A 144179-nucleotide genomic window follows, 5' to 3' on the forward strand; every position below is an offset into this window, starting at 1 on the left:
TGCACCATTAAGAGTATTTTGTGATTGTACGCAGGTTTGATTTACCGTAGCAGCATCACAATGTTTTTTACGTGTTGACTGAATGGAGGAAACGTTCCCCTCCACAATGTGATAGAAATGTTGGACTTACACGTTATACATTGGTGTTGTTAAAAGAAAACCGTATCATGAAAATACTAGTACTTTACCTCAGAGACTATCATAAAACAGTTGTTTATTCATTTTGGGAGTGAACAGAGTTATCAGAAAGCGCCTTTTAATGTACATAGAATAAAAAGTTTTAAAATGTGTCATTCATTGAAGGTGCACCTAACAATGGTGTGCCTTGTAGTGTGGAAAATATTTACATACACACACCTACAGCAATATTTTTTTGCGAACATTTTGAGCGATTCTTCAATCCAAAACTAGAACATTTCCATTTTGGTAATTACCAGACAACATTGAGTGGTGAGGACAAATTATTTCTGATTATATTTCATTTTAAATGTATTTATTTATTGAGTTAGTCAAATATGTTTAACTACTTTGAAGTAAACTGACTAAGACTCATCCTCCCCTCAATGTGGCATGTTGTTATAAGTGTCTCTTAGGTTCCTTATTTGTGAAAAGGGTTACAAAGTGAAGATATTTTAAATGTAACGCTGAAAAAAATTATGTCATTATTCTTTTTTAAATGTAGTTTTTGATTTTCCTTTCATGTGTACATTCATGACAGGCAGCATTTTGTATATTTGTTATGCACTTTGTAGACTTCGTTTTTTTAACTATCTGAATATATCAGTTTTTAAGATTTTTTCAGAATAGATATAATTCTTCTTTTAATTGTGTTTGATTTGATACTATATTTTGTCTACCCACCTGTTTGTAATTATGTCAAAGGATGAGGCGCAAAAAGTGTCTGGATTTTGGATTTTTGAGGTACAGTAAAGTCTCGTTATATCGATATCGGATATATCGATAGTCCCGGTTATATCGATACTATTTCTATGCACGCACGGAGAAAATTACATGCAAACAGGGTCGGATATATCGATAGTCCCGGTTATATCGATATTTTTTTGGACTCCCTTGAATATCGATATAACGAGACTTTACTGTATTTTGTTGTGACACCATTTCTAAATGTAAAAATATTTATTACATCACAGAAATTAACTGATATTGGGTTTTAATGGGACATCCCTTGGGTAACCATGTTGGGTTGGTTTCCTTCTACTCAATATTTTGGGGTGTTTTTAATTTTTTATTATTTGGTGTCAACGGCCACTCAAAACGTGTCCTAAATAGAATCTCAAAGCCATCTCCTTTTATAGAGCCTCGACTGTTGTTGGCGGCATCATCAGGCATGAAAGGGGTGGAGATGGCTCCAGAGTCCAGCAGTTAAAGAGACCTGAGAGGCCATCGAGTCACTTGTCGCTGGAACGAGCCACCTCATCACGTCTTGACAGCTTCCCGCCATGGCCCCAAAGAAGAAAGACGAGCCCGCACCTGTGGCTGCCCCCAAACCACCACCAGAACCTGAACGTCCTAAGACCCCCGGGTTCAACCCTTCATCTATTACGGTAAAACAAAAAACTAAACTAAACTAAACTAAACACACACACACACACGCAAACGGACGCACGCACACACACACGCACACACACACACACACACGCACACACACGCACACGCACACACACACACACACACAACACCCACACACAAACACACACACACACTTCCTCAATATCTGTCATTGAAGAGACTAATCTCTAGAATGTCTTTCAATTGTAGCTTTTGTATGCAATCAACTGAACTTGAAGCACAATGAGACAACTAATCACATTAAAAAGCATTTGCACAAAGTATGAAGTTTTTTTTTAAATCAAGAATGTACCTACGACAAATGCTACCTTGCTTAATTTACGTAAATGCACAGCTGTAGATTTTCCTGCAGTAGTCGATTGTCATTGTGGTGCACAATGCAACGTTTGCATTGCTTCCTACGAGCCACCAAGCCCCTTTCATAAGTCTCACATACACTTTACAGTCACGGTTTAATGTAAATTTACGTTTTGTAGCGTCACATATGTTGTTAGCTTCTTTTGAATCTTTCTTCTGGGCTGAGGTTCTGTGCATCTATTTTGGAAAACGACTTTATAACGCTTGAGAAAGTCCGGAAGAAAGAAGCAGGCTTCTCATTGGCCGCCGTGCCGTGTATGCAAATTTCAACTGCAGGTTGCCTATGTCTGTGTGCTCGGCGACGGTACACGTGTATTGTTTGCGAGTGAAAGCGAGGGCGTCAGTGGAGAGTTTGTTGAACGCACGTCAGGACAAACCATCTATGATTTGGCGGAATTTAACACAAGTAGGTATTTTTGAGCTTGAATATTTCGTTGTGTAATATGTTTTGAATGTTGAAAGTGATTCCATTTTTCAATAAATGTTGATTTCTTTAACTTTGCCCCTTCAATGAAAACTTATTTAAAACAGACGCAATCTTGATAAATCACAGTGCATGTTATTTTAATCTATTTCCATTTCCTCCTCCAAGTATCTGCGAAATAGTATGTAAACGCCATATTCCTTGAGACAAATTTATTAACTGATCAGGGATATTTTTCACATTTGAAAGACAGTTAATAAATTGGGTTGTAGTGTTCTTACTGTGCTATGAGGTTTGTACACACTACATTTAAAGGACAATCGGCACCATTTTTTTTTTTTGTTTCCCACTGACATCAGAAAAACGTTTTATAGCATCTAAAATACCCAAATCAGGCAGGCTGATATTTTTAGTTAAACACCAATAAATATGAGAATGTGAACATGCTGACAGATGAAGTCCCGTAATGCCATAACACTCTTCTAGAACATCACAGAGATGTGTCTCATTGAAAAGTTGCAATTTCTGCAAGGCGATGGACCAATTAGAATAAAATCCTTACAAAATGGGTTTGGATGCAGAGTAATGGGAATGGATGTAGCGCAATGGTGTAAAATAGCAATACAAATAAAGAAATCAACAGAGTGCTATAAATGGTAGTAGGTAGATTACAGTTTATTGTGGTATCCACGATTCAAGATTAAAAACGCACATCACTCAGAAACATCCTCCTCAGCGATGCCGTCACTATCGGGATGAAATGGCAATGCAATACCACACTGTTACTTGAGATTGAAAAATACAGTATCCGTTTTCACTTTTCAAAGCATCACATCATTTCATATCATGCATTATTGAATTTTAAGGAAAGTTCTCAAAGCAAAGTGTTGCTGTGTGGGGTTCAAAGCATTTTAGTAGAAGTAAACATATCCAAAATACATGCCTTAACTGATCCTGTCACTGTAAAGTGACCTTGAGAGTTTTGAAATGCACTTATAAATGAAATATATAGTTCGGAATGTCTTAGAAGTAAAAAGAGTATCAGATAGAATGATGAGTCTGAAGCTAGAAATTGAAGGTGTGATGTTTAATGTTGTTTGTGGGTATGCCCCACAAGTAGGATGTGAGCCGGCGGAGAAGGAGAAATTTTGGTTGGACTTTGATGAAGTCATACAAAACATCCTGAGAAGTAAGAGGGTTGTAATTGGTGGAGAGTTCAATGGACATGTTGGCGTAGGAAACAAAGATGATGAGGAGGTGATGGGCAGGTTTGGACTCCAGATGAGGAACGCTGAAGGACAAAATGGTGGAAGTTGAAAAAGGAAGAGTGTTGCATGATATTTAGGAAGGAGGTAAGACAAGCACTGGGTGGGCAAGAGGTCCTTCCAGATGACTGGCAAACTACAGCGAACATAATCAGAGACACAGGTCGGAAAGTACTTGGTGTATCGAGTGGAAGAAAGGTAGATAAGGAGACTTGCTGGTGGAATGGGGAGGTGCAGGAGTGTAAACAGAGAAAGAGGTTAGCAAAGAAGAAGTGGGACAGTGAGAGGACGGACGAGAGTAGACAGCAGTACAAGGAGATGCAGCGTACGGTTAAAGTAAAGGTGGCAAAGGCCAAACAAGAGGCCTATGATGACTTGTATGCTAGGCTGGACAGCAAGGAAGGTGAGACTGATCTTTACAGGCTGGCGAGACAGAGAGACAAAGATGGTAAGGACCTGCAGCAGGTTCGGGTGATTAAGGATAGAGATGGCAATGTATTAACAGGTGCCAGTCGTGTGATGGCAAGATGGAAAGAGTACTTTGAAGAATTGATGAATGAGGAAAATGAGAAGGAACAAAGAGTAGAAGACGTGACTGTTGTGGAACAAGACGTAGCAAGCATTAGCAAGGATGAAGTGAGGAGGGCGCAGAAGAGGATGAAGGGGGCAAAGGCACTCGGGCCTGATGATTTACCAATCGAGGTATGGAAGTGTCTTGGAGAGGTGGCGGTGGTGTTCCTGACTGGGTTATTCAACAAGATCTTAGATGGTGAACAGATGCCTGAAGAATGGAGACGAAGTGTACTCGTGCCCATTTTTACAATGAAACTCTGGGAATCAGTAGTTGAAGCTAGACTAAGAGCAGAAGTGAACATTTGTAAGCAGCAGTATGGCTTCATGCCAAAAAAAGAGTACAACAGATGCAGTGTTTGCTTTAAGAATGCTGATAGAGAAGTACAGAGAAGGTCAGAAGGAATTGCATTGTGTCTTTGGAGATCTGGAGAAAGCGTATGACAGGGTGCCCAGAGAAGAGCTGTGGCATTGCATGAGGAAGTCTGGAGTGACAGAAAAGTATGTCAGAGCGGTGCAAGACATGTATCATGACTGTAAGACAGTTGTGAGGTGCGCTGTCGGTATGACTGAGGAATTCAAGGTGGAGGTGGCACTCCACCAGGGGTCAGCTCTGAGCCCCTTCTTGTTTGCTATGGTGATGGACAGGCTGACAGACGATATTAGACAAGAATCTCCTTGGACCATGATGTTTGCAGATGACATTGTGATCTGTAGCGAGAACAGGGAACAGGTGGCGGAGAAACTAGAGATGTGGAGATATGCCCTGGAAAGGAGAGGAATGAAGATCAGTCGCAGCAAGACGGAATATCTGTGTGTGAATGAGAGGGATCCAAGTGCAAGCTACAGGGGGAAGAGATAAAGAAGGTGGAGGATTTTAAGTACTTGGGGTCAACTGTCCAGAGCAATGGAGAGTGTGGAAAAGAGGTGAAGAAGCGTGTCCAGGCAGGCTGGAGCGTCTGGAGAAAAATGCCAGGTATGTTGTGTGATAGAAGGGTTTCAGCTAGGATGAAAGGAAAAGTGTATAAAACAGTGTTGAGGCCAGCCATGATGTTTGGACTGGAGACGGTGCCGCTGAAGAAAAGACAGGAAGCAGAGCTGGAGGTAGCAGAGCTGAAGATGTTGAGGTTTTCTTTGGGAGTGACCAGGTTGGATAGGATCAGGAATGAGTACATTAGAGGGACAACTCATATTAGAGGCTTTGGAGGGAAAGTCAGAGAGGCCAGACTGAGATGGTTTGGACATGTCCAGAGGAGAGAGAGTAACTATATTGGGAGAAGGACGCTGAGCCTTGAACTGCCAGCCACGAGACCGAGAGGAAGACCGAAGAGGAGGTTTATGGATGTGGTCAAAGAGGACATGAAGGTAGCTGGTGTGAGAGGAGAGGATGCACAAAACCGGGATAGATGGAGGACATTGACTTGACATTTGATTTGTGTGTGTGTGATTCCCCTGAGGGGAAAAGCCGAAAGGAAAAGAAGAAGAAGTATGTATGTAACGCCTTTCTCTCTTCTAATGTTATGTTGGACGGTGGAGGTCTGGCACTTCTAAGAAGGGCCGATATTTTAATGCGCAGATCATCTGCCTCTGCATAGGAAAGTTTGTTATTTTTAATAGCTGTGATGTAGTCTATTGTTAGATTCTGAGAAATTTAAACCTTTCGTCAGTACCGCCTTTTCTGTCTCTGAAAGATCTCTGTCAGACAAATTTTTGATCCAATTCTCCCTTGAAATCTGTTCATACCTATTTTTTCCCGTGTTTACAAGTAGCTGTGATTGTTTCTGTAAAAGTAATTTTTGAAATTTACCCTTCTGTCTCTCTTTGGTTTTGTTGTGGTGCCTCATGTATTTGATAAATTCGCACACTTCCTGCTATATTTTGTGGGTAAATTCAGTTTGTAATCGTTGATAATGAGTTTCTATTTCTGACTATTTTTTTATCTCTGTTAAGTCTCCTAATTCGCAAATTTAGTATTTTCCTAGTATAATTTTGTTGCATTTTGTCGGCTAAGTATCTGGGTTCCAGGGGTGCTTGCTTCAAGCATTTAGGAATTAACCGGCTCTGTCTACAGCTAAGATTGAAAGGTGGTTCTTTAAGTCAGCTAATTTAATAGTGGCCTTTTCTAAGTTACGTACCAGCGGAAGGATGTCTCTCCCAAGGTTGGCAGCAATACGTCTGTGTAAGCTCTCAGTCGTACAGGCGTGGTCCATCGATGAAAAGGTTTCTTCAGCCGTCATCTGTACTTCTTTCAAGGTGTCTGACGTTTCGCTTCTTATCCAAGAAACTTCTTCAGCAAACTAAAGTCTTACTGGTAGTTTAGGCCCTATATTTCAGAAACTCCTGCAATGTAAGGTACTGCTATTCCTCTCCTTTTTGTGTCTTCAGAATTTTTGGTTTCATTCCCTATTCTTTCTTTCTGACATTTGTTAAATGACCACTGGGGATACCCACAGTTTTTGAGTGCTCTCCTGATATGTTTTGACTCCTTTTCTCTATCTTCAAAGCTTGTTGGTATGAGTTTAGCCCTATGCTGGAGGGTTCTGATAACTCCTAGTTTGTGTTGTAAAGGGTGGTTAGAATCGAAAAGTAAGTCTTGGTCAGTGTGCGTAGCCTTCCTAAAGACTTCTGTTTTTAGCGCTTTGTCCTCTTTTATAATTACTTTAGGATCCAAAAAGGCTAGTTGGTTCTCTTTAATGTCTTCACAAGTAAATTTAATGTTGATGTCTACCGAGTTAAGGTGATCCGTGAACGATTGAATTTCTTGTTTTTTAATTATGACAAAAGTAGTGGATAAGGAAGGAAGGCGAAACGTCCGAAACCTTCAGTTTTGTACAGATGACGGCTGAAGAAACCTTTTCATCGATTGTGTGAGATTGACATTTAATAAACAAGGTTGGAGTTGGCAGGGACGAAATGCGTTGTCATGTGTATGAAATCAAGCAGTAAAAATAACAACTAGAAGAAGTATTTTGAGATTGGGACATCTTGTTGCAACATCACCATTGCCCAACCTTTCTTGATATTTAGCTGCTACTTATTTAGTTGCCAAACGCTTGTAAAATTCGGGTAGGAATGATGACGATAAGTGACAACCATGGAGAAACAATACATACGAAAGCATCTATTTACAGTACTTGCAATGCTTGACAGGAGCGAGACAACACCAAGCAATTTTGGAAAGAGCGATAGAGACACCTTGTGATGGCGACGAGGCGGTGCAAGCTTCGTGGAGTGGTGACATGTGACACTGGCACAGGATTGAGGCACGAGGCGTTTGACAACAGCAGACCTTATTTGCAGTATGAATGTACCCGCACCACGTTTTGCGTTAAAGAGATGCTTTTGATGCAAGAAATAAAGACAGAATCGCACCTTACTGGAGGTATAGTGTCCACCCTTCATATTTCCATTTTTGTACATTTAATATGCTGCTCTGCGATTGGCTGGCAAGCGGTTCAGGGTGTCCCTCACCTACTGCCCGAAGACATCTGGGATAGGGTCCAGCACCCCCGTGACCATAGTGAGAATAAAGGGGTCTGGAAAATGATAAAATGAATGCATGAATGCATGAATGCACGAATGAATGAATGAATGAATGAATGAATGAATGAATGAATCTGCCGAAGACATGTTTCAGGTAAATTTATCGCAGTTTATCTCTTGTCTGAGATAAACTTTATCTTGGGTTGTTAGTGCAGTACAAATTGGCATTTTTTCATGTTTTACAAAATTACAGTATTTATCATCCATCCATCCATTTTCCATTCCGCTTATTCCTCATTAGGGTCACGGAGGAGGGGGTGTGTGCTGGAGACAATCCCAGCAGTCTTCGGGCATGAGGCCGGGGACACCCTGAATTGGTTGCCAGCCAATCACAGGGCACACAAAGACAAACAACGGTCACTCTCACACTCACACCTGGGGACAATTTGGAGTGTTCAGTCTGCCTGCCATGCGTGTTTTTGGAAATTGGGAGGAAACCGGAGGACCCGGAAAAGCCATACGCGGGCCCGGGGAGAATATGCAAGCTCCACACAGGGAAGCCGGAGCGGGACGCGAACCGCTGACCTCTGCACTGTGAAGCCGGCATGCTAACCACTCGACTACCTGTACTACCGCCCAGTATTTATCATGATTTACATTATTTCTATTTTCATGATGTTTGGTGTAGCTCTTCCTAAATGCCTTTGAGCAGGAGGTTGACTACACTCAAAACTGGGTGCCAGCCAATCGCAGGACACACAGAGTCAAACAACCATTTCCACGTTGGCTGGCGGCGAAGTTGCAAGCACTACACAGGCACTGCTCAAAGAACAGTCTTGCAAAAATACTTGTTTTAAATTTTGTGGATGCCTTGCAATGTTTTGCTTTGCCATAAATATGGTAGTAGCACACCTGAGTTTGTGGTCCTCATGAGAACTCCTGACCTTGCGGTGTTCACAGACTGCATGACCTAAAATTAAATAGACAGTCGCTGCCAAGGTCAGGGTCAATGCAGAACAATGATAATGGGGCTGCAACTCGATATGATAGAAGCACCCTTGTTGTCTCTTTTCTTTCAACCTTTTTAATCTGATACATGTGGCCTTTTTTGTTGTCTCTCCAGCTGGAATTCACCGCTGAGCAAATCGAAGGTATGCTTTTAAGGGCTTTATCTTGCATGCTATTTGTAGGAGGGCCAGGCTGTGCATTGACTAATCTCATGACTAATGTGTGGAAAAACATTGAGACAACAGCTGACCATCACTGAAATGTATTATTATTATTATCACTGTTGGAATTCAACATGGCAATGAAGTGAATAGAGGAAGGCCTTCAGGCTCAGTTGTGCAGATTCTCGGTTATCCAGTTACGAATTTGAAAGGTGGTGGTGGTGGTGATGGACCCCCAAAAAGCAGGCAGGAGGGAGGAGCTGGGCGTATTTTACAATTGAAATAAAGCCAGCAGGAACGAAATCTCAAACAACAAAGCCATCAGAACTAAAAGGTCCAAAGTAGCAAACAACACCATGAGTAAAATATGACAAGACAAAATAACCCTAACAGGATGAAACAAACAATGAGGGTTTAGAAGTGGCATGGTTACTTTCGAGCGCCTCATTGTCACCAGTGAGTGCACACACATCTTACACTGAAAAAAAGCTATGGGGACTTTTTTCCTGACTTAACAGCCAGTGTCTGTAATGTAGTTGCACACCGGTGTGGCTTTTCCAGACCTTGTGATGGTGAGGAATATTTGACACAATTAAACATTGCTAGTGTTTTTTGCCCTAACAGATTTCAAAGATGCATTCCAGCTGTTTGATAGAACTCCTAACAGTGAAATGAAGATTACCTATGGCCAGTGTGGTGATCTCATTCGAGCCTTAGGGCAGAATCCCACCAATGCCGAGATCATGTACGTGCTTGGCAAGCCCAAAGCTGAAGGTTTGTAAGGTCTTTGTCAAGATGTGCTATTCATTCTCTTATTTTATTTTTTTAGAGGGGGTTGCATGCCTCATGCACCAGTGAGTACCGGTGGTTTTACCTCAATGGACGCATGCTATTGATAAGATATCCGAAATTCTCTCAATGGGTTTAAATCATTTATCGTTAAACTATTTTATAAAGACAAGAATGAAAAGGACTTGACATTTTAAACTGAATTTACCTTCTGACATTTTCATTTAAAACTCACATATTGCTTTTATTGGCATATGTGGAGCTGAATTAGGACCCAGGAGAAAAGAGAAAAGTATCTATGAAAATACAAAGTAACTACAGACAAAACAGCTGGATGCAAAAGACACGGAAGTGCTGACACGCTGGTAGAATCCAAACATGTCACTGAGTAATATAAGTTTCAATACTGTGAGACATCAAGCCAATAGGACTAAAGACACAAAGAATAAAAGAGCCTCAGCAATTGCATAGTAAATGAAAGATGAAGAACAACTATCACAATTTGCAAGGCGGTGGTGGTGGACCCCAAAAAACACTTTCTACTTCTTTCTGTCCTTTCCTCTTCCTTTTATCTCTTTGCTGCTGTGAAATGCAAATTTCACCACTGCGAGACGAATAAAGGTAAATCCAGTCCAATCCAATCCAAAAGCAGACAGGAGGGAGTAGCAAGGTGTATTTGACAAATTGTATAAAATATAGTCAGCAGGAACAAAATCTCAAGCAACAAAGTCATAAGAATAGAAAGATCCAAAGTAGCAAACAAAACCATGAGTAAAACATGACAAGGCAAAACAAACCTGACAGGGTGAAACAAACAATTACCCGACCATGAATGGTCGTGCCCGGAGTCCTTTTAACTGCCACTGAGTCAAACGACCAACACCTGTGCAGCTGCAGGCGGGGACCTACAGGGCCAACCGTTGGTCACATACTGAAACACTGAAACATGGATATGAAAAAAAAATAATTTAGTATACTGCATGATCAAATGATTTTACAAAATAAATTCTAGTTTTAAATGATTTTTAAAAATTGTTTTTGTTTTGTGATTTTCAGAGTGGGTGAGTGTACTTGTGCGTTGGAGTATGAGTAAAATGTCTTCATTTCGCAGACATGCAGTCCAAGATGCTGGACTTTGAACAGTTCCTGCCAATCCACCAACATATCTGCAAGGCGAAAGACAGGGGTACCTTTGAGGACTTTGTGGAGGGACTGCGGGTTTTCGACAAAGAGGGCAACGGCACCGTCATGGGCGCTGAGTTGAGACACGTTCTAGCCACACTAGGTAAACATCACCATTTAGTGTACAGTCATTTCCATTCCATCGCGGGTGACAGGTATTCAGTCTAACTGTGTAGTAGGGTCTTTTAGATTAGTTTATCACACTATTTTGTTCTGTCGCCCACTTATTTTGGGTGTAATTCCATTGTTGGCTACTAGGTGGTGGCTCACATAAAATGGGCAATGAAAATTTTGAAAGAAGTTTTGCTGAAGATGATTAAATGTGTAATACTTTGAAATCCTCTTTTAGTGTTTTACGCCAACAGAAACTGCTGAAAAAGAGATTTGGTTCATTTAAAATGAAAAGAGGAATTGGTACATTTTCCAATACTTATGTCCTATCCAGTGCTTTTGCTCCCACCCAATATATCTTTTGTTTAAAATGTGTGTGTTTGATTTTAAAAATGTAGAATTTTGAATGTTCTAAATGTATGTTTAGTGAGTATTTATGTACTTGCTAAATTGCAACAAAATTCAATTAATTTCAATGCTTTGCGATAGCCAATCCAGCTAGTGTCCAATTTGCTGATGTCACAAAGATAAACGTTGAGATTTGTGGTCTTTTAGGTGAGAAGATGCGTGAGGATGAGGTGGAGCAGCTGATGCAGAACCAAGAGGATGCCAACGGATGCATCAATTACGAAGCTTTTGTCAAGTATCTAATGGCTTCTTGAAAGAAAAATGATTTCAAAGTCCACTGTGGTGCTACCTTATTTGGTGTTATGTTGACAGTTGGCATTTGTTGATTTTCCTCCTTCAGTTCACTGGGACAACAATAAAATCTGGAGTGTCGCCATCAGTCTGTCTAGTACAATTGGTGTTTATTGGATTGCAAATAATGTAAGGGGAGATACAGAAGAAAGACAGAATATTTCAAACATATCCATATCCAATCAGTTTGAGTGAGTATTTCTTTCCAAAATGAGGCTCCGACCTACAATGTGATATATGCCGGAATGACATGCCGGCTCAGACGTCGCCCGGCCAAACAAGGTCAGTGTCAGGTGCTGGGGAACCAGAGCACCTGGGTGAAAAATGGGCTACAGGAACAAAGCGGAGATGGACGAGATGCAATAACATGGCTCTGTTGGAATGCTACTACTCAAGCAACCCTAGTCAGAGGGGTTACATGCGGAGAATGGGGGCTGAATGGTTACTTCGAAACCCACAGTCACGGTTGACCACGAAACAACTAGTAGCTCAGTGTTCCAATATCCACAAACGGTAATTGCTATCACAACTTGAGATTGATGAGGTACAACACAAATTTCGAGGTGAAGGGCCCCAGGCTGCCATATCAGAGGAAGAGGTTCAACCAGAGATTGGGAGGCGAGCCCCAATGAATGATGAGATTGGGAAGTCAGCCCCAATGAATTAAATGCTGAGCGAAGCAGCAACTGACCTGAGAGATAAGATCATGGCAAGATTGAAAACTGGGCAACTAAGAAACCGATTACAACGGCTATGTGAAGTACCACCTGAAAGTCTCAAGGAAACTGTGAAAGCAGCACTGAGACCCTCCAAGGTTGGAAACTGAAAGATACTGGAAAGGCATGTGGGAGAAGGAGGTCGCACATAACAGCAGTGCACAATGGCTGGTGACTCTGAAAGAGGAGCACAGCAACCTCCCTGAACAGAACCCAGTTACCATCACAGCGGCAGACATACAAGAAAGAGTCTCAGGAATGAAAAACTGGATGGCACCAGGCCCGGATATGGTCCACACCTACTGGCTAAAGAAACTCACAGTCTTGAGCTCCACGATGCTGCCGTCTTAATAAGACCAGACGCGTGGATGTGTCTTTTTATTTCTTTTATTTCTGCAACACAGTATGGCAGTAGGGATGGGTGAAGTCGCATGGGTTTCGTCTGGTGCTTAACTGCGCAACAGAAAAGCAAATGTGCTTCAAAGTTCCACTCGACAAAACGTGAATTAAATAATGACACAAAAAGTAATCTGGACTCAAAAGGAATCAGGGAACTAATTAGATAACACTAGACAGTACAAAAGGGGAGACAAAATAAGATATTGTCATTAAAATGCGCGTTAATCCAGACCATCAGAGAAATGCGACTCACCATAAATCTCATCCAGATTGTTCTGGAAACTATGGGCTGGACTTGGTGCCACACTGTGCGCCGTTGCGTCACTTCCTGTCATAATTTAATAATCTTCATGCACAACTCCGTTATATATATATATATATGCTGTGAAATACGTCTGTGTAAGCTCTCAGTCGTACAGGAGTGGTCCATCGATGAGAAGGTTTCTTCAGCCGTCATCTGTACAAAGGTGAAGGTTTCGGACGTTTCGCCTCCTATCCAAGAGGCTTCGTCAGCGAACTAAAGTCTGACTGGTCGTATCGGCCCCATTTATATATCCCTAATGTCCAGACATGGTGGCGCCGGACACAGCTATGATAGGTCCCTACTCTCAGGTTGGGGGGGGCGGGGGACCCCTCCCTGTGGCCCCACTGATTGTTCCTACATTCCTGACTAACGACTGGCCTATTACCCCCACTGCCCCCGGTATCACCTCATCAGCATAACGACCCTCGTCAGCATTGCGAAAGTTGCCTAACCTGTTTTGCCTAAGCAGGCTATTGTATGAACGATCCAAATTGAACCTCACCCCACCAGTCCGGTTTAATGAAGGATTTAGTTGTTTTATAAGAATCGCTTCTTTTACGCCCCTTTCAAACCATCTATGTTCTTTCGCTAAGATTTTAACCTCATTGTCGTCAAATGAGTGGTTGCTAGCTTTTAGGTGCAAATGTACTGCCGATTGAGGCCCACTAGTATTATCCCTGCGATGTTGATAAAGTCTTTTTTTGAGAATTTGTTGAGTCTCCCCAATGTACTGCTCTTTACAATTTTCATTCTTACAATGTATGGAATAAACTACATTACTTTGTTTTTCATTTGGTAGCCTATCTTTTGGATGCACTAATTTTTGCCTTAACGTGTTTATTGGTTTGAAATAAGTAGGAATTTTATGTTGCCAAAGGACTCTTTGTAATTTTTCAGAAACTCCTGCAATGTACGGTACTGCTACTCCTCTCCTTTTTGAATCTTGAGAATTATTGATTTCGTTCGCTATTCTTTCTTTCTGACTTACATGGAAGAGATGGAGAAACAGGCCCTCACATCCTTCCCAGGGACAAAACCTAGACACTGGTTTAGATATGTGGACGATACTTTTGTCATAATTAAGAAACAAGAAATTCAATCCTTCACAGATCACCTCAACTCTGTAGACTTCAACATTAAATTTACTCGTGAGGACATTCAAGAGAACCAACTAGCCTTCTTGGATTGTAAAGTAATTATAAAAGAGGACAGAGCGCTAAAAACAGAAGAAAGAAAGAATAGCGAACGAAATCAATAATTCTCAAGATTCAAAAAGGAGAGGAGTAGCAGTACCGTACATTGCAGGAGTTTCTGAAAAATTACAAAGAGTCCTTTGGCAACATAAAATTCCTACTTATTTCAAACCAATAAACACGTTAAGGCAAAAATTAGTGCATCCAAAAGATAGGCTACCAAATGAAAAACAAAGTAATGTAGTTTATTCCATACATTGTAAGAATGAAAATTGTAAAGAGCAGTACATTGGGGAGACTCAACAAATTCTCAAAAAAAGACTTTATCAACATCGCAGGGATAATACTAGTGGGCCTCAATCGGGAGTACATTTGCACCTAAAAGCTAGCAACCACTCATTTGACGACAATGAGGTTAAAATCTTAGCGAAAGAACATAGATGGTTTGAAAGGGGCGTAAAAGAAGCGATTCTTATAAAACAACTAAATCCTTCATTAAACCGGACTGGTGGGGTGAGGTTCAATTTGGATCGTTCATACAATAGCCTGCTTAGGCAAAACAGGTTAGGCAACTTTCGCAATGCTGACGAGGGTCGTTATGCTGATGAGGTGATACCGGGGGCAGTGGGGGTAATAGGCCAGTCGTTAGTCAGGAATGTAGGAACAATCAGTGGGGCCACAGGGAGGGGTCCCCCGCCCCCCCCAACCTGAGAGTAGGGACCTATCATAGCTGTGTCCGGCGCCACCATGTCTGGACATTAGGGATATATAAATGGGGCCGATACGACCAGTCAGACTTTAGTTCGCTGACGAAGCCTCTTGGATAGGAGGCGAAACGTCCGAAACCTTCACCTTTGTACAGATGACGGCTGAAGAAACCTTCTCATCGATGCTGTGAAATGTAAATTTCTCCACTGCGAGACTAATAAAGGCAAATCCAATATATATATATATATATATATATATATATATATATATATATATATATATATATATATATATATATATATATATATATATATATATATATATATATATATATATATATATGTATGTGTGTGTCTGTGTGTGGTCTAGTAGCACTTAGCACATAGACATGTTTTACTCAGGTAATAATGTACATTTATTGAATCAGAATCAGAATCAGAATCATCTTTATTGCCAAGTATGTAGAACACACAAGGAATTTGTTTCCGGTAGGCGCTGCACTAGTATCGTTGTCAAAAAAACTGCTAAGTGGCACTATACAGTTCCATTTTGGCTACTGTTGAAAGAGTTCAAAGAGTTCATGGCTTGGGGGAAGAAGCTGTTTAAATGTCTGCTGGATTTGGTGCGCATGGATCGGTAGCGCCTGCCTGAGGGGAGTAGCTGGAAAAGGTGGTGGTTCCGCGCCCTAGTTTGGATTCTTGCAGTGTGCAAGTCCTCGAGAGTGGGTAGGGCGGTGCCAATGATTTTTCTGCCGTCCTAACTGTCCGTTGAAGTCGGATTTTGTCCATTTTTGTGGCGGCCCCGAACCAAACGGTGATGGAAGAACACCCGATGGATTCGATGAAAGCCGTGTAGAAATGTTGCAGCACCTCCTGTGGCAGGCCATGCTTCTTTAGCAGCCTCAGGAAGTACATTCTCTGTTGGGCCTTTTTCAGGATAGAGTTGGTGTTGACCTCTCACTTCATGTCCTGGGAGACTGTGATTCCCAGGAACTTGAAGGTCTCAACGATTGACAGCAGTTGGATAGTGTGAGGGGTAGCTGTGGTGATGGATGTTTCCTGAAGTCCACCATCATCTCAACTGTCTTGAGCGTGTTCAGCTCCAGGTTGTGACGGCTGCACCAGAGCTCCAGCTGCTCCACTTGTTGATTGAGGAAGAAGTTTCAGAAGTTTTAGAGTTGGAGTAACTTTTCATTTTCACCACTTGATGGTACTGTAGTTCATAAGACACTCACTAAAATGTCAACTACATGTGCAGTAGTACAGCATTTCATCAATGAAGTCCATCCATCCATTTTCCAGACCACTTCATCCTCATTTTCCACCAATTGCAGGGCAGAGACAAACAACCAGGCACACTCACACTGAAGGAGAATTTAGATCGTTCAATCTGCCTCGCCATACATGTTTTTGGAATGTGGGAGGAAACCAGAGGACCTGGAGAAAGCCCACACGGAACAGGCAAGCGCCACACCCGGACCGGGTCTTGAAGTGACAATCTCTGCACTGTGAAGCCTTCGAGCTAACCCCTCATCAAAGAAGTAATGAAATAGATTCAATAATCATTTTCCAGAAGGTAAATGCATGGTAACAGTGGACTGGTAATGAAAGACAGCACAATCACGTGGATGTTAATAGGCACACACAATCTCCAGCTATTTCCATTGGTGCCCCTTGAATTAGTAACACTTTTTAAGGACACAAATACCACAATGAAGTGTACTGTTCTCTCGTCACAGCAACTGGACACTGCCATGGTGTCACATACCTCCTATGGTTGTAAAAGCATGGGAAGCAGGATTTGTCAAAACAAACCATTATTGTGCATTACGGTTTAGCTAATTGTTTGGTAATGGGGGTCGGAGTGGAGATTGCATTGGGTCCTGTGATTGTTTGTTACCGGCGCCGACTTTCTGCTCCACTTCACCGGGAAATGTTGGAACTATGTAAAGCAATCATCCAATCGAAGTCCAAAAGAGTCTACATTTGAACCTTAAAGGACAACCGACACCTTCCGACAAGTTGCGTCCATAATTTGTAAAATCACTTCATATGACTTCTACTGACTGTATTTTATAAAGATTCTACCACGTATAGCTATATTTTCATTTTTAAAAGTCACGCTGAATATTCATGAAGTCTAGTTTTCGAGTGATGTCGATGAGTGACGTCACATTCGGTACGCACCTGACCGAGAAAGCAACACACATTTTGGGTACTTTTTTTCATTTGAAAACACCATGTTGATTGCGAAATTAGAAGGAAAACGTCCTAAATAATGTCATGGTGAATCATTGTGTGGCAGCCAATTGCGGTAACATGCATAAAGAAGGTGTAAGTTTTCAAAAAATCCCAGCGGACAAAGCAGATATTTCCAACGGACCAGAGCAGTCGAGCACCAGCGCAGGCGAACGAGGAAGCTAACCAGAGTTAGCGATTTGACGCTTGGATAGCAGAAGTTTGATGCATGTTTACTCATTTAGTCACACTGCATGCTAACTGTGAGCTCACCTGGTCAAAGAGCGCAATCGCCATATTAGTGGAGCAAACCGATCAGACAAACATACATTTTCCACCGTGTCATTTGTTACTCTGTAGCGCTGTCGAGCTCTCTCTCGTCTCAACATCTCTGATGTTAGTGTGCTGCTCAAAGTGTGCCGCTGTCTCTTTTGTGTGTCTGCGTAAAACCCACCCCTCTATCTTCTACCACGGATTTTAACCAATCACACGGGCTTTAACCGAAGGTCGGCTCATATTAGCGGCTCCATACGCTGGATGAAACGCTGCATGTGCGCCATCTTGTGCATTTTCTGGGGTGCTACATCGGAGTCCAGATCTTCACTGGTTTCATCGCTGCAGACAGCCCAAATTGATACGGAACGACTTACCGTATTTTCACGACCAAAGGGCGCACCGTGTGAAAAGGCGCAGTCTCATTTATGTGTGCCATTTCTGTATTTAACACACACATTGGGCGCACCGGATGAAAGGACACAATATTTATATACCGGTACATATACTCTACTGCCATACGTACGTCCGCCTCACAACAACACACAGGCATACAAGTATGCGTATTTAAAAAAAAACAGATCGGGAGCAAAACTGAGTTTGGTAGTGCTTCATTTATTAATTACAAAGGAATAACATCTTGTAATCATCACTCAATATGCGTCGGCATGGTAAAAAGGAGCACATTACCGGTACCGACTTTTCCGAAAGCTCGAACCACCGTGCTAGCAGACACGTTAGCCCAAGCATCCACAATCCATTGGAAAACTGTGGCGTAACATCCAGTCCTTTTCGTTTGCCTTAAGAATGACGCCTGCTGGAAATGTCTCTTTAGGCAAAGTCTTTCTTTAAAAAAAATCACAATCGCCGGGAATTTCTCTCCGTTAGCATGGCAGCCTTTTCGACAGCTTTTCAGAATAATTCGCCGGCCGTTGCTGTGCGACAGTAGTCCCGGTCCGCATGGAAAAATCGCAGTTTCATAAAACACCAGCACCAAGACGGACCTCCTTGGAGATATTCAATTTTCATTTCCTCCGCTAGCGTTACTGCTCTGAGTGGGATGGTGACAGTCGAAACGCTCCTTCCGCTCGCCGATCCATTGCTCGAATCTTTCCTCCAACTCCGGCCACCTTGCCTTATGTCCGCGTATTATGTCACAGCCGCTCCATTCCCATGTTCCTCGGCGTAACTGATAGCCTTCAGTTTAAACTGAGCTTCATAAACATATCTCTGTCCCATTTTCAGGGTTGTTAAAACAGCAATGTTCTGCATAAAGCACATATGTTAGGGTTAAACCCAAAACATTTTCACCAACTGTGAAAGAAAAACACAAAGATGCGAGATGGACTTGCAAGGAGAGTGTTCAGAGACTGTTTAGTAACATTCATCCGACCCACTCTGAAAACAATCTGGTCCCCTTGCTTTTATTGAAAGTTTGGGAGTGCCTGGTTACAAAGGTCTCAACCGTCTAAAGGGAGGGGGAGCACACCGGTTGAGACTGGCGCAAAACACAGGCATATTTTCAGAAAAGACTGTTCAAGGAGACATTCTGTTATTGTGTCTGCACATTGAGAGTCAGCATGGCTATGAGTCAAAACAAAAAGCTATGTGCGTGTGTAAGTAACTTGGATAATACAAAGCAAACTAATTTACGAATATAATGTGAATACATGATATACAGTTTTACTCCAACAACATACCTGTTCGTTTATACACAAACCACGCCCACACATCCCCCCACATGTTCTCTCTAAGCTAAGAAATGTGAAGTTATGCATTGGTGATGACCCAATACCAATGGTGTCTGAGGAACCGGTCAAAAGCCTGGGCAGGTGGTACAATGCAAGCCTCAGAGACAAAGATCAAGTGCAGCAACTAAAGCAGGACATCACCAATAGTCTGGAAAACATCAACAAGACTCCACTGCCAGGAAAGCTCAAGCTCTGGTGTCTGCAGTTTGGACTTCTCCCTTGGGTAATGTGGCCACTCACAGTCTATGAGGTCCCACTCTCAACCTCTGTCGAACTCCAGGAACTCTCAAACACATCCTGACCGGTTGTAAGACCAGCCTCACACAAGGCCGCTACACCTGGAGGCACAACCAGGTCCTGAAGAGTTTGTCAGTTGTCCTTGAGAGCAAGAGGAATACCATCAACTCCTTGCCAATGAGAGCCTCCACGTCCAGCACAGCACCATTGACTTTCATCCAAGAGGGACAGAAAAAGCCCAACCATCCTCCTGCCAAACCAGAAGTTGGACAGCTATCCAGGGCCCGCGATTGGGAGATGCAGGTTGACATTGGCCAGCAATTGGTTTTCCCAGCGGAAATTGCAGCCACCACCCTCAGACCAGACTCCCCTTCACTCAAGGCTGTCTACATCGCAGAACTCACAGTCCCGTGGGAAAACTCTGTTGAAGAGGCCTATGAGCGCAAGAAGCTGCGCTACACAGAACTCGCAGTGGATGCGCAACAGCGAGGATGGAAAGCCAAGGTATATCCAATTGAAGTTGGATGCAGAGGGTTTGTGGCTTCCTCCACCATCAGGCTGCTAAAAGACCTGGGTATCCATGGACAGTCTCTGCGGCACACAGTTAGGTCACTCTCTGAAGCGGCAGAAAGAAGCAGCCAGTGGATCTGGATGAAGAGGAAGGACCCTTGTTGGGCTCATAGAACAGCAACCTAAGACAAAACACCCCTCCCCCCACCAGCTTCTCAACATCTAATTGGGCATGGGACACAAGCGCGGGCGTGATCAACCTGTCGCTGGCCACCATCGATGAGGGTGTCTAGTGATTAAAAGGCCGAAACACCCAATGATTCTTTGGCACACTATCAAATTCACAACCTCCCATCCCGAGGCACAGCTCCCACACCACTCTCAACATCAAGGCTAATCTCATGTAAGGACCACCCATTGGCACAAACGGTCAGAATAACATCACGTCCAGTGTTTCATGATTCTTCTCCCACGTCCTCCTCATGGTGGTCTCTAATACGTCCGCACTACAGGGCGCACCCCACATTTTGAAAATAATCTGAGACGTTTATATGCGCCTTATGGTCGTGAAAATACGGTATTTAATTGATCGCAAAAATTTATGCTTTCCTCTTCAGAACTATTTTAATCATATTCATAACTGGATGAGTAACAAGAAAGCATATTTTCAGAATCTGAACTCTCTGAAGCCATTGTTTTGATTCTGGAGCAAGGCAGTTTGTGGGTGGATCAATCCTAATGTGACGTCACAAACAAGGGGGCGGGACTTTCTGAATCTCCCCAGTTTCGAGGTCATTAGTGGCAGTTTTGGGCAACTTTAAGTCATATTTATTGTTGTTTTACATTTGACTAAAATATCAGCCTGTGTGTTTTGACTATTTTAGAAGCTATAAAACGTTTTTCTGATGTCATTAGGAAACAAAAAAATGGTGTCGGTTGTCCTTTAAGACGAAAAGATTATATGCTAATAACTTCCACGGACCTGTAATTTTCAATTGATCGTTACACTGTATGTTGAAGCGACACAAAACAAATATTGTACTAATGTAATAATTATGAATATAATGTATACTATATGAACGGCGGCCAGGTAGCCAAGTGGTTAGCACGCCAGCATCACAGTGCAGAGGTAGCGAGTTCAAGTCCCACACCAGCCTCTCTGTGTGGGGATTGCATGTTCTTCCCGGGCCCGCATGTGTTTTCTCCGGGTCCTCCGGTTTCCTCCCACATTCCAAAAACATGCTTGGAAGAACACTCAGAATTGTCCCGAGGTATTAGTGTGAGAGCGAATGATTGTTTGTCTGGCAACCAATTCTGAGTGTCCTTCGCCTATTACCCAAGGACGGCTGGGATAGGTTGCAGAACCCCCGCGACCTATTGCGGAGACATCGGTCTGGAAAATGGATGGATACTGTATGAACAAAAAGCAAGTTGACAAAAAGCAGCTTTCTGAATATTTTACATCTTACCACGTAGCTGGGTAGCATGATGTGCAGTATTAGAGTTGTTTCTTTAGAGAAGTGAGACAACAATTGCAGAGTTCTAATACGGCTCAATGTCGATTTCACACCTTGACACATACCCGGGTATGCTTCTAGCCAAAGGCACTGGTAGGTAGAAGAAAGACCATAGCACAATTGTATCACAGGTTCTTTTTAATTGACTGGACAGTATTTGATAAGAAACATCCAACTGACTATCACTTTACCAACACAAGGATGACTGTCTCTATATCCAACAATATATTTATTTCTTTATTGACTTTACAGAATGTTTGCTTTTCGGAAAATGACACGTTACAGTTCTTGGGTACATTGGCGAGTTTTGAACAAATGTCACTGTTTTATATATATACAGTAAAGTCTCGTTATATCGATATTCAAGGGAGTCCGAAAAAATATCGATATAACCGGGACTATCGATATATCCGACCCTGTTTGCATGTAATTTTCTCCGTGCGTGCATAGAAATAGTATCGATATAACCGGGACTATCGATATATCCGATATCGATATAACGAGACTTTACTGTATATATGATACTAGCTAATCAGTGTGGAGAGCTGAACGATCAACTATATATATATACATATATATATATATATATATATATATATGACGAGTGTCACAACAGTGACTGTCTTCATCTCCACGATGCTGCCGTTTTAATGAAGACAAGACGCGTCGATGTGTCTTTTTATCTTTTATTTCTGTAACACAGTATGGCAGAAGGGATGGGTGAAGTCGCATGGGTTTCGTCTTGTGATTAACCTGGATCTCCTCGAGATTGTTCTCAAATGCAAAACATTGTAGATAACAAAACAGAATTAACAACGTGTGATCGTATAGTGGTTATTTACAGAAAAAGAGAATACAAAACAAGTTCACTATTATTTACAAGATGTCCCTGAACGCATCATAGGCGGAGACTCGGCAGAACACGCGGTGCGCTTGTAATGGCTGGCGCACAGTTCAACCCGCCACAGACACTCACGGGCAAATGAAACACGACACAAGAAACTAAATATTGTTCAATAAAAACGAAATGAAACAATTATTACCTGCAACACAGTTTTGATTGTTCTGGAAACTATGGGCGGGACATAGTGCCACACTGTGCGCCGTTGCGTCACTTCCTTCATAATTTAATAATCTAAGTGCACAACTCCGTTACATATATATATATATACAGTAAAGGCTCGTTATATCGATATCGGATATATCGATAGTCCCGGTTATATCGACATTTTTTCGGACTCCCTTGAATATCGATATAACGAGACTTTACTGTATATATATATATATATATATGAGCAAAGCACAGAAAGGCATTAGAGATACTAGAGGTGCCAAACATCAGCTGCTGGTTGACAGAACAGTCGCTCAAGACTGCAGGTCCCGACATACCAACCTGTGCACAGCCTGGATTGATTACAAGAAAGCATATGACTCTATGCCACACACATGGATCAATGAATGCTTGGAGTTGTATAAGGTCAACAGGACCCTGAGAGCCTTCGTTGCAAACTCGATGAGGATGTGGAAAACCACACTTGAAGCCAATGGCAAGCCACTAACGCAAGTGTCCATCAAATGTGGCATATACCAAGGTGATGCACTCTCCCCACTGCTGTTCTGCATAGGACTGAACCCCCTCAGCCAGATAATCGCCAAGACAGGCTATGGATACCGCCTCAGAAATGGAGCTACGATCAGTCACCTCCTCTACATGGATGACATCAAGCTGTATGCTAAGAGCGAAAGGGACATAGACTCCCTGATCCACACAACCAGGATCTACAGCAGTGATATCGGAATGTCATTCGGGCTGGAGAAATGTAGTCGGATGGTGACTAAGAGGGGCAAGGTAGTCCACACTGAAGGGGTCTCACTCACTGAAGGAACAATAGCAGACATTGAAAACAGCTACAAGTACCTCGGTATACCACAGGCCAATGGCAACCTCGAATTAGCAACAAGGAAAGCAGCTACGACCAAATACCTCCAGCGGGTGAGGCAAGTCCTCAGAAGCCAGCTCAATGGCAAGAACAAGACCCGGGCAATAAACAGCTATGCCCTGCCAGTGATCAGATACCCTGCAGGAATAATAAGGTGGCCAAAGGAAGAGATTCAGACCACGGATGTTAAGACCCGAAAACTCCTCACCATGCACGGAGGGTTCCATCCCAAGTCCAGCACCCTGAGACTGTACACAAGCCGTAAGGAAGGAGGCCGGGGACTAGTGAGTGTGAGAGCCACTGTCCAGGATGAAACATCCAAGCTCCATGAATACATCAAAGAGAAGGCTCCAACGGATGATGTACTCAGAGAATGTCTCAGTCAATGGGGAACAGAGGATGAGGTGCTGGAAGAGGGACAATCATGGGAGGAAAAGCCCCTACACGGGATGTACCACCGAACCATAGCAGAAGTGGCTGATCTCAAGAAGTCCTATCAGTGGCTAGAGAGGGCTGGCCTAAAGGACAGCACAGAGGCACTCATCCTGGCTGCCCAAGAGCAGGCCCTGAACACCAGAGCCATAGAGGCAGGGATATACCACACCAGACAAGACCCAAGGTGTAGGTTGTGCAAAGAGGCACCTGAGACAATCCAACACGTAACTGCAGGGTGTAAGATGCTGGCAGGGAAAGCCTACATGGAGCGCCATAACCAGGTCCCTGGCATAGTCTACCGAAACATCTGTGTGGAGTATGGACTGGAAACCGCAAGGTCAAAATGGGAAACACCTCCCAAGGTGGTGGAGAATGACCGAGCAAAAATCCTGTGGGACTTCCAGCTACAGACTGACAAGATGGTAATGGCCAACCAACCAGATATCGTGGTCATAGATAAAGGGGAAAGGAAAGCCGTTGTCGTGGATGTAGCGGTCCCGAGTGATGGGAACATCAGAAAGTAGGAACATGAGAAAATGGAGAAATACCAAGGGCTCAGAGAGGAGCTGGAGAGAGCCTGGAAGGTAAAGGTGACAGTCGTGCCTGTGGTGGTCGGAGCGCTCGGGGCAGTGACCCCCAAACTCGACGAGTGGTTGCAACAGATCCCGGGAACAACATCGGATATCTCGGTCCAGAAAAGCGCAGTGCTGGGAACAGCACGGATACTGCGCAGAACCCTCAAGCTTCCTGGCCTCTGGTAGAGGACCCGAGCTGAAATGGGGACAGACACCACCCATGGTGGGTGAGACGAGGATTTTTTTTTATATATATATATATATATATACACACGATACTAGCTAATCGCTAATCAGCGTGGAGAGCTGAACGATCAACTTTTTATATATATATATATATATATATATATATATATATATATATATATATATATATAAAATTAAATAAAATTCCTCGTCTCACCCCCCATGGGTGGTGCCATGTTTTTCAGGTTTGCTGAGATATTTTGAGATTATTTGGCCTTGCCTATGCTATGACTCTGTCTCCAAGTGATTAATTTCATTGATGTTCTTAACATTTTTTTCCCTAATATACGAGGAATTATATATATATATATATATATATATATATATATATATATATATATATATATATATATATATATATATATATATATATATATATATATATATATATATATATATATAAAATTCCTCGTCTCACCCCCCATGGGTGGTGTCTGTCTGCTCGGGTCCTCGGGCCAGGAAGCTTGAGGTTCTGTGCAGTATCCATGCTGTTCCCCGCTTTTCTGGACCGAGATATCCGATGTTGTTCATCTGTTGCAACCACAGATATACCACTGATATACAGACGGACGGACGTACAGATAGATAGATAGATAGATAGATAGATAGATAGATAGATAGATAGATAGATAGATAGATAGATAGATAGATAGATAGATAGATAGATAGATAGATAGATAGATAGATAGATATAAGATCACTCAAAATTCCCCAAAACGGCTGGCAATGCGGGGAACTCTTTGAAAATGGCTGGCAGTGAATGGGTTAATGACCACAACTACCGCTTCACGTTGGCCAAGATGCCATTACAACCCTGGTCAGCGATTCTAGCTCTTTATATCATGACCTTTGGACATCACTTTGCTATGACAGCCAATGACCACATAAGTGGGCCTATGAGTGGCTGCTGTTCCCCACCTTACGCTTTAACCAGTGTGTGCATGAGTGTGAGTGTTCACACTGCGGTGGTCTGCTTAATGCTGTGGAAGCTGACCCGCGTTGGGGATGTTGGGATGGACATGGCCCGCGCCACTCGCACGCGCAGGGCGTGATTGTCCTGCCAGCGGTGCCATCGTTTCCTTACTGCAGAGCGAACCTGTGGCGATAAGACAAAAAAAAGAAACAGATGTATTTTGATTTAACAGAGTAAACTCAAAGCCAAAGGTTGGATGACACCAGCCCATTTTATTTGAACTCAGACTTATAACCTTCCTGTTGCATAAAATTATTCATTTTCGGTTTAACAGAATTAGATTTTCTTTAATAAGACAACAGAAGTCAAAAAATAAAAATACTTTTTTTTTAAGTATACAGTAGTTGTATTTGTTTATTTAACAATATGCGAGGACTGATTTTTTTCAGACAATTGATTGCCTGGTAAAAATTAGTAAACAAACTAAATATTGCAGAGTTCAAAAATTTTTATCAATGATTTTTTTATAATTTACCCGGTTAATTTACAGTCAAAGCAAATGTGAACAAATTCCGCAATGATAACTTAAAACGTAAAGCTGTATGAAATGAAGATAAATTTGAATCAATTTTAAAAATGTAAAAGTTTAATAAATAGATTAATTTTTATTAAAACCATTGCCAGACATGACGAAATGTCATGATTCTGCCTTGATTCTGTTCCACCTACAGCTGGACTGAAACCGCCAACAGGCGCACTTGTGCCATCGTCCCTAATCATGCCTCGCCATGTTTTTCAGGTCTGTCGAGATAGTTTGAGATTATTTGGCCTTGCCTATGACTCTGACTCTAAGTGATTAATTTCATTGGTGTTCTTAACATTTTTTCCCTAATCGCCTTGCCCAGTTCATTGTAATTTTGTTCTTGAAATTTTTCTTATTCCTTGCCTTTTCCAAGCTTTTTTTTGGTTTGTTCTTCCCGTTTACTGGTTCTTTGTTACCAGCGTCCTTGGTTGTACTTTGTTGGTCTTGCATTTCTGTAAATAAACTTGTTTGTTCTAAGCTCTTGTCTCCAACTACGCTTGTGAAGTATATATGTATATTTTACATATTTTAATGTGCACTTGGGCTCAATTTATATATATATATATATATATATACACGATACTAGCTAATCGCTAATCAGCGTGGAGAGCTGAACGATCAACTTTATATATATGTATATATATATATATATATATATAAAATTCCTCGTCTCACCCCCCATGGGTGGTGCCATGTTTTTCAGGTCTGCTGAGATATTTTGAGATTATTTGGCCTTGCCTATGCTATGACTCTGTCTCCAAGTGATTAATTTCATTGATGTTCTTAACATTTTTTTCCCTAATATACGAGGAATTGTATATATATATATATATATATATATAAAATTCCTCGTCTCACCCCCCATGGGTGGTGTCTGTCTGCTCGGGTCCTCGGGCCAGGAAGCTTGAGGTTCTGCGCAGTATCCATGCTGTTCCCCGCTTTTCTGGACCGAGATATCCGATGTTGTTCATCTGTTGCAACCACAGATATACCACTGATATACAGATGGACGGACGTACAGATAGATAGATAGATAGATAGATAGATAGATAGATAGATAGATAGATAGATAGATAGATAGATAGATAGATAGATAGATAGATAGATAGATAGATAGATAGATAGATAGATAGATAGATAGATAGATAGATATAAGATCACTCAAAATTCCCCAAAACGGCTGGCAATGCGGGGAACTCTTTGAAAATGGCTGGCAGTGAATGGGTTAATGACCACAACTACCGCTTCACGTTGGCCAAGATGCCATTACAACCCTGGTCAGCGATTCTAGCTCTTTATATCATGACCTTTGGACATCACTTTGCTATGACAGCCAATGACCACATAAGTGGGCCTATGAGTGGCTGCTGTTCCCCACCTTACGCTTTAACCAGTGTGTGCATGAGTGTGAGTGTTCACACTGCGGTGGTCTGCTTAATGCTGTGGAAGCTGACGCGCGTTGGGGATGTCGGGATGGACATGGCCCGCGCCACTCGCACGCGCAGGGCGTGATTGTCCTGCCAGCGGTGCCATCGTTTCCTTACTGCAGAGCGAACCTGTGGCGATAAGACAAAAAAAAGAAACAGATGTATTTTGATTTAACAGAGTAAACTCAAAGCCAAAGGTTGGATGACACCAGCCCATTTTATTTGAACTCAGACTTATAACCTTCCTGTTGCATAAAATTATTCATTTTCGGTTTAACAGAATTAGATTTTCTTTAATAAGACAACAGAAGTCAAAAAATAAAAATACTTTTTTTTAAGTATACAGTAGTTGTATTTGTTTATTTAACAATATGCGAGGACTGATTTTTTTCAGACAATTGATTGCCTGGTAAAAATTAGTAAACAAACTAAATATTGCAGAGTTCAAAAATTTTTATCAATGATTTTTTTATAATTTACCCGGTTAATTTACAGTCAAAGCAAATGTGAACAAATTCCGCAATGATAACTTAAAACGTAGAGCTGTATGAAATGAAGATAAATTTGAATCAATTTTAAAAATGTAAAAGTTTAATAAATAGATTAATTTTTTCATGATTCTGCCTTGATTCTGTTCCACCTACAGCTGGACTGAAACCGCCAACAGGCGCACTTGTGCCATCGTCCCTAATCATGCCTCGCCATGTTTTTCAGGTCTGTCGAGATATTTTGAGATTATTTGCCCTTGCCTATGACTCTGACTCTAAGTGATTAATTTCATTGATGTTCTTAACATTTTTTCCCTAATCGCCTTGCCCAGTTCATTGTAATTTTGTTCTTGAAGTTTTTCTTATTCCTTGCCTTTTCCAAGCTTTTTTTGGTTTGTTCTTCCCGTTTACTGGTTCTTTGTTACCAGCGTCCTTGGTTGTACTTTGTTGGTCTTGCATTTCTGTAAATAAACTTGTTTGTTCTAAGCTCTTGTCTCCAACTATGCTTGTGAAGTATATATGTATATTTTACATATTTTAATGTGCACTTGGGCTCAATTCATTTTTGTCATGAGAAAAACTCCAGATGTAATTAGAGGCACATTATTAGCATTTTTGCTTGCTTAGCCCAGTCAGCCAATGTTGAAGGTGTATCAAAATAGGCACACAGGAGTTAATCGTTCAGCTCTCCACGCTGATTAGCGAGCAGTCACAGAGTATTTGATTAAATGGCAGCAAGCTTATAAAGGCAAACAGGACAGCGCAAGAGGCGAGAGACAGATGTGACTCAATTAGTGTTTGATCGCATGAAACAACCTCATGAAAATGCATCAAGCGGCATTAACACGAATTATGTTTTTCTTTACGAAAGCCACACCGTACGTGATTGCGTCTAACCTGCTTTGGATAAATAAAAAAATATGGGAGGGATTTGAGACTGTTGGTAAATATTTGATTTCAGCTGGATCTTCTTTTGACAAAGGAATTAATGAATGAATGAATACGCTCTACTCACCTCACCATTAAGGAAGCAGTAGAACACAGACACAAAGAAGCCCTGGAGAAGAGCACACATCAGCGCCATACGGTGTAATCATGTCGCAATTATATCACATGGACGATATAATGACACATCATTGCTCTCGGTAGAATGAAAGACATTCGCATGCAGGAAATGGCGTGAACCTCATCGTGACACTTGAGTGTTCAGGAGGCTTACAGTATATCTTTCAAGAACTCCACCATTTCTTCATATGTGTGGGTCTTCCATTTTTGCTGCTCCATGTCTGGGTGTGCTTTTGAAGTATCTGTGCAGTAATGGATAACATTTTTGTATCTAAATTTTACCCTATTCCAGCTTTGCCGTGTATACGATTTAGAGGGTGTTTACATTACAAGCCACCGGTGGTGTAGATGACCACTCCTCTGAGTTGTGTGCGGGCAGTGTGAGATCAGTTTCCACCCAGTGACAGGTGTCGATGTGTCAGTGAATGGTCGTTAGTCTCTATATGTGCTCCGCGACTAAATAGCGACCATTTCGGTGTAGTCTGCCTTCCTCCTGAAGTCAGTTGTGATGGGCTCCAGCAACTCCACCAACAGGAAAAGCAGTGTTGGATGTATGGATGTTTATATCACACTGTGTTCAGTTCCCAACTGTGTTTACTGTTAGATACATATGTAATCTTTAATATTTTGTGTCAGTGTGTGTGTGTGCGTGCGTGTGCGTGTGTGTGTGTGTGTGTATGTTTATTTTGCACATGTGTATAGAGTTTTTGGTGTGTTTCTGGTGTTTTATGAAAAGAATGTGGCTGGTGGTGAGGAAGTTGAAGAAAGCAAGAGTAGAGCAAAGGACAAGATGGTGGAAGCTGAAAAAAGGAAGAGTGCTGCATAACATTTTGGAAGGAGTTGAGACAAGCACTGGGTGGGCAGGAAGTCCTTCCAGATGACTGGCAAACAACAGTGAACACAATAAGAGAGACAGGTTGGAAATTATTTGTGTATCAACTGGTAGAATACACAAAAAGAGCTGCAGCAGTGTATATTAAGAGAGAGGTTAGCTAAGAAGAAGTGGAACACTAAGAGGGCCGAAGAGAGTAGACAGAGTACAGGGTTATGCAGCGAACAGTGAAAGTAAAGGTGGTGAAGGCCAAACAAGAAGATAGTACAGGTTGGTGAGACAGAGATAGACAGAGATGGTCAGAACGAGCAGCATGTTTGGGTCACTCAGGACAGAGATGAAAAAAAATTAACAGGTACTAGTAGTTTGATGGGATGAGGGAAAGAGTACTTGGATGGAATGAGAACAAACAAAGGGTAGATGTGACTGGTGTGGATCAGGACGGAGCAAAGATGAGAAAGGGTGGAGTGAGGAGAGAGCTGAAAATGATGAAGGGTGGAAAGTCAATCGGGCCTGATCATTTACCAATGACGGTGTGGAAGTTTCTAGGAGAGGTGGCAGTGGTGTTTCTGACTGGGTTGTTCAAGATGGTGAGAAGATGCCTGACAAATGGAGGTGAAGTATACTGGTGCCCATTTTTTAAGAACAAATGAGATGTGCAACGTTGTAGTAACTCCAAAGGAATAAAGTTGATGAGCCATAGAATGAAATGATGGGAAAGAATAGTTGAAGCAAGACTAAGAGCAGAAGTAAGCATCCGGTTTCATGCCAATAAAAGAGTATGGCAGATGCAATGTTTGCTTTAAGGATAGGGAAGTACAGAGACAGTCTTCGTAGATCTTGTGAAAGCATATGACCGGGTGCCCAGAGAATAACTGTGGTATTGCATGAGGAAGTCTACACACTTAACAATCACAAAACAGATACAATTATAAATAAGAACAAGAGATAAAACTACACAGAGAATGTGATTTTAAATAGGTGGCTTTTGAGATAGGATTTGAAGGTGAGAAGAGAATCATTATTACGAATGTTGGGAGGAAGAGAGTTCCAGAGTTTGAAAGCCCTGCCCCCCATCGTGCTGAGACAAGCAGGGGTCACACCGAGGTGTAGGGAGGATGAGAATCTGAGGGAATGAGAAGAAACAGAAATTTGAAGGTCAGACAAGTATGAGGGGCAAGGTTATGGATGGCTTGAAATGTATAAATAAGTTGTTGAAGTTAATTCTAAGTATGACCGGGAGCCAGTGGAGCTGTTGGAGGACGGGGTTGATGTGGTGAAAGAAGGAGGTTCTGGTGATGATCCGGACTGCAAAATTCTGGACTAGTTCTAGTTTGTGCAGAAATATGTGAGGGACACCAAGGAGACGTGAATTGCAATAATCTATATGGGAGATGACAAGACTGTGGACAAGGATAGCATGGAGTGAGTGGTGAAAGACGGAAGGAGACGATTTATATTGCGTAGGTGAAAGTAGGCAGATCGAGTTATGTTATTTATATGAGAGTGAAAAAATAGTGAGCTATTGAGGATGACACAGGTTCTTGACCTGAAGGGAGTGGGACACGGTTAAACTGTCAATAGCGAAGGAGAAACTGTTGGCTTTGTGTAAGGTGGATTTGGTCCAGACAGGGAGAATTTCAGTTTTTTTTTGCTGTTAAGTTTGAGGAAATTATGGGTAAACCATGATTTAATTTCTGAGAGGCAGAGTGAAAGGGAAGAAGGTGGAAGAGAGGCGTTGGGTTTGCTGCAGAGGTAGAGCTGGGTGTTATCGGCAAAGCAATGAAAGTGCATTCCAAATTTACATAATATATTGCCTAGGGGAAGAAGGTAGGTAATAAAAAGGAAGTTTCCCAGGAGAGAGTCAGAGACACAGAGGAGGATTGCAAGGTGAAGGAGTTGATTTGGATGAACTGAGAGCGGCCAGATATAAGAATGGAACCAGCAAAGGGGTGTGTTGGTGATACCTATGGACGAAAGTCTATTAAGTAGGACGGGGTATGAAATGGTTTCAAAAACTGTGGTGAGTTCAAGGAGGATGAGGATGGAGAGTAAACCAGTGTCTGCTGCCATAAGAAGGTCGATGACTGTACGATGACATGTTTAATGTTGTGAGGTTGGCTGTCAGTGTGACAGACGACTTCAAGGTGGAGGTGGGACTCCACTAGGGATCTGACCCAATGTCCAAGTTGAGCCATGCGCTGTCGCGTGAACGTGCAAGAGGGATCGCACTCACGCCCACGACGATCCGTGCCGCATCATCGTCCACCCCAGTCCCGTTCCCATCAGGCCGCCGCCCGTCGTATGCTGGAGAGGCAGCGGTTGCCGTCTCCACCATTGTTCCCTGGCGAGTGGACCTTTTGGGAGACTGTTGGGACTTCTGGAAGCAGCCCCTTGAAGGGGGGGGGGGGGGGTACTGTCATGATCTGGTTGGTGACCAACGGGGGGCGCTGTCGGCTCCGCCTGCACCTGCACAGGTGCTGGTCGTCCCGATCAGATAGGCGACCAACGGGTAGCGACGTTAGCCCTGCCTGCAGCCTCGCAGGTGCTGGTCGTTTTAATCACTGACACACTGACACAAAGTTTAGATCGAGGGATGACTTTCAATAGATCGCAGCGATCGAGCTGCTCTGCTACTTACGACACCCTGACCCAGAATCAGGTCGTTTACAGGTCATTTAGCACCGAGTCTTTGATTCGCATGCGGTGTAGGTAACTGGAGAGGGTGCCCCCATCATCCGGGCGCACCCCGGCCCAGTGTCGAGTGGCGTTCCGCGCGACGGGGGGGCCTCCCGCCGCTAACCTTGGCCAGCCGTAAGGCCCCGGCGCCACGGTATCGGCGCGTCTAGGCGGGATTCTGACTTAGAGGCATTCAGTCATAATCCACTCAGTGATGCTGGGTGAACCATTTCGGGGTTGGGAGCCCCTGGCTGATAACCAACCTGCACCACGGGTACTGTATTACCGTCCCAGGGGGGCCACGCTGTCTCGTATTTATTTCTCTCTCCCCCCCCCCCCCTTTCCGGGGGGCTACCTTCATATCTGTTGGTGCTTGTCGGGGTCTTCCTACCCCCTCGTGGGCCTCGCCCTAGTTACTCCCGCCGTTTACCCGCGCTTTGTTGAATTTCTTCACTTTGACACCCGGCACGACCATCAGGTGTCAGTTCATTGTTTGCTGCATGTTTGTTGCATGCATTGTGTATGCTGTGCATGTGTTTGTTTAACCTTGGCGGACTTTTACACGTGGTTTTCTTTTGACACCTTTTTCTGTTCAGATGATTTTGATGTTTAAGAGATGTGAGACAATGTCTTTATGTCAATGGATGCTACAGCTTCGTGTTTGCTTTCAACATTTAGCTTGTAGTAGACGTACACATTCCACCATGAGGTCCCTGATCCACTGCTGACATGGATGCTTTGATCCTCTCCTCTTTCAACTAGAACTGCTTCATGTCATCACAAAGAGGGTACAGCAAGTCCTGAAGAATGAATGACTGTGTCTTTGTGTTGTCATATTTGTTATTTTTTTTATTTTAGTTTTTTTCCCGAGATGGCGGCGCGTGAACGCGCAGCGGCTCCCCTCTCCTGGCAAATTGGCGTTTTCATGTTTATTATGTTTGTTAAAGTAATTATAAGTGCCTTGCATGCTGGGTCCGAGAGGACAGTAATTTCATCTGTGCTGTATGTCATACATATTAGCATATTTGACAATAAAGCTGACTTTGACTTTGACTTTACATTTTGTTCCTGCTGACCTTTATTTTAATACAATTTGTCAAACAACCTCCTGCTCCCTCCTGCCTGCTTTTAGGGATCCGCACCCGCCATCACCACCATGCAAAACGTGACACCCGGCATCTTCGCAGGAGCTCCCGATGGGCCGCCACCACCCTTGAAACCTGCCGCACCCCCGATGGCCAACACCATCCAACTCGCCTGACGACTCCTTGCTGCATCGCTGATGTCCACGATCGGACATCATCTATGTCCACGATTGGACATCATCGGACATCGGGAAAACGCTTCATGGCCAACTCGGCCGCCGACGTCAGCGTTCTTCCTGTCCTGCAGAGCGCCATGGCAGCGCGATCAACGTCACCGTCGCCGATGACCAATCTGTAGGTGCCCGGCAGCATGACCAACACCACGCCCCCTCATCAATTCCCCGACTCAACTGACCCCAGCCGAACGACTCCGCGAGCACTCGTCGCCGAGCTCCCGTGCAACGACTTCAGCAACCACAGAAACTTCCTCGGCCACCTCCCCTCCGACGCCCGCCATGCCCGGTGATCGACCGTTATCGTGTTTGTTTTTTTCAATTGCTCTTCATTTTTCCGTCATTGCCTTCACCGACTTCAGATCCAGGAGGGAAGTCCTGTGGCGGCACAGGTGCGCACCGCGGCTTTGATGGGAATCTCAGCCTAACACTTTTCCCACGCTTGGACAGTATAAAAGAGCAGCCGTCACGGGACAGCGGCAGAGAATATCTCAGACGCAGACGCACACGCAACTCTCAGAAACCTGCTCGGCCTCGGACGGAGTATCACAGCACGACTTGCTCGACTCCACGCCACGATCAAGCTCTGTGAGACATCTGCGCGTCACTTCCCTTTGACAACCATGATTTAACAAATAAAGAGATTTGACAAACTCTTTATGTACAGGCAGGCTGGAGTGGCTGTAGAAAAGTTTCAGGTGTGATAGAAGAGTTTCAGCTAAGATGAAAGGAAAGGTGTATAAAACTGTGGTGAAACCAGCCATGATGTTTGGACTGGGGACAGTGCCATTGAAGAAAAGACAAGAAGCAGAGATGAAGATGTTGAGGTTTTCTTTGTGATTGACCAAGTTGGATAGGATCAGGAATGAGGATATTACAGTGACAACTCATATTATAGGTCTTGTAGAGGAAGTCGGAGGGGCCAGACTGAAGAGAGAGAATATATTTGGGAAAGGATGCTGAGTCTTGAACTGCCAGGGAGTAGACCATAAACCAGGGAGAGGTTTATGGATGTTGTGAAAGAGAACATGAGGATTGCTGGTGTGAGAAGAAGATAGCTGGTGTGAGAGGAGTGGATGCACAAAGCAGAGTTAGGTGTAGGACATTGTTTCGCTGTGGCGATCCCGAAGGGAAAAGCCGAAAGGAAAATAAGAAGAGGTGTGTTTATGTCACTAGACAACCAAGATACTGAAATACTGAAAACAAGACCAAGAAAGTCACTTCGAAAACACAACATAAATAGCAATTACAATGACTTGTTTTTGTGCTCAGGTTGATTTGCGTGATCAATAAAAAAATATAGGTGTCTTATTGTGTTAATTATGGTTAATTAAATCCAGATCTTTGGATGTGCTATTTTTTTTTATCGGCTCTGCCTTTATTGTTTCTGTCGGTGGTGTTTTCTAATGGCCTTTTTCGATGTGTGGGCGTCCTGTGTTTGGGTTGTTGAGGGTGGGTGGGGAAACAACTGTCAGCAAAAGCCTGAAGACGACATTAATTGGCTGCCATTTAGTTGGGCTTGTTTAGTCAAAACTGATAGTCTCCCATTGGAGTTGGGTGGGCTTAGCAAACCGTGATGAGTACGTGACAGATCTAAAATTTACATTCCAAAAACGACTTCACGACACAATTGATAAAGGTAGAGTGTTGTGGATAATTTGTAAGGAGTTTGCTTCCAAAGCAAATGCTAATGCTAATGGTATCATTCTTTAGAGATTTACAAAAACAAACATTCATTTATTCATTGTCCGAACGGCTTAATCCTCACCAGTTGCCAGCCAATCGCTGGGTACTTAAAAACAAGCAAAACAGTAATATTCCGTTTCTGGGTCAAAACAAAAGGTTGCAGGGAGGATTTTGACTAGTCTCAAATATGTACAGCAGAAAGTAAATGGCATATCTTGCATTTGTCCAAGTCTACTGAAAAAAAAATACCTTATAATGCTACATTTTCGTGATCTCCGTCAATAGAGTAATAAAAAAGATTAATTAGATCAATTAAATATAGACCCCAATTAATTGATCAGACCAATTTCAATTTCAATCACCTGACAGCACTAATAAAAAACAGACCAAACAGACCAAATGTTTAAATAATTATATTCCTCAAATAAGTGCATTATTTGAAGATAGTGGGGGAGAAATAGCTACAGGAGAGCAATCACGCGCACCCATCCGACTTATTTGTGACAACAGTGTGGGGAAGTCTACCTTCTTCTCATCATCCTCCCCAAACGAAAAGGAAAAAAAAATCAACAAGAAATAGATAGAGAAGGCAGTCGGCATGAGTGCCCCGTCGCTAGCATCATCAATGCCATCCGCTTACCTGGAACGACTGCAGGAAGGAGTTGAAATAGACAAAGACGATTTGCGAGATGTCGTCTCCACCCGGGTTGACAAAGAAGAGCATATAGGTGATGCCCAGCAGAGGAAGCAAAACCAGCGTGGCCTTTACCGCCTTTCTGCAAGGGGAGCAGCAAGGGCAAGAAGAAATATTACATTTATATATAAAACACAACAATTATTTGCGTCACTACTCTGCAAAGTTTGTGATTCCTGAGGACGGTCTGGTTAAATTAAGGATTACTTGATACCTATTTTCGATTTTTGCATTTACTTCCCACTCTACAGCATTTTTGGTGTGTGCAAGAAATTGTATATGTGAATACCCTCCATTTGTGTCAAAACCTTTTCAGGGGACTGTTTATACTTCTTCTTCCCCCAAGCCATTAACTCTTTGAACTCTTTCAACAGTAGCCAAAATGGAACTGTATAGTGCCACTTAGCAGTTTTTTTTTGACAACGATACTAGTGCAGCGTGTTCTACCGGAAACAAATTCCTTGTGTGTTCTACATACTTGGCAATAAAGATGATTCTGATTCTGATACTGAATCTGTCCAACTCTGGGCCTGGAGGGCTCCTGTCCTGCTTGTTTTCCAGCTCTCCCGGCTGCAACGCACCCGATTCAAGTGATCAGCTCATCAACCAGCAAGCAGCATTAGAACGATCCTGATTATTTGAAACAGGCGTGGAAGAGCTGTGAGAGAGCTCGAAAACAGATAGGACAGGGGCCCTTGAGGAAAAAGGTTGGAGACACCTGTGCTCTGCGGGAAACATTTCAAGGGAGGGTTGCCTTTTTATAATTGCTGCCATCTTTATTTGAAATACAATGCTTTTAGTTTGAAAATAGATCCTGGAATATTTGTGTGACACAATTTGCTTAATTTATACTTTTTCCTCGTGACCTTAGACTGTTGTGTCCGAAAGAACGAGATCCCGGATGCAAGCGGCCGAAATGAGCTTTCTCCGTAGGGTGTCCGGGCTCTCCCTTAGAGATAAGGTGAGAAGCTCGGTCATCCGGGAGGGGCTCAAAGTCGAGCCGCTTCTCCTCCACATCGAGAGGAGCCAGATGAGGTGGCTCGGGCATCTGATTAGGATGCCCCCAGGACGCCTCCCTCGTGAGGTGTTCCGAGCATGCCCCACTGGCAGGGGATCCCGGGGACGACCCAGAACACGCTGGAGAGACTATGTCTCCCAGCTGGCATGGGAACGCCTCTAGAGCTAGAAGAAGTGGCTGGGGAGAGGGAAGTCTGGGCTTCCCTACTGAAGCTGCTGCTCCTGCGACCTGACCCCGGATAAACGGCAGAAGATGGATGGATGGATGGATGGATATACTTTTTCCTGATCTTATATCATTGTTTTGCCAAAGCCGAGTGAATACACAAAGTTAGTACATTGAGATCTTGGCTTACGAATTTAATTGGTTCCCAAACAGAGTGTGTAAGGTGAAAGGTGTGTATCCCATTTTTTTTTCCCATATGAAACCATTAAAATGAGAATAATCCGTTCCCAGGTCTCCAATACATATAATTTTCAACTAAATAAGCCTTAAAACCACACACAACATACCTTATTCTATGTATAATAAATATGCTATTGTATTGTAATGAAAGAAATACATTGCACTGTATAATAAAGTCACTTTATTTACATTTGTGATGGTCGTTGATGGCTCTTAATTGACACCTGTTGCTTTCTGACTCGTAAGGTCCTACGAAACTGAGGCATCACATTATCATTCATCATGTTGATGATTCTCATAGCCTTTTCTGGATGGAACTGTTCAATAAAAGCCTGCACATCAACTCCTGAATGGCCTGCTTCTGCTTGTCCTCTTGAAGGCAAATCAAATCCGGGTTAAGGACCTCATTATGGTCAGCAACAAGCAGCTCGATGTCATCTGCATCCACTTCGAGTCCCGTAGGTGCTGTCAGAGATTTTATTACAACAAAAGTCACAAGTCCGATGATTCCACGGACCCGAAATAAAATGCGACAAAAGAAGGCGGGCGGGGGCGATCCGTCCAGCCTATCAAGCTAGGCAAAATAAAATGACACACTTGCGATCCCGGAAAGCAACAAACTTACGCGATCGCGGCTAACAATCACCTCGGACGAAGCAAACTCTTGTGCTGGCAAGTCCAAGACACTGGCGAGGCGCGAGGCGTCGTAATCATGTCACTGGTGAGGTGAGAGCGACTCGTTGAAATGTCCCAGTATCGGTGATTCGGGGATCAACACGCACACCTCGTTCATGTTTCTCAATGATCTCCTTCTTCTCCTTGACTGTAATTTTCTTTTGTGTCTTCTTCAGCTGGCGGAGGTCAGGAGAGGCGGCAGCAACATCTCTGAACAGAACCCAGTTACCATCACAGCGGCAGACATACAATAACGAGTCTCAAGTATGAAAAAATGGACGGTACCAGGCCACAGCTAAAGAGACTCACAGCAGTCCACGAGCGCCTAGCAGCACAAATGAACCAGTTGCTAATGGATGGGACTCGGGATGGCTAACCGAAGGGCGAACAATCCTGATCATGAAGGATTCCTCAAAGGGTGCAGTTCGTTCCGACTATCGGCCAATAACCTGTCTCTCCACAACATGGAAGCTCATGTCTGGCATTATTGCGGCTAAGATAAGTGGACACATGGATCAATACATGAGCAAAGCACAGAAAGGCATTGGTAGAGATACTAGAGGTGCCAAACATCAGCTGCAGGTTGACAGAACAGTCGCAAAAGACTGCAGGTCCCGACATACCAACATGTGCACAGCCTGGATTGATTACAAGAAAGCATATGACTTGATGCCACACACATGGATCACTGAATGCTTGGAGTTGTATAAGGTCAACAGGACCCTGAGAGCCTTTGTTGCAAACTCGATGAGGATGTGGAAAACCACACTTGAAGCCAATGGCAAGCCACTAACACAAGTGACCATCAAATGTGGCATATACCAAGGTGATGCACTCTCCTCACTGCTGTTCTGCATTGGACTGAACCCCTTCAGCCAAAGAATCGGCAAGACAGGCTATGGATACTGCCTCAGAAATGGAGCTACAATCAGTCACCTCCTCTACACGGATGACATAAAGCTGTATGCTAAGAGCGAAAGGGACATAGACTCCCTGAGCCACACAACCAGGATGTACAGCAGTGACATCGGGATGTCATTCGGACTGGAGAAATGTAGTCGAATGGTGACTATGAGGGGCAAGGTAGTCCACACTGAACGGGTCTCACTCCCTGACGGAACAATAGCAGACATTGAAAACAGCTACAATTACCTCGGTATACGACAGGCCAATGGCAACCTCAAACTAATAACAAGGAAAGCGGCTACGACAAAATACCTTCAGCGGGTGAGGCAAGTCCTAAGAAGCCAGCTCAATGGCAAGAACAAAACTCGGGCAATAAACAGCTATGCTCTGCCAGTGATCAGATACCCTGCAGGAATAATAAGGTGGCCAAAGGAAGAGATTCAGACCACGGATGTTAAGACCCGAAAACTCCTCACCATGCATGGAGGGTTCCATCCCAAGTCCAGCACCCTGAGACGACATTTTAATTGGTTCCCAGACAGAGTGTGTAAAGCGAAAAGTGTGTATCCCAAAAATTAATTTCCCATAGGAAACCATTAAAATGAGAATAATCCGTTCTCAGGTGCCCATAAAGCATAATTTTCCACTTTCTAATTTTCTAAGCCTTAAAACTACACAAAATATACCTTATTTTATGTATAATAAATGTGCTATAGTATTATGATTAAAGAAATAAAATGTACTATACAATAAAGTCATTTTAGTTACCTTTGTGATGGTTGTTAATGGCTTGATGGAATGGAGTGTCCGGTTTCCTCAGCAGTAAACACTTGATGAGGAACATAGGATTCTTTCACCATATTGAGGAATGATCCCTTGTAGGTGCTTTCTCTGTGATAATTGTATCTAGTTCTTCATCAATTGTGATCTGTTTCGCTGGTTTGATAGCTTTTTGCATCAAGTGTACAGATGACTTATGCGGGTTATTTGTGGAGCCTGAACAAAAGTGTGAGTGTCAGAATAGTGAGAAAATTGATAGAAAACAGTCAAAATATCCCAGATATTTTAACTGTTTTCTATCCATTTTCTCACTATTCTCAAACTCTAATCGATAGAAAACAGTTAAAATACCCCATATATTTTAACTGTTTTCTATCCATTTTCTCACTATTCTTACACTCTCACACTTTTGTTTTTTTGTTTCAAGCTCTGTCATCTCCCTTTCGTGCGTGTGTTTTCTCACTCTCTCTGTATGCCTCTTTAATGCTTAACCCCCCGCGACTGCTGGGTTCTTGACCAATCACGTGGCTTTATTCGAAGACGCCATTTTGTTTTTGGAGAACGGCCTCACTCTCTCTCTGTCTGTAACCCCATCCCCCACTGCTGCGTTCTTGACCAATCATGTGGCTTTAACCAAAGACTGGGGGCGGGGAATAGAGGACAAACACGGTGGCCACCATTTTCTTGTTAGGAGACCGGGCTCGTTCTCGAACGACACATCACTCATTGTGGCAGCTCCGTGTGTATCCCGAAAAATAGTTCGTCTGCCAAGGTAAAATTTTCATAAATGTAACGTTCGTCAGCCGAAAAGTTCGTAAGCCAAGAGGTTCGTGTATATATATATATAGTATATACATATATATCCACACACACGCTCGGACTTAGGTGAACGGCGAAGGAAAAAAGTGGTGGCGGCGTGGGCCCGACACAGCATTCTCGTTGTGCTGATCCCGCGCGCCCGAGCGCAGACGGCCGACCCGCTTTGGCTTTCGCCCTGGCCGGCGTCAGGGGACCCTCGACCTGAGCGTCGACTCCCCCCCGCCGGTGCCATTGTGACAGGTAGCGCAACACCAAAATTGTTTGTACGCGTTTGTGAATAAACTGTTATTTTGTATGCTCATTTTGTGAAATACTGTAATATTCTCTGTTAAGATAAATAAGGCATGCTGAATGTTGAGCAGATCTCACAACGCAGCCACAACGCTACATATGGTCCTTTGATAGCGATTAAAAAAATAGTTATACAATGCTGAGAGAAGCGGTTACGCTCTGTGCTCCGTCAAATAAACATCGTACTTGTTCAATCTAAACAAGATGGACCATCTTGAGTCTTTATTCTACTAAATGCATCGCAAACACTGTTGTGATGATCTGCAGCGTTGAGAGAGAGAAAGAGAGAGAGAGACAGACAGAGAAAGAGAGAGAGAGAGAGAGAGAGAGAGAGAGAGAGAGAGAGAGAGAGAGAGAGACAGACAGACAGAGACAGACAGAGACAGAGAGACAGAGAGACAGAGAACGAGAGAGAGAGAGAGAGAGAGAGAGAGAGAGAGAGAGAGAGAGAGAGGGAGGGAGAGAGAGGGAGGGAGAGATAGAGAGAAAGAAAGGCACAACAAGAGAACGAGAGAATGAGAGAACGAGAGAGAGAGACCCTATTTTGTTTTGTTTTAATTGAATCTCATCGACTGTGTGAGAGTATGCGCTTGAAAATGGAAGCAGCCATTGGAAGCAACACTGAATGTGCGCCGCTGCTATCCAAGATTTTGGTACTTTATAAAAGAAATCTAAGAAAAGTTCTACTCACCTGTACTGGATGGTTTCTGAAGTCGTCGACGCCCTCAGTTTGGTCATTAGGATTCGTACAATATTGAAGAGGAAAACAAAGTTTATCTGAAAAAAAAGAAAGATAGCAAATCAAAGTGGGAAACGATGAGTTGGAGGAGTTGCTGCAACGATATCATTCCCTTGTGTTTGTTTGTGTGTGCATGTGTGTGTGTGTGTGTGTGTTTGTGTGTGTTTGTGTGTGCGTGTGAGTCTATACATACGTCAGCAAAAAGACAACAAAAAAAGCCTACATCACACTTATATTAATCCTCGTGAAATAACCAAAAAATGTATCGTATGAAATCCTGCACTGTACATTTGTATACTGACAGTGATACTGACCAGTAGCACAAGAATGACAGGCCCCTGGTAAATGTAGTCAATGTATTTGCCGGGGTCCTTCCCGAACCAGCATCTGTTGAGGGAAAGCACGCAGTGAACGGCACGGAAATACACACCATTGACTGAACTTGGGGTTATCATTTTTTGGAAGAAATGTTAATTTATTGTCACAATATCAATAGAAAAGACCAAAGTAGAATTTTTCTTTTTTTCTTCTTCATTTTCTGTTAAATGTATTAACTAATTCGCTGCCATTCCCAAATTTATTCGGGAATTGAAAAGTGCGACATGGAGCGCCATTCCCAAATTTGTTTGGGTTTTGTTGTTTTCTTGCGGTGGTGCCAATAAAGCGCTGGTCAGCAATGTTTTTCCCTTCGGCGAGGGGGCAACATTTGCCTTTTGTCCATGTTCGCGCTTTGTTACAGGTTAAGCTGTTGATTAAAGCGCTGTCCAGAATCAATCAATATGTATTGTATTGTATTTTATTTTGTACATCTGCCCCCATTTCAAACTCAGCTAACTCATATAACTTGGGAATTGACACTGTTTTCTGATGAAAGAAGAGATTCTAAGGTTTCTTACACTGAGTTAAATGTCTATGTAGTGCTAAAACTCAATATTCTGTAGATCCTGCAATTTGAGTGAAAATGACAAAAGCCCTGGCACTGGAGTGGACACATTTTTGCACATTGTCTGGCAGTGAATGAGTTAAAAGCTAAATTAATTATGCTCACTCATTAAACCACCTACTTTTCATTTTCATAATACAGCTTCCCAAAGCACCAGGCTATGATGATGGGACACGGAATACCTGAAAAGGAACGAGGATTTCAAGTGACTGAATTCAAGATCATAAATAGCCATATCATGAATAAGTACAGTGGGACCTCGGTTTACGATCACCTTGTCATACGGTTTACGAACATTAAATTTATGAATATTAAACCTTGGCATACGCACTACTTTTCAGTATATACACGGAGTGCCGCCCCACCACGGCTGACGGAGTAATTTTTGGCGGAAGAACACCAAACCACACGGCCAAACAGCGTCACAGCCGGGCTATCTTTCCACACCCTCTTTCTCTGAGTGCAAACGTTGTTCGTCTTCACGGATTTATCACGGATAGGTTTGCTGTTATGGGAGCGAAAAAGACCCCACCATAGGCTTGTGTTCAGCCGAAGAAGACAAAACAAAATTACAGTCGTGGAGAAGAAGGAGCTCATTGAGAAACACGAACGAGGTGTGCGTTTGTCTGACTTAATGGCCCAAGAGCAATATGCTAAGTCCACCATTGCTACCATCCTTCGCAACAAAGAAGCTATTAAAGGTGCTTGTGTTGCTAAAGGTGTTTCCGTGCTGTCAAAGCAACGGTCTCGGGCAATAGAAGCGGTTGAAAAACGTCTGTTAATTTAGATTAACGAAAAGCAGCTAGCCGGCGACAGCGTGAATAAAGCAATTATATCTGAGAAAGCACGTCAAATTCACTCTGATATCGGCATGCGGCAACCTGGAAGTTCGCCGTTTATTGATTATTTTAAAGCTAGCAACGGATAGTTCTTTAAGCACCATACAGGGATTCACTGCGTTACTCATTATGGTGAGACAGCCAGTTCAGACTGTAAATCTGCCGAAGCCTACAAGGGATCATTCCTCGAAATGGTGAAAGAAGACTACGCTCCTCAGCAAGTATTTAATGCAGACGAGACCGGACTTTTTTGGAAAAATATGCCTAACCGGACTTTCATAACACAGGAAGAGAAGTCTGAACCCCGTTCCATCAAGCCATCAACGACCATCACAAAGGTAAATAAAACGACTTTATTATACAGTGCGGTAGTAGTAGTAGTGCAAAGTATTTCTTTCATTACAATACAACAGCACATTTATTATACATAGAATAAGGTATATTGTTTGTAGTTTTAAGGCTTATTTATTTATTTTATGGAGACCTGGGAACCGATTATTCTCATTTTAATGGTTTCCTATGGGAAATTCATTTTTGGGATACACGCTTTTTGCCGTACACACTGTCTGGGAACCAATTAAGTGCGGAAGCCAAGGCCCCACCGTATATCATAAACAAACTTTCACAATATCAACTTGTGGCCAACATAAAATGTTTTTGCAGCACAGCCAATGTTTTTGGTAACATTTTAGAATTATTCACTCTCATGCAAGAGGTTTGAGGCAGTCATGAGCTAGTTTGTATTTTAATGACCTTTTTTCACCAATTAAATCATTCAGAGAATCGAGATCACAGTTGGAAAACAGTTGCAAGATAGGCATCAAATATAACCATGTGCAATTGTCCAACAGCAACATCGATAAAGCTCATTTGGCAAATACAAAACATGAAAATGAGCACCTGACTGAATGATAAATGACTGTAAAGCAAACATGACCAAAAAATACAAAAAAACATAAATAAATCATCATATCCAAAACTCTTAAGCTATTAAATCGAATGATACAAATAAACATGTATATACATTTTTATGTAGGAGTACTAGTTAGATATGAAAGAATGCTTGCGGGTATAAACCCCATCAAGCGTGTTACATGTATTCCCTTTTTGATCTGACATTAGCAAATTTTGCTAATACACACAAAAAAAACTAATTACCTTCAATTTGAATCAATCGCAGTGACAGCTCGAGGAAGAGCGGCAAACGACAACACCAATAAAAATAAAAAAAACTGGGAAATAAAAAACACTTCATATTGAACAGGCTCATTTGGGACTACAGTGAGACCTCAACTTACAAACACCTCAACTTACAAACTTTTTGTCTTACAAACGTCAAATTTATGAAAATTAAAACTTATAATAAGCACTATTTTCATAATACACACCCACCACGGCTGGTGGAGTGATCTTCGGCGGAAGCACACGACCGAACAGCTACAGTTACCAACAGTCCTTATAGAAGGTGACTCTCCTTCCATAAGCCATCAACAACCACAAAACAGGTAAATAAAATTTTAGTTTACAGCACAGTTTATTTCTTCAATTACAGTCGTCATGTAATGCGCCTCTCTTTACAAACAGCAATTCCCTTTGACCTTCGACCTCCAACGCCATTCCATCAAGCCATAAATGACCATCACAAATGTAAATAAAGTGACATTATGATACAATGCAGTGTATTTCTTTCATTACAATACAATAGCACATTTATTATACATAGAATAAGGTATGTTGTGTGTAGTTTTAAGGCATATTTAGTTGAAATGTATATTTTATGGAAACCCGGGAACAGATTATTCCCATTTTAATGGTTTCCTATGGGAATTTTTTTTTTTAGATACACACTTTTCGCCTTACACACTCTGTCTGGGAACCAATTATGTTCGTAACTTGAGGTCTCACTGTATTTGCTTAAAAACAAAGACAATGTTTTTTTCCACATTTTCGTATTTTAAACAGTAAGGAATAAGTTGTGTTCAAGAAAGGTGTTCCGTCTTTCTGAAGTACTGTAATCCCAACATTCATTTGTAAGTGTAATGTTAATGAATATTCTTTGATATTTTACTTATTGTTGCGAATTGTATACATTATTTTATCTAGTCAATCCATTTATGGAAATGCATAGATTTTTATTCAAATACAGTAAAGTCTCGTTATATCGATATCGGATATATCGATAGTCCCGGTTATATTGATACTATTTCTATGCACACACGGAGAAAATTACATGCAAACAGGGTCGGATATATCGATAGTCCCGGTTATATCGATATTTTTTCGGACTCCCTTGAATATCGATATAACGAGACTTTACTGTAAATGAATCTAAATTAACATTTACAAAATACATATTCTCTACATGTTTTAATGAGTTCTCAAAATAAATATATAGTGTGTTTGCGTAAATTATGTGTTTTGTAAATCTTGAGTATTTAGAGTATAGGGAAAAGTATTGCTTCTGTACCAATCCCCTCTAAAAATAGCTTATTATCTCTGCAGTAGGGTAAATAGAATGCCTCGCTGAACAGTTTTTTTCAAAGGAAGTGGGTTTAATTTGCTCCGGTTTCCTCCTACATTCAAAAAACACATGGCAGACTGATTGAACACTCCAAATTGTGTTGAGGTGTGAATATGACAACACGTTCGTCTCTCAGTGCCCTGCTATTGGCTTGCAACCTATTCCGCGGTATCCCTCACGTACTGTCCAAAAGACAGCTGGGATAGGCTCCAGCACCACCGCGACCCTTTTGAAGATAAAGCAGATTGGAAAGTGAATGAATGAATGACAGATAAGAGTGACTGACAGAAATAATATTCTAAAGATCTTTTTGTAATGGTGAATGTAGTGGGGAATGTAAGATCACTAACGAACAACGTAGACGAGCTAGCGGCGCTAACGCAACACCAGACGGAGTACCGGGAGGCCAGTTTGCTACTCTTTACAGAGACATGACATTCACTCCGGACACACACGCTGAGTTGGAGGGTTTCCAATACGTACGTGCAAACATGAATGCAGGGAGCGGTCAGAAAAAAGGAGTGGAAATTGCTGGGTTTGTGAACGACAAATGGTGCAATCCTGGAGACATCACAATCAAAGCGAAACTCTGCACTCAGGACATTGAGCTGCGAGCCATGAGCCTCCGACTGCATTTTCTACCACGAGAATTCTCACACGCCAAGGCTGTGATGGCGTATATTCCCCAACGGCAAATGGCAGCACAGCCTCTGATGCCCTGATGACTGTCGTAGACAGGCTGCAAACCTAATCCCCCAACACCTTCCTCATCATCTCTGGGGACTTCAACCATGTCTCCCTGCAGCCATTCCTCCCAACATTCACACAGTATGTAAACTGTGCTAACAGAGACAATAACATATTGGACTTGTTTTATGCTAATGCTAAGGATGCATACAGACCCTACCTCCTACCCCTTCTTAGAAGAGCAGGCCACAATATGGTGTATCTCCAGCCTGTGTCAAACCCCTGGTGCACAGGCAACCAGCTATGACCCGCAAGGTCAGAAGGTGGTCCACAGAGGCTGAACAGGCTCTGCGGAACTGCTTTGAGTCAACCAGGCAGGAGGAGCTCATCACTGAGATTCATGGGGACACATCCAACTGAGGAGAAAGATAAAAGAGGGGAAAAGGCCTACAAGATTAAAATGGAGGAGCAGCTGCAAGCCAGCAATGTCGCTGGTCTCAGGCCACAAAAGCACAGTGACATTGAATGACAAAGGAAAGGACTGGGCAGATGAATTAAACAGCTCTTTCAACCGGTTTGACCAGACGTCTGTCGCCATAACCTCTGCCTCCTGGTTCCTGCCTGTCTGCCACAACCGTGCAGGTGAGGAAACACCTGAGGAGGATGAAAGTGAGAAAGGCCACAGGTCCGGACAACATCAGTTCCCGACTGCTCAGGAGCTGCTCCCACCACCTGCGTGTCATTGTCCAGCATATGTTCTGAGCCTGAAGCTGGGCAAAGTTCCACAGCTGTAGAAAACGTCATGCTTGGTCCCAGTGCCCAAGGTTGTCTACCCAAAGGACCACTGGCGTTGACATCTCACCTCATTACTGGACAGTTTGCCTACCAACCCAGTATTGTGGGGAGGACGCCATCATCTACCTCCTCTACTCTGTGCTGCTGCACATGGAGAATGCTTGGTGCACTGTGAGGATCACATTCTTTGATTTCTACAGTGCCTTCAACACCATTCAGCCCAATCTACTGAGGGACAAGGTGCGGACCACCACCTCACATCTTGGATTACAGGTTATCTCACAAACACGTATGTAAAAGCAAAGAACCGGGAGTCGGACAGGCTTCTCTGCAGCACTGGAGCACCGCAGGGGGACAGTCCGAGCCCCATTCTTGTTCACCTTGTACACCTCAGGCATCAACTACAACATTCCAACTTGCCACCTTCAGATGTCCTCTGATGACTTTTTTATTGTCGACCTCAGTACAGAGGGAGATGATCGGGAATACAGGGGAGTGACCAAGGATTTTGTGGACTGGTGCCAGCAGAATCACCTCCAGATTAACCCCGGGAAAACAAAGGAGTTCTTTGTGGATTTCTGCAGGACACATTCTCACTTGCACCGTTGAACATCCAGGAACGGACATAGAGAGGGTGTCCTCCTACAAATACATGGGTGTTATTCTCAAAAATAAACTGGACTGGACTACAAACATGGATGCCCTGATCAAAAAGGGACAGAGTCGCCTCTTCCTACTCAGGAAACTGAGGTCTTTTGGAGGGCAGGGGTCACTCCTGAAGACCTTCTACGACTCTGTGGTCGCTTCAACCATCCACGATGGAATTGTCTGCTGGTCAGGCAGCATCACCACCCGGGACATTCAAAGACTGGAGCGCTTGTTTAAGAGGGCCAGTTCTGTCCTGGGCTGCTTGCTGGACTCTCTGGAGGAGGTGGGCAACAGATGGACGTTAGCTAAACTAAAAGCTATGAAGGACAGCCCCTCCCACCCCTCCTACCCACCCTAAAAGCACTGGGTAGCTCCTTCAGCCAGAGACTGTTACACCTGCGCTGCAAGGAGTGGTCCCAACGCTCGTTCCTACCGACTGCTGTCAGGCTTCTTAATAATCACATGTGACATAGAAATAGCACAGCCACCTTTTGTTGACTCAATACAGTTACATATTTCAAATATGCTTTTTTATACTTGCAATTGCAGTTATACATTTCAGTCTTCTGATATTTCAATACTTTGTTTTTATGTTTTCATCCCCCCTACACCCCTTTCAATTTTGCTGTTGTCGATCGCAAATTTCCCCATTGTGGGACTATTAAAGGCTTTGTGATTCTGACTTTGATTAACATGAAAATGTCATGATCTGGTTGGCGACCAACGGGGGGCGCTGTCGGCCCCGCCTGCACCTGCACAGGTGCTGGTCGTCCCGATCAGATTGGCGACCAACGGGTTGCGACGTCAGCCCTGCCTGCAGCCTCGCAGGTGCTGGTTGTTTTAATCACTGACACTTAAAAGGACACCCGGCACGACCATCCAGTGTCGGTTCATTGTTTGCTGCATGTTTGTTGCATGCTTTGTCTGCAATTGCATCCAGTGTATGCTGTGCATGTGTTTGCTTAACCTTGGCGAACTTTTACACTTGGTTTTCTTTTGATACTTGTTTCCGTTTTACATTTTGTTCCTGCTGACCTTTATTTTAATACAATTTGTCAAACACAACCTCCTGCTCCCTCCTGCCTGCTTTTTGGGATCCGCACCCGCCATCACCACCTTGCAAACCGTGACAATAAGGTCCCTCCCTCGCCAGAACATAAATGGATGTCATTTCTCCATTGAACTCAGCTATTCGTTTCTTGGGGCACAATCTCATCGAGTTAATTCTCAGCGCCGATGATATAGGATCTGCCTCAGCTGCACCGTCACATTTACCCCTCACTCCCCACTCCGACTCATTCTATAGCCAGTGCAAAAACGCATGTCGAGCTGTGACATAAAGATAAGGAATGTCAGACTTATTTTCAAGGACGCTTCCAACAATGTTTACGTGTGTACGTATTTGTTATGCCTGGAGGGAAACTGCGCTGAGACGCTGGTGCTCCCGGAAAAATAATGCGACGTGCGTGCAAACTGTACTGACATTTTCCGCGTGGCTCTCAGAAGGAATAAAAACCTACAGGATGGTATGACACAAATACTCAAAGTACAGTGGAAGCTCTAAAGCACCGGTGTGCCAAATCTGGCCCACCACATCATTTTATTCGGCCCCCGAAAGCAGATCAGTGTTGTCAAGTGCCATGATGCTTGCCAAAGTCTGGACCAAAATTTCAAATTGTCCCAGGCAAACCACAATAATACTCTGATGGCAGTTAGATGGGAATCATGCAAAGCCACCTCGTTATGGCCATAATGTTATGGATATTAACTCAATCACTGCCAGTCGGGCTAAAATGTGACCACTCTAGTGCCAGGGTTTTTGTCATTTTCACTCAAATTGCAGGACCCACAGAATCTTTTGTTTTAGGACTACATAAACATTCAATGCAGTGTAAGAAACCTGAGACTCTCTTCTTTTGTCAGAAAAAAAGAGTTCATTCCCAAGTTATATTGGTCTGGAGCAATATGAGGTGCAAGTGAGGGCGGCTGTACGAAAGGCAAATGTCGCCCCCTCGTGGAAGGGAAAAACATTGACAGAGGTCTGACCAGCGCTTTATCGACCACCCCTTTCCTTGCAAAAAAAATGAATAAACAAATTCGGGAATGGAGCTCCACGTAATATCTTCAATTCCCGAATAAATTCGGGAATGGCAGTGAATGAGTTAAAAAAAAAACAAGAACATCATGGATCTTATTCGTCAAATTGTTTGAAAAGCAGCAATGAAGAAATAAATAAGTGGTAAATAATTGTGATTGACTGCCTGTGACAATACACTGCAGACATGGAGTTATTCTGCCGGCACACTCATGGGCATGTGAAGCCAGCTACATTAACCGAAAGCTACTCAAGGCTCACTATGAGTGTTACTAGATTCATTTCAACATTATGAAAGAAACGCAGAGGCCTAAAGTAAAGTTTTATTGCCAGAATTTACGTTTATTTATTATCCGTCTATTGTGATGGTCGTGAGCATGCTGGAATCGAAGTAATCCACCATTTAGGAGCTGCTTTATATGGTCAATGTATCACAGAAATATTAGCCTGAGTAGAAGGAAATTACCTTCAATATTAAAATTTACTGCGGCACAGTGGAACCTATTCATGCAGCATTGTGAGCCTTTCTGGTTCACACTGCCGAGGCCTAGTTTGATTCCGGGCCTGTATGCAGTTAGCATGTTGTCCCTATGCCTTTGAGTGGTTTCTCCAGGTACTGCAGTTTTGTCTTACATTCCAAGAGCATGCATGGTAGGTTGAATGAATGTTCTAAATTGTACCCAGATGTGATTGTGAGTGCAATTGGTCATTTATGTGCCCAACAACAGGCTGGCAACCAGTTCAGGGTGTATTGTGCCGGCTACCCAGAAGACAGCTGTGATAGGCCTCATCATGGTAAATATGATTAGTTATGAAAATAAATTAAGATCAGACCTGGGCATCATTCACTTTGTAATTATCAGTTGTTCCGTAAAGGGGTGACAATTCATCGCCATGACAACCCAGTACACACCACCTGCAAATGAGCGCCGTCCTCACAAGAAAGAGCAAAACTTCATGACCTTTTTTTCATCTGAGAACATGACACACACCGCTTTGGCATCGTTCTTTGCAACCTTTTCAAGCAAAAAGCAGTGATACACGTACTGCAATACCATGCATGCGACATGACTTACACCAGCCGATGCAGAGGAAAACCCACTTGCGCAGCTTATCAGTGGAGTAGGTCATCACGATGGCCGTGTGCAGGTAGCAGCCCTCCACGAACATCCAAAAGAAGTTGGTGACCACAAAGTAGTTGTATATGGTGGTCATCAGGCGACACCATGGCTGCCACACGGGAAAGATATAATGAGTGCATCGATTCAAAACGCAGCCACAGAGCAGCGCTTACCTCGTTGGTCTCGTGGATGTTGTGGTCTATGAGCTGCAGTAAGAACCACATGACGTTTCTTAGAATGAAGGTGGTAATCAAGTTCCAGTGGATGATGTTTCGCAAACACCGAATACTCCTAAGCAAGAAAAATGTTGGATGAGTTTTGTCTCCTGGGTGGCCTGTGATTGTCCTCGAAAAGCTGGATGAAACGGCTGGGAAGATGAAACTCCCCAGCTAAATTTGTTGTTAACGCCACCCGACTCTGAGTGAATGAAAAACATCTGTTGGATGAATGGATGCAAGAAATGGAACAGTTTCCAATCTTTAGGTAACTGTCACAAATCATTCTTTGATGCCATAGCGAAATAACAGAAACAAGGTCACACACGCGACTTAAAGGACAACGACACAATTTTTTTGTTTCCTAAATGACATCAGAAAAACGTTTTATATTATCTAAAATACCCAAAACACGCAGGCTGATATTTTTAGTCCAATTAAAAATACTAATAAAAATGACTTGAAGTCTCCCAAAACTACTTCAAAATAATCTGAGAAAGTTTCATCTTCAGAAGGTCCCGCCCCCTAGTTCGTGACGTCATGCCAAGACGACTTACCTTGCTCAAGATGTAAAACAATGGCTTCAGATTCGGAGAAGGTGCTTTATTGTTACTCATCGAGTTATGAATATGATTCAAATAGTTCTGAAGAGGAAAGCATAAATGTTTGCAATCGATTAAAGAAGTTCTTCCGGGTCATTTTGAGGCGTCAGGACTGATGTGTAGCACCCAGAACATGCAGAAGATGGTGCCCAAGCTCCGTTGGAAATGGGCTTATTTGTCTGCTGGGAATTTGTGTCAGGTAGTATCAAATAGTAGTCTTGGTGCAACACACAACGATTCACCATCGCGTTATTTATGTGTTTTCCTTCTAATTTCGCCATCAACACGGAGCAACACGAAGTTTTCAGACCAAACAAAGTACCCAAAATGCATTGTGTGTTACTTTCTCGGTCAGGGGCGTTCCTGTCGTGACGTGACATCAGGAATCATCACCAACTCAAAAACAAGACTTCTGAATATTCAGCGCAAGTCTTAAAACGTAAAATATAGCTATATGCGGTGGAATCTTTTTAAAATACGCTCAGTAGAAGTCATTTGAAGTGATTTTGATAATTATGGACACAACTTGTCTGGAGGCGTCGGTTGTCCTTGAATGCCAATTGGCAAATGACTCATTAAGCTGGTGTTGCACCAGATTCCGCCTCTATTCTGATGTAGATAATTTGTCACCAGCTGGCATTTCTTTCAGGCTTTCATTTGCCACTTTTGTTTCTTAATCACGATGTATGTTACTGGGTAACCTGAACAATCACACTTGAGGTAGGATATGTACTTTGTGCGGTTTGGACCCACATCCAAGCAGATTTCACACCAATACAATGAGCTGTATCCCCACCTCATATTGATTATTTCAGCCTTTAATCGCAGTCAGCTGCTCGCTAGGAACAGTGCAGCCAAGACCCACCCTGACCTCGCAGATGTAGGTGTATATTTCAAGTTGGACATGCAAAGAATCACAAGGACTGCAGTGAAGGGGAGTAGAGGGCAAACATTCATCATAAACGGCTCATATTCATGCAGTGCAGAGCTGCCACAATCTATTATGACAAGGAATCGAGGAAATAGGAGAAGAATATTCTGCTGCTTTGAGATGGTATGCATCACAGATAGGAATATTAGAGCACTATTTCTGTACTTGCCTTAAACACAGGAAGAGGATGAAGGCAACTAATAGCGCCCCCACAGAGATGCAGTGGCCCAGGTAGTTGATGATCAGTGCTATCTTGTAATGCACTGGATACATTCTCTGAAAGGAAATATATAAAACGCCCACAAACACACGAATTACATGTATGTAATATATCACCATTTCTTTCTGATAAATTGACATAAAATAAAATACTCTTGCTACATTTCGACATTGAAGCTCAGCATCTGGCTACCAGACAGACTGGCTTGTGATATGCTTTTGGCATAATGTCAGACTCACTAACACATTTGAAAATGGATCACGCTAACAAAAATATTAGCGTAGAATAAATCCATCCTTCCATTTCTGATCTGCTTTATCCTCACTGGGGTCTTTTGCATGCTGGAGCATTTCCCAGCTATCTTCGGGCAGTAAGCGCGGTACACACTCAACTGGTTGCCGGCCAATGTATATAATAAAATAAAATAATATGAAATAAACAAAAGCAAAGGGAATGCGTGTGTATTTGCATCACACTCTGGCTAGCGGATTTGAAACATGTGACCCTTGCATCATGTGAACAGGTTAAATTGAGATAAACAAAAGGAAAGTGTGTGTCGTCGCATCACACACAGCACCTTGGCTAGCAATGTGCTACCGGAAGGACATCAAACTTGAAACACATTTGAATCACAGAGTAGAGTAAACTGAGCAAAACAACATACAATTAAATAAAGATATAAGCAAAGGGAGGCCGGCCCGGTAGTCGACTGCCGGCTTCACAGTGCAGAGGTCGTGAGTTCAAGACCCGGTCCGGCCTCTCTGTGTGGAGTTTGTATGTTCTTCCCGGGCCCGCGTGGGTTTTCTCGGGGTCCTCCGGTTTCCTCCCACGTTCCAAAAAACATGCATGGCAGGTTGATTGAACACTCCAAATTGTCCCTAGGTGTGTGTGTGAGAATGACTGGTTGTTTGTATCTGTGTGCCTTGCGATTGACTGGCAATCATTTCATCAGCCTAGTGCCCGAAGACGGCTAGGATAGGCTCCAGCGCCCCCCGCGACTCTAATGAGGAATAAGCGGTCCGGAAAATGGATGGATGGATAAGCAAAGGGAAAGCATGTGCGGTCGCATCATTTCACTCCATCATCAAATACAACCACGGCTTGTCTTTTGGCGTTTGGCAGCGCATCAAACTTAACGCAACCTGGTAACTTATTTAAAATGGCATCACACTGTTGTAAATTTCAACAGAAAATATAGTAAAATGGCATTGAAAAACTATATTACATGATGGACACAATCACTCTGGGAATATAAAAGACTGAAGCCTTGAGATCAGATACAAGTCTTTTTCACTCTTTTTTGTCTTGCAAGTAAGATAACTGGTTCAGTTCTGTTTGTGCTCTTTGACAAAAAGCACCGAGTAAAAATGTCCACTGCTCTGCCAGCTTCTCTTGCGAGATCGCCATCAGCTGCCTGCTGCCATTGGATTTGTCATAATATTATACAGTAGTTGCAAATGGTATTGTTAAATGTTGACGAGGAACAAGGAAAAACAAGAAATTCAATAATAGGGTCCAGCTGCCATGATGAAACATTTGCAGATTACCATGACCTAAATGTCTGAGAATTAAAAAAAAGAATAACATATTTATCAGCAATTTGGTGTTATTTGATGACATTATACAGTACATTAAAGATTATTTGGTGAATTATGCTATGAAGAAAGCAATGTGTGTCACTCCCCATGTTTCTACTCTGGCGTTTTTTGTCCTTTTTTTTTTGCACACTCCTGAAAATACGTCACTAAGCCTCTACATCCAAGCTTGTTATCCAGGCAATTTTCCGACAAGAAGGACAAGCAAATGCCATTGACACACTTCAAATGTCTTAGGATGTCTAAATTTGTGTGAGGAAAAATGGAGCAATAGCCAAAAATATACTTGAATGGGGAAAAGCGACACGCAATTGGGCCACCACAACTTTCAGTCAGCCTTCTACTTTGCCTGCAAGCTTCAACTCAAGTAGGAGCTGATATTGCAATGACAGACGGGCAGGGGCGTCCAGAAACAAAATATCTCGAGGGTTTAATTGGGCGACACTAAAATTAAAATGCAGTTCTTTGAGTTGGCAATTCAAAATTTAGAACAGAAAAAAAAAACACTTACCTTCTCCTCTAACATGGGCACGCAGTTTGAATAATTGCTTTTCAGTGCCCATGTGCCGTTTTCGGTACATTCTCTGTATGCACTCCCTGAAAAAAAGAGAAGACAACTTCAAACAAACTACCGTATTTTCACGACCAAAGGACGTTTGACGTGTGAAAAGGCGCAGTCTCATCTATGTGTGCCATTTCTGTATTTCACATACACATTGGGCGCACCTGATGATAGGGCGCAAGTTTTATATACCGGTACATATCCCTCTTCTGCCATACATACGTCCGCCTTACAACAACACTCAAGCATACAAGTGTGTGTATTTAAAAAAAACAGATCGGGAGCAAAACTGAGTTTGGTAGTGCTTTATTTATTAATTACAAATTAATAACATTTTGTAATCATCAAGGGCGTCGGCATGGTAAAAACAAGCACATTACCGGTAACAGTCAGTAATCAAACCTATCAAAGTCCTCATCCTTTGTCTCAGAATCGAACAGCTGCGCTAAATCCAACATGGCAGGTTCGCTTTCCTCATGTCATGATCTGGTTGGCGAGCAACGGGTGGCGCAGTCAGCCCTGGCTGCTGCCTCGCAGGTGCTGGTCGTTCCCAATCAGTGACACTCAAAAGGACTCCCGGCACGACCATTCGGCGTCGGGTCATTGTATGCAATTGTATGCACTGTGTATGCATTGTATGCTGTGCATGTGTTTGTTTAATCTTGGCAGACTTTCTTTATTTGATACTTTGTATTTTTTCTGTTTGAATGACTTTGATATTTTAGATTTTGTTCCTGTTGACTTTATTTTAATACAATTTCTCAAACACAACCTCCTGCTCCCTCCTGCCTGCTTTTAGGGATCCACAACCGCCATCACTACCTTGCAAACAGTGACAGAATGACCCGACCAACCATCGGATCCCGCAGGTACAATGGACCGGTCTCATTTCCACCCAGTGCCGGGCAGTGCAACAACCACGTTAGCCCACGCCTCGTCGAGTTTGAATTGCGTCACTCGACGAGCCGTAACGTCCACGTCAACGTCCGGCCGAGACCTCCTTCCAGGTGGCCGTCCAGGGTGACACTGGGTGTCTGGCAGTGCACGCCCACGTCCAGCCACGCTGTCGTGGATGCGACTCAATTCAACATGCACGACATTTGAATTGAGTCGCATCCACGACTAGCCGTGCAACGTCAGCATCAACGTCAGTCCGAGACCCCACTCACCGCTAGATCCTGGAGCTGCTATGGACTGGTCTCGTTTCCCCGGTGCCAGCAGTTCGCGTCAACATTAGCCCACGCCGTGTCGAGTTTGAAGTAAGTCACTCGACGAGCCGTAACATCCATGCCAACGTTCGGTCGAGACTCGTTCCCATACGGCCGTCCGGGGTGCCACTCTGCGCCTGGCAGTGCAACGTCAACATCGCGGCATGCGTCCTCACATGATCGTGCGAGAAGGGTCGCACACACGTCCATGACGATCCGTGCCGCGTATTCGTCCACGCCAGGCTGAGTCCCGTTCCCATCAGGCCGCTGCCCATCATATGCTGGAGAGGCAATGGTTGCCGTCTCCACCATCGTTTACTGGCGAGTTGGACCTTTTGGCAGACTGTTGGGACTTCTGAAAGCAGTCCCTTGAAGGGGGGGGGTACTGTCATGATCTGGTTGGCGACCTCCGGGTGGCGCTGTCGGCCCCACCTGCACCTGCACAGGTGCTGGTCGTCCCGATCAGTGGCGGACTGCCACGTTCGGATTGGCGACCAACGGGTAGCGCTGTCAGCCCTGCCTGCTGCCTCGCATGTACTGGTCATTCCCAATCAGTGACAGTTAAAAGGACTCCCGGCACGACCATTCATTGTCGGGTCATTGTTTGTTGTATGCAATCGTATGCACTGTGTATGCATTGTATGCTGTGCATGTGTTTGTTTAATCTTGGCAGACTACTCTTGGTCTTTATTTGATACTTTCTATTTTTTATGTTTGAATGACTTTGATGTTTTAGATTTTGTTCATGGTGACTTTATTTCCATACAATTTCTCAAAAACAACCTGCTGCTCCCTCCTGCCTGTTTTTTGGGATTCACATCTGCCATCACCACCTTGCAAACCGTGACACCTCACTGTCAGTCACTTTCAGTGCCGTGCGGCTCCTCGGAAATTATGGCGGCTTTTCCGAAAGCTCGAACCACCGTGCCAGCAGACACGTTAGCCCAAGCATCCACAATCCATTGCCAAACTGTAGCGTAACATTTAGTCCGTTTGCTGGAAATGTCACTTTAGGCAAAGTCTTTCTTTTAAAAATCTCCATCGGCGGCAGTATCTCTCCGTTAGCATGGCAGCCAAGCACAACAGTAAACGAAGCTTTTCAGAATAATCCGCCGGACGTTGATGCGCTACCGTAGTCCTGGTCCACATGGAACAATGGCACCGTTTCATAAAACGCCAGCACCAAGACGGACCTCCTTGGAAAAGTTCAATTTTCCTTTCATCCACTAGCGTTACTGCTCTGAGTCGGATGGTGACAGTCGAAACGCCCCTTCCGCTCGCTCTTTGCTTGACGATCCATTGATCGAGTCTTTCCTCCAACTCCGGCCACTTTGCCTTATGTCTGCGAAAACTCAGCTGAGTCTTCTTCACCTGTCGGAGCTCGTTCTCCAGCTTCCTCCACTTGCGAACCATCGACTCGTTAATGTTATATTCTCTTGCGGAGGCTCGATTTCCATGTTCCTCGGCGTAGCTGATAGCCTTCAGTTTAAACTGAGCTTCATAACCATGTCTCTTTGCCATTTTCCGGGTTGTTAAAACAGCAATTTTCTGCATAAAGCACATACCTGTTATTTTATACACAATCCATGCCCACACATCCCCCCTCATGTTCTCTACCACGTCCTCCTCATGGTGGTCTCTAATACGTCCGCACATAGGACGCATTGCACTACAGGGCGCACCGCACATTTTGAAAAAAATCTGAGACGTTTATATGCGCCTTATGGTCGTGCAAATACGGTAGACATAAAGATGTCTGCTTCATCGAGCCAGTTTTTGCATTTTGATGGCGAAATTTCTACCATTCCAAGTCACTAATCGATCTTTACTTGTTACCAGACCGGTTTAATGAAGGATGGTGGGGTGAGGTTCAATTTGGATCGTTCATACAATAGCTTGCTTAGGCAAAACAGGTTAGGCAACATTAGTAATGATGATGAGGTGATACCGGAGGGAGTGAGGCAAACAGGCCAGTCGTTAGTCAGGAATGTAGGAACAATCAGTGGGGCCACAGGGAGTGGTCCTCTGCTCCCCCCCCAACCTGAGAGTAGGGACGTATCATAGCTGTGTCCGGCGCCACCATGTCTGGACATTAGGGATATATAAATAGGGCCGATACGACCAATAAGACTTTAGTTCGCTGACGAAGCCTCTTGGATAGGAGGCGAAACGTCCGACACCTTCAAAAAAGTACAGATGACGGCTGAAGAAACCTTCTCATCGATGGACCACTCCTGTACGACTGAGAGTTTACACAGACTTAATTAAACACAGTTATTACAACAACTACATCCTCAGCTCAACAGTCGACTCTGCAGGAGCCCGATGAAAATTCTCATAATTTGAATAGAGTAAATTGCAGCAAGGAGAGATTGAAAGCAGCTGCCAAGGACTACCCAGCGCTTATAAGCCGATTTTTTTTTAACTGTAGTTTAGATTAAGAACCTGGAAAGTTGGAAAATTTGTATTCTGAATACATTTTGTGGAAGGACAGACAACAGCGATATTAACAGTATAAGAGTACATATTTTTGAAAACACGAGAAAAGCTGCCCCTTTTGTGCAGCGGAGTGCAGGACGATGGCGGTTAAAATTCAGCGGTGCGTACCTTGCAGTGCAGTGCACGGACGGAAATTACAAGCAGGACCACTGAGGCGGTCGATTGAGTGGAACATGTCGCCTGTGGCGTAGAACGCGCTCAAGAGACAAAATACATTGTCGTCAAATGAGCAGGATGGTCGCATAGGCTACATGTGTGGCTTCCTTGAGGAGAATTAATAGACAGCAGAGTTAGAGCAGATGTGTAGTGACAAAAGACATCACATTTTCCCATTTTTTTCCCATGTGAAACGTTGAGATTCTCAGCTGATACAAAACAAAAATGCCACGAGGGTGATGCAGAGGAACTGCAATCAAATCCAAGAAGCAGGAGGTTGCCTCAGTAGAAGGTCAGACACAATGTTTTCCTTTTTGCATGGAGCACAAAGCCGACAGTCCTCATGTTCAGCGAAAAAATAAATAATGGCTTGAATACTGACGAGCGGACGCCATGCGGCATGCTGGTACGCTAAAGTTGATCACTTTGATCAAAGTTGATCGTTTGAAATGTGAGCATCGGTGCAAAACAACCAGCCCACCCACCCTATTCGAATGCAAGCATCCGGTGGCATTTAAAACAGCCTCTAGTGGACTCATAGGAGGCAGCCGCACAAATAAATGCCAATTGGTATTTTTATTACATTATAAATAGCATTCTTTAAACTGTTGGTGCTATCCTCTTCCGCCTCAGTTATGTCATTATGACACATGACACGATTACAACTATTGATGTGCTTCCTTCAATCTTTACGGAAAAGAAGGGCTGGTTTATTTTTTGCATTCCCTTATTGCATATATCTTGGGCGACGTGTGAGACCAGTCGCCGACTCTTAATGAGAGTAAATTTGATGTCAAATTGCCAATAATAGCATTACTGTCATTCATTCATTCATTCATTCATTCATTCATTCATTTATATTCCGGATCGCTTTATCCTCACAAGGGTCGCGGCACTTTATGCAGCCTATCCCAGCTGTCATCGAGCACTAGGTGGTAGGCGGTTGCCAGTCAATCGCAGGGCACACAGAGACAAAGATCTAGGGACAATTTCCAGTGTTCAGTCAGCCTGCCATGCATGTTTTTGGAATGTGGGAGGAAACCGGAGTTCCGCCATATTGACAACGACAACATTGCTGATGCTCTCTTCCAAATTGAGACCAACGCAAACCAGTTTGAGTCTGGCCTCTTCCACTAGCTCTGCACCTTCCTTGGGTGCAAACAACGTCAGACAAATTCCTACCATCTTGGTGCCAACGGAATAGTCGAGCACCTTAATTACCAAATGAATGACTCCCTACAATACTAAGCACTGGTTTGACAAGCTGCCACTCGTCCTGCTTGGTTTTCGCTCCACCCTAAGGCCAGACACTGAGACTGCCTGGTAAGGTTTTCAAAATGACCTAGCCAAAGACAGGTTCCATCAATGAATTGCTTCACCTCTTATGTAGATTGGTGAAAAGCCAGCAGCCCAAGTCGTCACGAAAGCCCAACCTGTCAAGGCAGGTTGATCTCGAAATTTGGACCTGGTTTCCTCCGCTTGCAAATGTCCCCGCTGTGGGACGATTAAAAGCTTTCTGATACTGATTCTGATCGAGTGCAGAAGTCCCTCGAACTGCCTTACATGGTCCCTTCCATTGATCGAGGGGAAAAAAAACCTTCAGACTCTAAATAAACGGCCGTGAGGACACAAACTCAGTCAAGACCAATCGACTCAAGCTTGCAGTCGTAGAGCAACAATCTCATTGCTCACCAACAGTGACTTTCGCCAATACCAGCAGTACATCCTTATTATTATTATTCCATCTCTCGATCACAACATTATCCATGGCTGTTCACTCTTTGATGCCCAGCACTCCACTTCTAAAATAGTGTCTGGCACCTTCTTCAAGCTAAACCACCCTCAGGAGCCGACATGTCTGCTTCCCCAATCACTACACCTCGTTTTAGCGATTCTGCCCTGGAGCTCGAGGTCGGACGGACACATATTTCTGTCATCTGTATGTTTCTCGTCTGTCTAAACATATATTTTTCTACACTTACGATTTTTTCATGTCCTCTTTTCTCATTCAACTGGGGTTTAGATAATGTGTTTATGAAGAAACACACATCCCTTTACTTTTAAGGCCAGTGGCGATTTGATTAGCGGAAGCTTGTGACCCAAGCTAAAGATCACATCCAGAGTATTTTTATAACTCTGATAGTGATACAGACATTAGAAAATTGTCTGTTCCACATAGCATTATAAACCTGTGATAGTCGCAATCGAAATGTATCTGTAAATTGATGAATGAAGTTAGTGTAATAGGCGGCTCACCCAGGGGCTCCGCGACAATGGTGAAGCTACATAAAAGCAATGTAATTTCTAGGGGGTGTCACATTCTTCAAACTGATCTCGGGAAGGGCACCATCCACGCCAAATGGCTTCATGTGGGAAGCCAACCCAACCTTTCAGCGTTAAACTGGACATTTCAATATGGCAAACTGCACGCATCTAACATGGTGGCTTGAAAACAAACACCCAAAGTTAGCGTTGAAGTTGTCGGGAGCTAATTATGAGATTCAGGCTGCGCTTTCCGGAGTTGTTGGCTTCTTCAGGCGACTATCACACCACGTTTGTGAAAGCAAGCAGAGATGGTGTTGAAACACAAGTGTGGGAGGGTGGGGGAGTGTGAGCGCTTCCATTGACGCACAGCTAATTCCCTTGCACTGGTGCGAGAAAAATGCATTTCTAACCATCTGCACACCACGCATGAAAAAGCACTACTGCAGCGATATTATTCTTTTGACTTTTCACAAGTCATTCCTAGTGGAGAGCGGGGATGCTCAAGTATCTGACCAACACTGGGATGGATATGAAACGCCATCTTTCACACGCTGTCAACATATCGCACCTCCTCTGTGTTTCGTCCTTTCTCACCGCCGCAGGACGTGCAATTTGTTTTCCATGCATATTTATCACTAAAGGCATGAAGCAAATTCTGTATATAATGTGAAAACATATTTAAACATTCTGTTATTTGATTTTACAAAACCGGCAAAACTATATTTACCCATAGGACACGGATGAGCATTGTGATGGCTAGAGCACATAATGACACACTAGTGGACGAAATATCTTGAGAAATTGCACGTGAAGAATTGAAAAAGTTGAAGCTGAACTGAAACGCTGTGTAATTGATTACATTGATCAAATGGAGACTATACCATCTGTCATCGATGGTATAATGCCCAGATGCATCACCGGATTTTAAAGCAAAATTAAGTAAGCTCAGAAACCTTCTATTTTTATATAATGTGTTTTTTATTATCGACTTCATTAGTTGAATATCTATTTTATGATGACGAGTTCTGAACCTTAGGTAGACCACCTTTAAAGCGAAGCAAAAAGAAATCCCCCAAAGCAATTGGGATGAGTGCACAGGAATGTGCTTGCATATATCAAAGCAGAGCCGCTTTGCCATTGCATTGGCATTTATTGAATGGGACCAACAGTCAAACACACAGACACTAAGCGAGAAAAGGACAAGGCTTCGTTCACATGGTAAAAAGTTAGAAAAAACATTAAATACATAAACCTTTCAAAGGGAGGTACAAGATCATTGGATTTTACAACTTTTGACCAAATATTTGTTTTTTTAATCACTGCAAAAATATTTGACGTGTCTTTCACAGGGACTACAAAAGAATAATGCAGCATGGATGTATTTAAAACCAAACAAACTAAACAAAACCACAATAATCCGAAACACTCTGTTTCAGGATGCTCCATAGTGGTGTTGGCACTTCATGTTGTGCGCCTCATGCTGGAGCTCAGAATTTTCCTGTTGCTGGTTGGTTAGTGCAGCAGTTTGACAGCCAAACCGCCTTCTCACTTGACAGTCACAGGAGGTGAGCATGACTCAGAGAATGTTGTCACACTGACTCAAACAGCAAATAGCTAAATGAACATAGAAGCAATTGTCCAAATAATCAGACAGACAAAGAATGCAGTGTTGAAGTTACTCATTTTGACTCTGCGTCGCTCGGAATTCAACCCACGATCTCTGCACTGCGTGCTCACCAGTCACCCACAAAGTTGTTCGATGCATCTAATCAAATGCAATACAAGGACTGTGTGAACACGATATTCAGCTTTCTGCAGGTAGAGCCTATTTAGGTAGGGGGGGTCTGTTTGCTTAAAAGTTGGTAGAATAAGGTTTTAAATATTTCATCTTTATATGAAATGATAAAACCTCAAGTGCTGACGCTGGATGGTCTCCACTCTTTTATGACAGATGGTCTAGGAAATTTGCTAAGCAGCCAAAAAGCATTTTCAGGTGTCTGTTGTTTGAAACGCTTCATGGAAGTCATCTTTCATAGACAAGAATAAGAAGAGGAAACCCGTTATTTGTCTCATATGAAGAAATTCCCAATTTGCAACTGCAACTTTTGAGAGGAGGGGAGGTAGAAGAATAGTCATAAATGAGTGGACACCATGTATATGAACAAAAATCCTTGTCTCACCGTTGGCTGGTGCCCGTCCCCCGTTTTTAGCTTGGGTCTTCTACCAGTGGCCATTAAGTTTGAGGGTTCTACGCAGTATCCTTGATCTTCCCAGCACTGCACTTTTCTGGACTGAGATATACAATGCTGTTCCCGGGATCTGTTGCAACCACTCATCTAGTTTGAGGGCTCTGCTCCAAGTGCTCCTAACACCACAGGCACGACTGTCACCTTTACCTTCTAGGCTCTGTCCAGCTCTTCTTTGAGACCTTAGTATTTCTCACGTTTCTCGTGTTCCTTCTTTCTGACGTTTCCATCACATGGGACTTCTACATGCGCTACAATGGCCTTCCACTGCGTTTTACCTCTGACCACAATATCTGGTTAGTTCGGCATGACCATCTTGTCCGTCTGTATCTGGAAGTCCCACAGAATCTTTGCTCAGTCCTTGTCCACCCCCTTTAGGGGTGTTTCCCATTTTGACGTTGCGGGTTCCAGTCCATTAACCGCACAGATGTTTCGGTCGACTATGCACGCCACTTGGTTATGGCGCTCTATGTAAGCTTTCCCTGCCAGCATCTTACAGCCTGCAGTTATGTGTTGGATCGTCTCAGGTGCCTCTTTGCACAACCCACACCTTGGCTATTGTCTGGTGTGGTATACCTCTGGTGCACAGGGCCTGCTCTTCAGAAGCCAGGGTGAGTGCCTTTGTGCTGTCCTTTAGGCCAGCGCTCTCTCGCCACTGATAGAAGTTATTGAAATCGGCCACTTCAGTTGTGGTCTGGTGGTACATCGCGTATAAGGGCTTTTCCTCCCATAATGGTCCCTCTTCCAGCACCTTATCCTTTGTGTCACATTGTCTGAGACATTCTCTGAGTACATAATCTGTTGGGGCCATCTTCTTGATGTATTCATGGAGCTTGGATGTTTCATCCCGGACAGTGGCTCTCACACTCTTCCTTACGACTTACGTAGTGTTTCAGGGTGCTGTATTTGGGATGGAACTATCCATGCATAGTTTGGAGCTTTTTGGTCTTAACATCCATGGTCTGAATCTCTTCTTTTGGCCAGCTTATTATTTCTACAGGGTCTCTCATCACTGGCAGGGTATAGCTTTTTATTGCCTGGGTCTTGTTGCCATTGAGCTGGCTTCTTAGAATGTGCCTGACCTGCTGGCGGTACTTGACCGTAGCCGCTTTCCTGGATGCCAGTTCAAGGTTGCCATTGGCTTGTGGTCAACTGAGGTACTTATAGATGTTCTCAATGTCTGCTATCGTTCCTTCAGGGAGCGAGACCCCTCATTGTGGACTACCTTGCCACTGTTAGTCACCATCTGACTAAATTTCTCAAGCCCGTAGGACATCCCAATGTGACTGCTATAGATTCTGGTTGACTTGATAAGCAGAAGCAATTTGGGACAATGAAATGATCGGATATGGTTCGATGAAGCTTGGTAGTCAAGCCATGTATATTGACACCCTCCAATACTTCGTGTTGATAAGCAGTAAATCACAGGAAGGGTTTTGTTCTTGTGGCTAATAGTGTTATAGAAATAGAGAACATGCTTTCAGATATTTTACTGAAACTTCTTGAAAGCAATTTTGCTATTTTTTTGTTTGCTTTATTGTTTTTTTGGGCGATGGGGGGGTCAAGGTTCGGGTGTCGTTCTGCATTCTGACCAGTCCTGTTTTAGACAGCCTGACCATTAGCTAAATCGCCCATAACCATTACAATTGTTCGCAGGCGTCCACACAGCATTGCATGACGCTACCCCAAACCTATCAGGATTCCAACCCGACCTCCACCACCACCCTCACCACCAGCTGGGGCTCGCTGCTTTGTGCAAATGGCCTCCACCTCTCCAACGCCCCAAGTGAGGCAAATCACGGGTAGCCAGATGATGAAAAGTACTCGTTTCATCATCGTTGAATAACCAAAATGGCTCATACGAGGCGACAGGAGACTTTTAAAGTCTAATTTAGCATCTTGAGCACAGAGTGAACTAGGCCACAGTGCTGCTGTTTGACAAAGTGGTTCGCTTAGGCAGCAGCAACTGGAGCAAGGCCAGAGTGGTGCATATGTCAGAAACCAGGTGAAAACACACACGCACGCACACACAGACACACACACACACACACACACACACACACAACAAAAAAACACAAACAAACACAAACAAAACACATCCAAACATGGTTGATTTTGATGAATTCATTTTCTTTCTGTGTGGCCGATTAGAAGGGGCCTTAATTTTCTTAATTTCATTTTATCCACCCATGCATGTATCCATTCTCCAATCCGCTAAGCCTCAAGAGTGGGCAGGTTGTCAGCTGTCTTCGGGCAGTTGGTGGGGGATGCCTTGTAATAGTTCACAGCCAAGTGTAGGGCAATTATGGACAAAAAACCTTCCGGGTTCATACTCACAACTAGGGACAATTTTGACTTTTCCGTTAACCTGCCAAGCATGTTTTTGGAGTGTGGGAGGGAACCGAAGCACCTAGGGAGAAAAACTACGCAGACATGGGGAGGACATGTAAATTGCACACAGGAAGGCCGGAGGCAGAATGAAACACCAGACCTCTGCACGGTGTCGCGTATGTGCCAACCAGTTTACTACCGTGCTGCCCAATATCATTTTAGTAATATATTCATGATCTAGTTCAGGGGTGTCCAAAGTCGGTCCTCGCGGGCCGCCGTCCTGCCTGTTTTCCAGCTCTCCCAGGAGCAACGCACCGGATTCAAATCATCAGGACCATTTTGATGCTGCTTCAGAACTGGCTGATGAGCTGATCATTTGAATCAGGTGTGTTGCTCCTGGGAGAGCTGGAAAAGAGGCAGGACAGCGGCCTTCGAGGACCGACTTTGGACACCCCTGATCTAGTTTGTTGTGAATTATTACGCGATGAATCAAGAGCTAATGTGAGTTGATGTTAAGATTTCTGAGGGTATGCATGAGGGCCAACGCCAGTCACCATCTTGATTTTTACATCATCTTCAAATAGTTGCATGACAAAAGTCTTACTCGGTTGACATATCGCATCAATGCATGAGGTTGGAATGAGGGAGGAAACTAGTATAGCTAAAGGGTCTATTCATTCATTCATTCATTCATTGATGCCACAACTTGAATGAAACAGCATTTTTTTCAGGATGAATACGCTTGCAAAACATTGTGTATTTTTGCGTTTGGGAACGCCCTCAACTGTTTTTAACTGACCTTAAAATAATGACAATTAAAAAAAATCATAAGGGTCTGTGTGCATTTCGTGCGTGTGCATGTGTGTGTGCGTGAGTTTGTGTGGCTGTTTTTGTGAGGACCACGATTTCACATGATGATCACATGATTTCATCCCATACATAGTGAGGACATTTTTTACAAAAGTGAGGACCTTTTGGTCGGTCCTCACAACTAGTGTCTTGTATGGCTATTCTTGTGAGGACCACTATGATTTTATACCAAACACAGTGCGGACTTTTTGGGAGGGCCTCACAGGTTTTTCATTCTAAAGGCTTCTCACTCTGTCACATCTCGCGCCCCGTCCCTCCCGTCACCTCCTCCGCTGCTCCCTGGAGACGGCCCCTCCCATCATCACTCACCTGGGTTCCCACAGCTCACAGCTGTTTGTCATTCACTGATTGTGCCTTCTGACTATATATGTCGATCGCACATTACCGTCTCCGTCGGAGAATTCCGGAAGCTACCCTCACGACTACCTTGACGTCAGGTCTGCCTCTGTTAGTCGCCGTCACTCACCGTTCCCTGTCTATTATTTTTGTATGCGTGTCTCAGTAAAGACTTTTTGCTCCTGGAAATCTGTCTCGCCGTGTATTTCGGATCAAAACCTTCCCACCTTCCCTCGTCACTCGAGTCGTGCCTTCTAGCCTCGAGTGACGTGACACACTCCTTATAATGAGGGACCCGGACCTCACAAAGACGTTCAAACAGGCATGGGTGTGTGTGTGTGTGTGTGTGCGCGCGTGTGTGTGTGTGTGTGTGTGTGTGTGTGAGTGTGTGTGTGTGAGTGTGTGTGTGTGTGTGTGTGTGTGTGTGTGTGCGTGCGCGCGTGCCTCGACTGGGATCACCACCATATCGTGGTGAGGCACTTTGAGCGTCTCAATGACGCTGAGAGCTATGTCGGCCGGAGTCTTGCACTCCTGGCAGGGTCACCCAAGCCGAACAGGTCGAGGGGTAGAGGCCAGACAAAGAGTGATCCCAAACCCGCACCCGGGGGTAGGCGTAGGCAGAGTCCAACAAACCGGACTACCGGCAGCCCCCTGCAACTCCTGCAGGGGGCTGCCGGTAGTCCGGTATCCTCATGCCACCAGAATCTCATCTGGTAAGAGTGAAGATGGTGGAAGTGTGGACTGTGCACCCACACACTCACCTTAATCTCTACCTTCGCGCAAGCTTCTTGCCCCAACCCCCCCCCCCCCCCCCCCCCCCCCCGCCATCCCATAAAAACCCAAAGTCCTGTGGCGATGTGGAATGGAGGTGGGCACAGGCCAAGGATGTGGCTGGAAGTGCCTAGCCAAACCATGCACGCAGGTGACAATGGAGTGATGGTCGTTGATAGTGCGGGATGGAGCAGCGCATCTCCTCTCCTCCATTGTGTCTGAGCAGCTCCACACTGCTCACCCCTGTGTTGGGGAAGGACCTAGAAAAAGTGGTCTAAAAATTGTCTGCTCTGCACACTCCGGACGGTAAACAGCAATGGTCGGAGCATCCCTCCTGCGGTCGAAACTTGAAAAAACGAATCACAAAAAAACTCAGCATTTCTTCGTGGAATGTCCGCACGCTGTTGGACCTGGCTCACCGCCCCACCGGAGGACAGCACTTGTAGCCATGGAGCTCGCAAGATACAACATCGACATTGCAGCCTTCAGCGATACCAGACTACATGGAGAAGACTCCCTGACAGAGGTTGGTGCAGGGTATACCTTCTTCTGGAAAGGGGTCCCCGAAGGCAACCGCCGTATCCATGGAGTTGGCTTTGCTGTGAAGTCTCAACTGCTGCAATGCATTCCGGAATCCCCTATTGGCATCAATGAAAGGCTGATGACCTGGCGCATTCCCTTGGCAAAGGGACGCTTCGCTACACTCATCAGTGCTTACGCACCAACTCTGGATGCCAACCACATTGTCAAGGACGAGTTCTACAGAGCTCTGGACACCATCCTGCAGAAAACTCCGGGTACGGATAAACTCCTAGTGATGGGAGATTTCAATGCCAGGTTGGGCATGGAACACCTTGTATGGAATAAAGTTATTGGCCAGCATGGAGTGGGAAAGATGAAGACCAACGGCCTTTGGCTACTCTCCCTCTGTACAGAACATCAGCTGGTCATTACTAACACCATCTTCCAAATGAAAGACAGGTTCAAGACCACTTGGCAGCACCCCTGCTCCAAACATTGGCACCTCCTGGACTATGTGATTGTCCGTCAGAAGGACATACAGGAGTCCTTATCACCCGTGCCATGCGTGGAGCTGAGTGTTGGACTGACCACCATATGGTCAGATCCAAACTCCTTATACGCATACATCCCCGTCGTCCAACGACAGCTCCCAACGGAAAGCTCTGCTGCACAGCACTGACCAACCCCACCATCAAAGCCAAAGTCGGTCCTCGCGGGCCGCCGTCCTGCCTGTTTTCCAGCTCTCCCAGGAGCAACGCACCGGATTCAAATCATCAGGACCATTTTGATGCTGCTTCAGAGCTGGCTGATGAGCTGATCATTTGAATCAGGTGTGTTGCTCCTGGGAGAGCTGGAAAAGAGGCAGGACAGCGGCCCTCGAGGACCGACTTTGGACACCCCTGATCTAGTTTGTTGTGAATTATTACGCGATGAATCAAGAGCTAATGTGAGTTGATGTTAAGATTTCTGAGGGTATGCATGAGGGCCAAGGCCAGTCACCATCTTGATTTTTACATCATCTTCAAATAGTTGCATGACAAAAGTCTTACTCGGTTGACATATCGCATCAATGCATGAGGTTGGAATGAGGGAGGAAACTAGTATAGCTAAAGGGTCTATTCATTCATTCATTCATTCATTGATGCCACAACTTGAATGAAACAGCATTTTTTTCAGGATGAATACGCTTGCAAAACATTGTGTATTTTTGCGTTTGGGAACGCCCTCAACTGTTTTTAACTGACCTTAAAATAATGACAATTAAAAAAAATCATAAGGGTCTTTGTGCCTTTTGTGCGTGTGTATGTGTGTGTGCGTGAGTTTGTGTGGCTGTTTTTGTGAGGACCACGATTTCACATGATGATCACATGATTTCATCCCATACATAGTGAGGACATTTTTTACAAAAGTGAGGACCTTTTGGTCGGTCCTCACAAGTAGTGTCTTGTATGGCTATTCTTGTGAGGACCACTATGATTTTATACCAAACACAGTGCGGACTTTTTGGTAGGTCCTCACAGGTTTTTCATTCTAAAGGCTTCTCACTCTGTCACATCTCGTCGCCGTCCTGGGCGCGCCCCGCCCCTCCCGTCACCTCCTCCGCTGCTCCCTGGAGACGGCCCCTCCCATCATCACTCACCTGGGTTCCCACAGCTCACAGCTGTTTGTCATTCACTGATTGTGCCTTCTGACTATATATGTCGATCGCACATTATCGTCTCCGTCGGAGAATTCCGGAAGCTACCCTCACGACTACCTTGCCATCAGGTCTGCCTCTGTTAGTCGCCGTCACTCACCGTTCCCTGTCTATTATTTTTGCATGCGTGTCTCAGTAAAGACTTTTTGCTCCTGGAAATCTGTCTCGCCTTGTATTTCGGATCAAAACCTTCCCACCTTCCCTCGTCACTCGAGTCGTGCCTTCTAGCCTCGAGTGACGTGACACACTCCTTATAATGAGTGACCCGGACCTCACAAAGACGTTCAAACAGGCATGGGTGTGTGTGTGTGTCTGTGTGCGCGCGTGTGTGTGTGTGTGTGTGTGTGTGTGTGAGTGTGTGTGTGTGAGTGTGTGTGTGTGTGTGTGTGTGTGTGTGTGTGTGTGCGCGCGTGCCTCGACTGGGATCACCACCATATCGTGGTGAGGCACTTTGCACGTCTCAATGACCCTGAGAGCTATGTCGGCCGGAGTCTTGCACTCCTGGCAAGGTCACCCAAGCCGAACAGGTCGAGGGGTAGAGGCCAGACAAAGAGTGATCCCAAACCCGCACCCGGGGGTAGGCGTAGGCAGAGTCCAACAAACCAGACTACCGGCAGCCCCCTGCAACTCCTGCAGGGGGCTGCCGGTAGTCCGGTATCCTCATGCCACCAGAATCTCATCTGGTAAGAGTGAAGATGGTGGAAGTGTGGACTGTGCACCCACACACTCACCTTAATCTCTACCTTCGCGCAAGCTTCTTGCCCCAACCCCCCCCCCCATCCCATAAAAACCCAAAGTCCTGTGGCAATGTGGAATGGAGGTGGGCACAGGCCAACGATGTGGCTGGAAGTGCCTAGCCAAACCATGCACGCAGGTGACAATGGAGTGATGGTCGTTGATAGTGCGGGATGGAGCAGCGCATCTCCTCTCCTCCATTGTGTCTGAGCAGCTCCACACTGCTCACCCCTGTGTTGGGGAAGGACCTAGAAAAAGTGGTCTAAAAATTGTCTGCTCTGCACACTCCGGACGGTAAACAGCAATGGTCGGAGCATCCCTCCTGCGGTCGAAACTTGAAAAAACGAATCACAAAAAAACTCAGCATTTCTTCGTGGAATGTCCGCACGCTGTTGGACCTGGCTCACCGCCCCACCGGAGGACAGCACTTGTAGCCATGGAGCTCGCAAGATACAACATCGACATTGCAGCCTTCAGCGATACCAGACTACATGGAGAAGACTCCCTGACAGAGGTTGGTGCAGGGTATACCTTCTTCTGGAAAGGGGTCCCCGAAGGCAACCGCCGTATCCATGGAGTTGGCTTTGCTGTGAAGTCTCAACTGCTGCAATGCATTCCGGAATCCCCTATTGGCATCAATGAAAGGCTGATGACCTGGCGCATTCCCTTGGCAAAGGGACGCTTCGCTACACTCATCAGTGCTTACGCACCAACTCTGGATGCCAACCACATTGTCAAGGACGAGTTCTACAGAGCTCTGGACACCATCCTGCAGAAAACTCCGGGTACGGATAAACTCCTAGTGATGGGAGATTTCAATGCCAGGTTGGGCATGGAACACCTTGTATGGAATAAAGTTATTGGCCAGCATGGAGTGGGAAAGATGAAGACCAACGGCCTTTGGCTACTCTCCCTCTGTACAGAACATCAGCTGGTCATTACTAACACCATCTTCCAAATGAAAGACAGGTTCAAGACCACTTGGCAGCACCCCTGCTCCAAACATTGGCACCTCCTGGACTATGTGATTGTCCGTCAGAAGGACATACAGGAGTCCTTATCACCCGTGCCATGCGTGGAGCTGAGTGTTGGACTGACCACCATATGGTCAGATCCAAACTCCTTATACGCATACATCCCCGTCGTCCAACGACAGCTCCCAACGGAAAGCTCTGCTGCACAGCACTGACCAACCCCACCATCAAAGCCAACCTTCAACGTCTCCTTGCCGAAAAACTCGACAAGATCCCAGAGGAACCGGTCGACTGGCAAGCTCTACGTCAGGCTATTTACAGCACAGCCTCAGAAGTGCTTGGACACTCAAGGAGAAGACACCAGGATTGGTTCGATTCAAACTCGGATGAAATACAGTTCATTCTAAAAGCAAAACATGAGGCCCACAAAGCTCTTCTGTCCTGTCCCACGTCTCACACCCGGAAAGCAATCTTTACTGAAGCAAGGGCAGCAACCCAGCGGGCACTCCGTGTCATGGAGGACTCCTGTTGGGTGCAGAAGGCACACGAGATCCAATATCTGGCAGATTGTAACAACACCCAGGGTTTCTACAATGCCATCCAAGAACTGTATGGCCCGAGAAAGCAAAAACTTTCTCCAGTGCAATCTGCTGATGGCTCTGTGCTCCTAAAGGACCGCCATGAGATCCTTGCTTGCTGGGCAAACCATTTCGAGACCCTTCTCAACACCACCAACCCCGTCAACTCAAAAATTCTGGACAATCTTCCAGACCTGCCGCCAATCATGAGCGTCGACACCCCACCATCTTTTTTCGGAGACCAGGCAAGCCATCATGAGCCTTAAGAACAACAAAAGTGCTGGACCTGATGGCATCCCTGCAGAAGTTTACAAACACAGAGGTTATCTCCTCACGCGCCGTCTGCACCTCCTTATACATGACATCTGGGAACACGGGAAGCCACAGGACTGGAAGGACGCCAACATCATTGTAATCTACAAAAAGAAAGGGGACAAAACAGTGTGTGGGAATAGCCGAGGAATCTCTCTCCTCTCCACCGCAGGGAAATTTTTGTCCAAAATCATGCTCAGTAGGCTGGTCGAGCATCTCTCAGAGTCAGTGCTTCAAGAAACGCAGTGTGGTTTCCGGAAGACAAGATCCTCCACAGACATGATTTTTGTATTAAGAGAAGAGCAGAGAACATCACCTGGACCTCTACACCTTCATAGATCTCAACAAAGCATTTGACACCGTCAACCGTGAGTTGCTATGGAAGCACCTCTCCAAACTTGGGGTTCCACCCAAGTTTCTTTGCATCCTCCAGCAGCTGCATGACGGGATGCAAGCCAGAGTACTCTTCGGAGAGCTCCAGTCAGAGCTCTCTTCAACATCAGACGTCTCCAGGCCCACACAAAGACAAATTTCTGCCACATCTGCGAACTTCAGTATGCTGATGACTGTGCTGTACTAGCTCACAGCCCAGAATCTATGCAGCAGGCTCTCACTACCATTTCTAACTTGTACCAGTCTTTTGGTCTCCAGATCAACATCAAAAAAACAGAGCTCATGTTCCAACCTGTGTCGCCAACTCCCACACCAGCCTTCACATCAATGGCATTTCACTAAATATAGTGGATTATTTTACTACCTTGGCTCCACTTTGTCCACCAATTGCTCCCTTGACATTGAAATACACAATCGTATAAATAAAGCCTCATCATCGTTTGGACGTTTACGCAGCAGAGTCTTTATGAACCGAAACCTGAGAATTGGAACCAAGATTGCCGTATACAACGCAGTATGTCTGTCGACTCTCCTCTATGGGGCAGAAACATGGACCACATACCGCCGGCACTTACCTACCCTTGAGGCCTTCCATATCCGGAGCCTGCAGAAGATCCTTGGCCTGTCCTGGGAAGATCGAGTTCCCCACTCAGACATCTTTCAGCGCACAAATTCCATCTGCATGGAAGCAGCAGTTGCAAAAAAACACCTTCGGTGGATTGGACACACCATCCGCATGCCCGATCACCGCCTGCCCCGCCAAGTCCTCTATGGACAGCTGAAAGATGTGAAGCGCTCTGCAGGGGGGCAAAAGCGACACCTCAAGGACTACACCAGCCAACATCAACATCACGAAGCTCGAAACTTTGGCCTCAAACCGACAAACCTGGCAGACCACTTGTGCCAGGATAGTCTCTGAAATACATCAAATCCACATAGACAGACAATTAGAGAGACACATTCAGCGGCACCAGCGGGCGGCTGGTACCCCCCTGCCATCCGGCCTCCCATGTTCCATCTGTGGACCTGTCTGCTGCTCAAGGATTGGGCTCTATGCCCATGAAAAGTGACACCAGCGACATCGTCGCTACCCCCCCCCCCCCGCCCCAACATCCCCTCCCTGGGAGCAAGCGTCATCATCACCTATGATGGACAGCTAGAAGTGTGTGCGCCCGCACATGCGTGTCTGTGTGGACTGGACTTTACGATAATGAAGAAGTTCCCAGGCCTTCTGCCCCTTTTTGGACGGTGATAGTTCAGAAAAGCTCTCAGTGTTGTATTGAAAACGAAATCAGTATATGCAGTACAGTCAGAAAGGAACTTAAAGGAAAGGTGTTATTGCCAGGGGAGCGACAAAGACATGACTCATCTACCAGGCCATTTTGGAAAGGAGGTCTCAGATTTGGAGCTGCCTCTATTTCAATGTAATGCTGAATTAATTTTGACTATGAAATTACCCTTTTGAAAGTAGAGGGTGAAACCTAGCAAGCATTTCAACTCGTGTGTTTACCATTTCCAAAAAGAACATCTAATATGGGTACAGAAAATCCAATCACATACTGTTTTTTTTAAGTTTCAATCCCATGGTAAAGCAAAACTCCTCCAAACGTGCTCAAGTGAACATCATCACATGTTAGACTCTGCTAATCTGAACATGTCAGCATTCACTTGTCTGCTGGGCTGTGCTGGAGTCTCCACTCTTAGCATTGAGATCCGCCAAGTAGGCAGCTGAAGCACCCTGTATCAAGACAATCGCTGCCATGTCTGAGTCACGTTCAATCCCTCAAGATGATGCTTCCATTAACCTGACCCTCTGTTCCATTTGTTTTGTTTGTTCTCAGTGTACTGTAAATAAATGTTTTCAGGAATATCCGTAGAGTGGCCAAGGAGTCCAATGTCTCATTGCAATTTAGACAAACCTGTGTCTTCATTCTCCTTGAGCAATAGTACATTTTGCACGAACTATTACTTCAATTTTCCACTGAATTAATCATAAAGCTTAATGAAGAGATTCATGCATAAGGAGGCACGTATCTATGAAGATGGACGATTTAGCATTTATTCAAATGAATGCTCAGCTTTGGCCGAGATTTCTTGGTTTCCATACAAATATTGTAAACATTGTAATAATATATAGGTGTTTCATACTGCATTAGCATCGGAGAGTCATAAACTACAATTACTTGGGGTTACATCATCATCGTAGGAAATGAACTCAAGAGTGCCGTAGTGAAGCAATTTCCCACTGAGCCATGTCAGTCGCTGTTCGTGTTTTCTTGAAGGCTTCCAATTCCTTCTACTCGCATTTGAGTTTGTTGCGGCTGCGTACGCTGTTGTATGCATGTCACTTGCGATCAACGGGGCAGCATATGATTCACTCAATTCGAAAAGCTTATCTTTAGAATGTTACTTGTGCCCAACACCAGTTTGGAAGACACGGGGTGCATGAAAGGGACAAATCTTATTTTTATTGTGAATTTTTGTGAGATTCAACAGCATATTTAATTGGGCAACCAACAGGAAGATGAGATATATTCAGGCAAATAATACACACGGGAACATCTACAGTAGTGGTGTAGTCCATAGTCTACCTTAATATATTGTAGCTAACGGAGGCGGGGCAGAGTGGGAGCGCATTCCAGCAAAGTGGCTTAGTTAATTGCATAAAAAAAAAACACGTTATTGCCTTTGTTACTAATATTTTTGCACTGGTCCCCAAACTACGACCCGCGGGCCGTATCCGGCCCATCAGCACATTTGGCCCGGCCCCCTGAACAATACCAGAGATGCTATCAGATTTTTTTACTTTTTGGCCTCCAGAAAAAAAATAGTTTTTACAAGTCAAACGTCGGTTTTTGATCAGTATTTGTTCCTATTTTAATCAATGTAATCTATTTATGTTGTTTATAATCGTGATTGAACAATACAAAACGCCTGCTCACAACAGAACGCTAAAGGAGTCGGTCACAATGCGACGCGACACAAGAAAGTGACGTATGAGGAAGTGGAGGGGAGTCCGGTGTTACATTCAGGTGCGCTCAGTTTGGCGCTCTATTTGGTCCCAGACCCGTTTTCTCTTGTAAATCTTCCTGTCAAAGAGAGAACGGAATAATGGCGAAAAGGATAGGTAAGAGAAAAAATGATTCAGAATGCAGGATATTTAACCTGCAGTGGGAAAAAGATTATTTTTATGTTCAATGCAAAGAAAAGGCTGTTTGTCTCATTTGTGAAGAGGCGGTGGCGGTATTCAAAGAATACAATCTTCGCAGACACTATGAATCCCGTCACAAAGACAAGTACGATAGCTTGCAAGGCCAAATACGAGCAGACAAACTCTCAAAGCGAAAAGTGGACTACTATCTCAGCAGAATACATTTGTACGTCAAGCTCAGCTGAAGAAGGCATCCGTTCGGGCCAGCTTTTGGGTCGCTAAGCTGATAGCAAGCAGCAGTAAGCCTTTCACAGACAGAGAGTTTAAGAAATGTATGGATGCTGTCGCATAGGAATTATGTCCCGTGAAGATGCATTTAATGCCGTAAGTCTGTCGGCGAGTATAATCACCAGACACGGTGAAGAAATCGGGAGTAATGTATATGCCCAGCTGCAGCAGAAGACGAAAGAATTTGACTTTTTTTTCATTAGCACTGGATGAGAGCACGGACGTGCAAGACACAGCGCAACTGCTCATTTTTATTCGTGGAGTTAGCGCAAACTTTGAGATACGCGAGGAGTTGGCAGCCCTCCAAAGTCTCAAAGGAACTACACCGGGAGATAATATTTTTGACCAAGTGTACCAAACCATGGAGAAGTTAGACCTGAGTGACAGAACTGTTATGACGCATTCATGCCCAACAGTCTCATTGAATTCTATGCCGCCCTCCCAAACGACACATATCCAAACATCAAAAAACACGCAATGAAAATGTCCACAGTTTTTGGCAGCACGTATATCTGCGAGAAAAGCTTTTCTTGCATGAAACTGCTGAAATCTCCGATGAGATCAAGATTGAGAGATGAACATTTGCATCACTGCTTGAGACTGGCTGTAACGAGAATGGAACCTGATATTCAACTTCTCACCAGACAGATGCAGACCCACAGTTCACACTGATGAACATACATCGGTAAGCTTACTTTTCTGACTTGAATGAGTCATTCTGAGCATAAACAAATATAATCATAATAAATCTACTGGGATAAAATCCATCTTTACAGCCACACTGGTAGTGAAATGTATTGTTCTGTGTAGGTGCTGTATCACTTAGTTCACTTTCTCAACCTGCTTCCTTTGTGGTTTTCACAGGGACGTTGATGAGAGAGAGCTGCAAACAGCGGCGTCTACAAGCCTACTGGAACCTACAAAAGAATTATAAGGAAGGAACACAAGAACTTTAAGACACTGCTCATATGTGTCAGAGAGATTCTGCTCTGACAACTGAGCTGAACGTTTATCTGTTAAGATTGTGCATGGCACAACAGAAAGTTAATGTTTTGTGGCTTTTTTTTCTATGAAGAACCCAGAGAGAGTTATTTAGTTATTTATTTCATAAATAGCGTTATTTATTTCCTGTTTTTTTCTGTGAAGAACTCAGAGAGGGTTATTTAGGTTTTTTTTCATGAATAGTGTTATTAATTGTTTCCTGCCTTTTTTTCTGTAAAGAGCCTGGAAAGGGTTATTTGGTTATGTGTGGTTTTCTGGAAAACAATACATTTTTTTTAAGCTCCTCTACGATCATCATACTTTTTCTGTTACAAACTGGCACTGCCCCCCCCCCCATCAGAGGAGGGAAAGGTTATGTGGCCCTCACAGGAAAAGGTTTGGGGACCCCTGCATTAGACGTTTCAAGGGCTGGATGATTACGGCTCCTATCCACCGAGCTCGTTAACGATTGGCGGCATAGAGTATGTGGGAGGGGAGGAAATCCCTCTTATCCTCTTATCCTCTTATCTCTTATCGCGAGAGTGGCTGCCTTTCCAGCAGCTCATGTATTTTGTTTTTCTACTCTCATTCCTTTCATCACTTTGCTGCTGTGAAATGTACATTTCTCCACTGTGAGACTAATAAAGGCAAATCTAATCCAATCAGTTGACGCTCTGAGGAGGAGGCGCCGAGCTCGTTAACGATTGGCTGTGAAGAGTATATGAACGTCGAGGAAATCCCTCTTCCCAGTTGACGCTCCAGGAGGACGCGATGCATAGGTAAGTACTTCCCCGTTCCGTGTTTGACATAACCATACATTCCATACAAAATATAGAACAGAAGCAATTTTCAACCAAATTCACCTTATAAATGACTGCTCGGAACGTATCTCATTCATAAGGTGGGAGCGTCTGTATCGTCTTTCTTTATAAGCATATATAAGACAGGTGCGTATATGTACGTGCAAAATGATTTTTCCTTTAAAAATGTACTGGGAGAGGCTTATAAACAGGTGCGCTCTTTAGTCCAGAAATTACGGTAATTTCGAAGCCGTTCAATCTTTATGCTCATAAAGCCTCATGGGTGTGTTCAACACCAAGATGGATGGATGGATTTGCAATCGTTAATGTGCTGTGTGTGCTGCGCTTCGTTGGTCATCGAGTTCACAACACACTATGGGAGCGATAAACACACTCTGCCATTTTTTTTACTTTATCATGTGGAGACTATCACATTTTAAGCAAACATCATTGAAGATAAAACGAAAAGGAATTGGAGTAAATCTGGTTGAAAAAGCCTCACCTGTGCATCCCTCATGAGGACAGCTTTCCAACTAAGACTCTTCAAACTGTTCTCCTTTGTGTTTATGCACAATGTCCAATCAAGGCAGGGGGTCACGTGTCAGATCTGCACTTTTTCTTTGTAATCAGTGTTCTTGCGGCTAGTTTTAAAACCAACCAGTAACTCCAAATCAGTATTCACTTTACGCAGAATGGAAGCAGTTGTCTGCAGCTAGTACAACATAATACACATAATACACGAAATTACTCTCTTTGGTGTTTTTCAGCAGAACCTACAAAAATACATATATCAAAAATGATACTGCTCTTCCGCTCAACTGCATTTTTCATGTCATAAAACAAGCATGAAACCAACTGTGTTTCAAAATCAATTTTACCCAACTGCTAATGTATGAAATGCGTTTTTCCCCATGAAGCCCATGCAGCTAATCATTTAAGCAGAATCGGGATACACACAGAACAATGTTGTGGAAATCCGACTGACCATGCTTGGGCTTAGATGTTTTGGATGCAAGCCCAAATTTAAGAGGCGGTGACAAAAGGTCACCTGCAGCCTAATTGAATGCCGGGTGCAATCTGTATTGCAATTTACGCTAGGTTAGAAAGGATAATCAAAGCAATGAGAGGGCAGGGAAGAACCATGATTGGCAATGAGAGACTGCACGGAATTGTGAGTTCAGTGAAAACGTAAATACAGTGATACCTCGGCTTAAGAACGCTTTAGCTAACGAACGTTTCACCTTACGGACATTAAATTTGCGAGAATATAATCTTGGCATACAAACTACTTTTAGGGAAACACACAGAGCGCCACCACGAGTGATGTGTCAGTCACGAACGAGTCGGTTCTTGGAGCTGGATCTCCCAAGTGAACGAAGCCTTAATACTTTGCAACAATGTTTTCTTTTTTTTATTTTTTTATTTATTTATTATTATTTTTTTTGCGATTACAGGTAGTCGTCTTGTTGTGATTCAAGTTGTGCAAAATAGGGAAGGCAACTTTTTGGCTGGGCAGGCAACTCTTCAGAGTTGTCTTCCCTGGTGCCCGGTAACTTTTTGTCATGACTTTCAGACACTGATATCACACAATAGGGTCACTGACAATATAGTTTGAAATGTGTTTGAATGAGCACACAACTTTGTGGCGGCTCGTTGGGATCTTCCTAGACCCATTAAGAGCAGTAAGTACACACATGGCGATGTGTCCACGTTGTATGATAAATGTCTTGCTTTTCTCAATGTGGTTATATTTTTTTCATTAGTACGTGTGTTTACAACATAGGTTAGTCTGATATTAATAAGTCTGTGCGTTGGGGAAATCTTGATGATACTTGATGTTTAAGGTTTGGGGAAAACTTTCCGTGGGATGAATTTAAGTCAGTCAACTGGAAGTGCATGCGAGGAAGCTGAAGACTAAAAAGAGCGCATCCGATCATTGTCACCCTGTGAGATGCCATTTAAAATGTAGCTGCCATTCCAACCCAATGTCTGCATTTTATTAAGCTCAGACATTTCAGAGGCTTGCATAAGGCAAGTGTGTTAATTGTCATCAGAAGAGACGGGGGACAACGACTCAAATCCTTCTCTCTAACTGTCCGTATTCTCTTAATGGCATCTTGTCACATCGGGGATTTACAACCTTCGGTCCGGCACGGTGCATGTACTGCACAGTTGCCATGAGTCGCTTTATACCGCAATCAGTCGGTGACAGACATGAGCGAAACTCAAGGCACCCTGAGGGGAAGCCAATAAGCCAAACATGGATTTGTGTGTCGGGATAATGACAGCATATTGTATGAGTAAGTCGACTGCACATGCCGTCGCTATTTATCAATGTCCGACACTCGCTACTCTCCAGCCTTCAAACAATATGAAACGATATAGGCATTTTTATAGTTTAAAATGTAGTACATTGATATCTTGGCTTACGAACCTAATTGGTTCCCAGACAGAGTGTGAACGGCGAAAAGTATGTATACCAAAAATTACTTTCCCATAGGAAACCATTAAAATGAGAATAATCCGTTCCCAGGTCCCCATAAAACATAATTTTCTACTAAATAATTTTCTTATCCTTAAAACTACACAAAATATACCTTATTTTATGTATAATAAATGTGGCATGGTAGTACACCTAAAGAAATAACCTGGACTATATAATAAAGTCGTTTTATTTACCTTTGTGATGGTCGTTGATGGCTTGATGGAATGGAGTGGCCGGTTTCATCAGCATTAAACACTTAATGAGGAACATAGCCTTCTTCTTTCACCATCTTGAGCAATGATCTCTTGTAGGTGCTTTCTCTGGGATAATTTTACCTAGTTCCTCATTAGTTGTTTAGCTGGGTTGATAGCTTTTTGCATCAAGTGTACAGATGGCTTGTGCGGGTTATTTGTGGAGCCTGATTGATGGGAATTTTAACCTTGCAGTCGACACTCTGCCTTTGAACTATCAAAGTTGAAAAGAGTCCAAATTTCACTGTTTTCTATCCATTTTGTCACTCACTCTGCATGTCTCTTTAATGTTTAAACCACCTCCCCTCACTGCTGCTTTCTTGACCAATCACGTGGCTTTAAACGAAGACTGAGGGCGTGGAATAGAGGACAAAAAATGGCGGCCGCCATTTTGTTTTTTTTTGGAGAATGGCTTCACTCTCTTTCTGTAACCCCCTCACTTCTGCGTTCTTGACCAATCACGTGGCTTTAACCGACGACTGGGGACGGGGAATAGAGGACCAAAACAACCCGACAGACATTTTCTTGTTAGGAGAACGGGCTCGTTCGCGAACGACATATCACTCATTGTGGCAGCTCCGTGTGTATCCTGAAAAATAGTTTGTATGCCAAGGTAAAATTTTCATAAATTTAACGTTCGTAAACCAAGGGGTTTGTAAACCGAGGTATCACTGTATTAGATTTGTAGTTTCAACATTTTTAACATTTATAAACCGAAGAGGAGGTTTATGGATGTTGTCAAAGAGGACATGCTGGTAGCTGGTGTGAGAGAAGAGGATGCACAAAACCGGGTTAGATGGAGGACATTGATTCGCTGTGGCGACCCCTGAAGGGAAACGTTGAAAGGAAAAGAAGAAGAAGATATGGTCGTTTGTAAAAGATATTTCATGCTATTTTACACATTGGTGTTTGCTAAGTTCAGGCCAAACATATTCATTGTTTCCTGATTAGAAAATGAAACGTTCTTCAATGTGTTGGTAGTATCCCCCTTTCACTCACTTTTAAGAGACAGGGTCATCTTCAAAAATGGGCTAATTTTACCAAGACAACAAAATGACTGTGTTACATGTACAATAATGCTTGATACTCAAGTATTTTGACCGGCGGTTATCATGGGCTTTTTATAAAACACCTGCTTTAAATTTGTCTCATGGAGTTATTCTCATGAACGTTTGTGCACCTTTTTTACCCCCAATGATGTTGATGAAATTTAGAATTTTGTGACATCAGCAGTGTTCTAATGTACTTTTTATCAACATCTTGCCACATTGTATCTACTCATATCCCAGTGTATAATAATATAGATAGTTTCTAGGGTGTTTCTTCACAGAAATGTATTAAAAATGGAGTACAACAGTAACTGGCTTACCTGCAGGCACAAGCCCCAAAGAGAAGCTTAAAAAGCAAGAAGCTTGCTCATTGAAAATAATAATTAAAAAGTCCCACAGAAACACTTCCAACAATGCCAGCCTATGGAAAGCAATGGCCTACAGCATCTACAGTGAAAGAAAACAGTCTAGTTAGAATATAAGAAAGGATCCATCTGAAAGTACAATTTGCTCAAGCGGAATCAAAACTAAGAACAGAAAATACAGTACAAAATGACTTAAATTAAATCAGTAACAGCGCTCAATCTCATTGACCAACACTGTTTTCAAGCAATGGCATCCTTTTGAACTACAACAGCAGAAATACAGCAACTAATAGCTGATAACTAGCAACGGTAAGAAGCTAGAATGTAGCACTCTATACTTAGAGTTCTGGTCAAACAAATGGACTTGCTGATGGATTTATTGAATGTTTGACAAGGATCTGAAGTCCAAACAAAATACCATAACGACTCACTGTATTATCTCATCAAAAACTAAAAGCTTGTAGAAACCAGGGAGAAAAGTAGGAGTCAAAGGTCAGGCAAAAAAAGAAATCAGGTAGCGCAAGACCCAAAGTGCAGAGACTCTCTGTGACATGTAAGACCAGTCAGGCTTGCACCGCAAAAATGTTTTGTACATGGCAAGATGCAAAGTCAATCCGGCAAAGGACAGTGAAAGACGCCGGCTATTTCTACACAGGGAACGGAACACAGGCGGAGGTAATCACCATAATGAGGAGGCACAAGGGCAGGATGGAAAGGTGCTGAAATGAGAGAGAACAATTACTTCAAAATAAAACTATAAATGACAACATAAAAAACAGAGCTCATAACCTCAGAAGCTAATATAAACAATTTTTGATAAAAGGACAACCGACGCCTCTGGACAAGTTGTGTCCATAATTTGTAAAATCACTTCAAATGACTTATACTGAGAGTATTTTACAAAGATTCCACCGCAAATAGCATATATTCTGCGTTTTAAGACTTGCGCTGAATATTCAGGAAGTCTTGTTTTTGTGTTGGTGACGATTTCTGACGTCACGTCACGGAGGGAACGCCCCTGACCGAGAAAGCGACACACAATGCATTTTGGGTACATTGTTTGGTCTGAAAACTTCGTGTTGATGGCGAAATTAGAAGGAAAACACAAATCACGTGATGGTGAATCGTTGGGACCAAGACTACGATTTGATTCTTGTTGACACAAATTCCCAGCAGACAAACCATTTCCAACGGAGCTTTGGCGCCATCTTGTGCATTTACTGGGACGCTACATTTCATCCAAATGCCTCAAAATGACACAGATTTTCTTCTTTAATCGATTGCAAACATTTATGCTTTCCTCTTCAGAACTATTTGAATCATATTCATAACTGGATGAGTAACAAGAAAGGATCTTCTCAGAATCTGAAGCCATTGTTATGATTCTCGAGCAAGGCAAGAGGTCCTGACGCCTCAAAATGACCCGGAAGAACTTCTTTAATCGATTGCAAACATTTATGCTTTCCTCTTCAGAACTATTTGAATCATATTCATAACTCGATGAGTTACAATAAAGCATCTTCTCCGAATCTGAAGCCATTGTTTTACATCTTGAGCAAGGTAAGTCGTCTTGGCGTGATGTCACGAACAAGGGGGTGGGACCTTCAGAAACTGAAACTTTCTCAGATCATTTTGAAGTAGTTTTGGGAGACTTAAAGTCATTTTATTGGTGTTCTTCATTTGACTAAAAATATCAGCCTGCGTGTTTTGGGTATTTTAGACTCTATAAAACGTTTTTCTGATGTCAGTTAGGAATGAAAAAAATTGTGTCATTTGTCCTCTAAGGGACATATTAACTAATACACTGCCACTCACAATTTTTGGGGGGAAATGAGAATATGACATAGACCGCCATTCCCGAATTTGTTCAGGTTTTGTTGTTTCTTTTTTGGGTGTCGCTAAAGCACTGGCCATGGTCTCTGGCAATGTTTTTTCACTTCCTCAAGGGCAGCATTTCCCTTTTTTCCATGTTGGTGCTTTGTTCCAGCTTCAGCTGTAATTAAAGGGCTATATAAACCAATATGTATGTATTGCATTGCATTTTGGACAGCCACCCTCATTTGAAGCTCATATAACTCCAGACCCATATAATTTAGGAATTAACTCTTTTTTCTGATGAAAGAAGAGAGTCTAAGGTTTCTTACAATGCATTGAATGTTGATGTAGTCATAAAACTCAATATTTTGTGGGTCCTAAAATTCGAGTGACAATGACAAAAACCCTGGCAGTGGAGTGGACACATTTTTGCACATTTCTGACAGTGAATGACAGAATATATCTGATGAAGTTGAACGAAATCCATCCAATCATTCTTGTGTGCCTACAGCACAGGTGTCAAAGTCAAGGCCCGCGGGCCAAATCCGGCCCGCCACATCAATTTTTTCGGCCCGCAAAAGCAAATCAAACTTGTTAAATTCCATGATGATTGCTCAAATCGGAGCCAAAATTTCATATTTTTGGATGTCAACCACAATAAAAGTCATTATTCTTGACTTCAGATTTGAAAAGGAGTTATTCATTAATTTGCTGTGTGCTCTATATGTAATATTTGAAGGGATTTAAACATTGTAATGGGTTCCCCAAATTCATAACGGCCCTCGAGAGGAAACCATAACTACAATGTGGCCCGCGGCAAAAAATGACTTTGACACCCCTGCTGTACAGGGTTTGGGGAAAATTCATTCCGATGGTGGCTGACTTCTTGAAATTTGAAGATTACACTCTGGACTGGTTATCAGTCAGTCATAAAGCACATAATTCACAGTCACATTCACAGCCACTTTGTAACTAGCGAAACGGAAACAGTCACAGTCCTAAACACAATCAACATTATCCTTTTGGTGGGCAAGTGACATTCAAGCTTACAGCAGCTAACCAGTTGACCACCGAGCAAGGATGAAAAGCTAATGTAGCAGCTTGCATCTTTACTCTGGGTCATTCTTGCCACAGAGAAGTAACAAACTGGAAATGGAACACACTTGCTGAAGCTGGAATAAAGCCAACTGATGCCATCTAAAATGAGGTCAATTGAGTTGCACTAATGGCTGACGTGACACGCACGGTTGACATTGTAGCTGAATGAACTTTAAATACTAGTACAATCGTTTAAGCATTTAAATATTGATGTTACTTGAGAACATGTCACACTTCATACTGTCGTTGCAATAAAACAGTCAGACATGGTTTGCATTTTTAGATGAAGTAACGACGTAAAATACATGGAAAGCAGATTTGTGCCAAATCAGATGTGCATGATGCTGTGGTGTCTGCAGAAGTGCTCCATTTTTATGGGGGGTAGATGGCAGCAGAGAAGATTGGTGTGGACGTAGGTGTCTCAAGGGGCACTCGATGTGCAATGGTGGATGAAGTGTTTGCCAATCCGGTAACCCAGTCTCATAGACTTAACACAAGAGAAGCATCCACCGGACTAAAAGGTTTTGTGTAGTGAAATGGAGAAAATTGATCCAATAGAAAATGTCGGCATATAAGCATTTTGATAGAGAATAGACTGAATAGAAGTTCTCATGTTTTAAGTTTCATTTGCTGTATATTTATTTGACCAACAGGTGTGACCATAAGGCCAAATACACAATTGAGCACAGAGAATAAGGGCTCACTTTGATATGAACAGAATCAGCCTGTTAATCCGTCATCCTCGGGTAAGAAATCTAGCCTGGGGCGAAAGGGAGTATTTGCGGATACCTTGTACAGGGCGGAATGGAGTACGTGGTATGCTCCTGTACTAGAAGAGCTCATTATCCAGATCACAAATCTATCAGTTCATGGAAAGGCCCCCCATTAAAATGTCTACGTTCTGTTGGTTTATGGATGTAGGTGCTTGTACCAGGGGACGACTTGGAGGGGTGTCCATCGGACATCTAGGGGCATGGTATTCAAGTCAAGAAGGGAGCGTTTAACTCATGTATCACTTGAATTTGCATGTACACTCAATAAAAGCTCAGAAAGCTCAGCTCATGAAAACTATGCCCCTTGCCGGCAGTCAAAGACAATCTTCCTGTATTCGAGCCTTTATTCACAGTGTCCAAGCGAACATCTCTGAAACATTTGAATGGATTGATGAGAAGGTTTCTTCAGCCGTCATCTGTACAAAAATGAAGGTTTCGGACGTTTCGCCTCCTTTCCAAGAGGCTTCGTCAGCGAACTAAAGTCTGACTGGTTGTATCGGCCCTATTTATATATCCCTAATAATGCCTCAAAATGACACGGATTTTCTTCTTTAATCGATTGCAAACATTTATGCTTTCCTCTTCAGAACTATTTGAATTATATTCATAACTCGATGAGTAACAATAAAGCATCTTCTCCGAATCTGAAGCCATTGTTTTACATCTTGAGCAAGGTAAGTCGTCTTGGCGTGATGTCACGAACAAGGGGGTGGGACCTTCAGAAACTGAAACTTTCTCAGATCATTTTGAAGTAGTTTTGGGAGACTTTAAGTCATTTTATTGGTGTTCTTCATTTGACTAAAAATATCAGCCTGCGTGTTTTGGGTATTTTAGACTCTATAAAACGTTTTTCTGATGTCAGTTAGGAATGAAAAAAATGGTGTCATTTGTCCTTTAAGGGACATATTAACTAATACACTGCCACTCACAATTTTTGGGGGGAAATGAGAATATGACATAGACCGCCATTCCCGAATTTGTTCAGGTTTTGTTGTTTCTTTTTTGGGTGTCGCTAAAGCACTGGCCATGGTCTCTGGCAATGTTTTTTCACTTCCTCAAGGGCAGCATTTCCCTTTTTTCCATGTTCGTGCTTTGTTCCAGCTTAAGCTGTAATTAAAGGGCTATATAAACCAATATGTATGTATTGCATTGCATTTTGGACAGCCACCCTCATTTGAAGCTCATATAACTCCAGACCCATATAATTTAGGAATTAACTCTTTTTTCTGATGAAAGAAGAGAGTCTAAGGTTTCTTACAATGCATTGAATGTTGATGTAGACATAAAACTCAATATTTTGTGGGTCCTAAAATTCGAGTGACAATGACAAAAACCCTGGCAGTGGAGTGGACACATTTTTGCACATTTCTGACAGTGAATGACAGAATATATCTGATGAAGTTGAACGAAATCCATCCAATCATTCTTGTGTGCCTACAGCACAGGTGTCAAAGTCAAGGCCCGCGGGCCAAATCCGGCCCGCCACATCAATTTTTTCGGCCCGCAAAAGCAAATCAAACTTGTTAAATTCCATGATGATTGCTCAAATCGGAGCCAAAATTTCATATTTTTGGATGTCAACCACAATAAAAGTCATTATTCTTGACTTCAGATTTGAAAAGGAGTTATTCATTAATTTGCTGTGTGCTCTATATGTAATATTTGAAGGGATTTAAACATTGTAATGGGTTCCCCAAATTCATAACGGCCCTCGAGAGGAAACCATAACTACAATGTGGCCCGCGGCAAAAAATGACTTTGACACCCCTGCTGTACAGGGTTTGGGGAAAATTCATTCCGATGGTGGCTGACTTCTTGAAATTTGAAGATTACACTCTGGACTGGTTATCAGTCAGTCATAAAGCACATAATTCACAGTCACATTCACAGCCACTTTGTAACTAGCGAAACGGAAACAGTCACAGTCCTAAACACACAATCAACATTATCCTTTTGGTGGGCAAGTGACATTCAAGCTTACAGCAGCTAACCAGTTGACCACCGAGCAAGGATGAAAAGCTAATGTAGCAGCTTGCATCTTTACTCTGGGTCATTCTTGCCACAGAGAAGTAACAAACTGGAAATGGAACACACTTGCTGAAGCTGGAATAAAGCCAACTGATGCCATCTAAAATGAGGTCAATTGAGTTGCACTAATGGCTGACGTGACACGCACGGTTGACATTGTAGCTGAATGAACTTTAAATACTAGTACAATCGTTTAAGCATTTAAATATTGATGTTACTTGAGAACATGTCACACTTCATACTGTCGTTGCAATAAAACAGTCAGACATGGTTTGCATTTTTAGATGAAGTAACGACGTAAAATACATGGAAAGCAGGTATGTGCCAAATCAGATGTGCATGATGCTGTGGTGTCTGCAGAAGTGCTCCATTTTTATGGGGGGTAAATGGCAGCAAAGAAGATTGGTGTGGACGTAGGTGTCTCAAGGGGCACTCGATGTGCAATGGTGGATGAAGTGTTTGCCAATCCGGTAACGCAGTCTCATAGACTTAACACAAGAGAAGCATCCACCGGACTAAAAGGTTTTGTGTAGTGAAATGGAGAAAATTGATCCAATAGAAAATGTCGGCATATAAGCATTTTGATAGAGAATAGACTGAATAGAAGTTCTCATGTTTTAAGTTTCATTTGCTGTATATTTATTTGACCAACAGGTGTGACCATAAGGCCAAATACACAATTGAGCACAGAGAATAAGGGCTCACTTTGATATGAACAGAATCAGCCTGTTAAACTGTCATCCTCGGGTAAGAAATCTAGCCTGGGGCGAAAGGGAGTATTTGCGGATACCTTGTACAGGGCGGAATGGAGTACGTGGTATGCTCCTGTACGAGAAGAGCTCATTATCCAGATCACAAATCTATCAGTTCATGGAAAGGCCCCCCATTAAAATGTCTACGTTCTGTTGGTTTATTGATGTAGGTGCTTGTACCAGGGGACGACTTGGAGGGGTGTCCATCGGACATCTAGGGGCATGGTATTCAAGTCAAGAAGGGAGCGTTTAACTCATGTATCACTTGAATTTGCATGTACACTCAATAAAAGCTCAGAAAGCTCAGCTCATGAAAACTATGCCCCTTGCCGGCAGTCAAAGACAATCTTCCTGTATTCGAGCCTTTATTCACAGTGTCCAAGCGAACATCTCTGAAACATTTGAATGGATTGATGAGAAGGTTTCTTCAGCCGTCATCTGTACAAAAATGAAGGTTTCGGACGTTTCGCCTCCTTTCCAAGAGGCTTCGTCAGCGAACTAAAGTCTGACTGGTTGTATCGGCCCTATTTATATATCCCTAATGTCCAGACCTGGTGGCGCCGGACACAGCTATGATAGGTCCCTACTCTCAGGTTGGGGGGGCAGAGGACCCCTCCCTGTGGCCCCACTGATTGTTCCTACATTCCTGACTAACGACTGGCCTATTACCCCCACTCCCACCGGTATCACCTCATCAGCATAACGACCCTCATCAGCATTACGAAAGTTGCCTAACCTGTTTTGCCTAAGCAGGCTATTGTATGAGCGATCCAAATTGAACCTCACCCCATCAGACCGGTTTAATGAAGGATTTTGTTGTTTTATAAGAATCGCTTCTTTTACCCCCCTTTCAAACCATCTATGTTCTTTTGCTAAGATTTTAACCTCATTGTCGTCAAATGAGTGGTTGCTCCAGTCAGACTTTAGTTCGCTGACGAAGCTGTTGTGTCCGGAGGAATGAGAGGAGGAGAGTTGCTTTGTCAACGTGTTTATTGTGCCACCATCTTAGTCTACCTGCGGTCGTGACGTCACCGCTGCTTTACGACCTGTCGCAACATTCTGTAGCAGTGTGACATATGCTACATTTACCCCCCTCCCTGAAGGAACCAAAAACACTCTGTAACAAGGGAAACCGGGTAGACTGCCGGTTTCCCTGCTTAGCCGTGTGGGTTATTCTGCCACGCGATAGGCTAAGCACTGGCTAGGGTCTGAACATTCAAAATCGGTGATAATTGTCCAAATTACCAAAGGGCAAAGGCGAACGCGAGCTGGCCGAGGCTCTGGCCCCACGGGCACAGCTGGTTCACGACGGCTCTTCGAGGCGTCAGTAGTTTTTGCCTGAGAAGTCGTTCGAGGGGGTCGGTGCCGCCACTCTCCTTAGGCGGTTGGCATGCCAACGGGACCCGTCAGCCAGACAGAAGGTGGTCGGTCCGAGTTGGGCGGTAATCTGGACTGGTGCTGTCCAGAATGAGTCCAAATTGTGAGAGCAGCACGGCCGGCGAATGCGGACCCAGTCCGACACAGTAAGTGTGCGTTGCTTCGTCCGGCGCTTCTCGTTGGGCCCTCTGCTGGCTGAGGAAGAGTAGGGCAGGCCGTCTGCTTGGTTGGAGCTTTCTCCACCCCCGTTGGCCTGGGGGTGAATTGTGGCACCCGCATTGTCAGAGATAGAAAAGCCGAGTGCACAAAACAAGTCCAAGCCCAAGAGGTTGGCGCCATGACGGGATATTTGGAAGGTGAAGGGGGGGAGAGTCCTCGAGCCATAGCGCACTGTGAAGGTGGCAGTGCCCACCATACCAATCTTAGTTTGGCCATAGCCAAACAAGTCCTCAGCGTTGGCCTCGATCTGGAGATGAGGAAATAGCCGTCGAACTGTGGACACGTTCAACAGTGACCTGGAGGCTGCCGTGTCGAGCAGGAGTGGTAAGCTCACTCCATCCAGTTCCACTGTGCACCACTTGAATGGCTTGGCGCGTGAGCCCACGCAGTGGATGGTGGTTCGCCTCGGCTGGTCTGGTGAGCGGCGTGGTGGGTATGTTGACGTGGGAGCAGAGCGGCACATCCTGGCGAAGTGGTTCCTCCTTCCGCAGTGCTGGCATCTCTGTCCAATGGCTTTGCAAGTTGGCGCACGTGTGGGGTGCCAGGCAGACCCACAGTTGGCACAAGGTCTGCGTGTGTTGGCCCGTTGATGTCTGACGACATTTATCTCGGTACGGTCGTAAGTGAAGGTGGGAGCAGAGCGGCACATCCTTGCGAAATGATTCATCTTCCCGCAGCGTTGGCATCGTTGTCCGGTGGCTCTGCAAGTGGGCGCACGTGTGGGGTGTGAGGCTGACCCACAGTTGGCACAAGGCGTGCGTGCATCGGCCCCTTGACGTCTGGCCACATTTATCTCTGCACCGTCGTATGTAGAGGTGGAGTCGTAGGTGGCGGTGGCTTCTGGGAGTGGCGAGGTTGGAGCAACAATCTGTGCCAATGCGGGAGAGTGTGAAGGTGTGGGTGGGTTCACAAGCCGAGCCGTTAGTTGTGCTGCGTTCTCCAATTGGAACGCCATCTCCACAGCCTTCGATAGTGGGAGGTCGTCAGGGGACAATAGTAGTTTTTCCCGTAGCTTGGGATCAATTGTGTGCTCCGCTAGTTGATCCCTTATCATTTCCTCCTCCAAGCGGCCGAATTTACAGAGGCCCGCTAAACACCTCAAATCGGCCACGTAGTGGTGCACTGACTCGCCTGTTCGTTGCCGTCGTTGACGGAAGGCAATCCGCCGGACAATCACGCCCTGAGGTGGGGCGAAATGTCGGGCCAATAAAGTGACACAATCCCCGTATGTCTTCGCGGGTCCAAGAGAGCGAAAAATGCGCTGCCCCTCACTACCTAAACTGTGTATTAGCATAGCCGTTCGGCGTGCTTCGCTTGCCTCGTTTAGTCCGGTCGCCGTCAGATACGTCGTAAACGAGTCATACCAGCGGGACCACGGGACTGGTGGCTCACCGGGGAGCGCGAGAAACGAGGGGAGGGGAGCTGTGTAGAAGTCCATCTTCGTCGCCAATGTTGTGTCCGGAGGAATGAGAGGAGGAGAGTTGCTTTGTCAACGTGTTTATTGTGCCACCATCTTAGTCTACCTGCGGTCGTGACGTCACCGCTGCTTTACGACCTGTCGCAACATTCTGTAGCAGTGTGACATATGCTACAGAAGCCTCTTGGATAGGAGGCGAAACGTCCGAAACCTTCACTTTTGTACAGATGACGGCTGAAGAAACCTTCTCATCGATGGACCACTCCTGTACGACTGAGAGTTTACACAGACGGATTTGAATGGATTGTCAACTTTTTCCAGAAAATACAGGTTAAGGACACATTTTCCAAAAGAGGCAGACAGCAAAATGTGCATTCTTTTTGAACACGTGAGACTTTAGCCTAATGTCTTTCAATGACAAAGATGCATCTCAAAATGCTTTTGCTACTTCCAAAGAGAAAAACTATACATTCTCACCCCCCCCCCCCCCAATAACACACGTCACGCTAACCGAAAAATGAGTCTTACTATAACAACAGTTTCAGTCCCATCCTTTCCATCCATTATTTCCCTTTGCTTTACTATAACAAACCTAATCCTAAAAAGAAGAATCAAGGTCAAATGCAGTCATTGCTCTATTTCACGTACATAAGCAGCCACATGAATCTCATCCCTGATTCCAGACAAAGTGTCAAGCTACAGACAGCAGACCGGCGCATGCTGATATAACTCAGACTTTATTAATCCAGATAAGGGAGTCAATAGCGATCAGGCTCTTAGCGGCACTGACCACAGAGGTCCTCAGCATGACAATGAAACGAGGAATACGGCAGTGAGGTGGTGTTCATCTAGCAGGGAATATAATTTAGAGTGAAAATAGATTTTAAAAAAAAAAATGAATCACCCAGTTGACTGAGAAAAATCTTGACTTGTAAACTGACAACAGCACTTTGTCTCGCCTAAGGCCTGGTCGACACAAGATCACTGGGCAGCAAAAATGAACATTGAAAAACAACGCTGCCCTTACCCAGCCCACTTTACGTCTACATCAAGAACTAAAAATACACAAAAGACACACACAGGAAGCTTTAAAAATGCATAAACCTTCAACATCACTCTGCATGCACATTAATATTGATACAGGCTGCAAGACATGCGGGAGACTATACAATCCCAACCTGAGAGGGCACGTTCAATATGAGTACTTGAATTTGGTTTCGGAATTTTGCCTGCATTGTAACCGTCTGAAAATGTGATGCCCAAGTGCAGTCCTCAGTTATGTAATGAGAACAAAAAGTCTTTGTGAACATGCGAATCTGCGGGTGCACAATGGCTTCCATTGTTACAAATCGATCGCTTATGGAGTATATGAGAAGAAAGTTTAATGCGTATTTTTTTTCCCCTAAGTTTGGGAATTTCCATTTGACAGAGGTCCGTAGGTGGTGGAGAAGACCGCTCCCTTTGCCTCCCGCCTCTTTCTTCCTCTCCCCCTCCCTTCCTGTACTCTACAACTTCAAGTCAATGTGCCACCTGGCATTGAAATGCCTGTCAATACGTGTTCAAATGAAACGAAGGCAGCCATTCACATCAAACCTTATCTATGTACCAACCATCGGCGAGCCGGATTAAAAGGACTAAGGGGCCAGATCGGAATCGCGGGGCGTAGTTTTCCCACCCTGCCAGCTGTGCATCTCGTGATTAGATGGAGTACAATATACAATACAATACACCTTTCTTTGTACGGTATAGTTTTTTTTCACAAACGCCACAGCTGTAACAAACCTCTTTCCAGAACATTAAAAATTCTCTGTCCAAGAAATGACAAGGCATGTAGTTGAGTCTTCAGCACGTTGACTTCACAGTACAGAATTTCCAGGTTCTATTGTAACTCTGGCTTCCCTGTGTGGAATTCGCATGTTCTCCTTGTGCCTGAGTGGATTTTCTCTGAGTGCTCCGGTATACTCCCACATTCCAAAAACATGCATGGCAGGCTGACCTAAAACTATTACGTGTCCTTAGGTGTGAGTGTAAAGCAGTGGTCTCAAACTCGCGGGCCAACTGCGGCCCCCAAAAGAATATTTTGCGGCCCGCCTTGATATGAAAGATTAATGTTAGTGCGGCCCGCATGATTGATACAAATGAAACTTGTGCAGCTGAACAAGTAGGCAAGAGAAGCCATGTTTAGGACAGTTCATGTTCAATATTTTATTTATGTTAAGAAAGCTAAAGGTTAAAGAACTGTTAATACATACATTTGAAACTTTATTAAAATAATTAGTTTTCCTGTGGTTTTCTCAGTCGTCTGTACCTGCCTTATGATCATTATCCATCCATCCATCCATTTTCTTTACCGCTTATTCCTCATTAGGGTCGCGGGGGTGCTGGAGCCAATCCCAGCTGTCTTCGGGCACGAGGCGGGGGACACTCTGAATTGGTTGCCAGCCAATCGGAGGGCACACAAGGACAAACAACACACACTCACACCTAGGGACAATTTGGAGTCTTCAATCTGCCTGCCATGCATGTTTTTGGAACGTGGAAGGAAACCGGAGGCCCCGGAGAAAACCCACGCGGGGCCGGGGAGAAAATGCAAACTCCACTCAGGGAGGCCGGACCGGGACGCGAACTGGCGACCTCTGCACTGTGAAGCCGGTGTGCTAACCACTCGACTACCAGGCCGCCCGATGATACTGGTTAATTTATTTTTGTTTATTTTTTCATTTATTCATTTCATTCATTTTTTGCGTGTTAAAAGTAAAGATTTTGAGAACATTGGAATGTTTTATCTCTGCTTTTCTTGTGGAAATCATGATGCGGCCCAGCCTCACCTAGACTCTGCCTCCAGCGGCCCCCGGGTAAATTGAGTTTGAGGCCCCTGGTGTAAAGGGTTGTTCGTCTCTGCCTGCCTTGCTTCCAACCAGTTCTGGGTGTCCCCCGCTGACTGCCCGAAGACGGCTGTGATCGGCTCCAGCAATCCTCATGACCCAAATCAGGGTAAAGCAGTTCAGAAATTAGATGAATGAACGAATATAAAGCACATCAGATTATAAAGTGCATTGAGGTTTACGGAAATAATTGAATTGAATTGAATAATTAAGTGCACTTGATAGTTGGAAATGACTTACGTGTGTGTGTGTGTGTGTGTGTGTGTGTGTGTGTGTGTGTGTGTGTGTGTGTGTGTGTGTGTGTGTGTGTGTGTGTGTGTGTGTGTGTGTGTCTGTCTGTCTGGGTGCGTGTGTGTGTGTGTGTGTGCGCGCGCGCGTGTGAGTGTGTATGTCCATCCAGCATGTGCGTGCCGGATGGGTCAACACTCATTTGTCATCAACTCAGCCTTCAAAAGCTACTCATCTAATCATGACATGGATGCATCGAGATGAGCAGAGAGCTCGCACTTTGGACATGATGTTGTGACACGATTGCTTACATGGGCCTGCTTGGTCCTGTTGTAACCTTTTAAACGCATGTACGATGTTGCACTTCACGCTGCAGCAGATGCAGCATCAACATACCTGAGAGGACTTTTATGCCGCTATTTTCCACGTCTTCTAAAACGACCAAATATTTTCAAGGGAAGCTTGGCCTGATGCATTTATAACAAATTGAAATCGCGGAATCATCCCCATCGAAGACACAACACTGTGTTGCCAAACATAATTTTCACTCATTATGCCTCGCGTCAATGTAGCGGCATCAAATGCGTGCTGCCAAGGAGACTGGCACTTTTCTAACGTTGATGCCGTCAGAAGTGAGATGCACAATCAATGCTGGGTCTCAGTATGTTAAAAAAAGCATTAAACTTCACCTCTCAAGCACTGATTGGAGAGGGTTGAAACAGAAACATCTCAGCAGGACGTTGAGGAAGGAATGTTGAGAAATGGATAAACAGGGGACGCACATACACTGTGAATGGCACAAGTTGTATTTTCTGGACGTTATAAAAAGCAATTCAAGTTGTAAAATGAATATGAAATGATTGACACTGATGTTGTCACGATCTGGTTGGCGACCAACGGGTGGCGCTGTCGGCCCCGCCTGTACCTGCACAGGTGTTATAATAATAATACACTTCATTTGTAAGCGCCTTTCAAAACTCTAAAGGTCACTTTACAATCAGTTTTTCTGTGAGTGAGCAGCGGCAGACACACGCGCCAGTGTTGGTCGTTCCAATCAGTGGCAGTTAAAAGGATGTGTTTGTTGCACCCTGTCAGGTTTGTTTCAACTTGGCAGATTTGTACTCATGGGTTTCTTTGATACTTTGTACTTTTCTGTTGATGACTTTGATGATTAAAATTTTGTTCCTGCTGACTTTATTTTAATACAGTTTGTCAAATACACCCTGCTGCTCCCTCCTGCCTGATTTTTTTGGGATCCACCACCATCACCACCTCACAAACCGTGACAGATGTAAACTCTGAGTGAAAACAACAGAGCAAGCTCCAAAATAATTTGCCGAGTTGTTTTTTGCTCAATCCCTAAATTTGGGGACCGTATGAGGTACAATTCTCAAAACTCTTATTTCTTTGTTGTGAAATTCCGGACAGCTAATTTCACAACAAGCAAACCTTGAATGTACTGCTTATCCTCAATAGTCTCGCTGGCACTTGCATGAACGCAAAACAAAATATTTTGTCTACTGAAAAAAATTGAATTTCATTGCCCTAAAATTTGGAGTTCAAAATTTGGCTGCGATCAGAATGAACAATTCACAATCAAACTCAACAAGTGTGCAACCGATTAATGTGCATGCAATTCACACTAAGTACATTCCAGAACTTCCATCAGGCTTTTCCTGACATTTTTGTTGTCACAGCAGTTGCCATTTTGAAGAAAGCTTCGACAGAATAGAAAAAAAAATCAATTCATTTCATGAAGGTCAAAGTCAGTGTAAGGAAACACAGTGACATGAGTAAGAACTGCATGTAGATTTGTTGAAAAAGGTTGCAAAGAGGCTGACAGTGGCAAAGAAGGGGCTGCAGAGATGTCTGGCAAGTACTGACTGCTGAGTATGTGTGACAACAATCCATCTTTTTGATGAAAAGGTTTCTTCAGCCGTCATCTGTACTTCTTTGAATTTGTTGGACGTTTCGCCTCTCATCCATGAGGCATCGTCAGCGAACTAAAATTTAGCTGGTAGCTCTGGCCCTGTATATATATCCCTACAGCCAATTGGTGGCGGTGCCAGAACTCTGCTATGATATATGTTATCATCCAGGATGCAGCACCTTAATTCCCCTGACACATGATATATGTTATCATAGCAGAGTGAGATGAGGTCTTTGGACAGTAGGGATATATAAATAGGGCCAGATCTACCAGCTAAATTTTAGCTTGCTGACGAAGCCTCTTGGATGAGAAGCGAAACGTCCGACACCTTCAAATAAGTACAGGTGACGGCTGAAGAAAACTTTTCCTCGATGAACCACTCCTGTACGACTGAGAACGTACACAGACGAATCCGTCTTGTTCGTTTGTCAAGGCTCTAAGGCAGGGGTGCTCACACTTTTTCAGCATACAAGCTACTTACAAAAACTACCAAGTCAAAATGATCTACCCACGAAAAAAATGCAAAACATAATTATTTTCAAATGTTTTAAGGATTATTTGAATGTATGTTGATGTACCTTGCATAACTGAATAAGCCAATATTACACAACACACATAATAACTACATATACATAACATAATAAATAACTATTAACATTTTTTTGTAATTACCTGACTTTACTTTGATGACTTGCACTGAATTGAATCAGCCATGGATGCATAGTCCGGACAGTAGCTGCTGACAGCCAGCCTCAAGCACATTTCCAAATGTTCATCATTCATGGTGGAATGGTATTTGGACATAATGATCTTCATGTCGGAAAAGGCTGACTCACATAAATAAGTGGAGCCGAATAATGCAGTCAAGAAGGTAGCACATTTCCTCAAGTTGGGGTACTTTTCCTGTGTGAGTAAATTACATAACTGTCCAAGTCTCTGAATAAGGAGTCAGCTGCTTCAACGAATGCTTCTTTTACCATCTCTCCGTCTTGGAAGGACTTATTGTTTTTAACAATGGCGTGACTCACCCGGAAAGATGCTTCGGTGGCGACTTTTGCTTTTGAAGTATGTTGAGTGAAAAATGACTGCTGTCCGGACAACTGGGATTTTAGTTCGTCCACCGTTCTCTTTCTCAGCTGGCTTTTCGGCGTGAAGTCAATGTCGTATTTTCCATGAACAGTCCGAAAATGGCGGCCCAAATTTTATGTCGATCAAGTGAAGGGACGTTTGATAGGCTGACAAATGTTTTTGTTTACTGTCACACTGCAATCGACCAGTACTACCTCCGCGATCGACCAGTAGATCGCGATCGACGTAATGAGCACCCCTGCTCTAACGTTTGGTGGCAAGTTGAAAACACTCCAAATATATAAAATCCCCCAAACGCAAACAATACAAGACAATACAATACATGTTGATTTATATAGCGCTTTCACAACATCTGAAACTGCAATAAAGCACTTAGTAAAACAGTTCACATAAAATGAAATTAAACACAACACATTATATAAACCACAGACAGTCGTGACATATTTTCCCTCGTCTGCTTTGTTGTTTAAAGCTGTTTGAGATGAAAGAGGAGAGACTCCAGTGTCCTTTCACCAGTGCTCAAAATGTGCACACATTGGCTACAAGCCAAGAAGCTGGAGCTTCCACTGATGGAAAATAATCTATGGTTTACGTACTTCCATTCACTCCAAATATTCCATTGAATTTTGAAATTAATGTGCAATTTCAAAATTAAACTGCAGTTTTTGTTCAAACAAAACAAAATACCGGTACAACTAACATGAGTGCAGATCTTGCTCCTGCAACGTTTTTTTTTTTTTTTTTTTTTTTTTTACAAATCCTGGATGCAGCACCTTAATTCCCCTGTAACACGAGCCAAAACTGCCTGCATCTCAGAAACCAAGAGTCACCATCTCACCGAAAGTGGATTGTCTTGTAGCATTACATATGCTCATTGTGGAGCGTTTGTTCCAGGAGCAGGAGTGGAACTAACATAATTCCCATCCCATCATTGCCTTCCCCTGTCTTACACGCTTGTATCAAACAACAGCGAGTGAAGCACTCTTGAGTCACCAAAAAATAAAAAAATTAAAAAATCATCAACTTATTTTTCTCCCCTTGAGGATCAAGACATCTTACTGTTGCTGTTGTACTTCACTCCATTAATGTACTCGGGGCAGGGTCTCTCCACAATTCTCCCGATGCTGCTCCGTGGCCAGCAGGTGCCAATCTCATCTGTGGTGGCGTTACAGTAAAAACCTGGGGTGGTGATTTCAGAAGAAGAAAAAAAAGAAGAGGGAAAGAAATCTTTCATTTGAGTGGCCGTTTCCTTACCCCTCGGCAGTGTAGGAAAAAAAACTGTTCCTTCCTACCGTCGGTGCTCAATGATGAAAGTGAAGCGTTTCCCCATAAAGTGTCTTGCAAGGCGTCCAGCAAAGTGCAATTTAAGTCTGCCAACTCCCCGAATATGATTTGATAGAGGCTCGCATCCATGGTCCCGGCTAGTGCATGTGGCTGAGGTGCGTGCGCGCACTGAGCGCAACAGAGCCGTGCGCCGGCGAGTGAGCATCACCTTCGCTTCGCTGACAAGCGTTGGATTTGCGCTCCCGCTCCGCGGTAAACGCGCTGGCCAATCACAGCCGCTTCCACTGTTTCATTTCCATGTTGACAGTTCAAGACTAAAGTGATTGAAATTGTTCCTGCTGCGCCTTGCGTGGTGACGGCGGACGACGGCACAGTCAGCTAGTGTTATTGGCTGTTTTAGGCATAGAAATATTTCCATCCATGTTTCCATTTTGCGCTGACTATATGCATCAAACGTACTGACTTCCGGTTTCTGGTCGTTTCTGACGTGAACGACAGAACATTAAAAGACCAAAATAACATAAAAATAAACAAATACTATAAATTAGAAGTTAATCCGGAACCATGGTAATTGCCTTCAGTAGTGCTACGTCTCAATCACGCCACAGCTTCGAGTGTGGTGTGATTTATGAACACGTCGGCTAGAGGATGCCGTTGGCCAGGAAATAACTTGCGACATGAAGCTGTTCGAATTTGAACGTGTGAATTCATGATAACCTCATAGAATTGCAATATTATTTGCTATTTGTGCTAGCTTCGGAGCTGTCCAACCTTTCTGAATGATGTCCGTCTATTCTTGAAAAGTCCATCTTGAAAATGACTTTAACAGTGTATCTGCAACCAAATCTATTTCTTCTCCTCCTTCAGCCATTTTGGGTTGACAAAACCGCTATTAAATCACCACACAAATTTGCTGATGCAGCATGCTACAGATACTGTGTGCACTTATCATAAGCGGCTAGTTATACTATATGATCGGCTAGTGACTAGCTAATCATAATTTGCGAAAACTTTGACATTGCCAGCGCCTTCAAGCAGGCTTTAGGTTGCTAACTCATACTCTGATTGGTTAAAAATACTGTTTCATCGCCAATGATTGTTATGCTCCAGAGCCTGGAGAACTCATTGTGAAGGCGTCCAGGTAAATTTCTGACCCTGGTAACAAATGGTGACTGAAATGTGATTGTTAAATGCGTCAATACAAAAACACACATCTGGAAGCAGCACAACAGGGGAAAAGCAATGAAAGGAAGCTGAAAGACAATTTGGAATTATTTAATAAGAATTTATTGAGAAAATATAATTCACATTAGTCTGTAATTCAGATATTTTTAGACGAGCAGAGATGGCCTTGGTGGTCCTAATGGCCCACCACTGCTAAAATCCCAATTTAACTGAGGTCTATCAAGTGAAAATGCTGCCGATATAAAAAAAAAAAGTATTTCTCGCTTTAGCTGTTGCATAAAAGGAAACATGTAAACGCAATTTTACATATTCATAAGTCGCTGGGGAAATAGCAAATAAGGACTTAATATGTACCACCCGTGTCAATTTTGTGAGGCTTGTTTGATTAGTTTCACCTGACAATCACGGTTGGCCCAGCTGTGTCCCCCGACGTAATTTGACTGAGTGCCTCTTTCTATTCATTTGTTGGATCTTGTTTGTTCATAGTCACTGATGTTGCAAGGCCTTTTTACTCTTCGTTGTCTTGTACATTTAGTTGTTTTCAGAGAATAAACGCTGTGAAGTGCGAGCCTCTTTGCGTCACCTAAAACTTTGTCAATTACACTGTAAGATTCAAGAAATGAATATTGTCTGTCCTTGTCCTACATGACTATATGAAGACTCTAAGTCAGAATTTTATCATTTAGGTTTAGGGACTCCTATCCTGATAAACTGTTTTGACCAATGTTCATATTTTATCGAAGAAAGTTGTTGTATTATCATTCAAATCCATTTTTGAGTTTTTTTATCAGAAAAAAATACCACCTTGACACCTTTTGTCGGAGTGGACCAATTAAATTTTCCGAGGTCGACTTCAATCTTCATACGAGTCATAGTTTATGTGGTGCCTTGAATTCCGATTAGGATGAAAGTGAATGACCAAACGCGATTAAATTGCTGTTTATGTATGGCAAAATCTTTTCCAATGCGCCATTGACATGTGCCGCCACATTTATCAGAAAATCCATGCAACACCCACAGACCGGTGGAGTTCGTTCGTCTACTTGGAACATCAGTTTTGATTAATTTAACACTTCTATTCAAGCAACGGCGTAATAAAAAAAGTTCTGAGTAGTTTAAAAAGTTAAAAAGTAGTTCCCTCGTCACAGATGAGCTCATGTTAGGATGATGCCTTTTTAATGTGTGTAAACCAGACGTGCCCATTACGTCGATCACTTCTGGGTCGATCACGAAGGGTGTCATGTTAAAAAAAAGTAATTAGCAATTAGTAATATACTGTATATTGTGATGTCACGAGAGGCTGGGTTGGGAGGGGAAATATATTCCCATAAAAGATCTCCACCCAGCTAGAGTTTTGGCCCCATCTGGTGGAAGGCAGCAGTCCAAACCCCACACCTGTGCCTGATCATCGCTTGATTGGCATGCAAGGCTCTTAAGGCCAGAGAGCTTCATAGTGTGGTGGCCGGGAAGACAAGCTCCATTGTTGTCCTCTGTGGAGGAACACAGAGAAACGGATTGCTGCATGGAACTCGTCACCAGTTGGGAACCTAGGACGGAATGCTGGATTTGGAACTTTGCTAATGGTGGCTAGGCTAACTAGGAAGGACATCAAAAAGGGTGAGGCCTCGAAATACATGGAAAAGTACACCATCTTCAGTTTCACCTCAAAAGAGACTGCTATAATTTAAGAATTGTAAGGGACGCTATCCTTGCCCTTTTTGCCTGTGAATTCCCCCTGCAACCCCTTATTAAAATCTTTGTTTGCATTCAAACCTGTCGCCCTTTGCACTCTTTGTACTGCACCGCTGAGAGCTAGCCTCTCATGACATCACATATGGTGGAGGATGCACTGGACAAGCGTGAATACATGCATGGACAACAATGAAGCTTGTCTGCCCGGCCACCACACTATGAGTCTCTCTGGCCTTAAGAGCTTTGCATGCCAATCAAGCTATGATCAGCCACAGGTGTGGGGTTTGGACTGCTGGCTTACACCAGATGGGGCCAAAACTCGCTGGTGGAGCCATTTTAGGGGAATATATTTCCCCTCCAGGACCCAGCCTGTCGTGACGTCACAATATCTATCTATCTATCTATCTATCTATCTATCTATCTATCTATCTATCTATCTATCTATCTATCTATCTATCTATCTATCTATCTATCTGTCTGTCTGTCTGTCTGTCTGTCTGTCTGTCTGTCTGTCTGTCTGTCTGTCTGTCTGTCGACTAAAATGTGCAGTTGTACGACAGGATTATTCTCTGAAAAAAAAACACCCACTTTTGCTTGGAGGAAATGAAAGATTTATGAAGAGGATTCACAATAATAGGCACTTTTAAATGGCCCTGGGCTAAACAGGACGATTTGCTTTGGTTCATTTGTTTTATTGGAGTCCCAATAAGTAAATATCCACTTTCTAAAAATGGTATTCAAGAATTGATTCTGGAAAATTATTTGGAGTCCAAATTGATAGCTCAGGGACTCCAAAGCAACCAGCAACCCCAGTTTAAGAACCTCTGATTGAGGCCAGTTTTTCACACAGCCAATTGTTCTTCCATGGAATCATTTTGATTGTCAAAACCCCCTTTGACTTGCTTGCACAGGTTTTCGACGTTTAATTAAAATAAGCAGTGGGTGTCCATTTTCAACTACAATTGAATAGCTGGATGGAATCAAAAGTGAGGAACTTTTCACTACTCCAGACACCACATGCTGCGCGGAGTTTTAAATTGCCACCCTACCTTCTTTTCCCCACCAATACCACAGAAAGTGAATTAATGCCTCCTAGACTCTTAAACATAATCATAAAAAGCTATATTAATCATATGTTTTACATGTCCCTTGAAAAATGGCTGGTTCTCATTGGCAACAGTTATATTCAGTATGAAACACTGAAATTGTGATTTGTTAGCGAGCGTCTCTGGTTATATTCTTGATGGCTGTCAGCCATGAAACATTCAGATGTATTCAATTGACATGCTTGTGTGTATAATTAGGATTTGATTAATATAGCTCTTGTTGTTGTACGACACAGACAGGAATGTACTGTGTCGCAGGAGGTTCTGTTACTGTGTCATGTTTGCTTTTCATGGTCAATGATACAGTGATTCTCAAAGAAAACGTGATACAAGATGACATTCTTGATAGACCATTACGTTCGCAAACAAGACACTTGCAGTTGAGGAAGAAGCACACACGACTGAATGTAGACACGTGTTTATTCCAACTACTAACAAGTGAAATGTAAAACATTATTAACTTATACAAGCCCCCTGCTGTACACCTGCTGGGTGAGATGCATGGTCCTAGTGCCCGCCAACAGCTACACCCAGAAAGCAAGTCAAGGTGAAAACTTTGCTGGGGCTTGCCGCAACGACTATGCAGTCCTTCGTTCGGTGGTGCAGGTGAAGTTATTCGGGCAGGCGAACCGTGTGAGACCCGACTGGGGGAACGACACTTAACCCCGGCATGCTGAAGTGAGGCTGGAGGTTTCGGAGGGCGTCCGCGACGTGGGACCGGGACAGGCAAAATGTCCTCACCCATAACCAAATGAGCTGGTTTGAGCCTGTCCAATGAAATGCACTCCCATCGCCCACCCATATCGAGCACAAAACTCTTTTCACCGTGTTCGAGCCCTCGAAACGGCCCATCGTACGTTGGCTGGAGGGGAGAGCGGTGGGTATCGTGGCGACAAACCGGGCTGACCTAAGTGCAGACGGTACATATACTTTGGGGACACAATGATGAACCCATGCTGGAGTCAGGGGCTCTCCTGGCAAAAAGGGGAAAGAAGGTGCACCCAAAGCTTCAGGCAGAAATTCACCAGGGACGCGGAGTGGCTGACCGAGCAGTAACTCTGCCGGAGTGCCGTTAATTCCTTCTTTTGGGGCCGAACGTAACCCGAGCAGGACCCATGGAACATGGTCGACCCAGTTACCGTCCGATAGTGCGGCCCGTAGCAAGGCTTTAAGTGACCAGTGGAAACGTTCACACATCCCGTTAGCCTGCGGGTGGTAGGCTTTAGTGCGGTGTACCTGCACACCCAAGGACTGCGCCATGGCCGACAAGAGCTTGGAGACAAACTGGGGGCCCCTGTCCGAAGTGATATCGGATGGCGTGCCGAAACGCGCAACCCAGGACGACAGACGCACGTGCAATATCTAACGAGGTTGTGGAAGACAGGGGGAATTTTTCCGGGCACCTAGTGGTCCGATTGACCAGAGTGAAGAGATGCGTGCAACCCTGCGAAGGAGGGAGGGGCCCGACCAGGTCCATATGGACGTGGTCAAATGTCCTGGCCGGAATCGGAAAAGTTTCCAGGTTTGCCCAGATGTGCCTGTAGACTTTGGTGCGCTGACATGCCACATGCCGACTTCCTGACGTCCTTTCGTAACCCGGGCCAGACAAACATGGCCCCAAGTAGTTTGACTGACGCCCGGACGCTAGGGTGTGAGAGGAAATGATCAGAATTAATAATTTGCCCACGCTACTCCTGTGGTACCACAGGACAGGTGCAACCCGTAGACACATCAGGAGAGCGGGACTGTCACGTTCCAACGGCGACAGCGGCAGCTGACAAGTAGGAACGTTAGGGATAGGGGAGGATCGCTATGCAGGTGACAGAGGCGTTGGTGCTGGCAGATGATTTATTTAACAAAAAGCGGGGGTCCGATACAAAGCGGACTCGGAAAAAACTTGTTGAACAAAAAGTGACAAAATAGTAAAGCTAGTGGGTGAGCGGGGGCAATCCGCCCAACCTCACAGGCGAGTGAAAAAATAAAAAGCCACACTAAGGTGCAAAACAGCATACGAAGCAGGGCGAACAAACCAACGCAATCGTAGCTAATAAATACCTCGGGCAAAGCGACTCTCATACCGAATATCAGTTCATGGCACGGGCGAGGCGCGAGGCGAAGATTCTTCCGACGCTGGGTGAGTGCCAGCGTCGGGTTTAAATGTCCAAATGTCAGTGATGAGGGAATTGACAGCAGCTGGCGGACGTCGGGAGCGGAGGCCCCGCCCAGCTGTCAACTCGCTCATGACAGGGACCCCCTTCACACAGTGCCACCTCTTCAAGCTTCAGAGCCATGCCTGTTGCCTTGAGTTCGTTGATATCTGGATCCTCAGATTGGGCGGTGGCCATCTCTGAAAAATCCACCCCGAGCTGGACTGGACATACGATTGCATGTGACAAGCAATCGACCACAGGGTTACATTTTCCAGCCACGTGCCAAATGTCTGTTGTGAATTCTGAATGGCCGCTAAGTGCCGTTGCTGTCGGGCCGACTACGGTTCAGTCACCTTCGACATGACGAATGTGAGTGGTTTATGATCCACATATGTGGTAAAACGGCGCCCCTCGAGGAGGAAACGAAAATGGGCGCAGGACATTACGTATTACTGCTCCTAATGTGAGCCATATGATGTTATGTTATGTTATGTTATGTTGCTCAAATATGGTTCTCCGGTTCAAGCATAATTGGCCGCTTGATATTTGAACAACGTTCATCTGCATTGGAAATTAGCATACGGTTCTGCGCTACTGACAATCAACACTTTGTAGAAGGTTGAGTGGTGCTCCTTTCCCATCACCTGTTGACAAGAACACACATGGTGGCAACTTAACAGTGTACACCAACATACAACACTGCAAACGTGAGTCATCTTTGGACAGATCATTGACGTTTTCCAGAAATATGACATTTTCCTCATCTTTCAGGATATTTTTTGCATTTCTGTGAGCAAAAACAGGTAATAGAAAACGATCGTTACAACTCAACACCTCTGCAGCGAGACATACCAAGCAATACTCTGAACATTGTTCAGGCCAGAGCTACAGGTGATGAAATGCATCCATCCACAGATTTTCGATAGTGCTTGGACTATTTTGGGTAACTGCTTAACTGGAGCCTGTCTGAGCGCACTTTGGATTGGATTGGATTGGATTTGCCTTTACTAGTCTCACAGTGGAGAAATTTACATTTCACAGCAGCAAAATTATGAAATAAATGAAAGTAGAAAAGCAAAACACAGGAGCTGCTGGAAAGGCAGCCACTCTCGCGGCGCCATCTTGAAGTCAAAAGAACAAAAAAAACTAAATAACAAATAACATGACAACACAAAGACACAGAGACATTCATTCTTAAGCACTTTCTGTACCCTCTTTGTTACATAAAGCAGTTCTAGATGAAAGAGGAGAGGATCAAAGCGTCTCTTCACCAGTGGATCAGGGACATCATGGTGGAATGTGCACGTCGACTACAAGCTAAAAGTTGAAAGCAAACACGCAGTTGTAGCATCCATTGACGAAAAGAGATTGTCTCACATCTCCTGTCCCCCATAAATCAGCTTCAATTCCATCCCGCGACAGTTCCATATACGCATCGGTGCTCTGCGCTGACGCTCCTTCCTTCTTATCGCGCCTCCTCAAGCCATGTATCCATCCAGCCGCAGACTGTCCAACAGCACCGACCTTCCACTGAACAAAGCGGGGCTGTGAAGATGCTGCCCATTACAGGCGCAAAAAAGCACAGTGGCCCTAGAGCTGTCCAGCGATGACAGTCGAATGGTTTGACAAGCAGGTTACACCCTGCTTTAAAGCCGTATCAAGGAAGAATTGGACTCTTCAACGTCACCACACTTGTCCAAACTCCGCACAGCGAGGCTGTAAATGACATTCAAACGAAGAACCTCAACACTGTGAGTGGCCCTGCTCTCGCAATCACTGTTTATACTGTATTGTTTTTCTTATGATAACCCTGTTTTTTAGGTCTTCTTTTGGAGAAGGCAGCGATTGACTAAAATGCAGGAAGAATGCTGTGGTTAAGGCAATGTGTTCGTTCCTCAAACTTTGAAAAAAAAACTAATGCAATGCAAGTAAAGTTTACCAAAGACTTCCATCCATCCATTCATCCAGTTTTAAGACCATGTATCCTGAATATGGTCACGCAGGGGTTGCTGGAGCCTATCTCAGCTGACTTTAGGCAAATTTAGGGCGCGTATTCCTCTTTTGGTGAACAAGAGCGCCCAGCTACTAGAATGCAAAACAAAAAACAAAAAAAAAAACACATTCATGAATATAGGCCCACAAGTGTCAGAATAAGGAATAAGTCATGCTTCTAACAAGCATGACTTAAAAAGACTCTTACACACTTGCTGCTTGTTCCTGCTCACTGCTGTCAGGCTACTGAAAACATGCATGCAGTTCTAACACTACAAAACTCAACCCAAACAGCCATGTCTGCTTATTTTAAAATGCCTGTACATATATGTACAGTGATACCTCAGTTTACGAACGCTTTAGCTCACGAACTGTTCGCCATACCAGCATTAAATTCGCGAGAATATAATCTTGGCATGCAAACTAGTCTTCGACAGAGCAACCAAACCAAACAGCACCACGGTAGCTGCCGGACTGGTTTTCCACACCCCCTTTGAGTACAAACGTGGTTTGTTATCGAGTAAAGTACTTTTTCTATTATGGGATAGAAGAAGTCCCCACCACAGGCTAGTGTTAAGGACATTAAAGAAAATTACGATCGAGCAGAAGAAGATCACGGTGGCTGGCGGACTAGTTTTCGTCACCCTTATCAAGTTGAGTACATTTGTTATTATGGGACCGAAAAATACTCCACCACATGCTAGTGAGGACACAAGCCGAAGAGGACACAAAAGAAAATTACGGTCGAGAAGAAGAAGGAGATCATCGAAAAACACGAACGAGGTGTGCCTTTGTGTGACTTAGCTTCCCTGTACCAGTATGCTAAGTCGATCATTGCTACGTGTAGCTAAGGGTGTTTCTGTGTTATCTAAGCAGCGGTCTCGGCCAATAGAAGAGGTTGAAAAACTTCTGTTGATTTGGATTAACGAAAAGCAGCTAGCAGGGATATCATCAAGAGGCAACTACATCAACGACCATCACAAAGGTAAATACATGTAACAGCTTTATTAGACAGTACAGTTTATTTCTAATTACAATACAATAGCACATTTATTATAAAGTGAACCCTCGTTTATCACGGGAGATACGTTCCAAAAATAGCCCGCGATAGATGAAATACGCGAAGTACAATGTAGTAATTTTTTTTACACAATGAAAAACTGCATATATGCAGAATGAAACAAAAAAATAAAACCTCTTTTTCATAGGTTAAAGAACGGTGTTGTGAAACAATATTTTGCTGTTGCGCCTATTTGTCCTGACTCCACCGTACTGTAGCGTCTTTTTCTACTGAAGGAGTCCTGAAGGAGTCCGAGAGAAGAACATTGTTATCAGTAGTTGTTGGCACTCTTCCTTTTTTTGAGCAAGAATATTTTTATAAACAGAAATGCTCCATGAGCTGTTCAAAGCCAGTGTGTTTGATTTTATTCTGCTTTGTTTGCACTTGTGCGGGTTATTTGTGGAGCCTGATCGATGGGATATTTTAACCTTGCAGTCTACACTCTGCCTTTGAACTATCAAAGTTGAAACGAGTCCAAATGTCACTGTTTTCTATCCATTTTGTCACTCTCTGTCTGTCATCTGCCTCTCTTTAATGTTTAAACCACCTCCCCTCACTGCTGCATTCTTGACCAATCACGTGGCTTTAACAGAAGACTGGGGGCGGGGAATAGAGGACAAAAAATGTTGGCTGCCATTTTGTTTTTTGGAGAATGGCTTCACTCTCTCTGTCTGTAACCCCCCCCCCCTCACTGCTGCGTTCTTGACCAATCATGTGACTTTAACCGACGACCAAGCATGTCAAGTGCTATTATTCTTGCTAAAGTTCGCCCAAAATTTCAAATTGTCCCATGTAAATGACAGTCATTATTCTTGACTTCTAATTTGAAAAATAGTTATTACATTACAGTGTATTGTGTTGTGCGTTCTGTATGTAATATGTGGAGGATATGAAACATGCAAACGGTTTCCCCAAATTGATAACAAGAGGAAACCCAACTTCAATGGGGCCCGCGGCAAATCATGAGTTTGACACCCCTGGTTTAAATGAATGAGTGATGAGCCACTAGCTTGGACCTGCGTTTTAAAAACAACACGTGTGATGATGCTCTCATGATGCTTCAGCCGTCATCTGTACTTTTTTGAAGGTGTCAGACATTTCGCTTCTTACCCAAGAGGCTTCGTCAGCGAACTAAAGTCTTACTGGTAGTATCGGCCCTATATATGTATCCCTAATGTCCAGACATGTTTATATGATATGTTGTCAGGAGAACATATCAGGAGAGCACTTACAAACTGTGGGTACCCTCAGTGTCATTCAACAAATGTCAGAAAGAAAGAATAGGGAATGAAACCAAAAATTCTGAAGATACAAAAAGGAGAAGAGTAGCAGTAAGTTACATTGCAGGAGTTTCTGAAAAACTACAAAGAGTCCTTTGGCAACACAAAATTCCTACTTATTTCAAACCGATAAACACGTGAAGGCAAAAATTAGTGCATCCAAAAGATAGGCTGCCAAATGAAAAACAAAGTAATGTAGTTTATTCAATACATTGCAAGAATGAAAATTGTAAAGAGCAGTACATTGGGGAGACTCAACAAATTCTCAAAAAAAGACTTTATCAACATCGAAGGGATAATACTAGTGGGCCTCAATCGGCAGTACATTTGCACCTAAAAGCTAGCAACCACTTATTAGACGACAATGAGGTTAAAATCTTAGCGAAAGAACATAGAAAAGGGAGTAAAAGAAGCAATTCTCATAAAACAACTAAATCCTTCATTAAACCGGTCTGGTGGGGTGAGGTTCAAATTCTGCCCTGGCCTCCCTGTGTGGAGTTTGTATGTTCTCTCCGGGCCCACATGTGTTTTCTCCAGGTTCACCAGAATCAGAATCAGAATCATCTTTATTGCCAAGTATGTAGAACACACAAGGAATTTGTTTCCGGTAGAACACGCTGCACTAGTATCGTCGTCAAAAAAACTGCTAAGTGGCGCTATACAGTTCCATTTTGGCTACTGTTGAAGAGTTCAAAGAGTTAATGGCTTGGGGGAAGAAGCTGTTTAAATGTCTGCTGGATTTGGTGCGCATGGATCGGTAGCGCCTGCCTGAGGGGAGTAGCTGGAAAAGGTGGTGGGCAGGGTGCGGAGGGTCCAGTAGGATTTTCCGCGCCCTTGTTCGGATTCTTGCAGTGTGCAAGTCCTCGAGAGTGGGTAGGGCGGTGCCAATGATTTTTTCCGCCGTCCTAACTGTCCGTTGAAGTCGGATTTTGTCCATTTTTGTGGCGGCCCCGAACCAAACGGTGATGGAAGAACACAGGATGGATTCGATGACAGCCGTGTAGAAATGTTGCAGCACCTCCTGTGGCAGGCCATGCTTCTTTAGCAGCCTCAGGAAGTACATTTTCTGTTGGGCCTTTTTCAGAATAGAGTTGGTGTTGACCTCCCACTTCATGTCCTGGGAGACTGTGATTCCCAGGAACTTGAAGGTCTCAACGGTTGACACCAGGGAGTTGGATAGTGTGAGGGGTAGCTGTGGTGATGGATGTTTCCTGAAGTCTTGAGCGTGTTCAGCTCCAGGTTGTGACGGCTGCACCAGAGCTCCAGCTGCTCCACTTGTTGTCGGTACGCAGACTCGTCGCCGTCTTTGATGAGACCGATGACCGTGGTGTCGTCTGCGAACTTTATGAATTTGACAGCTGGGTGCGTTGAGGTGCAGTCGTTTGTGTAGAGAGAGAAGAGCAATGGAGAGAGGACGCATCCCTGCGGGGCTCCAGTGCTCGTGGTTCGTGTTGTGGATGATATATTTCCCAGTCTGACCTGTTGTGTCCGTCCTGTCAGGAAGCTGAGGGTCCACTGGCAGATCGTGGGGGACACACCAAGCTGGAGAAGTTTGGGGATGAGGAGTTCTGGGATGATGGTATTGAACGCAGAGCTTGCGTAGGTTCCTGTGTTGTCAAGGTGGTCGAGGATGTGGTGCAGTCCGATGTTGACTCCCTGTTTGCTCCCATCCAAAACTACACATGACAGGTCGAAATTGTCCCTAGGTGAGAGTGCCTTGGCAACCAATTAAGGGTGTCCCCTGCCTCGTGTCCGAAGACGGCTGGGATTAGAATCAGAATCATCTTTATTGCCAAGTATGTAGAACACACAAGGAATTTGTCTCCGGTCGAACACGGTCGAACACGCTGCACTAGTATCATCATCCAAAAATTGCAAAGAGGCACTATACCGTTCCATTTGGGCTACTGTTCAAAGATTTAATGGCATGACGATAAGGCTGTCAGCAGAAGATGAACGAATGAATGAATAATACTGCCCTCTGATGAACTCAGCATGGCAATGAAATTTGTTAGGAAAAAGCAGAGCATCTGCAAATTATTACTGTTTTTTTAATATGCACAGTAGTGCTGCTCGTACAGGAGTGGTTCATCGCTGAAAAGGTTTCTTCAGCCGTCATCTATACTTCTTTGAAGGTGTCAGACGATTCGCTTCTCATCCAAGAGGCTTTGTCAGAAAACAAAAAATATTGCTGGTAGCACTGGCCTTATATATATCCCTACTGTCCAAAGGTGGCGTTGCCAGACCTCTGCTTTGATAGGTCCCTGCTCTAAGGTTGGGGGGAGCAGAGGACTAATCCCTGAGGCTGACCCTGATTGCCCTATTCACTCTGGTATCATCAGCATGACTAAGCCTACATGGTAACGATCTAAGAAGTCTGTTGTAAGCATGATCCAAATTAAACCTCACTCCACCATGGCGAATAAGTGAAGGGTTTTGCTGTTTTATAAACATAACTTCTTTTACTCCCCTTTCAGACCATCTATTTTCTTTCACTAAGATTACCCAATTTGACTCTTCCCCTACCTGTGTTCCAAAAGCATAGCCGTCACATCAACAAAGAAGTACATTCTGATGTCTTATGCTTCATTGTGCTTAGAATATCTCTTTTTTATCTTTTCACCCCCCCATCCCCTTTCAAATTGCTGCTGTGGACTGCAAATTTCACCATTGTGGGACGATTAAAGGCTTTCTGATTTTGATTCTGATTCTTATCTTGCAGTCGCATGTGTAGAAAGGAGCGGCCAACTAAAACCGCGCTGTAAGTCATAGATGACAGCAGGCGATAGCTATTCCATGAGATGTCATATTCGGACGTGCCTCCACCTGACCCAACGTCTTTATTCAGAGAATGGACTACCAGACATGAGGGCGTGCACACAAGTCTTCATGTTGATAGGATATGTGTGCGTTGATCGAATAAGTGCTCTCGGGGGTGAGGCCACAAAAGACTTCAGATTAACGAGATTTCACTGAGTCAAGCATTCCGGTGCACTACAATGCACAAGCCTCAAAGTGGCCTTAATCAATAGCTATGCACCTACCCGTGATGAATTTGACCTTCTCTCCATTGTACATGATTCACAGACATGCTCTTTGATATAGTTCCATGCAAGATGAAGCAAATGTTTTCGTTTTTTTTATCCCTCTCGGAACAAGCAGAGTACTTTTGTTTGAATTGCTTTCTAACCAATGTTTTTTTGTAATCTGTTTGATTTGTGTCCATCTACAGCAGTGATTTGAGTTGGTTATTTCCACAGAAAATGAGCGTATGAAAAAAGATTCCTGTCATACATTCAACCATCACTGAGACCAAAAATAAAATAAAGCCTTTGGGCCAATTTGGTCCTGAAAAAGACATTAGACATAAAAACAAAATGTAAGAGAGAGAGAAAAAAACAGTTCAGTCCTGAGTCTGTCACGTCCGCTCGAGGAGTGGTGACAGGACTCGAGGGACGACGGAAAGTAGTAAGGGTTAGATCCGTAATACATGGTGGAGACAGTAAATCCAAGAAGAGTTTTTACTGAGACACATAAAGTAAAACAGGAAATCAGGCAATGGAGGAGAACAGCGTAAAAGACCTGCGTGCGGCTGGGTGACAGGGAACTACGGAGAATACACCGGCGCTGACCGAACGGTATGGGTGGCTTTTATAGCCAGAAGGCACAATTAAGGGAATGAGGAACAGGTGAGTGAGTCCGGAGAGCAGGGAGGGGAGGGGCCCGCAGTGTTGCCTCATTTTACTTTGACTGTTCTCCTTCCCACATCCCCCAAACCTTCATCAGGTCACCCAAGTCTTTTGTCCACAGGAATGAATCTGAATATGAATGTTTGTTTGTCTAAACGTGGCCCGCATTTGTCTGACTATTGGTGTAGGTTGACCACCATCTCTCAGATAAAGTGAGATGGGATTGGCTCTAGAGCAAGTGCTAAAAAGATTAAATGGGTGAAATTTCAGTCGTGTCAGTTTTTTTAAAATTCCTTTGTTTCCAACTTCTTTCCTGTTCATGAAAACCTCCTCGAGTGCATAATTTCAAACACCTATGATATAGTCCTTTCCTCTGCAATTTCACCGTTTACAAGTTCTTAGCTCTGACCGTCTGGCAAATACGCTGATATTCTATGCTTGCTACATGCTATGCATGTCGGGACACATGAACCCAAAGTTTTGTTTCAATTTATTAGGTTTTTCTTCTATACTCTGTGATTGGGTTTCGAAAATGCAAACACCTCTGCAATTTCACCGTTTACAAGTTCTTAGCTGTGACCGTCTGGCAAATACGCTGATATTCTATGCATTCGTCGGGACACATGAACACAAAGTCTTGTTTCAATTTATTAGGTTTTTCTTCTATACTCTGTGTTTGGGTTTCGAAAATGCAAACGCTGCCAATCGCCCTGCCATTAATCCTCTCTGTATGACAATCCGGTTATTCATGACTTTGGTGTAAACAGATTGTTTATGTTGGACTCTTTCACTAAACCATTGATTGAATGCTGGCAATTCACACCTAACCGGGATAATTTGAAACATAAATAAGTCCTTTTCAGGAAGCTCACAATTCACTCATAAATGTGCTTGCCAATTGACTGTCAAAAAAACTAAAAATACTCGTTATTGTAAAATGTGGTGGAGACATTTTAATGATTTACCCAAATTTATAACGACCCTGAAGTGGAAACCGCAACTACAATGTGGCCCATGGCAAAAAATGAGTTTGTCACCCCTGTACTAGACAAACACAACCGTGCTGTTGACACTATGACACTTTGTTGATAGTGCATAGATGAGAAGGTTTCTTCAGCCGTCATCTGTACTTTTTTGAAGGTGTCGGACATTTCGCTTCTTATCCAAGAGGCTTTGTCAGCTAACTAAAGTCTTACTGGTAGTATCGGCCATATATATATATATACAGTAAAGTCTCGTTATATCGATATTTTCGGGAGTCCGAAAAAATATCGATATAACCGGGACTATCGATATATCCGACCCTGCGCGCATGTAATTTTCTCCTTGCGTTCATAGAAATAGTATCGTAATAAGCGGTACTATCGATATAACCGATATCGATATAACGAGACTTTACTGTATATATATCCCTAATGTCCAGACATGTTTATATGATATGTTGTCAGGAGAACATATCAGGAGAGCACTCACAAACTGTGGGTACCCTCAGTGGTCATTCAACAAATGTCAGAAAGAAAGAATAGGGAATGAAACCAAAAATTCTCAAGATACAAAAAGGAGCAGTAACTTACATTGCAGGAATCTCTGAAAAACTACAAAGAGTCCTTTGGCAACACAAAATTTCTACTTATTTGAAACCGATAAACATGTTAATGGAAAAATTAGTGCATCCAAAAGATAGGCGCCAAATGAAAAACAAAACATTGTAAGAATGAAAATTATAAAGAGCATTACATTGGGGTGACTCAACAAATTCTCAAAAACAAGACTTTATCAACATTGCAGGGATAATACTAGTGGGCCTCAATCGGCAGTACATTTGCACCTAAAAGCGAGCAACCACTTATTTGACGACAATGAGGTTAAAATCTTAGTGAAAGAACATAGATGGTATGAAAAGGGAGTGAAAGAAGCAATTCTCATAAAACAACTAAATCCTTCATTAAACCGGTCTGGTGGGGTGAGGTTCAATTTGGATCGTTCATACAATAGCCTGCTGAGGCAACACCGGTTAGGCAACATTAGTAATGCTGATGAGGTGATACCGGAGGGAGTGGGGCACACAGGCCAGTCGTTAGTCAGGAATGTAGGAACAATCGGTGGGGCCGCAGGGAGTGGTCCTCTGCTCCCCCCAACCTGAGAGTAGGGACCTATCATAGCTGTGTCCGGCGCCGCCATGTCTGGACATTAGGATATATATAAAGGGCCGATACTACCAGTAAGACTTTAGTTCGCTAACGAAGCCTCTCATCGATGGACCACTCCTGTACGACTGAGAACTTACACAGACGTATTGATACTGCATAGTGTTGCAAAATGAGACACAGTTCCTATAAACACAGTTGTGCGGGCTTTTGTGGCGTTGACGCCCCCTGGACTGGGAAGATGCAGTTCCGGTACTGTCACATGATCATCATGAATCAGTACAAGCACTGATGCAGGGGTTACTCAGTGAGCTCGACACATGCATGAATACACACATTACATGGTTAGCTCCATATATTTGTGTGGCACTGTCAATGCCAGCTTGAACGGTGCCTTTTGCAACGACCGCAAGCAGGTGCAGGATTATTATTGACAACATTTACATGATATTAACAAAAATGCCTTTTTGAGTACGTTCACGCTGCAGCTGTATTGAACGTGGAAAATGGAAAAAAATTGTCAAGATGCTTCCTCTTTGGAGATGGCTCATTGGGCAGAAACACGCTGGATTAATGTAATATTATTTCATGTTCTCAATTTTACAAAATGTTTTGCTGAATTTATGGCTAATGTTAAACTTTTCATCCACCATGTAACCTGATGACATAACAGTGGGCAGTTTATCAGGTTATCATGTTACAGAGAGCATTAAAGGGGTTGAAAAAAAAAATCTAAACTGTACTAATCCCACAATGGGGAAGTTTTCATCATTTCCGCAGTAATAGTGGCATTAAGAAATAAGAAAGAATAATATGCAAGATGTAGCCATTGTATGCATGCACACAATAAAGAGGGCAAAGAGTTCATGTTGTGCTTCTATTGAAAGGGCCATAAATGTTGAAATTGAATTACCGCAAAGGCAGTTGTACAAGAATCACCTCGCACAAAATAAAAACAGAGACAAATGTCCATATATACACTCTACAACCTCCCCAGTCCAGTCCAGCTTTCCATTGTTTTGCTTGAATAGGAACGACAGCTTCAGGCAGGAAGGAGCGGCGAAATCTCTCCATCGCACAGCATGGGTGTAAAAGTGTCAGAAAGCCCCGGAAGGGTTGAGGTGGGCTGTCCAGAACTGACGACAGCATCAATTCACAATTGAGATAATTCAGCGGATTGTGCTCGTGCTTTCCTATGAAACACACCGACTGGAGAATGAAAAATTATCTCCCCTACAAATAGCCATGATGAGAACTGCACATTTTTTATTTGGGTACACACTTTTGAGGTGTGATTGATGTATGGTTTGCCCTTTCTTTGTCTTCCTCTTTTAATTTCTTGTTTTCTTCTCACATGTCACAAAGTGTCATCAATCACAAAGCCTATAAAGATTTATTTTGATATTCAGAGACAGCTCTGACGTTGTGGTCCTCTCACACAAACTCACATTGGAAACTAAGCTCGAATGATTTGTAGCATTGTCAGTCATGCGTTACTATCCTTACACTGATTTTGTTGAACATACGTGTAGTTTAGTATTACTTACTTGTGGACTACTATTGATAGCTTTATCTTGCAAGGTGTTTTACTTCAGTTATATTTTTCAATCTTTAACATTTCTTGATACTTTTGAAACCACAAAGTCAATACTATTTAAGAATTGTCTGTGCATTCACACTACATCCAGTTTGAATCCGGAACAAATCAATTCCAAAGACACAGTTTAGCTTTATTTTTATTGAATGCAAATGACCAATTACAGTAAAGTGTCGTTATATCGATATTCAAGGGAGTCCGAAAAAATATCGATATAACCGGGACTATCGATATATCCGACCCTGTTTGCATGTAATTTTCTCTGTGCGTGCATAGAAATAGTATCGATATAACCGGGACTATCGATATATCCGATATCGATATAACGAGACTTTACTGTATTACAATGGTTAATGTTGATGTATTTGTTTTCTAGAAAAAAAGTCCCCATGTGTTGGAAATAACAGAAAGTGAAATTGGTGCATGCCCGAAGCTAGGGGTGCCCAACCTTTTTTCGCCACGGACCGGTTTAATGTCAGACAATATTTTCACGGACCGGCGGATAACTAAAACAAAATAAAATGATACGACAGGCATGGAAACTGTTTTTTCTTTCTTTTAAATATAATAATAAATGTGAATCCATTGTGTATTTTATCCAAATTTATTAGCAGAGTCCTGGTAACATCGCAGCAACAACAACATATGTAACATCGTCTCTGCCTCTTAACGCTCAATGGTCACCGTGGTAATGTTTAAACGTGCCTTCAAAATAAGATACACCACAAAAACAAGTGCAAAGCGCATCAAAAACAAAAAAACTACAACTGAATCAGTGGGACCCCTGAGCTTGTTTCTCTGCAACGAGACGGTCCCAGCTAGGGATAATGGGAGACAATGACACTCAGTGTCATGCTTACGTCCATTCTACTCCGTAGTTTTGTTTTGGTTGCTGTCACTCCAGAAAACCCCGCTTCACACAAATAAGATGTCGGAAGCTGCAACAGGGTTTTCAGTGCTGTTGTGGCGATCTCAGGGTATTCTGCCATCACTTTAATCCAGAACATCGGCAGAGTTGTTGTCTCAAATATACTTTTAAATCCGCCATCATTTGCGAACTCCAGCAGTTGTTCTTCCTCTCTCACAGGCATGCTAGATTCACTTGGTTTGTTGGCAAATGCGTTGCGGATCCATTCCTTGTCATTTCATGGGTCTTTTGTGGCTTTTTAAAAGCAAAGACAGGTGCTCGTGCATCAGCTGGGGGAATTAAGGCTCGGGCTCAATCTCTTCCAAAAACCCCACCAATGTTTGAAGCATATCAAATACACCGCTATTCATGCGCCGTCCCCACAAATCCAGTTTGGCTTTAAATGCAGCTACTTTATCAGCCAACTTGAAGACAGTTGTCATTTTCCCCTGAAGTGACAGATTGACTTCATTGAGCAGGTTGAATATTCGCACAAGCGAGCTTTGCGACCCATTCCTCGTCTCGGAAATGTGCTTTTTCAAAATAAAACATGGTTCAGACTCAGATAATAAATAAAACGGAAATTATGTAAATTATTAATTATTTCTTCGCGGCCCGGTACCAAATGACCCTCAGACTGGTACCGGTCCGCGGCCCAGGGGTTGGGGACCCCTGCCCTAAGCACAGACTTGCATGCTTTTTCTATATCATGAAATCTTCCCATTTGTTCTTAATTCACTTATAATCGTATAATCCCTGCTAGTTCAAATGCCTTTTAGCTCACATCCATCCACCCATACCGTCCCTATGCATTAAGGCCGGTCTTGTAGCTGTGGCAGCAAGCTGCCTCACCGCTGCTGACACTGATACAGACATTGCCATATAAGCCCAGCTATTATCCACAAAGAAAACACACAAGCACAAATTTTATCATACTCTGTCTCCCCCCCCCTACAAAAAAATGACAGGAACAATTTGTAATTCTAATTTGCTTCTTTGCCTCGATCCCTACTCAGCAACCTCAACTTTGTGTTCCTCCTCTTCGGAACGCACACCACAGCAAAGTACACATAGTGACGGCAGCTTCGCGTGGTGGAAATTTCATTTGGGGTTACTGAACTGCTGGAGTGTTTATTCAAGTAGTGATGCAAGTGAAGGGTGTAGGATGAGATTCAAGCGACAGCACCAATGAGGGTGCTGCGTCAATGTACAAGTGGAATGTAATGAAAGGGGGCATGGCAAAACAGCTTTGGAAATGAAAAACACCCATACCCATTGAAAACCAGTACATGCTGAGGATGCGATGTGCTGGTACTATGAGAGCATCTGTCCTTTTCTTGTCTTTTATTTTAATGATGCATAAGTGTACATTTAAAGCTTTCTGTTTTCAATATGGTTGGCATGTCTGCCTCAGAGCCAGCCAAAAGATCTTAGCTAGCTTTTAGTACTTGGTGTTTATGCTTCCTCTCACATTCCAGATACATGTTGTGCTAAAGTGAAGTATGCTGTGTGAACGTATGTTTGAATGGCTAGTGTTGACTGACTCACAAAAGGAGCCAAACCACGCAAGTCACACACCGTCAGTAAGCAACACTGAAAGGTTCTCTCATTAGGTAGCCCCTGCGATGAAAACAATGCGTCATCAACAAATAAACATTGCGGTGAAGTCTTATGCATGAATGAATCATATTGGTAAGCAGGCAGTCGTTAGTTAAAACATTTTTAAAAAAAATTTCAGCATCAAAAAAATTAAAATGTCTTTTGTTCGCTGATAATAACAATCATGTCCACTTCTCACTGGTTTGCTGATGACCCATGCTGATGAAAACGGATGGTTGTTGAAATAGAATCTATACCATCCATTATCTACCCAATTTCCGAAACCCACATGCTGTTTAACCTCAATTTTACAATGTACAATACATCTTTCTATCTCTATGTTTCTATCTTTATGTTTCTTGCTTCCATGCACCCTGTGATTCAATAACATGATGACCTGTCCAGTATAGTAACTGCTGTCCCCGAAAGGAATAAAGGAGGAAAAGCAATGCCTGTGTTGCTTTATGTAAGCGGGTTCGGTAAATGAAACAACTTCTGGATAGAGTTGAGGTTCTTTATTGGGACGGCTGTGTTGGTTAGAGGGAGAAGACAATTGACATGTGTGGCTCTTGTAGGCTCTCATCAGACTGACTTGCAGCAGCGCGCATGCTCCTTTGATCTAAAGCCAGGCATCACTAGTAGAACATGCAAATACGATTTGCTCATATCATTACAATGCCCCCGAAAAATTGATTGATGCAGTAAAGTCGTAAAAACTAAGTCTCCTTTGCAAAAGTACCTCTAAGAGATTAGCTGGCACAATAGTGTTTGTGTCTGAAAGACGAAAGACTCATCATCTGCATAGGTCATCTGCATATATTCTGGATGTTTTCCAAACGGGAAGTGTTCCTCATCTGAAGGCAGGTACAAGCTTTGATCAATACAAAGCGCTAATGCAATTATTCTGGGCCCATAATTTCCATCTCTTGTATTCCCCTGTGTTTTACCTTTTTGTATTGATTTGCCGTTTGGAGATTAGCCCCTGAATAATGGTAACCCGTTAGTTCCGACATATACCACATAGGGAGGGTGAGTTGCCTCTTGAACGTGTTCTCCGGATCAGCTCCATCGTTTATCTCAAAAGCGCGACATAAGTTATGCTCAGCCTGTAAGGAATTTTTAATATAAGATCCTGGCATGAACATGTTAACATTAACGATTTATCTTGTGTGGATCCGCTGACGTGTACACTCCGCTGATGTGTACACTCCTATCAGTTGTTTACTCACACACATAAGAGAATTAATTAGCATTGGTCGACTGAATGTATTGCCCTTGAAACCCCACGAAAAGCAATTGGGTAAGCCCTATCAGCATTTCAGTTTGAGGCTTTGCACTTGTATACATGCAAAATCCCTCATTGCGCCATATAAATGGCCACCGGTGACTTCTAATCAGCTTTTCTGCCTCGCAAAGGCAATTATGTTTTATCTCCAATTCAATTAGGTATGGCTCATTCATGTGAAGTAAAAACAGCATATCATTCATGAATTTGCCTGGAGGTTGCATTTTTCAATACAAAACCTAATTTAACAGGTTTGGAAATTTGGCACGCCACGCTGTGCCAATTTGGACTCACAAAGTTGCCCCTAACGAAAAATACAAACGAAAGGTGCTAGTCCGAAATACGGACCAGGAGAAATATGAATAAGTAATAACCGAAATGAGAGTAGGAGGACAAGGGGAGAAACAACCCTCGTACTCAACAATCGAATAAAAGGTTAGTAAACAAAAAAGTGCACCAAGCAATACTCCAACTAAAGAAAGACAAGTAGCGGAGGGGCCTGAGACCGGGACACACAAATACACACGCAGGAGAGAATGTCAAGCCTGGGCAACGGCAGTGGCGAGGCAATGTTAATTCACCGGCGATCCCATGGCCGAATGACACCCATAATATAACCGGTGACATGATGAGGTGATTGGTAGCAGGTGTGTACAAGCAGGGAGGCGCAAACTCATCACCTGTTGCCAAATCCAAATGTGACACTATCCATCCATTTTCTGATCCGCTTTATTCTCACCTGGGTCCTGGGGTGTGCATGCTGGAGTCTACCCGAGCTGTCTGAACCAGTTGCCAGATAATCGCAGGAACTTCATATACGAACAACTATCCACATTCATACTCACACAGAGCGACAATTTGGAATGTTCAGTCAGCCTGCCATGCATGGTTTTGGAATGTGGGAGGAAACCAGAATGCCCGGAGATAACCCACACAGCCACGGGGAGAACATACAAACTCCACGTCGGAATGCCAGAGCAGGGATTGTACCCATAACCTCTGCATTGTGAGGCTGACGTGCTAACCATGCGCTCAATTGCCGTCTTGATACAATAATACTAACAATCTTCTTTTCCTTTCGGCTTTTCCCTTCAAGGGGCTGCCACAGCGAATCAGTGTCCTCCATCTTCGGAGGTTTGATTGACATGTTTGTTTTGGCCAAGCATTTATGTCGGAGGCCCTTCCTAACACAACCCCTCTGTATTTATCCTGACTTGGGACCGGCACAAGAAGACTCTGGCTTGTGGCTACAGAACAGGCAACTTTATGAACTTAATAAAGATGAAGATGGTCAGTAACAATACTAACAATACTTACAATAATACAAAAAAAATACAAAAAGAAAGCTTTGGTGCTGTGAAATGTAAATTTCTCCACTGCATGACTAATAAAGGCAAATCCAATCCAATCCATAGCGTTTGCTTGCTTGGTAAAAGTTTGTCTCACTGATGCTGTGTTGCCCGGATGACCACATCAAGGTGTCTGCCTTCCGTAGGGATCAGCTATAGCAGGGGTCGGGAACCGATGGCTCGTGAGCCATATATGGCTCTTTTGATGATTGCATTTGGCTCGCCGATAATACTGAATACATATTCTTGCTTTTTTGCTGTTCATTTCCTATTTGTGTGGCAGTTGGCAGAAAGCGCAATTTTGATTGGATGATACTGACCTAGGTTGGCGGAAATAACAATTTTCATTGGATGATATTGGCCGTTGTTTAAACAGGTAAACCTCCCTTTTAAATAAGCCAGATGAGTAAAAAAATATTGTGCATTTCAGGTTGAATAAACCGAAGGATTCGCCATTGTGGAGAGATAAGGTTCTGATTCTAATTTGCAATGAAACAATACCATCGATGACACAGTTGAATGTCAGTGGCACTTTGACAAGCCCCATGCTAACGTTAGCATCAATATACTTCTGCAAGAGACAGCACAAAGCAAGTGTGGAAGCTAATGATCCATGTGCAGGCTAGCCAGCAGTAACTTCACGTATGTACCCAGCAAATTGACTTTCATTACTATCATTTGGATGGAGTTTTACCAATCATGCGGAACGGAAAACCATTCATGTTAATGGTGAGTCCTGTCACAGTTATTTAAAATAATACATTCTGACATTTTGTTGAAAAGTGGCCATGCGTGCGCGCGCGCGTGTGTGCGTGTTTGCGTGCGTGTGTGTGGCTCTCACTGAAAAACATTGCTAAATATTTTACTTTCATGGCTCTCTTAGTCAAACAGGTTCCCGACCCCTGGGCTATAGCATCCCGGTCCCCTGCGACTGTTTTTTTTCTGCAACATTCTACCTTGAGAGAGTTTTGCTTAACATCCCTTGTCTGCAGTTGTGGTTAAAACCTGGATGACGCAACCTTATGACTCATCCAAATGACCTATAAAGATGTTCCTCGGTCCCAGATGCCAAGTCACAACACTGAATTAGTTAAAGGCATATACCCTAAAACTCTCATCATGGAAGCAATTACAGACATTTGGAAAGGTTTGGGGTCATTGCAGAATCAGACTTGAAGAATCTCATCTTGGGGGACTCACGGATCTAAATCAGCCAAATTCTGACGTTGGTCTCTTCAACACAGGGAGTGCTGTTCAATTCACTGTTTCACCCTGTGAATGATAACATGACACATTTGAACTTAAGCCTTATTCTTTTTTTAAAAGCAGAATTTATAGTTCTGTGTCGCTTCCATGTAGTTTGTACATTTAGATGAGGCAAAGGGTGTTGCTGGCTTAAAATATACACAGTAAAGAAATAAAGACATCAAATTATTATTATTATTATTATTATTATTATTATTATTATTATTATTATTATTATTATTATTATTATTATTATTATTATTGTTATTATTATTATTATTATCAGAATCAGAATCAGAATCATCTTTATTGCCAAGTATGTAGAACACACAAGGAATTTGTTTCCGGTAGAACACGCTGCACTAGTATCGTCGTCAAAAAAACTGCTATGTGGCACGATACAGTTCCATTTTGGCTACTGTTGAAGAGTTCAAAGAGTTAATGGCTTGGGGGAAGAAGCTGTTTAAATTATTATTATTATTATTATTATTATTATTATTTTTATTATTTTAGCTTTGGGCTTTTTAACGTTTCAAATGAGTTCAACATTGGTGTGAATAAACTTTTCCACCTTGGTAGGATTTTAATAGCACCTCTACGAACAAGTTTAGCCACTTTTATGACAAAAACTACAATGTTTCAAAAGCGATAGCATCTGTGTGAAGGACACTTGGGCCAAGGATTATAAAATATACCACAAACAACGGACAAAAGAGCCATAAGAAAATAGATTGAACACACAATGAAATGTTCCCCTCGAATTTATCATCATCTAGCGCTGTAATAGTTTCATAAACAGGCTGCAGTCCGACCTTAGCCAGATCAATATTTTCGCATTGGAACGCACCCTTTGAGAACACCTTCAGCCGCACACTCATCGCAAATTCAGACTTAACAACGGCCGTACATCACGACAGCATTTGAGAGCTTGTCTCCCCACCCTTTGTTCGATGTACAGTTGTGTGGGACCACTGCTGGTCTATTCTTTCACGATAAAGAGTTTCCGTCCCGCTCAGCCCAATTAGGGCCCAACATATCTCCTAATAAATAGGAGGGAGGAGATTTACACAAAAAGGACAAAATGTCCACGGGCCCATCGTTTGCATGCAACACATGAATATGACGTGCAATATCTCCATGGATGATGTGGGGCACTGGTGAATTTTCAATTTCTGCGTCACTGGAGAAGAACCCGCATCCGGGGGTAGGCATAGGCGGAGTCCAACGAACCGGACTACGGGCAGCCCCCTGCAACTCTTGCCAGAAAAGGGTCATCATGAGTATCCTCATGTCACCAGAAACTCACCTGGTAAGAGTGAAGATGGTGGGGGTGTGGACTCTGCACCCACACCCTCACCTTAATCTCTACCTTTGTGCAAGCTTCTTGCCCCAATCCTTCTCCCCCTCATCTGAAACCCAAAGTCCTGTGGTGATGTGGAATAGCGGTGGGCACAGGCCAAGGATGTGGTTGGAAGTACCTAGCCAAACCATACACACAGGCGGCAATGGAGTGATGGTCATTGACACCGCAGGATGGAGAAGCGCATCACAATGTTGAACCTGGCTCAAACCGCTGAGAGGCCCCACCGGAGGACAGCACTTGTAGCCAAGGAGCTCACAAGATACAACATTGACATTGCAGCCCTCAACGAGACCAGACTACATGGAGAAGACTCCCTGACAGAGGTTGGTGCAGGGCATACCTTCTTCTGGAAAGGGGTTCATGAAGGCAACTGCCGTATCCATGAAGTTGGCTTTGCTGTGAAGTCCCAACTGCTGCAATGCCTTCCGGAATCCCCTATCAGCATCAATGAAAGGCTGATGACCTGGCGCCTTGGCAAAGGAACCCTTCGCTACACTCATCGGTGCTTACGCACCAACTCTGGATGACAACCACAATGTCAAGGATGAGTTCTACAGAGCTCTGGACACCATCCTGCAGAAAACTCCGGGTACGGATAAACTCCTAGTGATGGGAGATTTCAATGCCAGGTTGGGCATGGAACACCTTGTATGGAATGAAGTTATTGGCCAGCATGGAGTGGGAAAGATGAAGACCAACGGCCTTTGGCTACTCTCCCTCTGTACAGAACATCAGCTGGTCATTACTAACACCATCTTCCAAATGAAAAACATGTTTAAGACCACCTGGCAGCACCCCCACTCCAAACATTGGCACCTCTTGGACTATGTCCTCAGGAAATGAGGATGTCCTCATCACCCGTGCCAGGCGTGGACCTGGGTGTTGGACTGACCACCTTATGGTCAGATCCAACCTCCTTATACGGATACATCCCCGTCGCCCAAGAACGACTCCCAATGGAAAGCTCTGCTGCACAGCATTGACCAGCCCCACCATCAAAGCCAACCTTCAATGTCTCCTTGCTGAAAACCTCAACAAGATCCCAGAGGACCCGGTCGACTGGCAAGCACCGCGTCAGGCTATTTACAGCACAGCCTCGGAAGTGCTTGGACATTCAAGGAGACGACCCCAGGATTGGTTTGATTCAAACTCGGATGAGATACGGTCCCTTCTAAAAGCAAAACATGAGGCCCACAAAGTTCTCCTTTCCTTGCCCACATCTCACACCCGGAAAACAATCTTGACTGCAGCAAGGGCAGCAACCCAGCGCGCACTTCGTGTCATGAAGGACACCTGGTGGTTGCAGAAGGCACATGAGACCCAATATTTGGCAGACTGTAACAACGCCCTGGGATTCTACAATGCCATCCAAGAACTTTATGGCCCAAGAAAGCGAAAACTTGCTCCAGTGCAATCTGCTGGTGGCTCTGCGCTCCTTCAGGACCGCCATGAGATCCTTGATCACTGGGCAAACCATTTTAAGAATCTTCTCAACACGACCAATCCCGTCAACTCACACATTCTGGACAATCTTCCAAACCTGCCACCAATCACGAGCCTTGATAGCCCACTGTAATGATATGAGCAAATCGTATTTGCATGTTCTACTAGTGATGCCTGGATTTCGACCAAAGGAGCATGCGTTGCTGCTTCAAGTCAGTCTGATGAGAGCCTACGAGAGCCACACATGTCAATTGCCTTCTCCCTCTAACCAACACAGCCGTCCTAATAAAGAACCTCAACTCTATCCAGAAGTTGTATCATTTACCGAACCCGCTTACACAAATCAACACATGGTGTCAGAATTGGTCTGGAAGACAAGAGGATGATAAAAGGACTTAGACCGCAAGATTCCACTTAGGAAAGACATTGAGCACAACCCCGGCAAAAATGGAAGCTTTACATCCACCCACAGCTCTGCAGCTAACAGGTAACGTGGCTGAAAACTGGAAGATATTTATGCAACGTTTTGAACTGTATTTGTCTGCAATTGGAGCTGATGAAAGCCATTTTTAATGAAACGGTTTTGCACATTTACATTTGCACAGTATACAGTTGAAATTTTTATTTTGTTATGCTTAGAATATTTTGTTTTCTATCCTTTAACCCCCCCCCCCCCACGACCACCACCACATCCTCTTTCAAATTGCTGCTGTGGACTGCAAATGTCCCCATTGTGGGACGGATAAAGGTTTTCTGATTCTGATACTGATTCGAAGATGAAAGCATCCATGTTTTTGCACGTTGTGGGAGAGGAAGCTCTAGAGGTCTACAATAACTTCACATTTGATGCTGAGGATGACAAGATTAAGCTTTCAAAAATAATGGAAAAGTTTGAAGCTACTGCTTTCCGAAACGCAATGTGACGTTTGAAAGGCACAGATTCTTCACATGTGTACAGACAGTTGGAGAAACTATTGACCAATATGCAAATGAGCTGAGAAACAGATAAAAGCAATGTGAGTTTGGTGGATTAACAGAATCAAAGACAGAATGGTGTGTAGCATTACAGACAATAAACTGAGAGAAAGGCTACGCAAAAAAAATCAGATCTGGACAGGAAAAAGCTTTAGCACTGTGTAGAGCCGCTGAGACTGTTAAATCACAGACTAAAGAGCTGCTAAATGATGCTAGCTGCAATGTGGATGCAGTGGAAAGAAATGCACACAGATTCAACAAAAACAAGACTGCTGAGATGAAAGCAAGAGTGAGACGACCCAACAAAAAGAGGATATTCAAACAAAGATGTTGTACTCGTTGTGGTACGCAACATCCCCCAAAGCAGTGTCCAGCATATGGGAAAATATGTCAGAACTGTGACGAAGCAAATCAAAGGCAAGGTAGATGCAGTATAGAGTAGATGATCATTATGAAGTGGAGGAACTTTATGTGAATGCTGTAAAAGATGAAAGGGAAGAAAGAGATTGGATCACTACACTGAAAGTGAACGACATTCATCTAAAATTCAAATTGGATACTGGAGCCAACATGAATGTCATTTCAGAGACTGATTTCATGAAGATCAGACCGAGACCAAAAATACATAGAGCAAACATGAATGTAACAGCTTATGAGGGTGCAGTCATACCAATGAAAGGAATATGCATCGTGAATGTGACACATAAAGGCCAATTACATAAGCTATCTTTCATCATAGTTCCAAGGGATGTGCAGGGTCTGCTAGGATTGTCGGCATGTGAAAGACTACACCTAGTGAAGAGGGTTTTTGTCGTGGACAGACAAAAAGAGACAGTATATGATCAACTGATGGAGCAGTACAAAGACTTGTTTCAAGGGTTAGGCTGCCTACCAGGAGTACACACAATCAGAGTGGACAAAGGTGTGCCACCAGTCATACATCCATGCAGGAAAGTCCCATTTGCTCTACAAAAGCAGCTAAAATCAGAATTGGACAACATGGATATCAGGCATGTGATAAAGAAAATTGACATGATCACCAGTGCATTGCCAGTTGCAGATGCAGAGATGGAGATTGTACGGATGGAAACAAACAAAGATGAGACACTGAAACAATTGAAACAAATCATCAAAAATGGATGGCCCAAAGTGAAACAAAACTGTTCACCAGATGCAGCAGAATAGTGGAACTACAGGATGGGGTTATCTGTAGTCGATGACATCATATACAAAGGCAGTAAGATTGTCATTCCAAAGACTTTGAGAAGGGAAATGCTCAAAAAGATTCATGAATGACATCTTGGAATTGAAAAGTGCAAGAAAAGAGCACGACAACTGATGTTCTGGCCTAGAATGAATCAAGACATCACAGATCAAGTGTCGAGATGTACAATTTGCCTCAAATATCAAGCAAATCAACCGGCAGAACCACTACACCCACATCAAGCACCAGAAAGACCATACCAGAAGGTGGGTGCTGACCTATTTTCGTGTCAAGGTAAAGATTATCTTTTGGTCACAGACTACTACTCCCTGTATCCAGAGGTTTGCAGACTGCAAGCTACAACACCAGAAGCAGTGATAACATGCATGAAGGCCATATTTGCTCGAAACGGGATGCAAACCAAGTGTTGTCTGATAACGGCCCACAATTCGCCAATGAGAAGTTCAGAAAATTTGCAAAGGAGTGGGACTTTAAACACATAACCTCAAGTCCACATTATCCATAATCCAATGGATTAATGGAAAATTCTGTCAAGACTGTGAAACGGCTGATGTACAAGGCAAAAGACAGTGGAGCGGATTTCTACCAGAGCTTGCTGGTGTATCGCACAACGCCGCTCGAGTGTGGTATGTCCCCGGCCCAGCTACTCATGGGACGTGTGCTGAGAGCCAATTTACCCATCCCGGAAAACCTGCTAAAAACAAAAGAAGGGGAGAAAGTGAGGAAGATCAAAGAACAACAGAAACAAAAACAGAAGTGCTACCATGACAGAGGAACACGGAACCTACCTGAACTACACACCGGTGACCAAGTACGGTACAAAGGCAAAACAGACACAAGGTCACAGAAAAGGACTGTTTTGCATCAGGTCCAACCAAGGTCATACAACATTCAGACAGAGGAAGGTGCTGTTTTAAGAAGAAACCGCCGAGATCTTCTCAAAGAACCAACCATAGCAAGTCAACGAACAGAGACTGTAACAGAGACTGTTGTAACACCTCTAATTCCAGGACATGCTATCCAAAAACTCTCAAGGAAAGTGAAACCACCTGAGAGACTGATTGAAACCATTTAACATGTTTTTCTAAGTGATCATGTGATGAGAAGGTTTCTTCAGCCGTCATCTGTACAAAAGTGAAGGTTTCGCGAAACCTTCACTTTTGTACAGATGAAGCTGAAGAAACCTTCTCATCGATGGACCACTCCTGTACGACTGAGAGCTTACACAGACGAAGTGATCATGTGGTGAAAAAATGATGTGAATGTTTCATTTATTGTTGCAAAATTTGGAAAGACTTTATTCAAGTTTAAATTTGCTTATTACTGACATAATTGAATACATTCTTCTTTTAATTAAATACATTACATTTGTTAAAAGTAAAGAATTCAATTAAGAAATGGAGATGTAATGATATGAGCAAATCGTATTTGCATGTTCTACTAGTGATGCCTGGCTTTAGACAAAGGAACATGTGCTGCTGTTTCAAGTCAGTCTGATGAGAGCCTACGAGAGCCACACATGTCAATTGCCTTCTCCCTCCAACCAACACAGCCGTCCTAATAAAGAACCTCAACTCTATCCAGAAGTTGTATCATTTACCGATCCCGCTTACACAAAGCAACACACCCACCATCTTTTTTTGAGACCCGACAAACCATCATGAGCCTAAAGAACAACAGAAGTGCTGGACCTGATGACATCACTGCGGAAGTTTACAAACACGGAGGTTATCTCCTCACGCGCCGTCTGCACCTCCTTACACATAACATCTAGGAACATGGGAAGCTCCCACAGGACTGGAAGGATGCCAAAATCATTGTAGTCTACAAAAAGAAAAGGGACAAAACAGCTTGTGGGAATAGCAGAGGAATCTCTCTCCTCTCCACCGCAGGGAAAATGTTTGCACTTGATTTGACTTTAACTATCATGCTACATAACCTTAAATTCTTCTGGGTTTTTCTCCTTTAATTTTAATGACCACTGCCCAATTGCCTGTACCAGGAATATTGAGTAAAAAAAACACGTTTTATTGCTAAAAAGACATTTGACAGCATGGTGGATCCAAAGTTTTTATATAACTTGTCCCTAAGTGATATCTATTCAATAACTGCTTTGGAGATCCCTAATATACAGTAGCTTTAACCCTCATATTATGTTACGGGTCAATACGTCTGTGTAAGCTCTCAGTCGTACAGGAGTGGTCCATCGATGAGAAGGTTTCTTCAGCCGTCATCTGTACAAAAGTGAAGGTTTCGGACGTTTCGCCTCCTATCCAAGAGGCTTCGTCAGCGAACTAAAGTCTGACTGGTCGTATCGGCCCCATTTATATATCCCTAATGTCCAGACATGGTGGCGCCGGACACCGCTATGATAGGTCCCTACTCTCAGGTTGGGGGGGGGCAGAGGACCCCTCCCTGTGGCCCCACTGATTGTTCCTACATTCCTGACTAACGACTGGCCTATTACCCCCACTCCCACCGGTATCACCTCATCAGCATAACGACCCTCATCAGGATTGCGAAAGTTGCCTAAGCAGGCTATTGTATGAACAATCCAAATTGAACCTCACCCCACCACCGGTTTAATGAAGGATTTTGTTGTTTTATAAGAATCGCTTCTTTTGCCCCCCTTTCAAACCATCTATGTTCTTTCGCTAAGATTTTAACCTCATTGTCATCAAAAGAAGCGATTCTTATAAAACAACAAAATCCTTCATTAAACCGGTCTGGTGGGGTGAGGTTCAATTTGGATCGTTCATACAATAGCCTGCTTAGGCAAAACAGGTTAGGCAACTTTCGTAATGCTGATGAGGGTCGTTATGCTGATGAGGTGATACCGGTGGGAGTGGGGGTAATAGGCCAGTCGTTAGTCAGGAATGTAGGAACAATCAGTGGGGCCACAGGGAGGGGTCCTCTGCCCCCTCCAACCTGAGAGTAGGGACCTATCATAGCGGTGTCCGGCGCCACCATGTCTGGACATTAGGGATATATAAATGGGGCCGATACGACCAGTCAGACTTTAGTTCGCTGACGAAGCCTCTTGGATAGGAGGCCAAACGTCCGAAACCTTCACTTTTGTACAGATGACGGCTGAAGAAACCTTCTCATCGTTACGGGTCAATGTTACCCGTTTCCATTCTTCATAACAGTTCTAAAATATCTCAATGGGAGAGAAAATGTTATCTCTCTTTTCGAGTATGTTTAAAACATCTCAGAAACCGTTGTCGATGATGTTATTATTTGACTGTTTTGTGTAGATTTTTACATACGGCTAAAAATGACCCACAACATAATCGCGATTATTTTTCAACATAATATGAGGGTTAAACTATTTTGTTAAGGCCTGTAACTGAACAACATGAAAGCGAAAGCACTTACAAAAAGTGTAACCAAAAAGAAAGGAGAAAATTGCTCTGTGTTGCACAATGCAGACATTTGCCTGAAACAAGGCTTTTGCCGCAATATGCAATGGCAATTCTTTAAATCTGTAAAGCGAAACCATCTCACTGAGATCTTTTTTTTTCCATCACAATGCTGATGTAAGACATCAAACTTTTGAACAACAATAAACACTAATCTACAATAAACACTAAGATCCAATCCTCATCTTGTGCTTTCCCTTTCGGCTTTTCCCTTTGAGGTGTCTTTACATCAAATCAGTGTCCTCCATCTTCAGAGGTTTGATTCGCACGTCTGTTTTGGCCAAGCTTTTACGTCGGATGCCCTTCCTGACACAACCCTCTGTATTTATCCGGGCTTGGGACCAGCACAATAAGACACTGGCTTGTGTTCCCTCGTGGCTACAGAATAAGCAACTCTTTGAACTTAATAAAGATGAAGATACTCAGTGAAAGGCTCCCAAACACAAAATGGTCATTGGCACAGCAACATTCAAACAAAGCAAAACTAATTCAGCCAATTGCAGGGCACACAGAGACAAAAAAAAACAACTGCACTCACACTCACGGGGGATTTGGAGTGTTCAATCAGCCTGTCATGCATGTTTTTGCCTGACAGGCTGATTGTGTGTGTATACAAACGCTAGTATATGCATGTGCGTGTATACAAACGCTAGCGGACCATGTAAACAAACTCGATCTAAAATATCCAAGTCAACCAGCACCATCGGGATTGAACGACTATAGACCTGTTGCTCTGTCGTCTCTGGACATTAAGTCCTTTGAACGCCTCATGCTGAACACCTAAAGAACATCACCGGACCTCTCCTGGATCCTCTTCAGTTTGCGTACCGGGCAAACAGGTCTCTGAAGGATACAGTCAACATCGGGCTGCACCCCATCCTCGAGCACCTCAACAACACAGGAACCTACGCAAGGATCCTGTTTGTGGAGTACAGCTCTACGTTCAATGCCATCCTCCCAGAACTCCTCATCCCTTAACTTCTCCAGCTTGGTGTGTCCCCTACGATCTGCCAGGGGATCCTCAGCTTCCTGACGGGACGGACACAACAGGTCAGACTGGGAATAATATCATCCTCAATACGAACCACGAGCACTGGAGCCCCGCAGGCATGCGTCCTCTCTCCATTGCTCTTCTCTCTCTTCACAAACAACTGCACCTCAACGCACCCAGCTGTCAAATTCATAAAGTTAGCAGATGACACCACGGTCATCGGTCTCATCAAAGACGGCGACGAGTCTGCGTACCGACAACAAGTGGAGCAGCTAGAGCTCTAGTGCAGCCGTCAGAACCTAGAGCTGAACACGCTCAAGACGGTCGAGATGATCATGGACTTCAGGAAACAGCCATCACCACAGCTGCCCCTCACACTATCCAACTGCCTCGTGTCAACCATTGAGACCTACAAGTTCCTGGGAATCACAGTCATCCAGGACATGAAGTGGGAGGTCAACAACAACTCTATCCTGAAAAAGGCCCAACAGAGAATGTACTTCCTGAGGCTGCTAAAGAAGCATGGCCTGCCACAGGAGGTGCTGCAACATTTCTACACGGCTGTCATCGAATCCATCCTGTGTTCTTCCATCACCGTTTGGTTTGGGGCCACCACAAAAATGGACAAAATCCGACTTCAACGGACAGTTAGGACGGTGGAAAAAATCATTGGCACCGCCCTCGTCACTCTCAAGGACTTGCACACTGCAAGAATCCAAACTAGGGCGCGGAAAATCATACTTCACCCTCCGAACCCTGCCCACCACCTTTTCCAGCGACTCCCCTCAGGCAGGCGCTACCGATCCATGCGCACCAAATCCAGTAGACATTTAAACAGCTTCTTCCCCCCTTTGCAATTTTTTTATGATGATACTAGTGTAGCGTGTTCGACCGAAAACAAAATCCTTGTGTGTTCTACATACTTGGGAATAAAGATGATTCTGATTCTGATTCTGATGCTTGCTGTCATGTCGGAAGGAAATCATGTTTGAGTGATTTCAGGCGGCACAGCTTCTTACGTTTGCTCCACCAATTATTGTTGCTCTCCGGGTGCACATTTTGAATCTGACCCTTTTCAATTGAGTGGATTTGCAGCTGATGAAACAGTTTATGTGGAGGGGCTCTTTTTCGTTAAGTAGATTGGTAAAATGATGACTCAAATTCTTTCAAATTCCCCAGTGAATATCTAATAACTGTGCTGTTTCCTGCTATACATTTCTCAGTCAGATTTTGGACCTGGTCGGCAACCATGAAGGCGATGAAAGATGTTGCACATGCTTTGGATAACAAACTTGATTGTCTTGAGTTTCTTTCGATATAAATGCTTAAAGTGCTTAATGACTGCCTGTGTATTTTGTGCTGTGACACATTATTTATTTATTTGTTTATTTATTTATTTATTTATTTATTTTTATTTCAAGATGGTGCCGCGAGAGTGACTGCCTTTACAGCAGTGCCTGTATTTGTTTTTTCTATTTCTTCATTTCCTTTCCTCTTGCTTTCATAACTTTGCTGCTGTGACATTTAAATATCTCCATTGCGAGACTAATTAAGGCTAATCCAATGCAATCCAAATAAACCATTTACACAATGGCTCAGGCTGTGCATTTGGACTTTTCTAAATGCATTTGATACGCTGTATTTATTACTCCGATGAAAGGAAAGATGTATAAAATTGTGGTCAGACCAGCAATGACGTTTGGACTTGTCACGGTTTGCAAGGTGGTGATGGCAGATGTGGATCCCAAAAAGCAGGCAGGAGGGAGCAGCAGGTTGTGTTTGAGAAATTGGATTAAAATAAAGTCAACAGGAATGAAATCTAAAACATCGAAGTCTTTCAAACAGAAAAAACACAAAGTATCAAATAAAGACTAAGAGTAAAAGCCTGCCAAGTTTAAACAAACACATGCACAGCATACAATGCATACACAGTGCATACAATTGCATACAACAATGACCCGACACTGAATGGTCGTGCCGGGAGTCCCTGATTGGGAACGACCAGCACCTGTGCAGGTGCAGGCGGGGCCGACAGCGCCACCCATTGGTCGCCAACCAGATCATGACAGGCCTAAAGAAGGTGCCACTGAAGAAAAGACAAGAAGCAGAGCTGGAGGTAGCAGAGATGAAGATGTTGAGGTTTTCTTTGGGAGTGACCAGGTTGGATAGGATCAGGAATAAGTAAATCAGAGCAACACCTCATATTAGAGGTTTTGAAAACATAGTCAGAGGCCAGACTCAGATGGTTTGGAAATGTCCAGAGGAGAGAGAGGGAATATTTCGGATGGATGGATGGTGTCTAACTGTTTTTGTTTTATGTATAGAATGTTTAAGAACTGCTCTCTACCTGTTTACCTATCATGTTTTCCAGAAAAATGGTAAATTGATGAAGCCACTGTTATTTTTGTATTGTTATTTTAGTTTAATTTGCTAAAATTTGTGAACCACTGTTTTAGAGAGCAAAGGAGGTGAGATAGAATCAAATTTCATTACTGCCATGTTGTGCACTCTACTTTGTCGCAATTTCTTCAAGACATTTTCTGTACTTGTTCGAGAGACCTTCTGGCACATAAATTGTCAAATGTAGTTTGTGCCTGTACAATTATCAAGAGTGTGTCACCATCTTTTTCTCAAGACTGTCTATAATAAACTAGATTGATGCTGCTGTTTCCTGCATCTTGCACATCAGAGCAATTGTGAGTTTTTCCTTTGAGTCCCCTGCAAGTAGTGCAAATGAATGCAACTCTGAATAATAATGTTATTCTACTAAGCCGGGAGAAAATTAATCTCTTTTGACTTTTTTTGTATCATTAAGTCCTTGGGCTGAGGTGATGAAGTGTATGAGCCAGAAATGCATCCTGTCAACACACTTCAAGCGTATTTCCGTGGGAAAAAAAGCTTTCAAAGTCGACACTACTCCCTGAGTAACAGAAAGGTCTGGGGGCTTTTTTGTGCATGTGCAGTGAAACCTCTAAAATGTACATTATTATTATTTTTATTATTATTATTTTTTAACTGTGCCTGATCTTTGCTTCTGAAAGCACAATGTACTGCCAAAAGGTACTGTGTCTGAAACTATACAAGATCATGTATGCAGATATGCACGGATGATGGATGGCTATATAGACTTATGTTGCGAGCCAAGAGAGGTACACACTGGAAATAAAGCATCAGCTTGAGGCTCTGCGGCCACTAAGTAGCCCCAAGACAGCTATTGTCCCATGTGTTTTTTTCTTTTTGTTTTTACTATAAAGAGGCCCAGGAACCTTTGAAATGGAAATCTATAGGACTGAACATACCTTATCTGATTGTAGCCTTTATGTTCCCACAGACAAGGTTCCTGTAACTGTACAGCAGAAATGTGACTTCAGATCCAGGGCAGTTGTACACAACTACAAATTGTGGCCATATTAATAAACATATTGCTCTCATTGTGTGAGGATGAGCCTCCAGATGAACAGCAAGTATTTGCGCTCACAATAACACCAAGGGACAATTTAAAGTGTTTAATCAACCTGCCACTCATGTTTCTGGAATCGTGGGTGATAAACAGAGTACACTGAAAACATGCAAACTCCAGAGCCCGGAATCGAATCCTGTACCTCTCTATTATGAGGCAGACATGCCAACATCCGTGTTTTTTGTCATCCATCCATCCATCCATCCATCCATCCATCCATCCATTCATCCATCCATCCATCCATCCATCCATCCATCCATCCATCCATCCATCCATCCATCCATTTTCAACCCCGCTCATTCTCAGCAGGGTCTCCTGAGCCTATCCTAGCTGAACAAACCGGTTGACAGCTAGAGACAAACAACCATGAACACTCACATTCACACTGTCACCAAGTGGAAACAAATTCCACGCTGTCCGCGTACAAGTCACGTGTGGGGGCCCACAACACAGTCACTAAAGCTGACTCGGTTATAGGAGATGCCAGCGTGTCGTCATTTGTTATGATCACGTGATCGGCCGCTAACTTCCGGTAGGCAGAAAGCCTACCAACACAACAGTTGTTAGTGAGTACTGTCATTGTTTTGAAAGCATATGCGTTTCATTTTCGGTTTAGATTAATGAGTTTTATACAATGGTAATATTGTGTGTGGTTGTATAAAACTCCAGCCATGTAACTCCTGATAATTCAAAGAAAGAGTATCAGCGAGCACAGCGTCGGGAAGATAACAGGCAGACGACAGCAAAGATCCAGCAAGAAACGAACAACACTGCCTCAATTCTCCTGGGACTATCTAACTGTAGCAGTAACATTGATCAAGAAGAAGGGGATTCATGTAGAGAGAGCCATCGAGCGTGTTAAAATTTTTAGGATTCTAAGTACAACTATGAGAATTAATCTTGTGCTATGCTCTTTCAAGTTTGAATCCCAAATTGGTTTAATGGTCAGATGAGTGACATAATTAGACACATTGGCCAGCAGCTGGCAGACAGCATTGTTGCACACCTCAGCCCAACACATAACGTTACCATGGACAACACATCAATCCTACATGACACGCCCATTGACACACCAACACAAAGTCTTGAGTCATCACAAGTCCTGATACCGCACAGGAAAGTTCGCGAACCCCTAACCTTCAAGAGTGATCACACTGATACAGTTTATGTAGATGAGTGGGAAGACCTAATGAGGAACTACATGAGGAGAGCAAAAGTAGCACCTGAGCATCAGGCAGAGGAAATCCTCACGAACATCAGCGGCAGAGCTAAAGATGATGTGAAAGTTAGCACAAGAAACAGTGGAGTTGATGTAACCCAGAACCCAAATGCCATCTATAGCCTTCTTCGCAAGCATTTTTCTACTGCCCCTTGTTCACCTCTTCCTCTAGCAGACTTTTGCACCACGCTGCCCAGGGATAAGGAGGTCCCATATGACTATTGGTTGAGGCTTAACAATGCAGCTGAAGTTGCAACCAATCGTCTCAAAGAACAGGGCAGAGATTTTGACTGTGCTTCCCTGGATGTAACACGGATGTTTATTAAAAATTGCCCATCCAAAGATCTTTCCATAATAATAGATGTTTCTCCTCTTTGATTCTTTTCCTCTGTTGCAATATGATACAGTGCATATGATAGTGTGAGATGGCAAATTTGCATGATTTTTATTTCATGGAACAAGTGCCGCTGTTGGGAAAAAACATTCAAGCAGGTATTCCAAAGGCGTGATCGAATCTTTCTGTTCCCATCATTTTGTAATCTAAAAATGGGAAACAAAAGTGGTGTTAACAAAAGCAGAGTTATAAATGACTCTTGCCATTGACAGGACCCCAACAATGCTTGACCTTTCGAGTGTAGTCAAATGATAATCCATTACTGCCCTCTGCTGGACATCGTTCAATTTATTAACACAGCCAGGCTTTCCACTGGCTGTCATTAAGGGTCGCCCTTCTGATTCATTCCTTCCTTTGACAGTTGACTTTTTTATTCGCTGAACAAGAAAGAAAGAAGGATGGATGGATGGATGGATGGATAGATAGATAGATAGATAGATAGATAGATAGATAGATAGATAGATAGATAGATAGATAGATAGATAGATAGATAGATAGATAGATAGATAGATAGATAGATAGATAGATAGATAGATAGATAGATAGATAGATAGATAGATAGATAGATAGATAGATAGATAGATAGATCACACATCACACTTACAATTTAGAACAAAGGTATCAAAGTCAATGCCCGGGTGACAAATCTAGCCTGTGACATTGTTTTATTCGGCCCGCGAAAGTAAATCAAGCATGCCACGTCGCATGATGCTTGTTAAAGTCCGAAACAAAAATTTCAAATTGTCCCATGTAAACCAAAATAACAGTTATTATTCTTGACTTCAGATTTGAAAACTAGTTCCATCATAAATATTTTGTTCTTCATAAATATTTTGGCCGTAAGATGTGGAGGAGATGAAACATTCTAATGGTTTCCCCTATTGGGGAAACCATCAGAATGGCCGAAATCGTAACTACAATATGGGCCCGTGGTAAAAAATGAGTTTGACGCCACTGATTTAGAGTGTTCCATTAACCTGTCATACATGTATTTGGAACGTGAGGACCCAGAGAAAACTCAAACGGCAAGAAAACACAGGAAGACCATACCTGGAGGTGAAATGCACAGCGATGCATACTTGTGTATATATATATATATATATATATATATATATATATATATATATATATATATATATATATATATATATATATATATATATATATATATATATATATATATCTCATTTTCCGTACCGCTTATTCCTCATTAGGGTCGCGGGGGTTGCTGGAGCCTATCTCAGCTGTCTTCGGGCACAAGGCGGGGGACACCCTGAATTGGTTGCCAGCCAATCGCAGGGCACGCAAAGACATACAACAGTCACTCTCACACTCACACCTAGGGACAATTTGGAGTGGTCAATCTGCCTGCCATGCATGTTTTTGGAGTGTGGGAGGAAACCGGAGGACCCGGAGAAAACCCACGCAGATCCGGGGAGAACATGCAAACTCCACACAGGGAGGCCGGACCGGGACGCGAACCAGCGACCTCTGCACTGTGGATCTATCGATATATCCGACCCTGTTTGCATGTAATTTTCTCCGTGCGTGCATAGAAATAGGATCGATATAACCGGGACTATCGATATATATATACAGTAAAGTCTCGTTATATCGATATCGGATATATCGATAGTCCCGGTTATATCGATACTATTTCTATGCACGCATGGAGAAAATTACATGCAAACAGGGTCGGATATATCGATAGTCCCGGTTATATCGATATTTTTTCGGACTACCTTGAATATCGATATAACGAGACTTTACTGTATATATATATATATATATATATATATATATATATATATATATATATATATATATATATATATATATATATATATATATATATATATATATATATATATATATATATATCGATATAACGAGACTTTACTGTATATATAGATATCGATATATCGATATTCCCGGTTATATCGATACTACTTCTATGCACGCACGGAGAAAATTACATGCAAAAAGGGTCGGATATATCGATAGTCCCGGTTATATCGATATTTTTTCAGACTCCCTTGAATATCGATATAACGAGACTTTACTGTATATATATATATTAGTGTATATATATATATATGTGTGTGTGTGTGTGTGTGTGTGTGTGTGTGTGTGTGTGCGCACGTGTGTGTGTGTGTGTTTGTGTGTGGAACTTTTAAGCCTTTTGACTTAAATATGACCTCACCATTAAATCTGTTTTGGGCCCATTGACTAAATCCAGCCCAAGAGTGGAGTCTGAATTTCCTGAGCATGAGATAAATGTAAAACTCTTCCAAAACAAAAAAGCTCAGTGAATCAAGTACACCTGTAAAGAGGTGCCTGGTACTGGTTGAGACTCCTCCAGTCACACAGTTTAAACCTATCCATCAAAGTAAGGTGAACCTGGGGTTCCAGTATAAGGGCAACTCCCCCATTTGCACATTAAAAGTTGTTTCCCGAGGCCACTTACGTGAAATAAAATTAATTGCATCAAGTCCCAAGAGTCAGAATCATTATGTCTTGTTTGTATTTGACAGAAGTAACTGCCAACTCAATGAAAGTTTTCAGCAAGTGCACACTGAAGTTTGAAGTGAGATTGTGCAATAACTGTGTTCAGGATACGTCTGTGTAAGCTCTCAGTCGTACAGGAGTGGTCCATCGATGAGAAGGTTTCTTCAGCCGTCATCTGTACAAATGTGAAGGTTTCGGACGTCCGAAACCTTCACATTTGTACAGATGACGACTGAAGAAACCTTCTCATCGATGTGTTCAGGATAGTCAAGCACAATTTGGAGCTTGACTCATGAATGACATTGTGCAGGAACATGCTCATGTGCAGATTGCGTCGGGCATATATGCATATATGACTTTGACTTAGACTTGATATGTGGAACTTCAAGTCATCAAGTCATCTTTTGTTTACCTTTGTTGTCCATGTAGCAGGGGAGGGGAAAGCCTTTCGGGAAATTTGTGTCAAAGTATTGAATCCCAGTTCATTCAAGGAGCATATTGCAAAGGAAGCCTGAGCGCTATAGTCAACAAGGCGGTCTATTTTTGTAAACTACCTTGTGGATGTTGATGTCAGTGCGCACGTGTAGCATAATGCTACTGTAATAATGCCACTTGGTACACCAAACCGCACCTTCCCGCTATAGACAGAGTCCAAATGGCTCTGCCAGGTGTCGGATGGCCGACTGACCCCATTCTTTTACTCTCAATGCCGTTTTGTCATCTCAAAGTACTGTACATGTTTCCCTGGTTGCCTAATGAGCAATAACAATACCATTAGAGACATGAGAATGTGGGTAGATTACAGTGACGTGCAGTCAGTGAAGGCAGGGGAGGCAGTGCCTTACCTGTCATCATGGAAAGCTGTCATGGAAATATCAAATGAAAAAATAAATTAAACAGTTATATGTATTTAGTGATTTGTAGTTTAAAGTTCTTGTCCATTTAACTTCACCGTTTGAGGATTTTTTTCAAGATCGCTGAATTTTCACATTTACCGTTCAAATACTAAGTAGAGACGAGCAGTGAGGCACCAGCCGGCTGATCCTCACCATGGATTGCGCAATCACTATGCTTACTGTGCTGGCTTGCTCTGCAGTGAGACCGCATTGCTGTCCTTCTGCATATCGCTATTAAAGCGTTCAAACACGTTTAGTATATGAACTAAATTTCTACAGTTTAGCTAGTGTATATAATGTAGAGTCATTGCACATTATAAACACTGCACTACAGTGTTTATTTTGTTTTATTTTTATCAAAACGCTGTGCGTAGGTGAGGCAAACAGTTCTCCCGCCTCATGACAGGCAGGGGGCGCTTGTGATTCTAGAGATACTTGCGACTCCACAGCTGCAGAGTAATAGAATTAGGGACAGAAAGCTTAAACAGTTAGCAAGTAAAGTGCAACCCTGCAGTCATTTTTTCGTGTTGCTTGGCCTCACTTTCAGAATGGAGGATTACATATCTAAATTGAAAGAATTTTCTAAACTGGACTTTCAATCGAAGCAGGAGGTAATAATTAAAGGAAGACCAACACCGGAGCTATAAGGTTTGCTTCAGACAACGGGACACAATACTCACTCTTTTCAGGCGGACTGGTACACACGAAAAGGCTGGCTGTGTGGATGTCCAGCAAGAAACCGCCTTTTCTGCTTTTCCTGCCTTCTGTTCTCAACTTGTGACAATGTCTGGACTCAAATGGGATATTGCGACCTGAAAAATTTACAACGGAGCCTCATCAAAAATGAGCGAAGACTCAACATCAGCATCCACAATGCTAAGGTCAAGGAGAACCGGGAGATTTTAAAAGATCTCATCAATGCCACCTGCTTCCTTGCCAAACAACAGCTGGCATTTCGTGGAAATGATAAAAGTAAAGGCTCTGCTAATCGTGGCAACTATGTTGAACTATTACATGCTTTTGCTGAGAAAGATGACAGGCTAGCGAGTCATTTTGGGACATCCACTGTATTTTCTAGACTGTGAAACAGAATACAGAACGATTTAATTAAAGCAGTTGGTGATGTCATTAGAAATGACATTAAAAAGGAGATCAGTGCAGCCCCATTTATTGCTGTAGAAGTAGACCAGATTGTCATTCTCAGCACTGAAAACATACAGTCGGAACAGGACTGATCAAGGACGCCTTTCTTCACTGGCAGTGATCTCCATTGAGACAGAGAGACTTTTAAAACCGAAGAAAGATAAGGAAGGCTTCTACAAAGAAGTTATCGATGCCTTTCTTGAGAAGGAGCGGCGCATGGACTTCATTTACAAGTAAAGGTAGCACGATAAAAACGTTTTTTTTTAAATTATTTTTTTCTATGCTACAGTTTGTATATATAAAGAATGCTGACATGAAATTTTAAACAAAATACGTTAACTGTTTCCAATCAAATGGTGAATAAACTACTCTGTAGAGTTAATATGTTTGTAAATCTGACGATGATGACGTCAGTGCCTCACCAGCCATGAACCTCACCGCACGTCACTGGTAGATTACTAGTTTCTTTATACATTTAAAGGACAACCGACGTCACTTTTTTGTTTCCTAACTGACATCAGAAAAACGTTTTATAGCATCTAAAATGCCCAAAACACGCAGTATGATATTTTTATTCAAATGCAAAACACCAATAAAAATGACTTAAAGTGTGCAAAACCTGCAAAAAATTGAGCTGCGAATTGGCCATTTTCAGAAAGTCCCGCCCCCAGTTCGTGTCATCACACCAAGACGTTTTGCATTGCTGGAGAATCAAAACAATGGTTTCAGATTCGGAGAATATGCTTTCTTGTTACACATCCAGTTATGAATATGATTCAAATAGTTCTGAAGAGGAAAGCATACATGTTTGCAATCGATTAAAGAATTTATTCCGTGCCATTTTGAGGCAACATTGGGGGGAAATGTATCACCCAAAAAGAGGCAGAAAATGGCAACCGAGCTCCTGTGAGGAATTAATCAGCCCGTT

At 43.4% G+C, this 144179-nt stretch overlaps 2 protein-coding genes and 1 pseudogene across 2 annotated transcripts; 1 reads left to right on the plus strand and 2 right to left on the minus strand.

The window, feature by feature from the left end:
• Window positions 1–1400: 1400 nt before the first annotated feature.
• Window positions 1401–11727, plus strand: myl13 (myosin, light chain 13). Its single transcript, XM_089008625.1, has 5 exons — window positions 1401–1565; window positions 8813–8840; window positions 9483–9632; window positions 10759–10932; window positions 11496–11727. The coding sequence occupies exons 1-5, from the start codon at window positions 1461–1463 to the stop codon at window positions 11600–11602; spliced, it is 564 nt and encodes a 187-aa protein (XP_088864751.1). The 5' UTR covers window positions 1401–1460; the 3' UTR covers window positions 11603–11727.
• A 15335-nt stretch (window positions 11728–27062) lies between these two features.
• Window positions 27063–100206, minus strand: crhr2 (corticotropin releasing hormone receptor 2). Its single transcript, XM_089008621.1, has 12 exons — window positions 99938–100206; window positions 99705–99824; window positions 55722–55807; window positions 53565–53671; window positions 51821–51938; window positions 51603–51756; window positions 43063–43123; window positions 42313–42385; window positions 41951–42036; window positions 36312–36447; window positions 29107–29148; window positions 27063–27732 (listed from the first exon to the last, which is right to left on the minus strand). Exons 1-12 carry the CDS (start codon window positions 100056–100058, stop codon window positions 27592–27594), a joined length of 1245 nt encoding a protein of 414 aa, XP_088864747.1. The 5' UTR covers window positions 100059–100206; the 3' UTR covers window positions 27063–27591.
• LOC148891916 (uncharacterized) lies at window positions 64121–65422 on the minus strand (annotated as a pseudogene).
• Window positions 100207–144179: the final 43973 nt, after the last annotated feature.

This window comes from Hippocampus bargibanti, linkage group LG11 (genome assembly GCF_051943395.1).
Source record: "Hippocampus bargibanti isolate YZ-2025 linkage group LG11, ASM5194339v1, whole genome shotgun sequence".
NCBI classification, from domain to species: Eukaryota; Metazoa; Chordata; class Actinopteri; order Syngnathiformes; family Syngnathidae; genus Hippocampus; species Hippocampus bargibanti.

Excerpts from the sequence above, each read along its gene's own strand:
- myl13 (XM_089008625.1), top strand. The coding sequence starts at position 1,461 with ATGGCCCCAAAGAAGAAAGACGAGCCCGCACCTGTGGCTGCCCCCAAA. Across the intron at positions 1,566-8,812 it reads TCAACCCTTCATCTATTACG|CTGGAATTCACCGCTGAGCA; the intron begins GTAAAACAAAAA and ends TTGTCTCTCCAG. Across the intron at positions 10,933-11,495 it reads ACACGTTCTAGCCACACTAG|GTGAGAAGATGCGTGAGGAT; the intron begins GTAAACATCACC and ends GTGGTCTTTTAG.
- crhr2 (XM_089008621.1), bottom strand. The coding sequence starts at position 100,058 with ATGGATGCGAGCCTCTATCAAATCATATTCGGGGAGTTGGCAGACTTA. Across the intron at positions 51,757-51,820 it reads ACATCCACGAGACCAACGAG|CCATGGTGTCGCCTGATGAC; the intron begins GTAAGCGCTGCT and ends CCCGTGTGGCAG. Across the intron at positions 42,037-42,312 it reads CTGTCATTCTTGTGCTACTG|ATAAACTTTGTTTTCCTCTT; the intron begins GTCAGTATCACT and ends CTTTTTTTTCAG.